General features: G+C 33.2%; 4 protein-coding genes across 7 annotated transcripts in view; 2 read left to right on the top strand and 2 right to left on the bottom strand.

Moving 5' to 3' along the window:
- The window catches only part of LOC124352805 (translational regulator orb2), a 902,153-nt gene extending 866,303 nt beyond the window's left edge, over positions 1–35,850 (top strand). For all 3 annotated transcript variants that reach the window (XM_046802484.1, XM_046802485.1, XM_046802486.1), the window contains 6 exons: positions 20,365–20,574; positions 21,592–21,704; positions 23,892–24,102; positions 24,773–24,954; positions 28,739–28,849; positions 32,135–35,850. In XM_046802484.1, the coding sequence (XP_046658440.1) occupies positions 20,365–20,574; positions 21,592–21,704; positions 23,892–24,102; positions 24,773–24,954; positions 28,739–28,849; positions 32,135–32,251 (944 nt within the window). In that variant the 3' untranslated portion in view covers positions 32,252–35,850. The remainder of the gene's footprint in view (positions 1–20,364; positions 20,575–21,591; positions 21,705–23,891; positions 24,103–24,772; positions 24,955–28,738; positions 28,850–32,134) is intronic.
- Positions 35,851–47,330: 11,480 nt separating this feature from the next.
- On the bottom strand, positions 47,331–93,615 carry LOC124352804 (pre-mRNA-processing factor 39). Its single transcript, XM_046802483.1, has 19 exons — positions 93,340–93,615; positions 85,741–85,865; positions 81,670–81,796; positions 79,902–80,125; positions 79,599–79,739; positions 79,238–79,451; positions 72,975–73,147; positions 72,023–72,133; positions 66,179–66,304; positions 65,160–65,308; positions 62,175–62,300; positions 56,967–57,159; positions 54,970–55,080; positions 53,976–54,276; positions 53,520–53,728; positions 52,907–52,966; positions 51,174–51,358; positions 50,233–50,310; positions 47,331–47,884 (listed from the first exon to the last, which is right to left on the bottom strand). The coding sequence occupies exons 1-19, from the start codon at positions 93,383–93,385 to the stop codon at positions 47,557–47,559; spliced, it is 3,027 nt and encodes a 1,008-aa protein (XP_046658439.1). The 5' UTR covers positions 93,386–93,615; the 3' UTR covers positions 47,331–47,556.
- Positions 93,616–100,723: 7,108 nt separating this feature from the next.
- LOC124352803 (HIG1 domain family member 2A, mitochondrial) lies at positions 100,724–106,473 on the top strand. Its single transcript, XM_046802481.1, has 2 exons — positions 100,724–100,971; positions 106,219–106,473. Exons 1-2 carry the CDS (start codon positions 100,821–100,823, stop codon positions 106,377–106,379), a joined length of 312 nt encoding a protein of 103 aa, XP_046658437.1. The 5' UTR covers positions 100,724–100,820; the 3' UTR covers positions 106,380–106,473.
- Positions 106,474–113,662: 7,189 nt separating this feature from the next.
- Positions 113,663–143,000, bottom strand: LOC124352802 (enolase-phosphatase E1-like). Of its 2 annotated transcripts, XM_046802479.1 has the most exons (6): positions 142,749–143,000; positions 135,268–135,369; positions 131,151–131,344; positions 128,724–128,856; positions 126,093–126,216; positions 113,663–117,022 (listed from the first exon to the last, which is right to left on the bottom strand). In XM_046802479.1, the coding sequence occupies exons 1-6, from the start codon at positions 142,845–142,847 to the stop codon at positions 114,417–114,419; spliced, it is 3,258 nt and encodes a 1,085-aa protein (XP_046658435.1). In that variant the 5' UTR covers positions 142,848–143,000; the 3' UTR covers positions 113,663–114,416. The 2 variants fall into 2 exon arrangements, with proteins under 2 accessions (XP_046658435.1, XP_046658436.1); XM_046802480.1 differs by lacking the exons at positions 131,151–131,344; positions 135,268–135,369; positions 142,749–143,000 and adding an exon at positions 128,419–128,482 and having other exon boundaries at positions 128,724–128,784.
- Positions 143,001–144,179: the final 1,179 nt, after the last annotated feature.

Here is a 144,179-nt window from a genome sequence, read left to right as displayed (position 1 = left end):
AACCGTGTTGAATTACAAAAGGTTGCTCTGCATTCTCCAGTAAAATTCACATAGAGAAACACACATTCGGCTTTACACATACTTAGACAAAACGCAATCTAAAATGGTAATACTGTAGCTACAACCGTGTTGAATTACAAAAGGTTGCTCTGCATTCTCCAGTAAAATTCACATAGAGGAAACACATTCGGCTTTACACATACTTAGACAAAACGCAATCTAAAATGGTAATACTGTAGCTACAACCGTGTTGAATTACAAAAGGTTGCTCTGCATTCTCCAGTAAAATTCACATAGGGAAAACACATTCGGCTTTACACATACTTAGACAAAACTCAGTCTAAAATGGTAATACTGTAGCTACAACCGTGTTGAATTACAAAAGGTTGCTCTGCATCCTCCAGTAAAATTCACATAGGGAAAACACATTCGGCTTTACACATACTTAGACAAAACGCAATCTAAAATGGTAATACTGTAGCTACAACCGTGTTGAATTACTAAAAGGTTGCTCTGCATTCTCCAGTAAAATTCACATAGAGAAAACACATTCGGCTTTACACATACTTAGACAAAACGCAATCTAAAATGGTAATACTGTAGCTACAACCGTGTTGAATTACAAAAGGTTGCTCTGCATTCTCCAGTAAAATTCACATAGGGAAACACTCTGCATCCTCCAGTTCACATAGGGAAAACTTCGGCTTTACACATACTTAGACAAAACGCAATCTAAAATGGTAATACTGTAGCTACAACCGTGTTGAATTACTAAAGGTTGCTCTGCATTCTCCAGTAAAATTCACATAGGGAAAACACATTCGGCTTTACACATACTTAGACAAAACGCAGTCTAAAATGGTAATACTGTAGCTACAACCGTGTTGAATTACAAAAGGTTGCTCTGCATTCTCCAGTAAAATTCACATAGGGAAAAACACATTCGGCTTTACACATACTTAGACAAAACGCAATCTAAAATGGTAATACTGTAGCTACAACCGTGTTGAATTACAAAAGGTTGCTCTGCATTCTCCAGTAAAATTCACATAGAGAAAACACATTCGGTTCTACACATACTTGGGCAAAACGCAATCTAAAATGGTAATACTGTAGCTACAACCGTGTTGAATTACAAAAGGTTGCTCTGCATTCTCCAGTAAAATTCACATAGAGAAACACACATTCGGCTTTACACATTATAAAGCAAAATCTTATTTAACGTTGTAATACTGTAGTTAAAACCGTTTTTGTTCGTTGCTAAATAAGTATATTTATGTTCTCCTGGCACTAATAACGTTTTGTATTCTTTTTACCCGAGTAACCGTAGCAACTGAAAATTAATGAGTTGATAATAATATATTTCGCGCAGTATTAGAGCGCCTGTGTGGTTTCCAAAAGTGTAGATAACTCAAAATATAAAACTAAATTACCACTCGTCCTCTATTAGGTTTCGATACTGAATTTATATTAAATATTATTATAGCAATGTCAAAACGATATGCAGAACACTTTAAGTGGTTTGTACTCGTCACTGGCGCCATTTTAATAAAAAGTTAGATAATACAATGTTTTTGGAACTCCAGAGTTATATATATATATTTCCAACTTTTGCACTTTTTCTTTCCATAAGTACCTAAGTTGGGCTATTACGAATGCTTTAAAACAAAACCTCAATCGGGCCAGCCAATTGATGCGCTTACCAATGAACAAGTTTTCATTATTTGTAAATAAAATTAATATAAAATATTATATTTTATGTATTGTATTTTATTATATTATATGTATTACACAATATTTTTAAAATATATGCGAAATATCAAGCATAGCGTTTGCAATAGAAACCTTGTAAATCACTCACTTGCCTGCTGGCGTCCTACAACTGGAAATTCAGGACTGGGAAAGTGAACCATAAGGGTGCCTTATTTATACGTGTTTACAATGAAAGAACGTGGAGCTTTTTTATTATTATATTTATACTAAGTTTTTTTGTGCGTGTATACAGTCGCATAAAATATTATACAATGTAATAATATAAAGGGTGAGTAAATTGGATGGAAAAGTTTATCTCCTAAGATTTATAAAAACATTAAGATGTTTCCAGACATTTTACACATCCTTGTACAAGGCTCCAAATAAATAATAAATACACTTCTTGTTTGTTTTTATCCCAGGCTGGAAATTAAGACATTACTAATGTTGAATTTTGTGACGCAATTCGTACAACATTGTTTACCTATTTTTCACTTTGCCAACACGCGTTAGTATCAATCAAGGAGTTTCAGAGCACATCTTCAGGCTTGGTGTAATGTATTAAATATTATAATAATTATTATTATTTTTACTGGCTTTGTAATGATTTACCAAAGGTCGCTGGATACATCTATGTATGGGATCGTATGATGCTATGACGCCATATGGGGTGATTTGAGTTCAATAAACCGCATTGGCTGCTTCCATCACACCACTGTCCTCATTCCACCATCACGTCCACTATCCATCCCTGGCCTTGGACACTAACCGTGAACCGTGTACAGTCAATGATGTGACCGAAAACAGTCTTTCATTTCAATTACCGATCCTCCGTGTCCCGTACACAACAAATGGCGACGAGGCATTTTATTCAGCCCGCGTGTGCAATGTAACCAGTTTGATTGTACCCGGAAAATTTCTCTGAAAACTGTAGTGGGAGGAAGTGCGTCCGTAGTTTGGTGTGGCATGGACTCAAAATCTGTATAATTTGATATCGGAAGATGAAGAAGAAATTTAGAAAAACTAAGTATGATGGGTATTATTGGTGGGATCGGCGACTTCGACAACAGTGTGGAAACGTTGGCAATTTCACTTTGCCAATAGTAAATATTTACAAGTATATCGCAAATTTAGCCTATAGATATATCTTGAAAGCTGTGTAGAATCTTAAAGAGATTCTGGACTCGTACATACACCTTTTTTTATATATTTAAGAAAAAAACTAGTATATTTTAAACACTGAATGGGATTTTATGGATTTTTATATAACAAAATGTAACACTTTTCACATTGATATGGCTTGATCAATATATTACAAATCACTTTAAAATTGGTGTAATTTTGTGGCTAAGAATACTATCTAAGTTACTGGATATTTTTTGCCCATATTATACATATGTTTTCTTACACATGTTCGAAAAATATTTTCTCAAAATATTCAGCTGTATATTATACAAAAATCCATCAATGCTAGACTCTTAATTATCAATAATTACCCAAAAAGGTCCTTTCTATAATCAAGAGCACGTGTTAAAAATTTCAACCTTTAGGCTGTTTATTAGCAGCATCATTCATAGTATTGTTACGTTTTGAAAGAAACAAACTCAAATTCAGTAAAGAATATGTTACCATCATATAACCATAGGCTTAATAACAACTGAAAATAATCACTCGTAGGTATAAATTACAATGTACATTTGCTTTATGTAGGCCTAATTCAAATTATTAGCAGGTGTAATGTGATACAAAATAATATGTTACAACAACATAAACACATAAATGCTCAAAACTGTCCAGCTCCATACATCTGGCCTTCTTCTTCTTATTTTTTTGCCCAATATGAGTCCAGAATCCCCTTGGACAATCCTGAAGGGTTATAAGTACGAAAAAATACCAATCCTCATTGAAACAACTGATCGCAACGTGATCTAACGGCGAAGATGGAGAACTGCCATGGACAGTACTAGCGCGACACTAGCGTATTCTGTTGACAGGTTCGAGGTACTAACCTCGATGAAATGTTTAGATTAAGTTGTCTTTTTCTGATTTCCGTACTCACAAATTAGTTTGCGATAAAATTCGGTATCATTTAAGGAAATGACATATGAACATTGTATCACAAAATATTATTAATAAATTACTAGACTTTTTCGAAATAAGAAGGTTCAACTCATTCCATTAAAGTTGCGTAAGAATAATTATTAACAAAGTGGTTATTGCAAATTAAGAGACGTAACTTATATTGTGTTTTGCTCTAAACTGGACTCAAAATAATCCGTGAACTAAATTCGTATTAATCAACAGATTTCAGACATTTGAAGTGCTGAGGTTGCCACAACAACACCCTGTGAAGCAATTTAAATCACTTCATTATAAATTGGGACCAGTTTTCGAAACGATACGACAGAGGATTGGCACAACGTTTCGGTGGAGATGATTTCTAAATGTTACCTAACTAGTCCACTTGTAGATTAGCACGATCGTGTCGTGGTCGTCGCCAGTATTATTGAAATGTCTCTGGGTCAGAGTGGATGACAAACAACTCACAAGACCCACTTTGGGCAGAGCAACCATTTATCATTAAAATAAATTGTTGTAATCTGAAATTAAATGTTTCACTAATCCGTTGCGCCATCTAGACCCATCTTTGACATTAATTTAGCCTACTTCGTTACTTAATACTGTTTAATTTAGGTTACTGTTCGTTCACTCACTATTTAACACACCTTTGACATTTAATTTAGTTTATAATAATTTAATTTTAGGTTTATAGTATTAGATTTGTTACCGAGCATTTATAAGGGTTTTGTTTTTTGTTATTGTAATATTAAAAATGTATTTTAGTTGTTCGGTTATATGCAAAAAATGTAAGTATAACCTTTTTTATAAAATGACTTTTGTGCTTTTAAATAATCAAAAATAGTGAGACTTCTTTTTAAGCTAATCATACTTTCAAGAACAGTCACGAAGATTAAACATAATGGACCAAAATATATTTTTAAATTAAAAGGATCCAGAACAAAGCAACACGAATACAGACGTGTCAATGACTGTTTACAGCGATGTCGGACTGCCAGTTATGTATCCTAATGTAAAATGTAGTACACAACCTATGACGCTCAACTTAGCAATGCCACTGGCCATAATAAAGCATCTTGGAACGAGAAGGTGAAGTTATTACTCGTCTCTATGTAATTTAGAGAATAAAAAAGAATCTGCTTTTACAGAACAATATTTTCTCCATCTACGCCATTCTTGAATAGGGTAAATTGTCGATTTATTTTGTTACTAAGATGCTAATAAACGTTACCGTGTACCTTCTTTCTGTAATACAAACGCATTACTCATTGTATTTTTTAGTATAGTAAACTCCCGGTTAACCGAAATCGGGTTAACCGAAACCGTGTTAACCGAAACGGCTCCATGAATCATAACTTGTATATAAATAACTGAGTAAAATAGTTTATGTTCAACGGTAGAACAATGGGTGACGCATCACTGTAGCGACTGGCTGGGTAAATATCGAGATTATTCCCCCACGCCACGCCAGTGCACATAGCCACGACGCCGGACACCACGTCACTGTTATTAGTCACTTCCCCTACTCCTACCACCATTACTAAAGTATTACTTACGTTAATCGTTTTTAAGTAATTCATTTCTCCTAGGCATCGATTATAATAGACTATCCGAAATTGCTTTTAATTCCGTTAACCGGGAGTTTACTGTATATACACGATCGTATGGCTCTTTTACCTTGCATATACATTATGTAGGCATGCGGCAAGATATTCGTTAGTCTCAACACACTAAGGGCAGTCAGTACAAATGTGTAACAATAGTAAGTTAATAAGCAGGCTACTTATTTACTATGGTGCACAAAAGCAAATATAAGAGGAAACTAAAGTGACAATATGGAACCAATAATAACAGAACAAAATAATATCAGTAATGTAACAGTATACCTGGACTATACAAACAATAATGCGACAACAAATGGTGTAATAATAACAACAACGGTGTAACAATTGAGGGTATGTGGTGTGGGTGGTAGCAGTGGTGCGAAGCTGGGGTATCTTGGACCGAAAGCCATTAACGTTCTGGAAATAAACATTCAGCTCGCATTCGGGTTGGATTTTGGGCTCGTTTCGCTTTTTGACTTGGATGACACGAACTTTGGGAGTTTATATACTACACTAAAAATGTTCACTCTCTCAGTATTCGCCATTGAGTGAAATTTGTGACTGATCTAGCCTCAACATGTTTATTTTCTAAATGTGTAATGCCACGTATTACAGTAATAATTAACAAAACGGAACTATTACATTAATATATAATCAGGTTGTACAACATAAATTTCGTCCGATCTAAACATCTGAATGAGTTGGCGAAATATGGAAATACCTATTCATACTAAAGATAGATGGAACCGATATACAAGTAGTCTATATTTAAGGTTAGCTGTCTCTGGCACCACAGTTTAATGGTGGTGCTTATGTGACTTTGCTCATTTTTCATATTGTAATAGCTCTAAGAAATTTACGCGTTCAAGCAACAGAATGTAATGTCTTATTTTCATGGACGGAAGGGGAAAATAGTCTAATCATTCGCTTAATAACTTTATTAACACAAAGTTACGATCAAATGAAGTTTTGATCACCATTGGTCAAATCAAAATAGACAGCTGTATTATCTACCTATTTGGTACACAGTTAAGTTTCATTGAAAGCTCAGAAAATAAAACTTTATTAAGGAAAATATTAACATACTGTCACTGGTCTAAAGTATAGATTTTTCAAACGTTTTGGTCGAGTTTATACTTTTTACACAGAACAAAACAAACTGTTTTTACGTATAGTACATAGGATTTTATTTTTTTAAATATAAAATGCAAGCCATTATAGAAGTTAGAAAATTGATTTATTTGTATTGGATGTTGTTGAGTAAGGGCTGAAAGACAGATCGCGTTATAGGACAAAGATGTGAGTGCAACATTCTTTGATAAATGTTTTTATTTACTATTTACAAATAATTATCGGCTAAATAAGGCTTTAAGTTTTATTAGTATTTAGGAATAAGCTCGTGAGGCATGAAAGTATGGTGGAGATGACACCCAATTTTTATTTTGACAAATGTCCTCACGTATACCAGAAGTGCTATTAATTAGCTCTCAATTATGTAACAAAATATGGGTGTTATCATTATGATTGCGTTGTACCTTATTCTGTACATAATCTATTATGCTCTGTATACAGTAAAAATACGGATGACTGGTAGCAATGCAATAATTCAATGTATAAGGAAAATGTGGGCGAAAAGTAGAGGTTTTATGTCCTTGATCTTAGTAATTTTCAGGTTACTTTCCTCGTAAATGCACTTTCAGTTGCCTTTACCAAAAAGTGTGCCTTCAAATAAAGAAAGTTATTTGGTGGCCTCGACTTGTGTCCGGTACAGTCTGGTGGCACTCCTGTATCGCTCAGTTCGTCCTGCTCGCTTATTTCACCCTTGCATTCGTACAGAGAAAGTGCTCTCATTTGGACTGGAGGCGATTGTAAAGAAACTCGGGGGAGTTTCAAAATGGTGTTTTTAATTACGGGAATGATATCCGCTAATGGACCGTAATCAGGAGCAACCAGGGACCACGTTAACTGTCTGGGTGAATGAGGGGTGAGGTTGTTGTCGGCATCAGCACTTCGTTACGGCAAGAAAACATCTCGATCATCGCCGCGAAGACATTACAAGAGTGGCATTAGATTAAGAGATTTGTGACCGGCTAGCGACGGTGATGGGGGTGGGGTCGGGGTCCACGTGGTGCTGTGGGGTCGTTCACCCCGGGGTAGGGTCGGCCGCGGCGTGCGCACGTGGACGCGACCTAGGACACCGCAGACGCCCCCATCGATTTTAGGGGCCCGAGGATACCGCGCCGCGACGCTGGGAAATGCCACCCTCCTGTGATGCAGTCTGGGGAGGAGATCGTCAGTGGGATTCTTGAAAAGCTTTTGGATCTGTACCGTGCCACGTGTACAGATATGCTTTTGAGAATTTGAAACAAATAGGGGTCTTAAAGCATTCCAGCACAAGTGGTTCCTAGCTAACATTTTGTGACAAATCTAAATATGTAAATATCATACCCTATTTCTTCAAGTTCTCCCGAACAAATGTTTTATTTAATGTAAATTACTTGTCTATTACAATATCATAAGACATAATGAGATATTCAATTGAATTCATTTAATTCAACATCTTTGTTACGGCGACTGTCATGACTTTTGAACCTGATTTTTATGCCGTGTCACCATTGTTATTCGCCTTTTCATAAGATCCCACTTGTTTCGTTTGAGATAGGAGGCTCCAATTTATTCATAAACTGTATGTATTTTCGAATACGTTGGACATCAGATCACTGGTGAATGACATAAACTATGTTTAGAACGATAACAGGTACTAATTACCTACGTCGCTTTCTTATTACACAGCACTAACATCCTTAAAATTAACTGATTAATCAATGTAACAGCACAGTAATAATAATAGTCTCCTGATAGCCGTAGTTAAAGGAGGGGATAAATACAGTATCGGGGTGCACGCGCATGCGCAGTTGTCCCCGCGGTAAAGAGAGGTTATGGTATCAGCTAGCGTCTGATCCAAACCGCACATAATTCAACCCTAATGGCGGACGGCAGACAGGTTTACGCTATTGATTCACTTAGAGCCGTGCCGTAGCGACCACTGGCCGAGGCGAGATATCTGATATATTTCACCTGAATGGTCCACATTACCCTCATACCGCCCGTGCTAGCAGACCAACCCGCATAAAAAGACACTTCACCTTCTTAACGATCCCACTTTATACGTTCTTTTGATAGTTTACAATGCGGTTTTACATAAAAGTGCAATTCAACCGGTGCATGAATTATAGTAGTTTAAGTATTATTAACTCCAGTAGTAAACTTGGATAGTGACTTAACTAAAACATTTATCAGGGAACAATTCTAGATAAAGTTTATCTTAGTGAAATATTTAATTGGAGACTCTTTTATAGTTATTCCACAATCTAGAGAAATGATCCGATTGTGTATAGAGATTCTTTGAAGATGGGCATTAGCGTTAACACCCTCCAAAGTACCAACGCTTACTGTTTACATTGTCATGACAATATTCATTCTTCCATTCAAAACTCTGAAGAATTGGTAGATGTATATTAACGTCAACACTCTCCAAAGTACCATCGCTTACTGTCTATATTGTCATAACAGTATTCATTCTTCCGTTCAAAACTGTTTGAAGAATTGGAAGGTGGGTATTGACGTTAACACTCTCCAAAGTACAATAGCTTACTGTCTACATTCTCATGACAGTAATAATTTTTCCATTCAAAACGCTTTGAAGAATTTGTAGTTGTGTACTGACGTCAGCACTCTCCAAATTACCAACGCTTACTTCCTACATTGGCTTGACAATGTTCGGGGTGTAAAAGGCATTCTTCGATTCAAAGTTCTTTAAAGAATTGAATTGTTGAGGATATTGACGCCAACACTCTCTAAAGCCACCAATGCTTACTGTCAACATTGTCTTTACAATATGTTGTGGTTGTATAACGCATTCTTCGATTCAGATCTGTTTAAAAAATTGAAGAGTAGACGTCAACATCCTAAAGCTACTAACGCTTGCTGTTTAAATTATCTTAAAAGGAATTATGCTCTTCAGTTGTCTATTACGAGTATATTCAGTTTGTTTGGCTAGTTTAAAACTCCATCTAGTGATCTGAGGATTAATAGTGGAAGGACTGAAATTAATTCTTTAAAGAGGCTGAGACATGTTTGAACCTACTCATCAGGTGAGCTAAGTGCGAGTGTTAGTTCGGCCTAAGTAATATTTGGCTCATCAAATAAGTGGTTGTTTGTAGTTACTAACTTAGGTTTGGAAATTAGCCTAATTCACTATCTCGAATGAGGGATATAGGGGAATAACCTACAATAATATATACCATATACTTATGTATACTGTATTATATAAATATACTATCAATATCAATATAAAAATCAATATATATATATATATATATATATATATGTATATATATAATACATATATATTATATATATTATAATTTCGAAATTGTGATGAAAACATTTCCAAATTTCCAACTCCAAGTTTCTCGTCATTATTAATTTACCACAAAATGGTGACATAAATTGAAGACCCGCCACTTAACAAAAATGCTAAGTGATCAAAAATCTTTGCCAAGAAAAATACTTTAATATCTATAGATAAAAATGCCTTTGTAGAATCCTCCTCGCTCTCATCATTGGCAAATAATATTTTACCACCATTCAAATGATATAATCTTGGTACTCTTGTAACTTTCACGTTCCTCTATTAGTTTTCAGTTACGCAAACATACAATAACGAACACAAAACTTTAGTGGATATTTTAAAAATATACTTGTTTGTTTGGGTTACATGTTGTTATTCCGGTCATATCATGTTTGGATCTCCTCGAGATTTGAGTCCGTGATTTCTCAGTTAGCAAACCGTGACTATAGCTATTAATATGGATAAGGACTATGAAAACCAACAGAAACGGAAGGCTCCGGTTTCTGGCACCTACCTCCAAGCGTAAATTTCAAATTCGTCAATACTACCAAGGTTCTGACAAAAGCTCATAGTTTTAACTTTTCTTGTAAAACATGTCGTGTAAACTGTTCAATTGTTTTCGGTTGCAATTCCGTCAATCGCCATATATTGTAAATGGTGTGAATAAGAAACAAGGATAATGGAAATCAGTTTTTTATCTTGAGTTTTCAAAACGTTGAATTAAATATGTATACATACTGCATGTGCACTATACATAGCTATATAAATCACGACAACGTTAGTTCAATCAGCCAATAAAAAAGAATAGAAAATTTACTGACACTCTCCCCATGTATGACACTCTCCCCATGTAATACCCAACTAGAACTTATTGCTGAAAAAAAGAAAAATTTACAGCTTGCATTTTAAATCAATCGGCTTATGTCGCCGTTTTAATACAGAGAAGAAAGTTGTGTCGTCGTCTAACATGAATTAAACATGGTAACCACGTTCTTCATCAGTATTAGAATGTCACGTCTTCACATGTTAGATTAATCCAGCCTAACCTGATACACACTTTAGGCCTCTTAACTTGCACATTAATAGAGACTAGAGACTTGTTGCATTCTTAACAATATGTCAGAACGGCATGACGTCATATGTAAGGATAATCGGATCTACCCAGAAACGAACGTTGCGTCTGTTTAGTTATACACGATGAGTTATCGTCTAGGATTCCTTATATCTAGTGTCGACAATGCAGAATCTAGTTATAGCTATGCAGAACAAGCTGAACGTTTGTAACTTAAAACCGCTGACATTCTGTATAGACACCGTTTGAGGTTGGACTTGCGTCATAGTGTTCTGTTAATAAAGAACTTAAATTCGATCTAACTTACTACTCGACCTATGAAGTCGTTTCAGATTTTCTTCCAACTCCTTGTAAAAAGTTCCCTAATATGGTGACGAATCAGATATTTGCTTACATCATCGACAACAGTAAAAGAAATGTATATATAATGCTGTCCACGTAGTATTCAACTTTTATATTCTTGTTCAATCAATTACGGTAAGGTTTTATTACTGAAACTAGGCACTATACTGATAATCTACTTAACAATAACACCATTTGCTGTTTTATTATGTTTTAAATTACTCACACGTCTTTAAACAGTCAAAAGTGTCATTTTTAAAACTTTTGTAGGCTGTAGCCCCTAAACTAGTAAGCATAAACAAATGGCCAAAAATAAAAATGTTTTAAAATGTTGTTATATCTAAGATTGGATGAAAATATAGAGTGCTCCATAGGAAATTTAAATCTGGTCTCCATGTGTGTTTTTTAAAATGGGTACCAAATTTTTAAACTTTAAATTCATATTTTTAACTATCGCTAAAAAGTATGTGAGGCATCAATAGCCTAAACGCTTCACGTTCTCTTTATTTTTCTCTGGTCTGACAGGTCGTGGAGCAAGGTCTGACATATCGTAGAGTATGTCAATCCTGTATTGTTCCCTTATCCAATTGGTACAAAAGATTCTACTGGAAATCTTGCAGTGGCGATACATTCGTCTAGTCGAGGTCAGAATTTCAGTTGAGGCCCCCATAGAGTCACTATTTGAAGAACTAAATCTTCCATCTCTTGCAGCGTGATGTGGCTGATGTAATCTTGCTGTGGAACATTATACATGGTTTCGTGTAGTGCTCCTTGCTAAGATCGATCAAGAAATCCTCTATGATCACCAGATTCTGCGAGCTTGTTGGCCTAAAAAGAAAACACGCTACACATTGTGACTTCACCAAAACTCTTCTCTGACAACCTCCCTTCAAATTGTTAACGGATCCTCTAGTGCTATCTGACAATGTGACCAACATCCCTACGGATTACTCTTAACCACACTGCAGATCATCTGCATGTATTAATATATTACATACATAGACCTTATTAATAGTTTTTACATTAAAGGTATATAACTTCCTGTGATCTGCCCACATCGTTTTCTGCTACTTATACAGCTTCTTTAATACAGTCTTTTAATATATGTTTTCTGGTTGTATTAATTGTTACTGCCTCCTGGTGTATGGCTCCTGAACTCTGCATGTATTACTTATCCCATATATTTGTATTTCGTGTAAATCGCCTGTTTTTCGTTAATCAATGGTGGGTAAATAACGAAATAAAATTATGAGTTTACTGCTGATTCAGGATCATTTATTCAAGGAATCGTTAATGGTCAAAATCTCATTTTGATAAGGTTGTGATGCGTAAAAGTCAATGTTCTTGTTCTGAGGGTAGAAGGTTCGCACGACCCTGGATCCGGATCGTTGTTTAGTTCGTAGATAGTCCCATGGTGAACTCGGGTAAACAACTGGATCTGGTGTATGGAAGACAAAAGTGAATTAGTTCTATAAGTCAAGGAAAGCCAATCAGGCCCTCGATTATTTTATAGGTACATAAAGGCAATATCTTAAGGGTTTTTTTTATTCACTTACAAGTCCGAAGGTAGGCTGTTGGAAGTTTGATTTCTGGGGTTTCGAGAGGGTCATCGAGCCGTAAGCTCACCAGACGAACTGTGTTCAATAAGGTACCTTTGGTGTTGAGACATTTTAGAGAGTATTGGCATTTGTCCGAGATAACACCATGAGTACGAAACGCCATCAGTTACGCACTGTGACAATCATTAGTTTCTGCTCTGAAAACGAATTTCTTGCGTGTTGCGCTCATTTGCGCTTTGGCGTTCCCCTGAAAAATCGTATGAAATGTTGTTTTCTGAATAAAATCGCTGTGTATGCCACCAACCACAATTATTTATATAATCTGAGGTACTGAGGTACTGTCATTTTGATCGTCACCTCGGTAGATTCTAGTATTCACGTCCCTCGCGTCCAGAACATCATCTGTGATGAATGAGTGCCAACTATAATTTATTAATGGAAATCTATATAAAACCAGCTCTGGCATTCCTCCTTGACTCCCCCACTCCTCTGTTCCCATAGCAACCTTGAGCCAATGGGATGGTCTGGCCAGCTGACTGCTACTCTGCCAGCTGACGGCATGTTATCATTGGTGGACGCAATGGCTGCCGACCTCAGCTTCATTCAATACTCACTCTAGTTGTAGTTAAATAGTAAACATAGTAAATTTTACTGCTTAAAAACGGAATTTTACCGTCTTCATATTTTCCGTTTTCTGGGTGTTCATATTTCGTTTTCTACAAATGTGGAATCACTTCACACTATTTCATCCAGGTAACGCTTGTTTTGTGTGCTGTGTTATAATCAGGACTTTCCCTGTGTTCATAGTGTGTAGTTTGTTTGGTAAACACTCGAAAATGTTTTTTGTTCGTAAGAATAAGGGATTCTTAAAAACATTTCCAAGAGGTACGTTTATAACTGCATGCCTACTTCACGCTTTCAAGTCTTAACTCATATTTCTACAACAAACAACAAATTAAAAACATTACAGAGCCGTGAAAATTGATAATATCTTAACCAAGTGTCTTATCATTTTCACATACACTTAAATAAATACTTAGATTGAGGACTACTTAGAATAAAAGATTAGTGGTCAAGGCCTACCTTTACAGGCCTAGGGTGAGACAGATTGTAAATTGTTTAATATAGGAGGTCCTGTGTATCAAAATGATTTTGAAAATGGATTTGTTTATCTCTGGCTATATCAAATTAAGCTAAGAATTTTTGGTCTAGGCTAGTAAAAATCTATAAAAGTGTTTTTCTGTTTACATGTTTCAGAGAAACTAACCTCAGACTAGCCTAACTGAAATACGTCCGCTGGATGGTTTGATTTTGAAATGATTGAGTCACAGTAACATTAAACACAGTTTTATAGTTCTTAACAAGTGTTTCACTGTGTCTACTAAGGCTACACATTTAATGAAATATTTCATCTGAACTTCAAAATTGTTTATTTTTATATGTAATGTTAAACACAAACCTAGGCGTATTCAGCAGGGATGGAGTCCAATAATCTAACCCAGGTTTTATATTAATAGGCCTACTAGACTATTATTGTATTTGAACCATTGATATTATCAGCCGATGTTGGTAAATTACTTATAACAAATAATTCAAATAGGCTGAGCTAGGTGTAGCTTGATCCAAAAGCAATTTTTTCATGCTGGCTAAATGAAAATAACGTGAATGGAGTGAATTAAATTTTTAGCTTTAAGAAATGATAAAAATTGTGTTCTTCTGGCTTCAAGACATTTAACTGGTGTCTAATAATTGACCTCTCTACACACACAAACCCTGTAAATATGCCTACTTGTATAGAAGAGAAGGATCTTCTATGTTATCTGGAAAAGATCTTTACATCCACTTTTGGACTATAGTCACAGCTTCATTACTACTCAGGCTCTCCTAGCATCTCAAATACAGGGTGACACAGAATAACGGGAATTTTTAAAAAAATTCTAAAAAATAAGAGTGATGGAAGAAAATGGTTTTATTTGTATTAAATAATTATGAAACACTGATGGAATTTATGATTTTTTAAAAACAACATCCTTTAGGTGGCGTCCTCGTCTACGAATGCATTCTTGAAATCTGCGGTGGAGATTCCTCATTGACCGCTGCAACATCTCAACTGGAATACTGTTAATTTCATCCCGAATTCTCTGTTTTAACTCATTTACAGTTCTTGGTCGAGTTGTGAACACTAGTTTTGAGGTCGCCCCACAAAAAGAAATCGCACACGGTCAAATCTGGTGATCTAGGGGGCCAGGAAACATTACCGAATCTTGAAATGACACGGTTACCAAACAATACTCACACAGCTTCGATTGACTGTCGTGCAGTGTGTGATGTCGCACCATTCTGTTAAAACCAGCATTCTTGAACGTCTGGAAAATTGTTCAATTCAGGTGTAACGAAACGTTGTAACATTTCCACGTAACGATCAGAATTGACAGTTACTGCAATCCCCCGTTCATCCTCAAAAAAATAAGGTCCAATGATCCCATGTAATGAAACAGCACACCATACTGTAACCTTATTAGCGTGTAAAGGGCGCTCATGAAGTTCATTAGGATTTCTGTCTGCTCAGTATCGGTAGTTCTGCTTGTTAACATAATCTGTGAGATGAAAGTGGGCCTCATCTGACATCCACAACTTGCTTAGAAATTCATCTTCATTGTTTATGTGTGTTAAGTTAACATTTGTTGGCAGAATTGCAATCGGGACTGGTAATCATTTTCCTTCAACTGTTGCACTATCTGCAGCTTGTAGGGGTGAAATTTTAATTCTAAATGAAGAATTCTGCGAACACTCTCACGGGACATTTCAACCGCAGCTGCTTGCTTACGAATCGTAACTGCGTGGACTCCTCAATACAGATCGGCGTATAACATCAATGTTCTGTGCAGTACAAGCACTTCTTGGTCGTCCCGTTGGTTTCTTCTTTAAAGCTGATCCACTCTCTTCAAAATTATTAATCCAACTTCTAATGGCATGTTTTGACGGAACGGAATCATGATGTCCTAAGTTGTAAAAACGTCACTCAATCTGGGCAGCTTTCAAACTATCACCGTTTTTATAAAACATTTTTATAGCTAACGCACGCTGTTGCCCGTTCCAAGGTCCATGGCTACTGTAATGGCGGCTTGTTTACTTGGTCACTGTCACTGTCCCGCAGTGCTGCCACAACGCGTTAAAAAAATTCCTGTTATTCTGTGTCACCCTGTACTTCTCAAAAATGTTCCATTTCATGTTTAATTTGCTTCCATTATATTTGTTATAAGTTTTAAGTTGTATATTACTGTGTGTTATGTTAGTTCTTTTGGGTAGGGTACGATAAGCGGACCCGGTTTTTTTATATCGAAGAATAGAGTCATCGATACCTAATATTTGCATCTCAAATCCTAGACTATCAATCGATATAAAAGTACCTATAGTCCTCAATAACAATCATATGTTTTAAATTAAAATATGAATTTAATATTTACAGTGATCAAAAAAATTATTATAAACAAAATTAGGAAAACTGATGATGACCATATTTACTCCTGTCACAGTTAAAGTTGTTTCTTTCCCACAAATTTCACATAATGGGTTTTTCGGTACAAGTCCAACATGTTGAAGCCACGAAAAAGCAATGTCATCTAGTTTTCTAAAATTGACTGCCATTTTTAATAATCAGAATTACTTATGTAAAATTGAAATATTATCCTATGTGTATTATTTTAGAGTGTTTACAGCTGTTGATATAGATTATTTAAGTTATTAGTTCAAAATAATTAATCAGTATCGATTCATTATATCGATGGTTATGATTAAGTAATATCGTTTGCCAATTTCGATATAAAAACCGGGTCCGCATATCGTACCCTACCCGTTCTTTTATTTCTATTAAGTATTTTAGATATATAGCTTGGTCAAGCCTAACAATTGAAAAATACCAATTTGTCTTTTTGATTATAATATTTATCAATGATTATATTGAGCGATATAAAAATCAAATCCGCATGTAGTACAGGCAGTACTTAGCTCTTTTTTAAGCTGCAGTGTAACAAGCGGCCACCACAACAATGACATCATCAATATTTTTGGCAATACAAAATCTCAACTACTAACTTAAATTCACGAACTGAATTACGTTGTAGGTATTTCAAATTATGGTATTTTATAGTTCAGGTATCTATGTATTTCTTAGATTGTATTAGATGTAACAAACAAAGCAATGTAAAACTTACTTCTTAACACTATTAATTGTTAAAGACAATCTTAATGTGTCTTATAGCTTATGAAACAAATAATGCTTATTCTTTACCATTGTACTTGCAGTAATTTCTCAAATACTTACCACACTCTAAATGATTTTATTTTGTTTGAATTAATTTCAAACAATGCTGGTATTTAATGCGTTATAAAATAAAAGCTGGGAATAATTAATTAGGTTAGAGCATTTTTTAATTGATAGTTTGGGTATGTGTAATTGGTATTTTGGTTCATTTATTCAAATGTTGTGATGGCCACTTATTATACTGTAGCCCTTTTTTATTCACCGTCAGTCTTAGGATTTAATTTCTCTGAAAAAGTAGGCCTACTGAAGACCATTTTGATTCTTAGAGAGAGTTTTTATAAAGGTCAGAAAGTCTTAACTTAAATTTGATGCCAAAGAGTCATATAGCGCAATACATTCTCAGAATAATTGACAAAAATACTGGATTTTTTGTTTAATATTAACTTAAGGTTTAAAGAAATTTTGCTGGCGGGTGCAAATGTTCGATAGTTAAGGAAGCTAATATTGGTTATATGAAAACATCTATTTAGAGAGTTTTGTTTATTATTATTAATTTGACAAGTTTCCAAGTTATAGGAAAACTATTCCTAAGATTGTAAGAAGATGGGTAGGCTTTATAATTAGTTTATCAAAGGTTATCTCAATAGTAGATCCATCAGATACCAGGTTTCACTCCAACTTTTTAGCTTCTACTAATGATTGTTTTATTTGAGCTAAATCTAAAGTTTTCGTAAAGAGCTACAGTATTTAGTTTGAAGTGTTCTGCTAATTATTTTCATGGTTATTTATTATTTGGATATTTAATTTCCTTTTTATTTATTTTATAAATCTAAATATAAACCACTTAATAGTAAATTTTTCTTGCTGATGTGTTATTTTGTAGAATTTCATAATTATTGTTCACGCTATTTACCTACGTTAGCCTTAGGCTAGATTATCTATGTGTTATTGTTGTTGTTGTTTTTTTGTTAATTTAGTTAGAATGTTATTGTTTGAAGATTTTTTAATTTTATTGAAGCTTTGAGGTAGTTCTGAGCAATTACTGGGTTAACACTTTGGAATTTTATTGTACATAACACTTCTTTCATATTTTAGTAGAAACCGGGGTAATTCTTAGAAAGTAAGAAACTTGAAAATTAAGTCAGTTAATAGTGCCGAACGATAAGAAGGTTCATTGTCCACTTGTTATCACTGGTATGTGGGAAACAATCAAATCAGTCCTGTGCATGATGGCAAGTCTAATTTACATTATAGATTGATAAAAATGTAAATCTATAGCTTACTCTCCATAATCAATGCAATACTCATAGAAACCATAGTGCTGAAGTGTCTGAGCTTGAATTTAGATTCGATCTTGAGGGAGTTGCTTTTTGTGCCAGTGTTTATCTTTTTGTGCAATTCTGATGGCCAGAGGCATTTTTAAATAGTATACTTTCTCGTGCCATATCATTCAACATGAATGATAATTTTATCATGATCACTTCAGTGGCATCATAAAAGAAAAACATCCTTTGATATAGTTTCTAAAAATCAAGCCGAGGTGGGTGACAAGAACCACTCTTCAGGTTGGGCGATAAGAAACATAGATAATAAACCTTCTTATCGCTCAGAAGTTCAAGGATGGTTATCCAAAATTTAATTCTCATGTTTTTTACTTTTTATGGGGTGCCTCTGATCGTTTTACAAAAATATTAAAGAAATTGAAGTTGATCAAGTAATTGCTGTGAATGATCTACTTTGTAATTTGTTAATGTCATGATGTTTTTTTAACTCTGTAAAAAAGTTGTTTTGCCATAATGTTTTATTATAATTTTAACAAAAGTTTAACAAAATAAATTTAATTAAATATCTACCTCTTTTTTTAAGAACAGAGTATGGTAAATGTTTACCTGAGTATGTTGTCCCACACATATACTCAGCTACCAGACTGGATAAAAAACGGTTTTATAGTACTTCTTAAAAAACTGTATATATGGCTGATAAATCCTGGCCCTGAAATATAAATCTTCTAGGACCAGACTCAATGACTCTATCCTACACAAATACACGTATCACTTCTCACAATTACACCATAAAAATCGTAAGATTTAAGATTTCTAACTCATTTTTTATAAATTTAATGGTAGGTTAAATAATTTATGTTTAAATTTAAAAATAACAGACCATTCTACGAAAGCCGAAAACTTACACTACAGATAACTTATTGCAGATGACTGCTTATTGCAAGCAACTGACCAAATAATACATGTATACATCATGTGGATTCTTATCTAATCTATTGTATAGTGTTTACTTGCCATCCTCCCATGAACCATTTCTACGTATATCCGTTTTTTATTTGTCTGAATATTATATAGTTTTAAAGTAACTTAAACATTTAAGTGCTCAACACATGAAAGACATTAATTGAGGTATAAATAGAGTGCCTGCACTTAAACAACATACATCTTAAATTTTTGTTAAATAGGTAAGTTGTTAATAAAATGCAAAATTTGTAAAAATTAAAAAATATTATTTTAGTTTTTTGGCATTTAGTTTTTTGGCATTTATGTGCTTCCCACCCTAGTGTGGGATCTTAGTAAAAAAAAAGAAATGAATACATAAATAAAAGTAAAGTAAATAAAATTATTTATTACATTTATTTTAGTTTGGATAAAGTTAAATCTGCATTGGATATTATCCATTCTTTATTTTTAAATTATTTGTAATAATTTATAAATTATAAAATAAATCTTAAAGTAGGATTCTTACAGTCTTATGTATTCTGTGTGATCCAACATGTATATTATTTGGTCAGGTTAACATGACTTTATTTGTAGATATTTGTGCGTGCTTTCATTGAAATATTCATATTATTTACCTTAACATCCAAATTTATAACACCAGTATTACTTATCTCCGAAGTCATCTGCTGTCTTCTAGAGTATAGTTATTTTAGACATGGAACATTTTTTTAGAACTACATAGCCTGAAAAAAGGCTATGTTGTTCTAGGCTCCTATAAAATTGTTCTTAAATTTTAAATTTAATGGACTAATTCTACAATATACCAGTAAAATAGTCTTTGAGACAATCATTTAGCCTTGAAAACAGTTGTATTATATGATGAAGTTCTTGATAAATGCGTTCTTCACTCCTCAGCTGCTTAGGGCATGGTGACCAACATACAGTATATAAACCTTCATAGTTAGCTTAAAACTAAATACAGTGTGTTTAGATTCATCGCCTAGAATACCTTAATCTATTATCAATGCTGATGGTATGGTTAAAATGTTTCAGGCAAGTCCCCGTTTTTCCCGGGCCTGGAAGACCAAGCAGCATTGCTGGAGGATCCCACCTCACATCTCGTAGATGGACAAGTGATGGCAGCTCCTCCACCTCCCCTCAGCTCTCCCTCCCGATCCTCCCCCCACAGCCAGGGCTCTGAGACTGGTGAAAGATTCTCCAGGAAAGTCTTTGTCGGTGGTCTACCTCCAGATATTGATGAAGGTATTGCTAAATGTTCTTTTCAATTATTTAAATAGTTTCACATACCTTAGGATCTTCAACTAGTAAACTTCATGAAGCATGTTGGCAGTTTGTTATTATCCGGAGGCCATATTTTTGGAAGAGTTTTTCTTATTGTGCATCTAAAAAAATATATTAGAAGAAATAGATTTAATAATTTAATTTGACTTACTATGAAAATTACATGTCATTATGATGATCGGTTCTTGTTATTTGCCACCCAGATATCATCAAGAAGGAGGCCAAGCTGTCCCCTTATTACATTCCAAAGGCGCCACCGCAGCCCGTACTAATGGCCAAGGGCATTTCTTATAGGTACTTTTCCAACCTCAGATAATGTTCCATCCAACTTTTCTGGTGTCATACCACTTAGGACAATCTGGCACACAATCTGAGGTCGGGAAAGTACTGATCGGTAATGCCCCTGGCCATCAGTCCTGGCTTCGGCGTCAACTCGCACTTTTAGTAGAAAAAGAATAGTATCCATACTATCTAAATTCACTTGATCATGTTTCAGCTCAGATCACGTGAGCACATGCTAACTTTTAATATTTATAATACGTACGTACATATGTATTTACCTACTTATATAATAACTTAATAATAAATAGTAGATACGTACAGAGTGGCCATCATTTCTTTTTGGGAAGCAGAAAACAAGAACTGATCGTCATAATGACATATAATTTTCACAATAAGTAAAGTAAAGTCTGTTCTTTCTAATAATGTAGGTTTTTTAGATTCCCGGTAGGAAAAACTCTTCCAAAAATAGTGGCCTCCGGATAATACCAAAGTACCTACATTTCTACATAACTTCACTAACACATTCCTCTCTTATCTGCATTTAGACTCAATGGTGTAATACGTAGGCTGTGGGATAAAGTCCTAGAATCTTTATCAGATTCTTTATTTAACCTTATAAACATATCTGGCTTGATTCTATTCTATTCAACAAAAAAGGTTTTTTATTGTGGTTTTAACTAAGAATTTTTGTACCAGATGAAATCACAGCCAGTTTCCGCAGATTTGGACCACTTGTCGTCGACTGGCCTCACAAGGCAGAGAGCAAATCTTACTTCCCACCCAAGGGTTATGCTTTCCTTCTATTTCAGGTAAGATAAAACAATTTTTCAGATTACTTCATCTATATAGTTATATCAGTGTTGATTTTTAGAGCAATAAGTGTTTTTTTGTTCTCAAAGTTTTTATAAAACTTAAATGTGGGGAATTATATGTTTCTATGACCCAGAAGTACTTGTGTCTAAGCATGTGCTTATCTACACCTCTTTATCAGCTGGTGAGGATGGTAACTAAGTTTAACCTGGTTATAGATTGTATGAAGTTGATTAGAACCAGTGTAGCATGATGCAAAGGGCTATGACAGTGATGGTGTCTCAGACCCTTTCCCAAGACTCGTTTTTTTTGTCAGCCCTTTTATAGATTTAAAAAATTAAATATGTTGAGATACCCTTCAAAAATGATTTAGATCTTTCCAAATAGCCTAAGAACTTTGCACAACCAGATAAGGTGAATGAAGATACCTATGCTCAGGAAGACCCAATGTATATAGACTCTAGAAACTCTTTGTATTTGGCAAGAGAAGACATGGTGCTGCATTGGGTTCAGTTTCCAAATGAAAATCTTTTTTGAGGTGTTTCTCATTATGTAATCAGGAATATCACATGCGTTTCAGTATAAATCCCTCCAAAAGAGGAACTGTCCAGGACATGGAGGCAGCTGAAGATTTCTCCATCATCCAATGACATTCGGACTATTCTTCCTCAGACATGCCCACATTTGTCATATCTGCAAACATCACCTGGGTGGAGTGTTATGTACAAGAGTCTTGCTTTTACTGTTGGTTGGGTTTATTTCATGAATGTAATCTATCTATTGGTTGATGGACAGATTTTCTGTATCATATGTATTTTTCTCGCTAATCATTTGAATAAGATCAAGTAATGAGAGAGTACGGTATGCATGAGTCTAAAAGTTAAACAGAAAAGTTACAAGTGGAGCTGCAAGAGGGGTGTTTGATGTGTGACAGTAAAATATACCAGAGTTCCACTTAATAGGCCAACCATCTCATCATGTTGTTGCAGGTTTACCGGTGTCAGAGTTGAAGTTTGTTCTTCCTCTGATATCTGGTGATTTGTGAGGACATTTTCACCTCTGAGTTCCCTTGCTTTTCTGCATCTAGATCCAATAGCATAACTTCCAAGCAGTGCAGTGGAGTAACGTTTCAGAATCGATTGAACCTTTTTCTTTGAGTCTGTTTGATTCTGTGATAATCGTTATTATCAGGACTTGTCTTTATTGCTAAATTATCAATTCTGTTCAACATGACAACTTTCAACCGTTCAACATCTTTTTTTAATATCAAGACATCTCCGTAATATGTTGGTTCAATGCATTCGGAAAGCAAATGTAATTGACTTTGCATCAGTGTTTCTTTGATGGCTGAATATATTGTTCTAAGTGTTTTCATAATAGAAGCATGGTAGAAGTTTTGTCACCTTCATGTTGCATTTCTAAATGTTGCAAAGACATATGAGAATGTGAGTCTATATTGCAAAATATAACTAATTAAACAAATTCTGACAGGATTTTTATAATGGATAGGACTTAAACGGTTAAATGTTTTATAAAAGATGTATAGCCATAGAAAATGTATCTTCTTGGGCACTTATTGTAGAGATCATAGAAGTTTAGAACTTGTGTTCAGATACTTCAATAGCATATTGTAAAGGTCCTAGTAGTGTGTTGTAGTTCAGATACGTCTTGTCAAAGCTGAATGTCATAACGTAAGTGTGAATTATAAAATTTGTGGAAACTTTAGTTTAGTTTTTTTGTTACTGATTTCACGGACATTGTCATGGTTTAGTAATACAAAATATCAACCTTTATTCTGTAGTTCAGTTTTAATAATTAGTGTTATGTTTTGTTTTTATTAAGTGTATGTTTTAGAGTTAGTGACTTTGACTCACAACATGGTGGTTGTCATTCCAGACTTATGTGTATCACAATGCTCTGGTATGATTTTGTTATTTTAACCTACATTGTAATTATATGTTTGGTTAATTATTCACATGAAGAACAGATCAGATTGTAGATATCAAAACTCAGTGTTACTGATTTTTTGTATCACTGAACGATAGCAAATGTCCAGAAAAATCCTGTTTCCTTCATTCATAAGTTGCTCTTCGATGTATTAGTGCTGTAATCCGACGTTAACGCAGATAATTTTAATTCAATAGTACATGTTAAGATTCAAAATGATAACCCAATGTTTTGTGCAGGATGAGAGCTCTGTGCAGCAACTGATTGACGCTTGTATCCAAGACGAAGACAAGCTGTACCTCTGCGTGTCCTCACCCACAATCAAAGACAAGCCAGTGCAGATCCGCCCCTGGCGCCTATCTGATGCAGACTTTGTGCTGGATGCCTCCATGCCGCTGGACCCACGTAAGACCGTTTTCGTGGGGGGTGTCCCTCGCCCTCTCAAGGCCGGTAAGTACTATCTTCTTTTTTAAGAAAATATATATCATTGTATTGTCTTTCTTTTTTTGACATTTTTCATAAATCAGACAATGATATGTTTCTTTTCACTAAAATTTTAGGAGCAAGTATGAAATTAAATAATATAAATCACAATAGAAGCTCATTTTAAGATTGGATTTTAGTGATACTTTGTTTAAAACTTATTTTAGACCATTGATGGTTCGAATAAAATTTAGGATTTAAGATATTTGCCATTGTTACATGCTGCAAAAAAGAACAGTATATTTTGAGGGTTTGGATCTATCCTTTTCTTAATCTTGGATCTGACGATCATATTTTCCTTAGATGGCAGGCCAATTTGAGTATTTTGTACCCATTGTTTGAAAATGTTGTAAAAAATATTTTTAACCTGTAGCATACCAATAATCATCTGAAACAAAAAATATTTATTAACAAACAAAAGCTGATATTTTATTTTAGCTTTATTATAAGCTTTGTACATTTTCAGACAGATTAGTAATATCAATAAAGTTAGAAAATTTTTAATGTGAGAGAACATTTTTAAACACTTGATAGGAAGTAGAAATCGTACAGTTTGACCCAGTACATTTTTAAGAAAATAAATTTTTATACATAATATAGTATAGTACGATAGTAACTGAATGATGTCTGTTTGCAGTGGAGTTGGCCATGATAATGGATCGTCTGTATGGTGGCGTGTGCTACGCAGGGATCGACACAGACCCAGAGCTCAAGTACCCGAAGGGTGCTGGCAGGGTGGCGTTCAGCAACCAGCAGAGTTACATTGCAGCCATCAGTGCTCGCTTCGTACAGCTGCAGCATGGTGACATTGACAAGAGGGTTAGTCAGGAGTTACTGCCACAATAATTTACAAACTATTTGTGACTCCCCATTTTCAGAAGGCTGTGTATTTCCCAGTGTAATTGGGTATCTAATCGGGTGTGCAATCAATACCAAAATCCGCTTTATTCATTTAACTTGATTCTGCTAATTAAACGTAACTTGCTTTTAGGTTAGTAACTTATAATTACTTTAAATAACGATAACAATTCTCTAAAAAATGTATTGGCTTTTGTATTTTTTAGAGATTGGGGCCCTCATAAACTCTTCTAAACAAATGTTTTGACTTTTGTATTTTGTAGAGATTGGGTCCTTATGAACTCTTCTACCATACTTGGCAGTAAAAGTAAGTACACTACACTCTCAGATTGGAGTACAATCGATCTCTATGTTCTCGCATGTGACTAAGTGTGAGTGTTGTGAAGAAGGCTGTGATGAAATTTGATTATCTCCTTATTCAGTCTTCTTTCAGAACAATTCTTGGGAAAAAATGTTCTACTTGCTCTTAGGAAAAATCTTTCAAAAATGCTAAAGCTCAGTTAACTTTTGTGACTAATTCTCTTAGTTCTCTTGTCTGGTATCTTCCTCCTTGGCCAAATTTGGTTCAGGTCCTTAAGAGCATTAAGAGGACACACAGGTTACCTTCTGGTCACACATTTGAGACTTCGTTAATAACATGGGAATATTTGATTAGATAATAGATATTCGAATATAGATATTAGAAAATAAATACTTAGCCACTTCTCAATATTTCTTGTTTTTTTTTCAAAAGGGAAATGTTTAGTAACTAATAAAAAAAAAAAAAAAAAGAACAGATAACAATTTACATTTACAGGTTTTTTAAAAGATTACATTTTAAAAAAAACCGAAACTATTTTTTTCTTGTAAAAGGCACTAGTAGTTGAACAGGCTAACTGCCATACGCTGATGGCTCAAATGAAAAACATCCCTCGAGATAGTACCAACCAGTAATATAAAATTTGAAAAGGCTGGTCACTAATGCTTGAGAGCTAAAACTATTACAAATTCACAACCATGTTATTGTATGTAGCAGTACAATGGCTGACAATTGCCGTTATTATAGAAGTGCACAAACCATTTAACCCTTTGAGTGCCAACGTCCGATTTTACCGGACGACAAAAGTTGGCCGAAAAGTGCCGACGTCTGATTTTACCAGACGTTCGGGAAAGAGTCACTAAAAATTGTAACCTTTAATATTTTTCAATAATATCATATTGAAATGTTTGTGAAGAATCGTTCTTTTCACAATAAATTGTTATAGTACACTTCCGATCAAACTTTAAATTATGAAACTCACATATAAACATTTTTGGTTGCCATAGCTACCAGAAACAATGTGACAATAGTTTCTTAAAAGTTGTATAACTTACTCATTATTGAAGATAATAATATAAATTGTTCAAGATTTACAGACAATTGCATACACTTTCCAGTGATATGGACTAAGAAAAGGATATGAATTTTTTTGGTCATAATAATTTGGTTGAAAAATGAAATTAAAAAATATTTTTGTATTATTTTTAGGTGTCTATTTTTGGTATTCCTAAATTTAGTGTTATGGTAACTTTGTTATTTTATGTTAATTAAACAGAGTTTTCAGAGAAAAATAAAAAAAGAATCATGTTGATAGCTTATTAAATAATCGAACTGTGAATTTTTTACTAAAACCTTGCAAAATGCCTGAAAAAGGGCTGGCACTTTTAGGTACACCCACTAGAAAAACACCTGGCACTTTTCAGTATACCCACTCAGTAAATACTTGGCACTCAAAGGGTTAAATTCTCATTATGAAGTAAAATAAAACACTACATCTTTTCTGTCCATTCTGACACAATATAGTATATGTTAAAAAGTACTCACGACTCTAACTTTTGAGATGCCCAAAGAAGTTGCACAATAGCTTATAGAACCAAAATAACAAACGTACAAATTTGAATAATATTCACCATGAAGGTAGAAACGATGGATAAACTTCTCCATGAAGGTAGATGATGAGGTAAAGATATAAAAAATTTGGATTTCCTGAGTCCGATTTTCTCCTGTCTCGGATCTGATCCTCTCTTCCAAGGCATTTATTTACAAGAGATGTACTGTAGAAGAAGGTTACTCCACAGCTCGGTTATTTCTATACCTAAAGGCTTTCAGAGCCTATCTTGGCAATGATGTCCAACGTTTTAGACTTAGAAATGCCTTTGTGACCCAGCACTCAACCAAGGTTAACTTTGTTCGTCTTTGCCAGTTTCATTAGAGTATTCCTGCATTCCTCTACTACCTTTGAGTCAAAAGAGCAGGCGTCAAGTGCCATTTAAGCTGCCTGACTGTCTGATAGTGTTAGGTATTCTGCACCTTTAGGTCCATTTTGTATGAACCTCTGACACAAGTTTGCCACGACTTCTGCTTGGAATGCAATTTTCCTAAGGACACCACCAGTCTGGCTTCTTGGCCCTTATACATCACACTCTTCCATAGAATCTTGGTATAACACTTCATAACACCTTTTATAGGGTAACCCCTTTTGTATACTATTGATCTCTATTTTCTATGGAAACTATGGTTTATGAAAGGAGTATTTTTTACCATGTGCTCCAAAATATTTGTTATCATTTCGACAGAGGAAATTTTTTTATTATTGTATGTGTTCTGAGGAAGTAAATGTTATCATCTTTCTAATGGAGAGCTTGGTATGCATTTCACTTCAATATGGCAGCCGTTCCATGTTAACAAAATTCACAATTCTGTTATTTATGGGCCCAGAAAAAAATGTTTATGTGCAAATGTAGTTAAAATGATGTATTTTAAAAATAAACCATATCAATGTCTCTATTTTCACAAAAGCCAGAAAGATTGTTTGAACTTAGAATCCATCTCAAATCCAAAAATGTTTTACTTTTAAAACTTAGATTACAGTGTCTTTAATGCTCATGCATTGTGAAATATGCAGTTATCTGATAATACTAATAGTTTTAAGTTTAAATTATAATTTAATATAGATTTTTTATATTAAATATAAGCCAATGTTATAGGTCAAGCAAGCTTCAGATGTATGGCCGGTAGTTAACCTGTGTGTCCCCTTAACAAGGTGTTTGAGATACAAACAAATTCTGCTCCGTTGAGAATCGCCCCACCTTATTGCAAATTATAATTGTTTTGGTGGTCTTTAAGTAGATCAGCTCCTTTATTTTGAACAACAACCCTGAAAGGACTTAGAAACATGGGAACGTCTGTCAAGAAGAGATCTTGATTGTAAAAATATTGGTTTCGAGAAGACTTTAAGTGCTAAATTGCTCTTGAATGTTGTATCACTCACATATACTTTTCTCCATTAAGTTGATCCACCTCGTGTTTTCTACAAAAATTAGCTAGATTACTCAGGGAACAATTTGCTGAACCCACTTAAAACACTGCAGTGTTTTTGACAATAGCATCATCTTTGACTGTGGAGCACAATCTTCCATCACAAACTATGATTGTGGACAAGCTAAAAGCTCTTGAAGAGGTTAGATTTGATTACTAAAACTCTATGCTACCTGGCAGCAATTTTTCTCAAGTTCAAATTTTTCAATAAATATAAATAAAAATCTGTGTCTGGGTGAGATAATGTCTGTGACATATTCATTTTTGGGTGAAAGAGAATGTTACAAGTCTATAATATATTACAAAATATCCACTAACTAATATGCTATAAATTATTACTCAAATACATTTTTTATTTTAGAATATATATTTTTACAGTCAGAGAGTTTAACTCGTGGTGTGTTGCAGGTCGAAGTGAAGCCATATGTACTTGATGACCAGATGTGTGATGAGTGTCAGGGTCAGCGCTGTGGTGGCAAGTTCGCTCCGTTCTTCTGCGCCAACGTCACATGTCTTCAGGTATGAATGATATCTGATGAGTATGTGATTCTAGCACGTCGGTACAAATTGTTAATCTTTTAAACTATTTTAACTCCTTTAGGACCACAAGTTTTCAGATTTGCTTTGTTTTATGAGAAAAGATTAGATTCAAGAATTGATTACTCTACAATCAAAATCTTTTAAATTTGCATGTCACTAATTATTGGAGATAATTCAGTTACATGTCTTACCACTTGTAGAGATGTTTGTAAATCAATGATGTTCTTTGTCATGGGCCACAAATAATTATGTAAACAAAAGGAGACAGTTCCTCTAAAGATAGACACAACCAACAAGACTATGCAGCAGTAGTCTGTACAGTCGGACAGGTTGAGATCATCTGTTACCTTCTGCACTCATAGTGTAACTCACCTACTACATGGGCTATGCAGTGAGCACCACCAAGATCATGCAGTGGTAGACTGTACAGTGGGACAGGTTGAGATCATCTGTTACCTTCTGCACTAGTGTAACTCACCTACTACATGGGCTATGCAGTGAGCACCACCAAGATCATGCAGTGGTAGACTGTACAGTGGGACAGGTTGAGATCATCTGTTACCTTCTGCACTCATAGTGTAACTCACCTACTACATGGGCTATGCAGTGAGCACCACCAAGATCATGCAGTGGTAGACTGTACAGTGGGACAGGTTGAGATCATCTGTTACCTTCTGCACTCATAGTGTAACTCACCTACTACATGGGCTATGCAGTGAGCACCACCAAGATCATGCAGTGGTAGACTGTACAGTGGGACAGGTTGAGATCATCTGTTACCTTCTGCACTCATAGTGTAACTCACCTACTACATGGGCTATGCAGTGAGCACCACCAAGATCATGCAGTGGTAGACTGTACAGTGGGACAGATTAACAAATTATGGTGGTTTTCTTAATAATAATTTACTTGCAACTTGTATGTTTTATATTTGTTGGAGCATTGGAATCCAACAAACAGTGGCATTGTTGAATCTACTGAGGGAAGACACTTCCTGGTAGCTATCCCAGAAAGGTTTGGTGTTAATCAAACAAGGATATAATGCCTTCAAAGCTACCTGGCTATCAGTTTTAATAATAATTGTCTTATTAATATAATATATTATATATATATTATATAATAGGCTCCTGTACCACAGACTAAGATTCTCACAACCAACCAACCACATTCTATAGCAGTTGTGAGAGACTGTGGCATAAGAATCCATAGAGATCACCAGCTTCTAAATGATCTTACCCCTGCAATTCCGGTGCCTGTGCCACTTTCTGTCGTAAAACTATCAGTAAACTATTCAAGGAGAGGTAACCTTCCCTCAGATCAAATCTCCCTAGAAGGCAATGATTTTAACCCTTTATATTTGTCGAAGGAATATTTTTGAGGCATATGATCAGAGATCAGCAAGGTCCTTATATCCTGTCACAAATCTGACCATCAACACCTTGTCACTAGACTATCAACAATCATCTAAGTGCCAGTGTTGTTAAAAGCCCTGTCAATGTCCATAAAAACATCCAGAACCACTTCTTGCACTGCCAGTGTTTTCTCTATTCTGCATATCAATTGATAGATTTCCTCTTCAATGAAGCCAGTTCAGAACTAAGCTAGGCTATCACAAGATCTCATCCTATTGATGGCAGAACAGATATCCTCTGAAGAATCTATAACAGCAGGAATCAAGTTAGCGGCAGATGTTAGAGATGTGCCAAAAGAACAAGAACTAGTTCCTTCAGACCATTCCAAAACCGGAACATGCCCAAAATTCACTTCTTTGGAATGCAATGTTGCGTCGGAACGGTTCACTAAACATGTGAAATAGTTCCGGTCATTCTGGCTCTGTTAAGTAGAACACTAAGCTGCTAAATGTTCCATTTACATTTATTGACAACATTTCAAGTGCAACTTGTCACTCTACTTGACAATTTTAGAGGGGCTGCAATTTAAGATTGACATTGGTTATCAAACTACTGTAATTAATTGAAATACTTAATCATAACTATCTATTTTACTATTTTAATTGAGTTTATTTTCTCAATATTGAATTATGTTTTAGCGTCTGATTTTGCATTATATATAATTTATAAAGGAATTTTCAGTATTTCAGAAATCTTACGTTCTGATTTAAATAAATAGTATTGATTTAAAGTTTTTAGTTTACTTTGATCACCAATACCGTCAGTAATTTTATGAGGGGATTTAAATTTAAATTGCTGTTATGGTACTGCAAATCAAGGTGGATATCTGTAATGGACAAAAACCAATTGACCAGTCATTTTCAAAATGTATTTGTAAACTTCATTGTTATATCTATGTTATGGAATATCTTACATTTCAAATATCTCGAATCAAAGTGTTCGGAATCATGGTGTGCACTATATTGTTTCAGAACGAAATCAGCCAGGAAGATGGTAAAACATTTTATTTAAACACTAATATATACCTACTGGACGTATTTAATATTGAGGTTTTGATATTGTGCTCTCTGTGATCGATTATTGCCTCCCTGTCTATGGCAACATTGTGACTAAAGGAGATTTAGAAAAATTACAGAGGGTCCAAAATATGTGTGTAAGGTATGTGTGTGGTTTAAGAAGGTTTGACCATGTTTCGGAGGCTCGACGATCGCTGGGTTTGTTGACTGTAGCTGATACTTGTACCCTGCGCTCCTCATGCCTGGTTTACAGAATCCTGACCACTGGCAGGCCGGGATACCTGAGAGAAAAACTAAAAAGCAGGTCTCAAGTCCGATCTCGCAGTACTAGACAGGATCAAGTGTTGGAGATGCCTCGCGTTCGCCGTGAATTTGAAAGAAAGCGATTTGCGTACTTTGCTCCCAAATTATATAATGAACTGTCCTCCAGCGTAACAGGCCAGGGTGTATCTGAAACGACATACAAAGAAAATATATACAAGTATTTAATGTACAATACAAGGTGATATAGCCATATATAACTGTATGTCTAATATTATGTTTTATTTTTAATAACTATAAAATAAGCTTTTAATTTTTTAAGAACTATAATAAGACATGAGTCGTTTTGTAAACCAGCAATTATTGTTGAAAACCGCTCCAAAATAAAGTCCTTATTTATTTATTTATTTATTTTATATTGCATGGATGGGATCATGTAATGCAAGGTCCTGGAGTTTTCAGGAAGATTTTTCAGAATTAAATTAAAATTATTTTAGAAGCAGATTCATACTGTTATGGTAACCTCTTATGTAAACCAGGAGTATACATATTACAACCTGTTTGTTTGTTTGTAGTACTACTGTGAGCATTGTTGGGCCACCATCCACTCGCGCCCCGGCCGAGAGTTCCACAAGCCTCTGGTCAAGGAGGGTGCTGATCGGCCACGGGCTGTGCCCTTCCGTTGGTGTTAACCCAGGCGCACATTAGCGCAATTCTCTAGCCAATCCGTATATTAGCCTAGATTCTCTTAATTCGCTGTAAACATAGTCTAATTCTCCATTAACTGTTATCATTACATATTGACTTTATGTAACTCTTCACCATTCTTTAGATGTCTTGTGGCCCTTTCGCCGCGTCCTTGTCAGTTTTGGTGAAATCCTCTTCAGGGTATTTTTGTAAATACGCATCATCTATTGGGAAGTCGTATGCTCTACAAGCCTAACAGTACCTTTTTCACTTCCTTGAGTCCTTTAATTCCTTTTTTCTTCTCTGTTGGATTTTTTCTGTTTGATGTAACAACAAGTCCCTCACATGTTTTGTATAGTCGTTGTAAATAGTCGCTGTAAAAACATTTTTGATTGTACTGAGCCAAAACTTGTACCACGTAGTTTAACAGACCACTTGTGTTTTTGTATTGTCAAAAGAATACATTTCCTCATAGGTAGTTTGTTTTATTTTTGGGACTCGTTTTTGTATATAAACACTTTTTTACTTTGCCACTGACCTTTGATATTCTGATCGGCATAACTACTTTTGTACGTTACGGAAGGAGGGGTGAAAGCCTTGGACCAGTGAGATTCTGATGCTGTCCAATCCCTTCTCTCACTACAATGTCTCGGCATCAGATGTTCAGATCTCCCGATACCAAAGAGATGGAGATATCTAGTCAACCCTAACCTAATCCTAATCCTAATCCTAACCCTAGCCTAGCTCTAGCTTACAAGCTGAGTAAGTGTCTTCTCTCCATATGGGTACAAAGAGTCCTTTATTTTATATCTCCTAGTAAGGTGTAAGAAATATTAATATATAAATAGTGACCCCTCCCTGTATTTGTCCCACTTTTTTACGATTTGTAAATGCTTTCTTTGAGGATGGGAAGTTGGCCGATGGTCAAACCAGGTTCATAGTCGGATTTTAATTTTCTACTTTTAATAATGATTCCAGCGAAAGAGTAAAGCCTTACCGCTTGTTTAGATTTTCAATTCAGAATGAGAATTTTCATACCGGATGTTGAGTGTTTCATACCATGTGTTAAAAGTGTTTTTAAGAATATTCGATTCCAGTAATTGAATGATATAGATAGATGTATGTTATTTTTTACTTTCTTAATAAAACGTAGTTGTTATTTTTACGAGCGATTGCGTTTGTTGTGTTGTACGCTTGTAACGGACTGCTGTAAGCGGTCGCCTCGTGTTGCCAAGCAGCATACCAGGCTAGGCCTAATAACGAATGTATCTTTTCTACACAGAACTAAACAAACACGTTTGTCTTATGTGATAGTTGTATTCAATACAGAGTCTACTCGTGATTCGTTTGTAGCCTTGGCTAAATTATTTTAAACGTTTAGCACTATAATTGATACTTTTTTTATTAATCAAATAAGACTATAAAATTTGTATAGATATTCCAGTGTGATGATTCCACCTGTGTAGTAGAGTGTAGTTTCTATTATATACAGTCTGGCACTTTACCGTAGTATAGTGTTCACACCTGTCGATGTACCGTTACCGTACCGACTGATACAGTACCGTACCGTACCGACCTACAATACAATATGTGTCGGTATCTCGTATTTGTGTCTCTTTGTTACCATTTTCTGTAGACTGCATCACACGCTTTTCTCAATTTGGATTTTAACAATACACTTCTCGGTAAGTCGCCTCTGGTGGTTTACCCGATATCTACTTTTATTGAACTATATTTAATGTAGGGAAATTTTAGGGTATAAATTAGTATAAATAGGTTTTATGAGACGTTCTAAGCAGATGTGTTCTCTGTAATAGTTTTCTAGTTTGTCTTACAATTGGTCTGAGGCCTGAGGCGACGATGGACACACGATAGTTGCCGAGGCTGCACCCAACAACTTACAGAAAATTGTACAGGACCAAACAACTACTATTTGTCGTCAAACATTGTACAAAACCTCAAACATAACTTTGTAGATGCATGAATCTGACTAGTAGCTCATCAAGAAATACTTTTACTGCTGTATTTGCTATGGGTCTTTTTATATCTACGCGTTTTTTAAAGTCTTAGTAAAAGTATTTCTTCTCATCTTCTGGAATGCGATTGAAATAATTCAAAAAAAAGGTTAAAAAAAATAAGGACTTAGCACAATGTTTGCACCTCTGTGGATTTGTAACCTTGATACATTGAATAGGCTAACAAGGTTCATTCTTATTTAATTTATAAGTACCAACTGAATTCAGAGTTTTAATTATTTTCTGTATTATACTTGTGTGGTTTTAAAATTTATATCCTTAAAATTTATGCTAAAGTATTTTGTTGTTGTATAGTATCATTTAATTTTAAACTGTTGGAGATTTAATAGAGTTTATTTACATTATATTTATTTATTCAATGTGTTCTGTTATTAATTTCATATTTTGTAACCGTTAAGATATTACTTGTTGATCTCTGAAGATTTTAATTTGATAGTAACAGACGAAGCCAAGCCAATTGCACAGACAAACTCAGTTCCACTGACTGAAATGTTGTTGTATATACTTCATCGCAATTTGTTACACACAACACAATAACCATTTTCTAATTTCAATACTCGAGTTACCAGATTTCGATTGACCGACCTCAGCTTCAACGTCGGCGGAATGTCATGTTTCAATCGCATCGTTAGTCGAGTCGAGCCGAGTCGGTGTGAAAGTACAAATGTCGGTGTGTGTCTCGCTGTTTTGCTTTGGTGTGCCCGTGCCCGCTGTATATACTGTACTGTACCCTCAATGTTACCACTATGTTAAGTCTAGTATTGTGCACTACTTAGCGTTAAGTGTTTGGTGTGGCACTGTTGTAGTCAATTGTTATGGTTTGCCGGACGTTTCGTCTCATCAAATCTTTATTTTTCTATAACTTCTAGCTTGTGAATTCTTTTTGGTCATGAAATTACCACAAAGTTTTTATAATATTAGCACAAGCTATCGAATTCGGTTACCTTTTAAACTTTCTAGATTCTAATATATTTAAAATATTTTTTTAATATGTAAAGTGTTTTTAAATTAATAGTTTTTTATAGACGATTACATTTGTATGTAGGAACGTGCAATAGCTAAGTAGGTTCGAAATCTATTAGCCCTCAGACCAGGCAGGCAGGGTACCCTACCGGTGAGTTTGTATGACAGACACTCCGGTCTGCCTAACAAAAATATTTTAGCTAACAATTTTATATATGTTCTAAACGCTATGTAAGTTATATGTTATGTCTTGTTGATACTGTGAACCAAAGCAAAACAGCCGCCGTCGTGCGAGCTAGGAAAGGACTAGTTCTGGCTTTAATTAATTTTAAATTAATACTGTTAGTTATAGTATTCTAGATAGGGGTTCATAATTTGTGTGCATTTTCAATCACTCCTATTTTTTATGAATTTTGTACATTTTCTAATTTTTGTACGATAAACGCAGACGGTCAGCCCTGTGCCTGGCGACTGTCCGCATTGCTTTGTAACCAAAATTCACCCTAGTTATTTTTGTTGAAGATCAAACTTTTTATGTTTTATAAAATAATTATTAAAAATGTCAACTGTGTTTATTTGATAAATATTGCTGTTAATTCTTCATATCTTGATGTGTTTTTATTATAATACCCAAGTACCACTCCTGTCATGTTTCCTTTTCATCAATATTATTCTATTCCACTAGCCATGCTTTAACCAATCTATCAATAAATATAAGATTAAGAATGATAAGTAACACATTCTTGTAGGAATAAGGATACGTGATTGTGTTGCGAAGAGCCTGTTACATAATGAGTTATTAGTAATTGACTTTTTTGTTAGTTTAGAAACACAGGTAGGTGAAATAAAGTGAAACCAGAGCTACAGGAATTCTCTGGACAAGGGTCTTAACATTCAGGGTACCAGACTGTCCAACCATTCATTTCTTCTCCCCTGAGTTTCCATATGTTGTTGGTAATGTAAAATATTTTTTCAAAGAATATGTCAAATTAAAATTAAAGTCGGAGCTAAAACATTCTTTACACATGGAATACTAACAAAATTCCTTTGTCTGATAGCATGCAGAATCCATTTTTCTTTGATTTTAAACCTTATTTAATCAAAATACTTTTAATTGAGTGTGACATGATTATTTGAAATGTCCCTAAAATAGGTGGTGGGGAAGAGTCATCACAATATTATGAATGTACTGTCTAATCTGTGGAAATTAAACCATATTGTAAATGAAAACTTGCCTACATATGGCATTTCTTGCATATAAAGCTGGTAGCAAAATATTGTCACTGTGGTACTCAAAGGGTTAAAATTTTCGCATTTGTGATCTTTATGTAATGAAAAAATAGTACACTATGTTTTGAGGATTGGACTCTAAACATTACGGTATATAGTTAACAAATATTTAAAACTATTCAATGTATGGTGACTTACCAAAGTCAAAGTTTAAAACAGAACAAGTAGTAAATAAAAAAAAACTCAAGCGTATAACTGAGAGACTAGAGTAGTTAATATAAGCACAAACCCTGACATTTCACAAAAGCAGTTCCACTGAACATGACTCTGACACAAAAAGGAGACAGGACGGCTACATTTGGGAAAATGGAGAGGGTAAAAGTCAGTTTAGTTTTTATAGGACTTTGCCTGAAAGTGTTTTGGGTTCTCATGCAATTTCTTCCTATACTCTTGTAATTATCTTCAATAATCCAGTTATATAAGGGATCAAGTATTACACAATTTTGTTATGACGGGTTTTTGGTCATCCATTCTGTATAGAGCATGAATTAACTGATAAAGTCCAAGAATTTTTGAATGAATCTAAATTCATTTAGACCAACATATTAACCCTAAGAAGCTGGCGAATGGTTTGTCACTCTGTACTGGCGGGCCTCTATTTTTTAACAGCCTCTCGCAGACGTTCTCTTATAATTGTATCACATTTCATAACTGTTCTGTCCAAATATAAACTATTAATAATGTTAATGTATTCATCAACTATAATGGAGAGCATTATAATAACTATATCTTTATTGTTTTCACATCGGAAAACATATTTTTTAAATTTTTTTTTACATAAATGTAAGTAAAATTGATTTTTTGGAAATTTTGTGTTGGTTAAATATTCCCGGTGTGTAGCTGCTTAGCAATAAGCTTTACATCAAAAACCGGTTAAATGGTAATAACTTATTCCGAAACTTTTTGTCCTGATTCTCAAAAACTATAGTAATTATTGTATACTTTTACCTCAATAACGTATTGTGTTACAGGGCTTTTGTATGAAAAAAGCACCCAAATTTAACTTATTTTTAATAATTAACTGTGTGGTAGATTTCTAAAATAAAATATAATTGTTCGTGGGTAAACATAATTCTCTTGACTGCATTTTATACTATAATAAGTATGACAATTAAAACAAAAAATATAATAATAAATTTTAATCTTACCGTATTACATATTTACAATATATACCAAAGTTTGATTTTCTGAGTTACTTAGAGATCCCGCCCTGCGAGCTCTCTTAAGATCAACTGATCCCTCTCTAAGGAAAGTTTTTCCACCCATACTGAACAACTAACAATTATAACCTAAGGAAGCTAAAAAAACACAACAAATACTATTGGATTCGTTACCCTACACAACACAAAACCCGGCATCTTGTTTACAGTTTCACAACAACTGTGAGTTGACCCGTACTACGTTTCAGCTCGTTCACGTCAGCTGTCCATAAAAAACTATGTTTTACGGTTAAACAAAGAGACGAATAATCTAAGTAAGAAACAGTAAATCGGTACATAGTTTAATGCCTCTTCCAGAATATATCAAATAAAAATCATTTATATGACCTTAATTGCCCTAAAATTTCAACAACTGTAACATGTCTACTTTGGTGACGAATATTCGTCTCGTTTGCCGAAAAAAAAAAAAAAAAATCGGACGGGCCTTTGGGCGACAAAAATTTTGTTTCATACCAGGTCTCTAGGGTTAATAGAATATTTCTTCAAATGATCTTCTAATTCTGGAATGAATTAGACTTTTCAAAAACATAGAATAAAAACAGGTAAAACAATGCGATTGGTCGATAAATTGCGTTATTTGTTAGTTTTGATCTTTCTTTCATCTTATAAAAGAGGTTACACAATGTCCAAATTTCAGTCTGCAGTGTCACCTGTAAAAATAACAACTTCAAAAGATTGATTAATGAGAAAGACATTGGCCAAGCAATTGGACCTGAAGCTTTTATGAAATTTATATAGAATGCCATACTATTACAACAGAATATTTTAATTTTCAATAACCAAATTACGCATAATTAATTCAATAGGATCCGTTGGGTGATCAAGAGCAGGGTTTAGAAAAGTTTTAAAGAACAGAGTTGGTGTGCAGAACCAGTAAGAAATCTAAAAATGGTATGCCTGTAAATACTGTTATAGACAGGTAACTAAAGTGAATTATTTACAATAAGTCTAGTGTCATCCATGAAAAGAGTGACAGCATGATTTTTTTTTTTTATGGTTTTGGTTGAAAATTACTCTTTCAATATTTCTTGGAAGATCATTAATGTAAATGAGGAAAAGTATGGATCCTAAGGATAAATAGATCCCTGAGGTGCTTGGATCTAAATTAACAGAACAAATCAGAAAAAAATTGGCTGGAGAATTCAACACATTTTAATACGTCCCAGCACACAGTTAGTTTTAAACCACTGAAGTTAACCCAATCCTTGAAATCCACTATTAGCCTTTCAAGTTTATTATTAAGAAGTTTATGAGATGAGCTACATTATCAAATGCCCTGCTGAGGTCACAAAAAACCAAGGGCTCTTTAGAATCAGGCATATGATATAATTCTTTTTAAAGAGTTAGTCATGGCAAGTTTAATGTTTGGCCCAGGGTTTAAAGCCATCATTGAACCTTTGAGTTTAGCATTTTATTTAATTTTCCAGGAACTGTAAAATTGTTGATGGATAATTTTTTTCAAATACCTTTGCACAATATTGGGAATTATGGATTATTGGTCTGAAAGAATCAGGATCTAACTTCTTGGATAAAGTGATTTTTGTCAGCTTAAATGTCTGATGGAAATATCATTTCACTTAATAGAAGCATTATAAAGATAGGTGAGTCATAAGAGAGAGGTTCAAAAACGAGCATTAAGAGAGTTCAAAAAACGAAGATCCTTTTAAAAGAGAATTTAAAAATCTGAAAATGTCTTGTGATTTGCTTATTCGGTACTTATTAAATAAATAACTTGGTCGTGATTTTCATGAGGCTAACAATTTAAAACAGAAAGTCTTAAGCAGGTATTTGAAAATGACAAGAGAGTTGATGTTGAGAAAACTTAGCTCAGGAGAAGTAGTAAATCTGCCAAATCACCAGCATTGGTAAAATCTATATTACAAGAAGAGGCCAAATTCAGGAAAAGATTTAGTAATTACCTCTCTCTCTCAGATTTCTAGTTGTCACACAATTACCCCTTTTTGAAAACTACTTTGTAGGTTTACAAAACTAATAATGACATCCCAGGCTGCACTTCATCAACAAGATTACTGCTATTATAAATAGATATCCAAGGCTACTTTTCAGCAATAAGACTACAGTGATGGACCCCTTAGAAGTCCCATTAGTAAGCCTTAAGCATAGGAGGACCGCATGCTGTAAAAATATAGGCATCCTGGGCAGCCGCAACCGGCTCTTCATCACCTACACAGTTAGCCACCAACCCTACCAAGGACCAAAGGGACATATCTCTTTATATTACAATAAGAAATAAAACATATTAAAAGAGCATAGTTAATAGAATTTAGAAATTTGGGTCTCAACTGATGGTTCTAGAAAATCACTATCGCGTTGTTTCTCTTTGAAGAACATCAATCTGTGACAAAAGTTTATGACCATTCATCGGTCAGACAAACATGTAGGGAACAGCATAAGACTTAAAGTAAAAGCAATGAAAATTGGTGATAATAACAAAGTATTACCCAGGCAACGTCAATTTTATCTTTTCCTTTTTTTTACTTTGTCTTTTATTTTTTTGCAATCTATTTTCCTGTTGTTTTTTATTCATTTTTTTTATATCTCCTTTGTGCTTTTTCCCTTTTTATCAGATTTTCTGTAATTTCTTGTGGTAGGGATGAGATCAAATACCTGTTCAAGAGGTCAAGGAATGAAAGTGTCTTGGGATGATTCAATCATATAATGTTAAAGTCATCGATATGAGGAGGAAAATTATCTATTCTTCTTATTTGCGCAAAAAGTTTAAGATAACATATTAGGAAAGCTTGTCATCAGAAAAATCCAACTGTCCATTTGGAGATCTAAATATATAGACATAATAGCATTGCTCGCATTTCTGGAACAGAGATTGCCGCCACATCAAAATGAAGTTCCTGACTGTGCTGTACTAGGTCATATAGGCAGTTATAGAAGCAAACTTTCAAATTCTATTTTCTATAAATGTATGGTGTGGTATAATTTGGGACCAGTTAATTGGCCTATTCATTTTTGAAAACCGCCTTACTGGTCTTGAGTACAAAAATTTTTTAGAGAATCAACAGCCAGTTTTACTTAAAGATGTACCATTTGAAAGAAGACATCATATAATATTCTAACATGATGGCGCACTAGCACATTATTTATAAAATGTTAGAGATCACTTGCAGATAAGTTTTCCAAGCATTTGGATGGGTCGAAGTGGACAAATTAATTGGCCTCGTAGGTCCCCTGATTCCCTTGCATTATTACTTTTGGGGTCATTTAAAGCATCAGTTAATTCCAAAGAAGAATTATTGAACCGAATTTTAAATGCTTGTGAACTACTTAAGAATGAACAAGATGTTATCAGAAAAACTACACGGTCATGATTTTGTTAAATGCACTAGATGTGCATAAATTATCAAGGAAATCATTTTGAATACCATTTATAAGGTATGGAAATTGGAATAAAAGATTAGCAAAAATCAGCAATTAAAATGTTTTGTTTTTTAGAAGAACGTTCATGTAATAAACAGATATTGCATTTTCTGTCTTATTTTTCTTATGTATTGATTTAATTAAGCATTTTTTAAACTTAGTGTTTGTTTATTTGTTAGCCTATTTTACATTATTTCTCTTCGGAATTAAATTCTCTAAAAGTTTTGGATAACAAGTTTGCGTGTTTATTACCCATTTAATGAACTTAATGTACTTCAAATCTAACAAAGCATGATTTTCAAGACAGAATTTTGCATATTTTGTCTGATATCTGAGAAACGGGCGGTCTTACAGGTCTGGGATGTATTTTTTCAATTATAAGTTCATTTTACATAAAACCCAATAATCTTAACAACTATCTGTATGCCATAAAATTATCAGTTTTCCTTCATTTCCGTTCTTCACTAGAAAATAGGGTGAAATCTTTCACTAGCTGTAGCTTGTTAACGAAGTGTTTCCGGACATATGTTTATACAAACTTTTGCCATTATTTTGATGAAAGAAAACCACCTGAGAAGTTTGACGGGTTAGTTATGGGACACCCTGTATATGTGAATATGTTATTTTAGTAAGTATAATAATTACTTACTTACTGTAATTGTCTAAGTTTTCGATTGACATGTATTGACGTACATAAAAAACATAATGTTCAACTGTATTGATAAAGATTTAGTTCAATTCAATTAGTTTTCATGCTGTTTTTAGATTTCAGCAATTAGGTAAGTACTCATCTACCTTACAAAATGTCAAAAAAGATAAGATGGTCAGAATTTGACTCCAAAGATTCGCCTTGAAGCAGTTGAGAAGAACTATGCTAGATGAACGTTCACTAGACGCTATTTTTGAACTAATGTATCAATTCCAGCTCTAAATGTTCTAAAATATTTAAAATATTTCTCAGTTTATATAGAAACAAACACGTAAATAGTGTCATTGTTAATTTACTTTTTAGCAAACATTTAGTATTAGAGATATAAAAAAGTTACTATTTAACTTTTACTATAAATTTAAAGATTATTATAAAACCTATCTTGGTTGTCTTTTGACAAAAGTAGGCTCCTCTGATCTGTGATATATTTCTTGATCAGGAAACAAGGCAAATTCAACATTGGCATCGTGAATATAATTGACTCGAACCAGCGGTGGTAATAAACATGTAACGCCTACTACATTACATGCAAAGTAGTGGGTAACTGCTTGCAGTGCAGATATAAAGACAAAGTAGTCTAATTTTTACTATACATTTAAAGACTGTTATAAAACCTATCTTAGTTTTCAATTGACAAAAGTAGGCTTCTCAGAGTTGTTTATGTATGTATATTTACTTGATCGGAAAAAAGGCAAAATCAATTAGACAAAAAAAAAACAATATAACAAAAATTACTAAGTCCAGAGTAAATTACAATGGCCATAAATATATGCTTTTAACATATTTTCTTGATTGTGGCAAGAATGCAAACTCATCATTCGCATCAGAAATGTAATTAAATCGAATCAGCAGTACTCATTCGTACATGTGCAAAGCCTATGAAATTGTGTGTGAAGCCATGGGTAACTGTTAGTAAGAAATATAAAACTTAAATTGCCATCTTATTTGTCTGATAGAAAACAAATAGGAGAATACAGGTAAAATTTGAGACCAATACATATTAGAATTCCACAGGGTTCTGTACTAGACCTTATTTTGTTTATTGTTGCAGTCAGTGATTTTTCTTTCAATGTCCCTTCAGTATTGTATGCAGATGATACAAATCTTTACAATTTCAAGAAAAACGCAACAAATATAAAACTAGAAGAAAATATTTTATAAGTCTAGCTTTAGAATGGTTTAGATGTTAAACAAAATAAGAGTGAATGCATAACTTTTTCTCTTAAAAAATCTATAGACAGCAGTAATGAGTATGTTAAGTTGGAAATAAAGAAGACAATAAATTAAGCTGGTACTATCATGTTAGTTACCTACGCAAATAAACAAAACATATATTTGCACTATTCAAGAAAGAACTATTTGCTAGATCTACAATTAATTAGATTATATAAAACTAAAAACAGTCATTTGTTTTTAAGAATAAAACTTTTCAGTAAGTTACCTGAAAAAGCATGGCGTTTTTACATTATGAAGTTTTAAGTTACCTGGAAAAGTGGCAAAAATTAAATGTTTTTATTCCATAAATGATTACATGCCTATGATATTAGTAATTAAAGTTTTAAATCCTGTTATAATTTAGTTTTATAATTTATTGCATTTAGTAAAATGTTCCTACTTCTTTTAAAATCTTTTCTCTTCTACAATTAAAGGCTAACAATTTTGCAGTTCTTTGTTGTTGTTATTTAATAAAAATAATGTTATATAATTTGTTGACTTATCCATTGCATGATTTGTAACGACAATAAAAATAACTTGTATATTATAATGACTATACAGTCGACTTCAAAGAGATCTGCTATCATGGTGTCAATATCTGCCTTAAAGTAGGAGATGGGTGCTCCCGGTCCCACCACTGTATTCACGCAGCACACAAGGCCAATGCTGTGAGGCAGCATTTCCTGCATCAGTCGGACATGATCAGGACCATTCTTTCTTTTTCTTACTGAGACCAATTATATATTGTACGCCTCCTGTTTAAGCTGTTGCTGACAGTTATTATTTAAGATTACTTTCAGTAAGAGTTTTACCACAAATTGTTTAGGTAGTGCACTCTCAGAGCTACTTGATGCACCAGGTGCATCAGCAGAATCAGAGCTCTCATTTAGTCCATTCAACAGTTAAAAACTATTTTTTGTTACTAACTTAAATTGTTTTAGGGTTCAACATTTAGACACTTTAGATAGAAAATTAAAATTTGAAGATGTTGGATTTGGATTTTGTCTTGGTTTTTTGTGAACAAAGCAGCAAAACAGGTTCACTCATTGATTACCAATTCCATCATCTCGTATTTCTTCCTCTCTCTGTTTAATTACTTTATGAGAGCTTGTCTATCTTGCTCACTTTCAAACAAGCATTTCACACTTAATGCTCATATCACAGAACTTTCCTCAACTTTCTGTTACCAATGGCACTACATCCTCAATTTAATTAGAACCAAAATATGAAATCACTTGCTTAGAGATAGAAAAAATCCAATACTACAGGTAATTGCTTCTTATGCAAACTACCATTTCAGCGAATCATGCAGTCTCCCATTGGGAGAATGCTTTTGAAATCAAAGCAGTTTTCAGGTGAGTTTTAAGTGCCTTGGGCATTTTTATCGAATTGGGGGGTTGGTTGAGAAATTGAACTCCTGCCCGAGAAGGCATGTTCATAAGGTACTATTCTGTGTCTCTCTGTTCGGTAGTTATCATAATAGGTATCTCTCTACACGGATTTCTTAATATCTTGTCTCATAAGATTGCACTTTGTCTTGAAGAAAAGAATATCTCAAAAATATACAGGTAGAGTAATGTCAACCGTGTCAGATTTATGAATGCTGGCCTGCACGACTCTATGTTGCAATTATTTTTTAATATGAACATTGTGGAAAAATGTACGTTTCCACAGCCACCCCACAAAGTTACGCCATAGGATAGGTGTGAGTAGATTAGTTCATAATACACTGTTATGAACACCTTAGTTGAGCAGCATTTGGGTAATTGTCTCAGTGCATACACCCCATATGACAATAAATTTTGCACATGTGCTGTCTATGTAACAATCCCATGTCAACCATCGATGAAGAAGTATTACAAGAAGTTTCATTGAGTAGACTTCTTAAAACTTGGGCATCTTGGACTCTTAAAAAAATTCCAAAATAACTGTTGGACTAGAAACCAAACCTCTCCGTCACAGATACAATTTAATTTTGTTGGATATTTTAAAAATTGAGCTCATTAAAATAAGAGATTTGTGTTATCTGCATACTGGATCCCTTGCCTGTGATGGAACAATGAGCTAACGGTACAATCAAGAGTCGTGGGTTGAGAATGGATGCCTGACGAACATGTCCCAAACTCCTCTCCTATGATTGCACATCTGCAATTTGGACATATTGTTCTATCTGACTTGAGCTACTAGAGTGGCACTCATATTCCGTAATATTCAAGTATGTGAGTATTGATAAACACCGTAGAATGCTTTTGACAAGTCAATAAAAAAAAAGAGGATCTCTTTGACTTTCAATTTCTTTCACTATCATGTCAACTAGACACACGACTGCATCAACTGTCGACCTTCTATTTCGGAATCTGATCTGGCTTCTTGGTAGTAAATTGCTTTTCTAAAAATTTTACACACCAAATGAGAAAAACTTTTTTGAGAACTGGCAGAATTAAAATTGGATAGTAACTTTGGCTGTTTTGAGAGAGGAGGGAAAAGTTTCAGAACGAAAAGAGACCCAAAAAATGTATTGAATACCATTTCAGAAGCTACTTTGACGTAATTTGTCAATTTGATTTCTTTGTTGGAAAATCATTTAACTAAATGATTCCAGGATCACTCTGGAAATCTCATTCTCTGTTACTGAAGCCAGAACCGATGAAGGGAGTTGGGCTTTGTATTGATAGGGGGAGTGACTGACACTGATGATGATGCGCCATGTCATAAAGTTTAGAAATGCTTCTTGCACAATATTTACAGCAGACAACAGAATAAAACAGGAACAATATAACGATGCACAATATTATGTTAGTAGCACACTTTTATGCAATCGCTATGAACGTAATATTACATCAAAATCTGTGAAAGGGTTGTGTACAACTAATGTAAACTTAATGATCAATTTATCGTTGGAAAGGATAGACTCTTAATATTTTATTTCCATGTAGTATCTGTAATCTAAATACCACTTCAAACTTTACAACCAGCAAACTTAACTGGGGATTTTAATTTTTTTTTTTTTCAATATATAAATACTAAAAGTTTTGTTTATTATTTAACATTTTTACTTCTTTTAAAGGCATACACAATACTATCTCTTAATAGTATTAAGATAGATGGTGGTTGTTGTTAGTAATTTGTGTTTGTTACTTGTGAAATTTGTTAAATGAAAATGCAAAATACAAATTTATTTTTAACAACTAATACATTTTTGGCTTTTGGTGAATGGTAATTTCTTATTATATGGTTTATAGGACAATTATGTGCCTTTATTAAGGATTTAAAGAAACCCGAGCAAGAAGCCAAAAACTGAACTGCCGCTCCAGAAAAAAGTGACTACTACTTCCACGTTTAAAACATACAATAAAATTCCATTAATCTGGCATCCTATAGTTCGACATACTCAGTAATCGAAGATGACGTCCCTTTTAGAAAAAGTAATATTTTTCTGACATCTATTTACAATTATAACCAACGGAAGTTTTTTTCTGTTCATACTGGACACAGCGTTTATGCGGTTGTGGAGAAGAGGCTAGGCGTCATATTCGGCCGACTTCAGGTGATATCGATTAGACTCGAGTCACATGACTAACCATGGCCATCAGCTGCTGTCAGACTACGTAACGAGTTGCGCTGTGTTTGTCTTATTATACGTTCGCACTTAGTTGTCATTCTCTCAGTCTGCTATTTAGTTTTAGTGTACAGTAATAACTTTTTAATAAACTTTTGCAGTACAGTTATAGTACTCTATAAAGCTTGTGAGTGATTGGATTGCGATTAATAATGACATGGGTTCTAAAGTTAATTTGTCTTCAAAAAGAAAATACTTGACTTTTACTTTGACTAAAAATCTTGATAAACCGGAATGAACACGCCCTCGACCGTGTTCCAATTTCAGTGATACATAGACTACGCACTGTAAGCAGATCGTTCAAAAATATAGTTCTCATAGATCCAACATATAATGCTGTATTTCAATAATAAAAACATGTTTTATTGTTTGTTTATTTATTATGTCTACATTATTTCTCTGATTTATATCCAATAATCCGGCATATTTGATAATTCAGCACGCCTCAAACCCTGACCGTGCGGGATTAAGGAAGTTTTCTATATGCAACTGTATAAATTACAATATTTTAAGACAGGTTCCTGTTGTATACTGAAGAAAAATCTTGTTTTTACTTGATATTTTTAGTGTTAAGAGTAATCATGAACAAACAGTACACAACATTTTAGATTGAGTAAACAAAAGGAGTAATAAAAAACATTAGGTTTCATTACATTTATTATAAAGTCAAGAACCAAATTTAATACAAATGAACATAATTTATGCCTTCATTTCTTCATATTTTTCTATCTTAATTTGTCTACATTATAACAACTACTAATCACAAGTAGTAGACTTAATAGATAACTTCTATACTTAAATAAATCATTATTCTTTATATACACAAAAATGTATACATCCATGTTGAAAGTTAAGAATGTACAGTTTAGTAGTAGTTATAGCCACCCCAGCCTTGGTTGTAGTTACCGTAACCGGTTTGTGAGTAGCCCCAGTTCTGATAGTTGTTATAGTTGGGATCACTCTGATTATACTGCTGGTTGTACTGCTGGTTATAAGGGGGCTGCTGGTTGTAGCCCTGGTTGTAACCACCCTGGGCAGGAGGCTGACTGTAGCCTCCACTTTGATTGTAGTTGGGTGCAGAGTACTGTCCCGTCGAGGCCGGGGGCTGGGACATTTGCGAAGCATTATACGAAGGTCCAGAACTGTCTTTCTGATCCGACTTAGTTTTCTTCAAATTCGGTTCTTCTTGTTTCCTAAAAAAATGTACAAATTAAAAAAAATGTGTATCTAAAGTTTTTCATCTAGTGTATGTTTGACCTTAACACCAACAATAGCGATTTCTAATTTAGGGGCCAGTAACAAATAGATCAGTATAAAAGTAAAGTACAGATGTCTATATAATGTTGGCATTCTATAAACTGGATCTTTGAGAAACCTCTACATATAATTAAAGTTAATTTATCAAAACATTATTTTGTTTTTCATACAAATTCATTGTAACATTATTTTGTTTATCATGCATTTATTTTCTGTTTGTCTATATGTACGTTATCACATAATTTAAATGTACAAAATTCTCAATGTTTATAAATTTGGACATCTAAAATAGTGAACTCACAATATTTTGTGAAGACTGTAAATAGGTGTGAATAGCAAATTTGAATTTCAGTTAAGTTTTTGTTTTATCACAAATTTGATAAGCCTGTATATAACTTCCCAGATTTTGTATAGTGTTTTTTCATTAACACACTATAAAAATATGTATTAAAATAATGTCTGGCACTGAAAGTAAAAAAGTTAGTATGTTTTTTTCATGATTTTATATGTCAAATATGAAAAAATAAACACTGATTTATACTATTTAAAAATGTACATGAAAAAACAAATTTCTTCAACAAATAAAAATTGTAAAACATACATTACTAAAATAATTTGGATAAATTTATGGTAGAATAGTCTTGTATTGGTTACTCTTCCTCAAAGTAAATTATACAATGGAAACTAATTGGATCAGTACAACTAGGAAGCAGTCTGCTCTATCTAACAAGGATGCCCACAGTTTGAAACATAAATATTAGGAAGATACATTTCTCTTATTAATGTAATCTCTCAAGAGTAGTCAAATATTTAACAAACTGCAATTACTTTAATATAACTTAAATTACCGATAATTTTTCAAACATAATAAATTATTTTTGAATTTAAACAAAGTTATATGGAACAGACAACTAGAATGTTTCTTGAAGGATGAGAAAGATTGCAGTGCAATCCAAACTTTCTAATTATGTTGAAAATGTGTACTTTTATGTGTTATTTCAATCGGTGAATGTAGAAGATAGTTTTAAAGGTAATGCTGCTGATTTATCAACTACTAACAAAGTTAAATGATAGGAAGTTTTTCAAAAAGCTCCCTCAGTTCCTGAATGATTTACATGATGATACAATCTATTTTTTTACTTCGAGGGACTTCTGCTATCCTGAGGTTGGTGCTGTTAAACAGCCAAATTCCATATTTTCTTGTGGCGTACATTTTAATATTCAAAATATACAAAAGTATTAAAAACATTCAGTTTTTATTTTTTTCTTCCTACAATAATTTAAGTCTGTCTTCTAAGGGTTAAAGACCACCAAACAAAACAAACACTAATAATTTGTACTATCATAAAGTTTATTTGTTTGTGATATTTTATTTATAATGTGCACTGTGCACAAATAACTGAAAGACTACATTCCATATTTACTGAAATTTTTCTGAAGACACAGTTTCTTAGTTTTTATTTGTTATAAAATAGAGATGCTATTTCCTACTAGAATAAGGGGACAGGTTTAGATGGCGCTGATAAACCTTAAATATTTGAAGCATCTTACATAGCAATTGTTTACCTGCTCCCATAGCAATAAAAAATAAACATCTGTAGTTCAGAAAATATATCTGAACACACACCAACAATCTGAGTATGCTAATCTGCACCTTATCTTGAAAGTCATTACACATTGCCATTGTATGTTATCTTTTTGTTGTTGTTAAATTATTCTATTGTTTATGTTTTATGCATTGGTTGTTTTTACTCTATTTTTGTTGTTTGTTATCTAATTTGTTGTTTTTATCAATGTAAAATAGTTTCCGATTTCGGCATAATCTTTTCCCGCATTTAGTTATAGCCAAAAACAAAGAATTAGTGGAATTCAAATAAAACTGTAAGTTTCAAATTAATGAAATCAAGGCTATTCATTTACTTATTTCCCCCATTATTTTACTAGTTCACTTTAAAAACTATATCCTGTAAGTAAAGGCTGTTAATTTTCAGATAAAACAGAGCCATAACCGAAAATGTCTTAATACATAATATTGTTATATGGAATTGCTTTTTTTAAATTTCCAACTTCTGATTTATAAGACTTCTTTCAAACAATTACAAAGAAATTCAGCATTTTTTCTGTCTGTAGCAACTTTCTGTATGCTAGAGACAATACAATAGGACACTCCCAAGTGGTACTCGAGTGACACCACAATATCCAGCATTAAATATTACTTTTATCAAAATAATGTGAGTTGTGGAAAATTACTTAGCCAACTCATTACTTTTAATTCTTGACTTACTTGTTGTCATCACTTTTCTTTTTCTTCTCTTGAAGCTGTTTAAGTAACTTTTGGAATTCATCTGTCGCTTTCTGGACACTGGAAATAGCATAAATTTAGTAATTCATACAATTAGTTACAAAAATTACTATATAATCATAAATTTACTAATTGAGGGTTATTTTTAAAAACAATTTTATTATTGCACATATTGTACTGTAGTGTGATTAAACAACTAAGGAGTTTACTGCCACACAGTAAGGAAAACAGTACAGCCTTAATTAAAAAATTGCTATTCTTTAATTTTTTAACTTTCAAGTTAATTTTATATTTCAAGAAAAGATTTTTTAAATTACCAAATATAATACAATTTCCACAAATATACAAAATTATATCTTTTAATGTGTATAATTATTTAAATAACAAAATAAATTTTGTTTAGAAAAATGGTTACCAACCAAATAAGTTCAATAATAATTTCCAAGTGTAGAAAGATGGAAATATTGGTCTGTTCTTATTGTAAGGGAAGAGGTTTTTCTAAAAATTATTAATTTAAAAATAGTGATGTGTCGAAACCGAATATCAAACCTACCTACCCAATCTTCAGAACCAGGAATTGGTTGATAACATTTGACAATCGAATCTGGTGAGAATCGTCACATCATAATTAAACAAAAGTCACATTTATGTGTCACCACCTTTAAACATTGGAACTAGACATTGAGTAAGTAGACAGTATCTGCTGAGAAAATCTTAATCTGTGCAACCTTACAAAATATAGCTTCCTTATAAAATATAGTTTTTATATCTATATTTTTATATTTTATATTATGGTTACTTAAAAAAATTACTCTAAGCTTGATAAAAATTTCACTAACAGTTTGATTAGCAAAAAAAATACTTAATATTTTACCACTAGTTTATTTATTTACTATTAATTTTACTTTTAATAGGCCACTTGCCTCTTGACATTGGAGCCAAAGTCTTCAAGGAACTCAATTTTGCGCTGGGCGAACATGACACGTTGTTCCAGCTCAGCGTTTTCCCGTGCCAGGTAAATGTCAATGACTCCTATCACCTCACTCTCATCCACTGGTGTCCTTTGCAGTGCCATGTCGATCAGCTGCAGATACAGTCGTGGGTTTTCCTACAAAGATGATAATAGGACTATTTCACTATTTAATTAATCATAATTGACCAAAAAGAGACTGAATCTAGTGAGCACAGGAAATAATATCGTTAACAAATTGCAATTATATTGTTGAACCGTATAACATAAATTGCTGTATTGATACCACATGATGTCAAAAAATAAACAAATTACTTTATAGGGTAATTATACACTAATTATTACTTTATAGTGTATTAGCAGTATCTTGAGCCATAGTTTGAGATTAAGTAAGAGGACTATCCAGAAAGTAGATTACGTTTTGATATAAACAAAAAACAAATAAAAGAAAAAGATTGTATTATATACATTTGAAGTGACACTAAAATACTATTTTTCAACATAGTCACTATACAAATTTAGGCACTTATGATAGCGGTGAACTAGTTTTGAAATTCTGCCGCCTCAGACTTCAACCCTCTCGCAGTTCCACATTGTCATCAAAGCGTTGCATTGCAAGCCAGGTCTTCATTCTTCTTCAAAAAGAAAAACTCCTTTCCTGTCACAAAAAACAGTTTTAAACATCTTCCGTGCCGTCGATGTTTGCATAAATTTCCTTGGTTTTTGGGGGAGTGTGTATGCTCCCACTTCATAGACTGTAATTTGGTTTTGCAATTCATGTGTTTTACCCAAGTCTTGTCTTCTGTAATGATTCAACCACTATCTTTTTCGTAAGTGTGAAAAATGTAAATGCAGTAACCTTACACTGCTTTATATGGATTTCTGTAAAGGCTTTTGGTACCCATTTTGCACAAAACTTATGGTAACGTAACTTCTGCATGATAATTTTGTGTAACAAACTCCTTGAAATTTAAGGAAAATTTAGTGAGAGTTCTGTGAATCTGCGGTCTTCTTTAATCTTCTTATCGACTTTAGAAACAATTTCATTGGTCACAGTGTTCATCATCATGCACATTAGTTGTGCCATTCAAAAACCTAATACACCACTGACACACTCCATCTTCAGTAATCACATTGTTCCCATAAACTTCACAGAGCTGGAGACAAATCTCAATTAGTTTATTGTGCTTAGCCAACAAAAACCATATTACCAACCACACTTCCCTACTCACACGATTTTTAATTGTGTCACACATTTTAAACTGCTATTGTAAAACCACAAAGAGCAACAGTAAACTCTCACTAGCACGGTTAGATAGCCACTGAACGGAGAAACGTACTGATATCAAAATGGCCACAATATTCCTGTCCCCAGCAGCGTGAAATAAGAGTGAAATCTACTTTTGGGATTCAGAAATAAAATGAAAATAAACAATATAAGTATAAGAAGAAATGAATAAAATCTGTATAATTTATTATTTGTTCCTAAAAAATTAAAAAGAAAAGGGCATAGTTAAGATGTTGATTAATCCTACCAAACCGTTGTCTAAAGAATTAGCTCTCAAATGAATATACTTAATACTCGTGTGTATCTTGTTGGTAATACTAATATTACTGATCATGGTTAGTCTATCTTTAATAATAATCATTACATTTCTTAAAAATATATGACACAAAGTATTTTACCTTATCCTTCTCAAGTGCTTTTTTCAAAATAGAAACAGCTCGGTCAATGTCATTAAGTATCTGTAAAAAAGAAGAACTATTATTTATTAACATCAGACATTAAACATTAAATATCAATTTCAACACTGAAAATTGTGATGAATTAAGTTATTGGGAAGTGAATTGAGTAATTTGATTATTAAAATACTCTTTAGTATACTAGTCTTACTTCAAATACTGTGTATAAAAAAGTGATCTTTCAGAAGGCAAACGGTTCTACTGTACAGTAAATGTGATTTCAACACCCATTCTAACATAACTCTAAGAAGAGGGTTAACTTTCTTACTTTAACAACACATAAAAAAAAACATACTGTTGAGAATTCATTATATGCCCTAGAATGACAATATGTATTTGTGGTTCAACTTGGCACGAGTCATTACCCTCAGAAAACCCTCTCCATTTAAATAGCATGGAAACTTATTCTTATGGACATCCATGAACTGACTATGCCCTTGATACTCATGTATTTTAATTAAAATTTATGTGTTACACATCTTTTAGCCTTTTATAAAATTTTAGTCTAAAACAACAATTTATTGCTATGTTTTTGAAAACAAAAGAAAAACAATACCTTCCAGCAGAATCGGGCATATTTGATTGTCATATTGTTGGCGATGACCCTGTTCTTCGCCTTGTCAATGTAGTGTTCATAGAGATCAGCTGCTGTAGCTACGTCACCACTCCTGCGAGCCAGGTTAATCCGGCGGTAGATCACTTGAATTAGGTTGGGGACCACCTTCTCCAGAGCTGTAAGTATCTCTCCAGCTTTCTCGTAGTTTCCTGACAAACAGAAACCATTAAACACACCTTCCTACTTAAAAATACATATACTCAATGGTTTTGAACAAACAAAGTCTCTGCAGATTTTAAGCAGTACACAATGGTTCACATTTAATTCATTGCATGAAACAAAAATAATGTCTCCTCAATTTGTGGCTGCTGGCCATTATTATCATACTTGGTTTTCATTGTACAAAATCTAAGTGTGTGAGTATTTAATGTTTTATGTGAGTATTTAATGTTTTACCTTGCATCTCTTCATAGACAGCCCAGTGCAAGTGGAGATTGGGTTTCTTCTTGTGATGGATGGTGCAGGCACGCTCATAAACATCTCGAATAATCTCTGTGTTATCAGTTACCTTCTCTTCTAGGTATCGCAAATAACGCAGCCAGAAGTCCTCATACAGTGCACACGCGATGAGGCACCGCTCAAACAGAACAGAGATCCTCTTTGCATCTCCCTGCGCAATCTCAAACTCTAAGTAGTCCTTCCAGTTTTTCAACTGACACCTCTCCAGTGGCTTGACATGGAAGTATGGTCTCTTGATCTGGAAGAAACATTGTCATCCATACACTTTTGTTTAATAACTTCATTAGGTTATTGTAAAATAAAAAATAGTTTTATATATATATATATATATATATATATATATATATATATTTTCTAAATATATTTTTCTATCAACTTCAATTTAGCCTAAATGTATGACCAAAAGTCAATCTAATTATTTCCATGTTAAAGACAATGCCAGTTAGCCTAAGTTTTAGCGAATAGAGAGATTATTGTCACTCGTGAGGTAGAAAAATTTCATTCTGTCTGCCTACCTGTCTACACGATATATAACAAAAACTAAATTACTTATAGACTTGAAATTTTGCATGAAGCTTCCTTCATTTAAATATGAGAAACACTGAGTTCGATGATAGTGCATGTTACTACATGGTTTTTGGCTGAGTGTTGCGAATATTTTTACATTGGTCTTTTGGATAACCATGATGGCAACAAGAAAATAGCAGAATAAATAATTTTGTAAACATCAATTTGTCAATTCTGTCCTTTATGATTGTATGTCTACAACCACAGCGAAGCCAGTTACAAGACACATAGTTCTGTGTATTTCTACCTAGTATTTTAATGAGTAATAATTAACCAATTTAATTTTTGATACAGATACAAAATAGTATGGTGACTTCACTACATATGAAATGGTAACACTGTCAATATTGTAAAAATAACTTACCCCTTCTTCAAAAGTCTGCCGAGCTTGGACAGCTTCCTTTGTGGTGATATGGGTCTTCCAACGAATAGAGACTATTTTCTCTTTCAATTTGGCAGTCTCTTCAGGGCTTGCCTGAAATTGAAAGTAGTTAAAACAATTTACTCTCAAAATAATTTACAGTCAGAGATTGGTTGGTTTACACTTGTTCTACTTCTTATATTTCAGTTTTTGGTTCCAGCATCTCTAAAAATGATATAATATTTTGGGTTTAATGCAATTATTTTAACCTCAAGAGGCCACCCAAAAATTAGACTTACTATTCGCCAAAAAAAAGACCAAGCTCATTTCAGGCATTTGCATATTTTTTACTAATTTGGTTGTAATGCTTATAGCTAGAATGATAATTTTGTTGTTGATTTAATTAGTGATAAGCAAAAACAGAATCGTTTAATTTCAAATCCTAATAGTCTTTTGTAAACATAAGTATGATTTTAACAAAATCACCACCAACCAAATTGTGTCATTCTTAAACCTTTGGAGACCGTCTAATAATATAAAAAATAATTCAAAAATACCACTTTATTGTAAAGGGATATCCAGATGTTCAGAGAAACAGTTATATTATAAGAACAGTTCATATACTTTAATTCAACAGATTCTTATATGGGCTTCCAGAATACATGTCTCTAATTTTAAAAAAATATGGAAATATTTTATGACATTGTAAACTTGACTATAAATTTTTTTAAATAAATTTGAACCATTCTAAACATGATAAAAATGTATTAAAATATTAAAATAATATATTTTATAGAGCAAATATTTATACAACTACAAAACCTTGAAGTGAACAAAAATTAGCGATCGTCTGCTTCCTGTAAGCAGTTGACATCCGTGTATAGATGTAGCAGGCACGTTGCATTGTGCATACACAAACAAAGAAAATAGAAACTGCAAGTGAAATATTACTAACAAAAACTAGTTGATTTTGTAATTAAGATATCTATTTGAGGTTTTCATATACAAAGTACCTGCAAATATTACGTTTTTGCAATCAGTAATTTGCATAATGCCAATCAGCTATTGTTTGTGAACAAACCCAGCAGACTCGCGGTGCTGCGCAAACATAAATATAAAAAACTAACTGTAAGCAAAATATTATTTACAAAAGTATGATAATTATGTAATTAGGTTATGCATTTACGAATTTGAAAATACACAAAGCACAGGAAAACGTGTTTTAATGATCATTAATAGGGTATAGTCAACCAGTCAATAATTAATGACGCGGATGATTTCTGTAGATTAAATTGTAGAATTCCAAAGAATGATGATTATCGAATCCGAATCTTTGCTCGAATCCGAATCTTTGCTGAAGATTTGGTGGATTTGAGATTCGGCTTCAACAGAATTTTATATAGATAGAAAATTTGTATATGAATTTTTTTCTTTAGGAAATAAAAGTTTATAATATTTTGAATTGACAAGGGAAAAATGTAATTTGTAGCTAACTGCAATGAGTAGTTTGATTATCTATTCCACTATTAGTTGACAATATTATTCTGAAGATCAAAGCATTTATTATCAAAGCAATGTATTAATATTAAAGCAGTTGATTAATTAGAAAAATTTGAGTGTTCATTGTAAAAGAGTTAATTTTTTAAGTACAAAATTTGGTACTGTAATTGCATTTAAAAGGTAATTAATTTTCTACAAAATGTATTTTTAAATAAAAAATAATCTAATGAAATTGTTATATGTACCTCAGATCTGTATCTGAATGTACATCAGGATTAGGGGTCCTTGCACACTAGTGTTATAGTGAGTGAGACAAAGGTGCAGAAGAATCAGGTGGGCTGGACCAATAGACCAAAACAACTAATACAAAAACTCTGAAGAGAGATGATCCTTGATTTGATGGGTAAAGTCAAGTAAAATCTGATATGGATGTAAAGAGGAAGATGCAGAAGATCGGTCAAGATGATCCTGGGTGTAAGTAAGTACTGTGATATACTCACTACAGCAATAACGGCTTCCTCAGCCGGCTCCTCGCCCGGGGGTGCCTCTGTGTCATCCCCCGGGGCAGTCACCGCCTCTCCCAGTGCAGAATCACTTTGCCTCAACTGTTGCAACACCTCCTGCCTCAGTGTCAGAAACTCGTCCACAGTCAACACCTTGCTGGGAGGGTTATTGTTGATGTGGGCACAGAACCTGCAACACACCAAGTATTATTGTAAACGTATACATCTAAAAAATACATTATTGTTGCTTAGAGAAAATTCTTGGATTCATCAGAGAGGAGAAAGAATTGAGTTAACAACAAATAGTATGAACCTATAGGTAAAATACACGTACAAAGTTTCATATAGAAAACAAGGTTAACTAAAATTTAACACTCACTAAATAAAATGTGCTATTTGTTGATGATGCTAGTGTTAAGCTCAGCGATTTTAATCTGTTTGTCTTGGAATTAAAACATTTTATAGTTCTTGATAGTGTAAATTGTGTTCTAAATGAACATCAACTACTGATTAACCCTTTAAGGACCAACCGTCTGATTTATCGCCGGCAGTGAACTATGCGAAAAGGACCAACCGTCTGGTTTATCGCCTGCAGTGAACTATGCGAAAAGGACCAACCGTCTGGTTTATCGCCGGCGGACTTTTCATATTTTTTAAGAGATATTTTAATACTCTATATATAATAAATATACTATTTTTCTATTCCCTGTATGTTTCTTACTATGATATCAAATTTTAAACGTCTTTGGAATCATCAGCTTGGTGAAAAAAAATATTTTACGGCCATGTTGCATCGTAATGTTGTCAGGGTACTTTGGGATTATACCGACCACACCCAGACATGAATCGTTATTTGACATTTTGCTTCTACTGATTACTAGAATAGCTTAGAACAATATTTCGTCAATATAAAACAGGAATTGTCTTATCGCAAACCCCTCCCCATCCTCAGACAGAGGTCGAAGTCGAGCGGTCTAGTAGATAACGTGATTGCAGAGTCTCGCCGCCCGTTCAGCTGGTGCGTGGCTTTGTTCTACTTCCGTGTTTTACCCCTACATTTCTACAAACACAAACATTACCAAACAAAAACTAAACTCTTTATTGAAAAAATAAACACACAAAACTTGTTTTTATGTACCGTGCAAAAAACGTAAATAATCATGTGTGCTGCGCGGCCTGCCGTAATCGGGATTATCGAGAAAGATAAGATAACAGCGACAACAATACCGATCACAGTACCTGGAGATGCTTGTTAATTGATGGAATGTTAGTTCTGTTACTCAACTACATCGTTTTATAACGTTCTAAGTTCATTGAAAAAAGTTTAAGCGTTGGGGGTATATAACGGAATCTGACCCCATTAACAATTGATAATCGTTGTAATTTTGTAATTAACGAGTTATTTTTTCGTTCTATCATGTTTGTTTCTATAAATGTATATTTTTGTGTTCTTCATACTGGTGTGGTCGGTATAATCCCAAAGTACCGAATAATATCCTTAGTAGCCTATAAGGTTTTGTATGTAAGGCTAATGCTGAAAAGTGTGTTTTTAACCAGTGTTACAGAAAAATGTAATTAATTTACAAACTTTTTATTTTTTATTCCAGGGCTTTCAAATTTTGTACAGTTATAGAGAATTATATGTAGAACTAATAAATACCATTTCTCACAGATAATTTATTCTTATTTTTGGTAGTTATTGAAGATCAAACTCAAATTTTTTATTTTTTTTATTTGATAAACAGATAAATCGAATTGTTTTTTGCTATATAATGACTTAAATTTATTTTTTTACAATGAACAATTTAATTATAAACATTTTAAGCCTAAAAACAAATCTGTACAGTAATTAGTTCTGAAGATATGATTTTTCTCTCAAACGCTTGGAAAATCGCACATTTTTAATATGCACAGTTCTTGGAGCATGGCCAGAAAAACGCAAAAATTTTCTTTGCACATGTCAAATTTTGGTCTGGTCCTAAAAGGGTTAATGAAAGTAAAACTAATTTTTTTGCATTTTCCTCTATACACACTAAACTAATCAGTAAGCCAGTAATACCATTTAAAGACATTTCAAATATCTCCGGTTTCTTTGTAAATTTACAGAATGTCAAAAATTATTTTCTAAACTCACAATTACTTAACTCAATAACTTTAAAGACTCCTTTATTTTGCTTATGTAGACTCTGGAATTGCGTTAGGCTTATGCATTTACATCAGAATATAATTTAAATACAAATTTTTGTTGTTGTTGTAATAATACTACAAAAAAGGTGTATATGTATTATTCTGCACTTTGATTGGAATGATAGTCAAAAACTAATATTATAGTTTGGCTATAGTGACAGTTAGATATCATATTTACCAAGCTATTCTTTACATTAAACAACTGATAAAAGCTAACCTTTATAGAAAACAATCACTGTTTAAAAGGACAATATAGCAATTGAATCGAATAACTGGAATTGTTTAAAAACAAAACATAGGTTCAAAATATTTAAACAATCTTCCTACATATGTAAAAAAAATTAAGTGTTAAAAAAATTCAAATATCTAAAAGATTACTTTACTGAAAAACCGTTATATCATTTCAGTACTTTTCGAGGTAATGAAATTATAATTATAGTAAAATAGGATTTTATTGATTTGTTTTTGCTGTATTCTGTTTAGTACATATTAGTTGATACACAATTATTGTATGATCCTAAGTAAGAATATATAATTTTTACTTTACTGTAAATAAATTACATCATTCATGTAATTTACTAATATGAATGAAGAATATTTGAATTCAATACTAAACTGATATCCAAAACTGCACTTTATTGTGTATGTCATAAGTACTGTACAAATCTCAGTCTAGGGAACACTAATATAGTCTTCGTATTTGCCATTAATGTTTGTAGAGTAATGGAATTTAGTGGTTTTTAATAAAAACACATAAACACAGTCCAATTATACGATTTTATCTTAGAAACATAAAGGGAGAGATTTAATCTTGGAAACCACCTGGTAACAAAAAATGTTTGAAGGAATTCACAGTTTTTATAATTAAATAACAGCCAATTAAAATAAATGGCTATATTTTAATAATTACGATTCACATTCTAGGGTCGTTCGTTAAGTAAGTTGCTGAGTCATCTCATTGTCATGGGTGAAGGTAGCGGTGCAATCTGAAAGTGGCTATAAAGCTACATTCAGTGCGCTTCTACCAATTCTATGCAACTCTAGGTGCTCTAAACTGGTATTCGAAATGGCCACCACAATCAAATCTCCTACCGGCTGAGAAGTAAAAAGTGTCAGTAGATTTCTTTATGTAAACAAAACGCAATCGATTGAAATTCACTGTGGATTCTGTTCCATGTATGGAGAAGACTGTGCTGTACTGCAGTTAAAAATAATGCCAGTTGTTTAGTGAAGAACAAACCAATGTTCACAACAAAAAGTGAAATAGCCAACCACCCATGACCTCTCAGAACAAATCATTCATAACATATTAAGGAAAATCAAAGGTTCAAAATCACAGATCTAGTGAATGTAACTGACTTGCATATCGTACATTTTATGTCAGATGACTACTAAACCTGTTGACTAATGAACTCAAAACAAAAAGAATGGAACTGGCACTAAAGATTCTTATTCGGTACCCTGAAGAAGTTGATTTTCAAATTAATAGACATTGGTGACGAAACATGGGTTTCTCATGTCAACATCAAACAAATATGATAATCAACGGAATGGGATCACACCTTGTCGCCGTGAAAACTACCGTGATCGGTTATGTGCATAGGTGGCAGAATTTTATGCAATCATTACTGAAAAGTTTGTATGTAAATAAGGATTTAAATATAAATGTTATGTATGTTAAAAATAGTATGAGTTGCTCTTTAACACATTCACTGCGGCAAAAAGCATAATTAGGGTTACCGGATGCTGAAAATTTTGTATATAGAAAAATCTTCCCTTGTACGGTGGAAAGGCAGGATTAAAGGTCTAAATGACATTTCCAGCCGAGATTCCTGGAACTGTGACATCACAATTTTCGGCCCCTATTGGGGCCGGCCGCATATTGTGCTGGTCCCGTACTGTCGAAAGTTGTTACGAGCGCTCTGCTGCTGTTTTCACTTACTTGTTTCATTGAAAGTCCATATACACTGAATGGCCTTACCCCAAATAATCCTTCAAAAGGTGTAGGACAACATTCTAAGTATGCCCAGTATGCCCTACACCACCTACGGTAGTATCTGATTTGCCCGTGTACATGAGGAATCTAAGAATAAATCCCTGATGCTCTGTCAAGTCTGACCAGAGGTACCTGGCACTGCAGGATCTATTTTTATAAAAGAAACACACAAATAACATAGAGAAAGAATTACACAGTTGATATACACAGAAACAACACACTGAACACTCTAAGATTACAACGGGCTCCTATTGAAAAAGAACCGTAACGGGTAAAAGCGAACGAAACCGATCACAATAAAGCGTTGGTCATAACCTAAAATGTGGCAGAGATTGAACAGTATACAATAAATGGCTGAATCACACTGAGGCTTTGTGTGTTGAGGAGCAAGGCGGCCCCATCTGGGGACGTCCGTACTACGCGCACAGGTCTGCCGTCCCCATATGGGGTCAGCCGCAGTGAATGTGTTAAAATGTATATCATAAAAAAACTGTAAAATTTATGTGTAATTTTAATTTGTTAAAGCAACTTAATGTTTGAATGAAACTTGTTGTTCTTGTATCATGTCAATGTATCTGAATATATGTCCTTTCCTTTACATTTTTAAAAACTAATTTAAAATTTTTATTATGGCTTTATAGTGATATAAGACTTATTGAAATACACATATAAATGAATTATTATATATAAATAATTAATTTATATCAATACATTCATATTTTAATAAGATTTATCTTTCTTAGGGTATAATGTAAATGTATTGTAACAGCCATCTGTCTGTCAGTTATTATTATCTGCAAGTATCTATTTTCAACACTTTGGGTGTTGTAGATGCATTGTGATAAATAAACACTTATTAAAACACCTTGTACATTGGACTTGCTCAAAAATATCAACTTTTAATCGCATATTATTAATAAAACCATGACCTAGCTTTGCTATATACGTTCTTGTGAATTATTTGTTGTCCTTTTCCCAAGATTTGACAAGAACAACAAGCTCTACCCATCAAAGTAACTCACCCATCAAAGTGAGTCTGGAATCCCTGTGTCGCAGTGGCCAGCACTCTGTCATAGATCTTTGTGATGTTCTGCAGATTCTTGTTATCTGTTTCCCATTTCAAGTAGGCATCCCAGAGCCGGTCCGATCTGCAAGTGAACATGAAAAATATAACAACAGTAATTCATGGATGTAGAGAAATTAAAAATACGAGTCTAGTGTATTTAACAGTAATGATAAACAAACAACAAAATATAAACTCTGTGTCCCACTAAGGTTACATTTTTTAGCAGCCTTCAGAGGAGAGTATGAATGTTTTTATACAAAATGGAAATATATTCAAAAGTGTATCCTAAAATTTTGATGTTGATATGACAGTAACGACTCATACAACTTATTTTTATTATAGAAACACTATAAAAAAAGAAACAATAATTATTGCAATTTCTAACAGAATAAAACATTATTTTAATGCTCGCTGTAGTTTAAGCTATGTACGTTGCCAAATTGTTTCTATTACAGATATTAATAACAGATATTTAAGGTATTCCTTTGAATAGGTTTCCAACATATATGCAAACATTCATAGTTATTGGCTGACGTTTATATTTTTGGTGACTGTTCAAAAATGTAAATACTTTCGAGGGACACAGGGTAGATATGCATATGTATATCTTCCAGATTTTAAGTAGCGATAAATATGTACATAAATGTATACAAGCAGTATCTAGGTGCAAGGATCTGCACCTACAGATTCAGGGGTACAGTGTTTTGGGGTAATATCATCCTATGGGCAAGTATTCACTGTATTCCATGCAGAGGTTACAACCATTATGGAGTGTGTTTCTGAGAACTGGCGTCAAAGACAAGAAAATCTGTATCTTCAGACACTTAGCGGTCCTTAGAGACATCCATCGATTTTACGTCAAGTAGTGTTTCAGATTGTTACATTCCAGCCTCCCAAGTTGGGCAGATACAAAAATCTCATTGTGAGTTGGGTCCCAGACAGCTGCGCTGGTAGTGAAACAGGTGATGATTTGGCAAACAATTCATTTTCAACAAAGTTCATGGAGCTTCTGCCACTATGTGGGACACAGGTCAGGTAACCAATTCCTGGTCAAACATTAAGTGCCAAAGAAGATGGACCACAACTCCAGGGCCTTAGGATGAGTTAGGTTTTACATTTATCTTCCAGAGAAGTTGCCTTTGAAGCACTGCAACTGAAGAGAGATGTTAGAAGACTGGTTAAGGGCCATGTAAAATCTCACAGGGTGCTCATTGATAAGTTACACCACCTAGTAAAAATTCTTGAACATGTTAGAATGTACTAAGAGAAATCCCTAAAAACATTTGCGGCCAAGGAGTTCATCATGTATGAACAGAATAAAAAAGAATGAATAAACAGTACAAAACCAAATAAACAAATTATATCACAACATCTCACTCATCACTGATGTGAAGGATCTATATATTCCCTGTTGATAAGACCCTCAAATGGAGACAGATCAGTCAGAGGGTGAGTAGGAGTGAGAGACAGGGACCAAAATCAAGCCAATTCCGATCTTTGATGTCCACTGTCTTTAGCAGATAAAGTCTGCCTTTGAAGCACTGCAACTGAAGAGAGATGTTAGAAGACTGGTTAAGGGCCATGTAAAATCTCACAGGGTGCTCATTGATAAGTTACACCACCTAGTAAAAATTCTTGAACATGTTAGAATGTACTAAGAGAAATCCCTAAAAACATTTGCGGCCAAGGAGTTCATCATGTATGAACAGAATAAAAAAGAATGAATAAACAGTACAAAACCAAATAAACAAATTATATCACATCTCACTCATCACTGATGTGAAGGATCTATATATTCCCTGTTGATAAGACCCTCAAATGGAGACAGATCAGTCAGAGGGTGAGTAGGAGTGAGAGACAGGGACCAAAATCAAGCCAATTCCGATCTTTGATGTCCACTGTCTTTAGCAGATAAAGTCTGCTGTCTCGCAAAGTGATTTCTTCAGAAAGCTTCAGAGGAATAGCCATTTTTAAGAATTAAAAGCCATATTTTCTCTACCTTTTATTTTTATTTCATAAAATATGAAAAAGTCTAGGAGTTTAGAGCCAATTTACACTGTACAAGGACACAAACTGGTATCTTGATATTAATGATTCAAATTTCTTCTAAGAAAGAAGTCAATCACAACCCACATTAGTTATGGTGAAGATTGAAATAGGAAGGTATTAAAAGAGTTTAAATATCAAAAAATAATATTTTCTCTTATATTTTTCTTAGCTTGATATAGTCCAAGGAAAATTATCATTAATTTCATGTTTTAATTCATTCGTTACCCTTTCATTTTGACTTCCAACAAAATCACCACAGCTGACGATCAATTTCTTTCTTTATATTGATTGCAAAATAAACCAGGTTGTGTGTTTGCTGATACAATGCAAAGTGGCTCTTAACTCTTGAACTATATCTATGAAAGTACATTTAAGTGATCATCTGTTTGTTTACTGTCAAACAGCTGATGTCCATTCCTAGATGGAGCAGACGAGCGGCAATACACAAACACAGACTTAAAAGTACAAATTTCAAGTTAAATATTGTCAAACATAACTGCTGTTGACCTTCGATTTACAACTAGGAGGATGTTGGGATGGAACTGGATGCACTTCATCGAATTCATTATTTAAAAAGAATAAAAAAGTGAGAATTTCACAAAATTTATTTACAGTAATAATACAATAATTATTTGAATCACTGTACAATAAATTAAAAACTAGAACACATTATGTAATAATTTAACTTACAACTAACTGCGATAATAAAAACTTAAATAAAGTGTTTTAAGGTAAATTTTATTAACTATTATATTCATAAAAAAATAGATTAAATAATCACAAGTCAATAGTCACGCATAAAACTTGTACATTCATAAAATAGATTTAATAAGAACCAATTAAACTAAAAACAGAGTTGGAACACAGCATAGTGTGGTTATTGATACTCCACCTGAACTCTAGGCCACAAGTCTCCAGTGCCTTCTCAAAAGTGCTTCGCAACATTTCCTCGTCATCAGCAAATGTTGTCTTGCAGTAGTTGAGGTAGTGGATCCATAGGTCTACACTGAACGGTATGGCCTTCAACCCCCTTTCATATACCTGTCGACAGTCTCCTATGTTATTGCGAGAATTCGCATCGTGGCAGATACTAACCATCAACTAATCAAATTTACAGCCTAAGTTATCAACAACAGTCAAGTAAATATGGTACCTATCATAGCCATAAATATTTCACCTTACACTGTTGAGAGACGGTGACGACCCCAGTTGTTCTCGGCGAGTAATCGTCTTCGGCGCTCCATGATGTTCTCTTCCACCGTCTCCAGACCATTTCCAGGCTATGTATTGATCGTATATATCATACAAAACACATATACAATCCAGGATTGTACAACTTAGTAGTATGTAGCCTCACTATTGCCTACATACTTATTGTATGTACTTACTTATAAATAACAACAACAACTTAATTGTACAAATGTAACATAATTTTAGTTCCAAATTCCTCCAGAATTTGTAAATTGTTACGGTACCATAACTTACTAAATAGGCCTACTGTAAGTATAATAAGCCTTAAATTACATCTTTCGTAGTTGACTTAGTTTGTAAAAGTTAAAACAATCATATTTTCAAACACCATATTCGTATGTTCAACAATGAAAATGCAGATTAATATAACAGATAGAGCTACAAACAAAAGAAATACATATAAATAAACAAAAACAACATATATGTGCCCTAATTTAAATGGTATGCACTAACAAATTTAGGTAGCACTTCACTTCAACAACATTTCTTTAGGTGTGTGCCTCTTTCAAATTTTTGGTGCTGATTGAACTCAGGAGCCAATTGTTCTGGTGCGCTGCCAAAGAGGAAAAACAGTTGGTTTAATAAAGAAGTATTGTAAAAACATCCATCTTTAAAATGAAATCGTTTTATACGTCCTCGTGTCTCAGGAGCAATAGTTACCTCCTCGCACTTGGTTTTGTTGCCTTTACGCTTCTCGTAGTCAGCGTATTTCCTCCAGTATCCATAGCAATATGGGTAGTGAGATAAGAATGCATCATATGCCTCACGTGCCGCTTCCACATCGTTCTGTGGGAAAATAAAAAGTTATTAGAATCGGATTATAATCCAAATTATTTTGTATTTTTAACTGGTCAAAATAAATTGCTTAACCTCTAAAGTGTTCGCTTATTTCAGATCTGTACTCAGCCCTGGCTAGGTTTTTGGTCCTAGATATCCTTAAGTTCTATCAATTTTGAAACATTGTATATTTGTTTTACTTTGTTGTATCATTACAAAAATTGTCCATAAGTATAAAATTCTATATTTGCAAGATTTTTTAATGAGGGGAGGTGTAGGGGGGGGGTATGGTTACACTAACTTGTCAATATATTTTATAATATTATAATGAAAGTGATAATACACAGAAACACCTATACTATGAAAACAGCAAATAATATATTGAAGTGTCCATGACATACTTGTTTACAACATAGTAACAGAACGAGCGACTCACGACACAGAGGGCAGCAATGGACGGCACATGGCAAGAGTGGCGGATCAGTTTCTTCCCCCACTTTATCCTCACCTTGACACAATAACTTAAGACTAGTTGGCGTCAAAACCAATAGACAAAGATGTCAGAACCACCTCATAAATTAGGCATGATGATACGATCTTGGTTTTATCGAGAAAATGTGGAGTATATATACATAACGCAATTCTCGGTCGCATATGTAGATATACACCCCTTTCTTCTATGAGGCAGCCAATTGCCGTGCACTTAGGCCTCAAGGGCCTTTCGCACTACCCGGAAGCACACCATGAGGCCGACCAGTCTACGGTTTCAGCAGTTCTACAAACTGCCAAAAACAACCGATCTGGTCCTACTGGGGAAATTCGCCACCCTTGTCCAAACTACCAAAGATGGCCACCCTAGGGAAAAGCGACTGTAGAACCATTCTGCTCATTCTCAGACCCGGATGCAGCCTCCACCTTCTCTCGTATTCAGTGTGAACCCATTCCAAGACACCCCCAAAGGATTCACACCTGAAATGCCACAGAACGGTTGGGATCCCACCATATTGGACGCTGAGCCCAAGTTAACCAGTACTTCATATCAGCTCTTTTGTTCCCAGAGATCCCCTCATGACCAGGAACCCAACAAACAGTCACATTGTTGATTCTGGTAAGGGAAGAAACGATATGATAACAATCCCAGACAAGTTTAGAGTTGAACACAAAAGAGTCTAACGCTTTCAATGCTGCCTGGCTATCTGTGAAAATGCTAATCATCTTACTCCTATACCACAGATGAAGATTCTTACGAGCACACTGCATAATGGCTGTGACTTCTGTCTGAAAGATTGTACGATAAGGAATCAGAATCAGAATAAGAAAAATCTTTATTCGATTGTTACACATGGTGTACATGAATGGCGTCACATGATTAACAAAGTAAATGGTTAAGTTTACTAAATATGCTTTACATTAATATCTAACGAAATATAATACAATGTAATTTTAATGATTGTAAAAACTATTGTGAATTGTATAAAATTCAGAAAAGGAGTACAACGGCAGGTCAGTCAGGTAGCTTTTAAGTTTATTTTTAAATAATTTATTATTTTCTATTAACTTTATATTGCTTGGCAGCAAATTGAAAAATTTAGCTCCTATGTATATTGGTGTTTTACAGAAAAAATGTTAAGTTATGTTGAGCTACTGCCATATTATATCTATTTCTTGTTATATAATTCTCACCACTTTTGCCTAAGCTATGAGTACCGATTCATCAATGACATTATAGTTTCATATATACAGGGTGTCCCATGAAGAAACGGAGAAACTGTCAGGACTTGTTCTTACGGTGAAAATAACGAAAAAAGTTCATATACACATAGGTCCAGAAACGCTTAGTTAGCGAGCTATACAGGGTGAAAGATTTCGCCCAGATTTCAGTGCCACCGTTAAAAGGGAGCCCTATTAAATTATTTTGGGCGTTACCCAGGACGTAAAATTTAATGTATATTATGCAAATTGAACTGAAAAATTGAATAAAATTGGTACCAGACCTCTAGCTGCAGTAATTTTTAAGATATCTGAAGAAATACACAAAATTCGGTGTCCAAAAACAAGTTTCATTTAGGTTTCAAGTAGATTAACTTTGTTAAATGTGTAACAAACACGTAAAATTCTTTAACAAAACTTGTAAAGAATTAATTTCTTAAGATAATGATGTAAAATAAGCCAGTAAAAATTGTACGTAAACGTTAAGAAAATCAATTTTTAATTAAATAAATAACGTACGAAGAATAGACAAAATCGGTTACACTTTTTTTCTTACTGAATGTACATCCTAATATTTGGAGAAAACATGTTAATTATTGAAAATAATTATGTATAGATTTTAGTTATAGAAACATTCTTCTATTTTTTCTAATGAATTACATACTAGTAAAAAAACTTTAGTGTCATAAAATCTGAAACTTAACAATAATTGCGAATTAATTTACGTTATTCTACAACTTTTGTAACAAAAATATTGTTTTCATAGGTTGGCAGTACTAACAGCTGTTCAACAATCACAATTACGAACTTTTTTTGAATATTTTATATTGAAGTGTCATACAGATAAGTTAAGTGTAAATATTGATCGTTATTTTCACCGTAAGAACAAGTCCTGACAGTTTCTCCGTTTCTTCATGGGACACCCTGTATATGCACTGTAAACCGTCATGATACCCAGTTGAGGAAAGTGATCCTTCACACTTTCATTCCATTTAAGTTTTAAAATGACACAAATTGCTTTTTTTTGTATCACTAAAATTGAATTTAAATGTTTTATTGATGTGGATGATCCATATAATGAGATACCACATATAATATGTGAATGGATATGTGAAAAATAAATCATTTTTAGAGTTTCTTGTGAGCATAATTTTGACATTCTGGGAAGAGCATATAAACCAGAGTTAATTTTTGAAAATATTTTTTCTGAATGTTTATTCCATGTCAGCGAACTGTCTAACGTTAAACCCAAAAACTTTACTTCTTCTTCCTTAACAATAGTCACTTCACCTATTCCTATATGAGGATTAATTTTATTTCTGCATTGATTAGTACAAAATTCCATATAGCTTGTTTTTGTTGGATTTAAAATTAAGTCGTTTTCTTTGAAAAACTGATTTATTTTTTATACGCTGAGAAAAGCAAACTCCTCTATTTCCTCTTTAGATGAAGCACTAATTCTTGGAGTGGCATCATCAGCATATAAGCATAATTTATCTAGCTCTGGAATTCCTTTTAGGTAGCAGAGGAATAGAAGTGGCCCCAAAATGGATCCTTGAGGAACCCCATAAGAAGTTTGTTTTAAAATAGAATTATAACAATTGGACCACCTCCCCTTCCTCCCTCATAGGGACCACCAGCTTCCTGCGTGATCTCACTCCCACAATTCCGGCGACTGTGCCACTTTTTGTTTTAGAGCCGTATGTAAACTATTCAAGCTCTGCTGGTGGAAGAAGTTTTTTCCCTCCGACCAAGCCTCCCTAGAAGGTATGACAATCCAGAATATATATACCCTCAAAATGGTTTTAACATATTCACGACATGTACCCCATCGGGTAATCCTGTGAGTTTTGTAAACAAGCCGTGGATTTAATCACTTTGCCCCTTTGTATCATAACATAGATCATTTGAGACTGGTTATGTTCCTTACCATTTTAAATATGAAGAAATAAAATCTATTATCAAGAAAGGATGTAAGCACCATCCAGAAAAGTACAGAACAGACCAGTTTCAATTTTGCCTTCTTTTTCCAAAGTGTTTGAAAAATATTGACAAATGAAATAATATCTCAGTTTAAACACAATAATAATATGTTTACAAAATAATGAGTAATATGGTTTTAGAGTTTGACGAAACACAGTTCTATTGTAGCAGATTTTGTGTACAAAGTGATGGAAGGCTTGTATAGGTCGTGAGACACAGCTGCTGTGTTCTGCAACTTGTCCAGGACCTTTGACTGTGTGGTATATAAAATCTTCTGCTATGCAGTTGGATAAAATAATGATACGTTATTCAAGTAGAATATAAATTATTTAACTGTTGGGTTCCACGAGGATCAATTTTGGGTCCTGTAATACTTTTAATATATGTTAATGATCTCCTCGCAAATACAAATTCTAGTTTAATATTATATGCAGATGACACAACAGTAATTCTCAAATCCACTTCTAGTATTGGTCTTCATATGTTGATTCAAGACTCTCTTTTTGAATGGTTTACAGCAAATAGTTCAAAATTCAATTCTACAAAATCTCAATTAGTTAGTTTCTGAACTGTTTCCAAAGCCAGAACCATCTTCAATTTAACTTCAAGTTAGAGAGTCAATGCATTGAAGTTTTGAAATCAGCAATTTATTAGGAATCCACAAAGACTCAAATCTAAAATGGACAGAATATTTTCAAATTTTGGGAAGAAAGCTTAACTTTGCTTGTTTCCAGATGTCAATCTTAAGAAATGTTGTTGACTTAAAAACAAAACTTCTTGGAGCAAGGATAGGAATTTCCATGGAGATCGTTTGGTGAAGTAAATAAATAATAAATGAAGTGAATATAGTACTCTTCAGCTACAGTCATTAAGTATGTAGGTATTAAAATGCTACTCGGGTGGATAGTATCTCTAACTGCTTTCCCTGTAATATTCAGTTTCCATTGTGATTTCTTCACTACTCTTACTCGCAGCTCTCTCATAATTGATTGTACTCCATAACGCTTTGTAACTAATGGAATTGGAGCTGATTGAAGGAAGCCCATGAACCTACTACCCTGAGTTCTGGCATTTCCCCCCTCTGCTAGCAGACGACAATAAACAGCTGGTACCCACACATAATCCCACTCTTCAAGCCTGATCACAAATAACTTCACATTTCGTCTCAACATTTAACTGAAGCTGTGGATTTGATTATTATTTACAATACTGATGGTTAATTCATTTTTTAATAGACTATGAAATGGTGAACTGTGATTGAACTTGTGTACTAAAAAAATCTCAATCAAGTAGAAATCATCAATTAGGTGTATAATACTTTAAAGATTTAATCACACTATCAATTTTAGGGCTCTATCTTTAGCTGAAGACAGATTGGGGCTGATTCTTTCAACGAATATTAACTGACATCACTGTTGGTATCAAGTAAAACACAGAAATATTGATGCATATCAAAATTGAAATTTAAACCCCTGAAACACTATACGAATCGAGTATGTAAAGTGATCCTTTAATGGGCAGCTATCAGTTATGTTCTACATTAATTTGTTTTATGTTGGTGAATTTTGATCAAAGTATGTTAAAACAATTCTTTATGGGTTTTCATGATTCAATATGCAACGTATTAAAAATAATCAAGAAATTTCATGGATCTGAGAAATAAATATTATATCGAAAAATAAGCTCTACAGGTAGTGGACTAGGCCTAATTACATTAACCTCAACCAGAGGAAATATCTAGAGCTACTAAATATATTATTTTTGGTTTTAATGTTGATACAAATCTGATTGACACATTGAATTACATACAACAACTGAGAAATATCCAGATTACACAATGTTGCCATAATTATTATATAGCAATCACTTTGTTTGAGCCAGTATTAAATTTATTTTAGTTTATAAAATTTATGGTAATTATGTTATAATTGGAACTACATATCATTGAGAGCTACAAGACCAGTTTGATAATCAAACATGGATTGAAATAATAAATTCTCTTTACTAGTCCTGCTCATAGAAAATAAAACTTACCTCCTGATCAACATACTGAAGCAGGTATGTCCAACCGGTGAAATCGGTAGGATCCTCTTTGACAGCTTTCCAATATTTCTCCAACTCTGGGAGTACTTTGTTCACCTTTGTCTACAACATAAACCAATAAACAAGTTATTAACTGGTTCTCTTGTACAGTGCTGAATAAAATAGTCAGTTAGGTCTATACTACAGGCTACTTGAAATTTGTAGTTTGCTCATTACCATGAATCAATTTATTCCTTTTATTAACATCATTCCTTTTTTTACAAAGTTCTAGAATATGGTTATTTTGTATTCAAGTAAACTTAGGCAGAACTTAGTCACGAAAGTTTCAAAAATATTGTTTTTAATTCTATGTAAGAAAAGTCAAATTCGGTAGTTCTCACATTTTTATTATGTATTTATTGCAAAATCCACTCAAAATGATAAGCAAAACAAAATCGAGTTGCAATAAGTCAATGAAGTAATTCTGGAAATGTCATATTAATGAACAAAATATCGCCTATTACACTTATAAGGAGTTATGAATTGTTTAAAAAAATAGATTTTGAAAAGCCTTTAAAAATCTTTGAAGTTTTATTTTTTTATTTCAGTACTGTTTATGTTACTGAATATTTATGGTATATTTCAAACCCAACAACGTTATATATAACAAAACTTGTATGTAAACAAATGTTGGTAATATTAAAACTACACAGTAAAACTAAACAAGTTCACCCAATACAGTTAATCATAAATCTACCCCACATTTACGAAAACATCAATTTTACATTTTAAATATTGTGTACAATACTATAATAAAGAACTCCGAGAAAATTAACTAAGTTTCTATAGACAAGGAAGGACTGTATGAAAGTACAGGATAAGCAAGGACAACATTTCTATTGTGTTGTGGCTAAAAGAATTGCAATGACGTGGTATAAACAATATCTGTAGCAGGTGGACTCACAGGTGGCTTGGTAACAGACTTCCCATCAGTAGCAGCTTTCTTGGCGGCCGGAGAGTCGTCACTAGCCTCAGACGTAGGGGAGCTGGGGTCGTACTCTCCGTCAGCCAATTTCCTCTTAGATGACTCCTTCTTGGTGGCACTTCCCTCACCACCCTCATTCTTGTCATCTCCCTCTGAAAGAGTAAAAGGGAAATAATCCACTATAAACTTACATAAACAGTACTCTTCAGCTGTTACAACATACTCTCTTAATTTTTCAATATCAATATCAATTTTTAACTCAGAAAAATAACATCAGTGGCAACATTAGACACTACATTAAATATTAACCTGTTGAGATTCGTTAAAAAATAAAACTGTGCTTATGTAAAAAACGTTATTCATATTTCAAGAAGAATTCAACATCTCCAGCATTGATGTGACTTAAAGTCACAACTTTCAAAAGTCTGTATAGTTCAAGCTAATTGGGACTGATCGAATCTTTAAATACAAGAAAACTTTTTAATCTGAAATAAATGCGGAAGCATGGTGGTCACTCAAACCCATTTTTTCAAATTTCCGGTTTTTCCCCAGTTTTTCGATTCTCTATAGTCCATTTCCAGACTAAATATAAATAAGTGAAACACTGTATTTAACCCTTACTGCTCAGTGCAACTGTGGCAGTTTCTCGTCACCTGTATTTGCAGGGAATGGCATGAAGTTGCAATGACCAAACAAATTTCATCACTAGCACTATAAGCAAGAAATTTGGTGATGATTCATCGCTACCATCTAATCTAAGCTCCTTTATTTATCTCTTTTGTCTTTCAATGAGTCGACATAGCATTGTGTATACCTAATAATTTTCTGTTCTGTGATGTTTGGAAAATGCATGTATTCCATTCAGAAAAGTAAAGAGGACAAACAATTACCAACCAGCGCTACCGTGGAGCAGACATTCTAGATTGCTGCTCAGAGGTCTGCAACTTTTGGAAAGAGACCACAATTTTGCCTTTGCACAAGATTGGTTCAGTACAACCAAAATATAATCATGATATCTGAAACTTTGGCTTTAAATTGATTATTTTTTAGGATTAATTAAATCTAGTAGGCAACTTACTGTATAATTTTCTTTCAAGATATTGTTGTAAATACAGAACAAAAATTGGAAAATGCAACATCTCTTATTTCTTGTATTATAATTATGGTTAGTGATTTACAAAGAAGAGCTTGAAATACTGCCTTACAAACAATAAACATCTCAGCACATAAACCAATGGACAGGTTAACAAATTTAAATCTATAAATATTTCTTTGCAAGGTAAAATGTCAATCCTTTTGGAAAATGTCATAATCCTTAAATATTTCTTTTGGATTTTGAAAATGTCTTCCAAACTACTAGAACTTAGCCAAACTTTAATGCCATATTGCATGACTGAAGCAAACATAGCATGATAAATCATACATTTTGTTTTAAATCAAGAACCTTTTTCAAGATCCCAAAAGATCAAACTAACATATATTTTATGTTTATATGTTGGTAACACTGTTTAACAATAGTCACGTGACTTAAATACTCAAGTACTGACATAAAGGTGCTTTGCTTATGTAGTTGGCAAAAAGCGTCACAACAAAAACAAGTATTACATTTTTCAACAGTATTAAACAAATTAAAATCCAAAGAAAGGAAAATAAAGTCTTTATAACCAGTAGGCCTAAAATGATCTGCCATTACAACGCCTTCATGGGTGGAGTAGATTCGACAGACCAAAAGCTCTATTATTATTTGGATGAAAGGCGTACTCTGCGCTACTGGAAAAAAGTTGCGTTCCATATTATTTCCAGAATGATGTGAACCTCTACATCCTTTATAAAGTGAATACAAGCTCATTTCAAGACTAGCTTTCAAAATTTCGATTGTAGAAGCAATCACTGAGGAATGGCTTGGCGACCCCACTCTGGTACAACATTCAGGTTTCGGTAATGACCCTCTTTACCTTTTACTGAAAAATAAACAGCGAAATTGCACAGTGTGCAGTGCTTAGAGTACAAGTTCAGGAGGTAAAAAGAGAAAAACTCGTTACGCCTGCAAACATTGCAATAAAGGCGTTCATGGACCCCCTGTGCTTGACAAAGCACAGGTGCTAAGGAGAGGAGAGTGTCATGAACACAAGTTTTGTACTATAATCAATGTACATAATTTTGATTTTTAGTTTTTTTATATTCTGGTAAGATACATATTACATTGTTAAAAGGTGTACACATACACAAGAATATGTCTAAACATCTTCAAGAAAAAAAAAAAATTGAACTGTCCATTAGACCAGCGACCAAAGAATAACCATAGACTGGCAATCCCTAATTCGTAACACATAGTGAGAGTTGAAGCCGATCCCCGCCCCCTCATAGGTCCCTTCAGCGGAACTTATGTCCGCTGCCGGCACAAATTTAATTCGCCGCGTTTCATTAACACCGTTAGTCTATATATAGTTAGAGATGAGATAAAATTCTGAAATTTTGGTACTATTTAAACATTACAATGTGACCAAGGCCATGGTACAAAACCAAAAGTGGATAGGTTTTTTATTGGTTTTTAGTTTTTTAGTAGAAAAATATAAAAACAAGTAAAATAAGTTGACATTAAAATTTTTGTACATGAAAAAGTATTGTCGGCTACTACTTTTTTTTTATTTATTGGTCAGGTGAGTTTTGTCAGCGGGAAAGTTTGAGATAATAAACCAAATTATATGAAAATAATTTTTATAATTTTTGAGATGATCGGTTTGTTCAGCAATCAAGGTGGGAATGAACCGTAATTTTATGGGTGCAGCGCGCCGCTATTGCACAATACGGAGTTTATTACATCCAATGAACTAGAAACCTCGTATTAAATTTTTGTATTAAAAACGTCCCATAGATAAATTTTAAGATTTATCCACTCTCCAAAATAGTAACCTAATATTAATAATACGGATTTATAATTAAATAATAATAACCATGGTAGATTAATAATAATAATAAACAATGTAGTCAAATCATTTAAAAACAAGTTGTGTTGAGAACTATTTATAACTGTAGGAGAACACTTATTTATTTTAACTTATACATTTTAAAAATACTGCATACATTAGGAGATAAATACAGTAAATATAAATAACTAGCTGTTTCCCGCGGCTTCGTACGCAGTCTCAAGCTTTGCCCGTATATTTCTTTGCCTTCAAATATAGTGTTTTGGCTATTTAATATACTTAACTGTGTCGTAATTGCAGTTTATAAGTGTGCTGGCGCTTTGATAACTTTTATATCTTGCAATACGAGCCTGGGTGGTGAGTTACATCAATGGGGGCATTGCATATAAACCTTCTACATAAGAAAAGAATACAAATAAAATACAAATTTTCATAGTGGGGGATCGGTCCAATAGTTTCTGAGTCTATAAAGTGACAAAACACACAAACATTCATTTTTATATATTACTAGCTGTTTTTTCCCCGCGGCTTCGCACGCTCTTTGTAAGCTTTGCCCGAGGAGTATGAACATTTCAGGTTCAAGCGAATTATGTTTACAAACAATGATGTAGATTGGCCTTGTTGCCACGATCAGTGGAAAATCTGTCAAAAGTGTATGTTTTTTATATTTTTGTATCCATACATGTACTGTATTATTAAAAGTGGTCTTCTATTTCAAGTTTTAAGTTCAATAAATAAATTTATTTTTTAAGACAAATGTTTTACACCATCTTATCGCGTTCAAGTAGTTTTTGGCTACTTAATATACGTAACTGTGTCGTGATTGCAGTTTATAACTTGCAGTCGCTTTCAAAACTTTTATGTTCGCAAGCACTGGGGGCCTGGTGGCAAGTTACAAAGTGGGGCATACAATTAAACCTTCTCCATGGAAGAATTCATGTACATACAAATTTTCATAATGATCGTCAAATAGTTCACGATTCCATATATAGGACAAACACACAAACATTCATTTTTAGTATATATAGATTATTGATCATTGGTGCAATCATAGAATTTAAAATTAGGCAATGACGTCTTCTATGCAACCTGCATTACACTTTACTAATCAAGCACTTTACAATAAAAATTTTCTAAAATTTTAAATGTAAAACAAATGTTTCTGCGTCTTTGTGTAATGAACTTCTGCCTGAAAGTATTAACAGCTGTTAAGTATCAGTTCGCTTTGTATTATGTCGTAGCGCAGTCTGTCGGATCCAATATAAAAAACACTCTAACATCAACGATTTAATAATTAAAAAATTAATTAAATAAACTAATTTGAATTGGACCAAATTTACTCTAGTATGTATGCCTATGTTACTTCCCAGGAATGTGTAGAATCACTGTAGCAAAATTTCCACGATGTTTCGTGCATTGGGTTCCAGAGTTATAACGGAACATACACACAAACATTCGCATTTATATATATATATTATATATATGAAAGATACTAATATTATACCTACCTGCCCTAAGAAATATAATAGTTTTTGTCAAAATGATTTCTAACTTTTTGTTTGTGAATTTTTTATGGCTATACAATTTGCTGAAATGGTGTAATCTTATGGTAAAAAAATATCGCCAACAAACAAAAACAGCACTGACAGGGTGAGTGCGGTATGGTGGCGTGACGATGCTTCGGCAGTAGTGTTTTGATACGTGATGTTACCCCCTCCACCACACATCGGTCCTACTGGCTTTCAAATCCAGCGCGCGTGGTACACAGTCTATGGTATTCTTTGGTCGCTGGTCCATACTACTGACTAATAATGAACAGGTAAGAATATATTATAATCAAATTTTACCATTTCCTAGAAAATAATTTCTTGCTGTTATTTAACTATTCAATTTTCTTAAAAATTGTCACAGGTCCTTAAATATTACATGTAAACTTCAATACAAAAAATAATTTTATGTATAAAATATTTTTTTGTTTATATTGATTTTGATGTTCAATTAATAAAATTTTTCATCATAGAACTTTTTTTTATTTTAGGTTTTAGTACTTTAAATTAAGCTTAGATTTAGAATATATTTATTGTTATAGTACAGTTATACCCCTTTCCCACTCGTGAGTCGGACGTTGTCCGACATTGCTATTTTACCATTCCACTCGTATGTCGGACGCCATCCGACATTGCAATGACGTCAGCTTTACTTTATTTTTAGCCGGCCTACGATGTTTCCGATTGGTGCTGCGATCGCATGGCATTTCTTAGGAACTAATAAATGACAGCTGAACTATGATTGGTCGGCTGCTGATTTATTTTGCTTTGTCATTGTAGTCACGTTTCCTAACAAATTTTCCCGTAAATCTCTAAAGCTATTTCTCTGGATGTTGGAAGTGGCAACAGTAAATAGCTTTCTCTTGTTCAACATGAATAAACAAAACCATGGAGAAAAAACAATTCAACACAGGAATTTCAGAGAAATCCTCATCACTGAACTTGTAGGCCATGTCCGTAACCCTAAGAGTTTGAAGCGGGGTCGTCCTTCATCAGTAGAAAAAGAAGAAAGGCTAAACAAACACCCTCACTTTCTTGCAGCTCATACAACAACAAAAATTAAAGGCTGTGCTGTTTGTAGTAATAGAAAGGTGCCAGGAGGAAGAAAGGAAATACTTTACTATTGTAAAACCTGTTCAAAAAATCCTGCAGAGTGTTTTGAACAATACTATTCCTTGCTAAAATATAAAAGTTATTAGTGAAAGTATCAAATTTTATATCTCTATACTATAAATTAGAAATAAAATAAAATTATTATACAATATAATAATGTATATACTTTATTGACTTCCAGTTTGCTAAAAATGGGTTTTTACTGAAAATATGCTAAAATAAATACGAGCTGAGGGGACAGACTGGTGAAATAAATCCGAGTGGAAAGGGTTAAAGTAAATAAAACAAAGTAAAAAATATTGTACTTCTTTAGTAGTAATGTTTTTAGAATGATTTATGTAAACTACTACAAAAACGATGATTTAGGCCACGGCGATTTACGCTAGTCAGCCGCGCTAAGCACCCAGCGGCCAAAGGGTTAAACTAGAATTTGTATTTGCTGAGAGATCATTAACATGTATTAAAAATAGTGCAGGACCTAGAATTGATCCTTGTGGAACCCCAAAATTGAATGATTTTCCATTCTGACTGAAATAAAAGTTTATTTTCTAATACAATTTGTTTGACGATATTTAAGTCCAACTCTCCAATGGGTTAATAATATTGCTGTTATTAAACTTATCTGGTTATTTTAATATTTTTCACTATCTATTACCTGTTTTACTCTTGGAAGGTGTTGTTTTTCTGCGTTTCTTTTTCTTATCAGTGCCCTCAGGAGGCAGTTCATCCTCAGACACAGCTTCAGTCTCAGGCAGGTCTCCACTGGTTGGTAGCTCCTCATCTGACACAGCCTCAGTTTCTAATGGCTCCTTGTTCACTTCTGCTGGCAGCTCGTCTTCAGACACCATTTCCGTGTCTGGTTCCATGTTCTGATCACAGAGAAATATAAAACAACATATAAAATGTTCACAAATTTTATACAATTTTTACTCCATAGTGATGACATCAAAATTGACCTCTCAACTTAATCGTAAATAAGAGTACGTTCTGGAAAATGGGCCTATGAATGAACTTACCTGTTTGGAATCGTCCAGTGAATCCTTCTTCTCAGATTCATCAATTACCTCATCTATTACAGTCATGCCCTCAAGAGTTTGTCCTTGGGGTGAAGTCTTGCTGTTATGGACTGACTCCACTTCCATTTTCTCTACAGGAACCTAGCCAAAATTTATTTTGTACAATTAACTCTTCTAGGAAGCAAAATATATAATTGAAATCATGCAAAGAGTAAGTAACTGAAAGTAATAATTCTTTGAAAATTAAATCACTTCAAAGAAAACTGTTTAACTTCAAATTTCTTGGAGTAACAATTCAGTTACCTCTTGAACATCGTCAACATCACTTTCCACTTCCTCCACTACTGTGAACTCCTCCGGTAGCTGATTATCGTCCTCCATCTTCTCCACGTCCTCTTCCTTTTTCTCGTCAGTGTCTTCCCCATCACCCGTGGAGAGGCTGGTCCGCAGCTTCAGAGGACGAGGAGCATGTGTTGGTGTAATGGTGGGTGGTGGAGCCTCATCCAGCTCTGGCACATCCACATCACCTGACAACAAGATAAAACATGGAAAGCAGTTTAAAACAATAGCAACGGGCTATTTATAACGATATTTATTAAGTTACAATTTATGTCTATATCTGATAACAACATTAACCTGCATTTGACACTGACAACTGTGACCATATCCATTCTTAAAATTGGAATATATTTTGTCATCAACATTTTTGGTCAGATAATTTGTAATTTCTTGGGTTGAATCCTGGGAACAATCACAGCACAACCTCATTTATATGGATTAACTGATATCGGAAGTGATCTGGATAAACTGGGAATACAACAATAAAGATAATAAGGAATGTATTTGTTACAAATATATACCTAAAATGAGCTAATTTATTATTTAATTTTTACAGAAATTGATTATAAAGCAATTTTGTTTTGTTTAAATTCACTCTGTCTCTTTTATTATAACTTTGGTACATTGCTTCCAGGAGGTATGATCACGCAGACGTTTATGTCTAATAGTAATAATATAGATACTTTGAAATCACTTTTACTATGTTATCTAAATAACAATTAAGTGTTAATATGTTTACATAAACAAGAAGTATATTAAACCACTATTAATAGTCACTATACAAAGCAGGTGATTGCAACTGAATGATTGACAATAAAACCATCATTGACTGTTAGTCTAGATATACCAACAGCCAGCCTAGCTGCGTCGTGGCATCAGAATGAGTTATGACATCTTCCAGTTCTTAATTGTCAGAATAGTTTTCCCTGTTCTCAATCACTGTTGAAATATAAAGCTATAGATACAATTTCTATATCGGTTATCATGACATTGCTATTTCAATCTTAAGATGATCATTTATATCTTCGAAATTTAAAATTATCAACCTCTTTTATGCCTATACAAATTCTTAATTTATTATACTGTACAATTTATAATAAACACCAAACATATGTTAATAGAAAAACATATTACACTGGAAATTCATTAAAAATTATTTATTCTTCAAAATATTGGACTCTCTGCACTCTGAATAACCAGATAGCTGACGTCTGGATATGCGAGGTTTTACTGTTTGTAAAACCAATACACAATGCCATCTGAATAAAGTAATACATGACATAAGTATAACATAGCAGTAGGATAGTATTCTTTAACACATTCACTGCGTAAAAGTCTAGCAGTAGGATAGTATTCTTTAACACATTCACTGCGTCAAGAGTCTAGCAGTAGGATAGTATTCTTTAACACATTCACTGCGTCATGAGTCTAGCAGTAGGATAGTATTCTTTAACACAATCACTGCATCAAGACTCATGTACCGACTTTAGGAAACACGGAATAGTAATGATGTGTGTCAATGTGTAATGTATTAAAATAACAAATAACACTTCATAAAGTTTAAAAAAATTGTTATATTTGAAATGAGATAATGTACATTTATTTTGTCTGTTTATGATGATTTCAAAATTTTGTTAAGTTAAAATTAATAATTTATTTAAAAGTTATATTACATAACACATTTTTTGAACAAAAGTTTGCTAAAAACCATTTTATTTTAAATTGAACTTACCGGTAGACAAATTTGCAGGACTTTTTTTATCCGTTTCTTTGTTTACATCATTTGTAACATTTTCATTGCTTGTCTTCTCCAGCCCACCATTTATTGCATTTTCCTCTCCATTGCCCATTTCTAGTTCCTGAAAAAACACTTATTTTTTATTAATTTGTTAGTTTAGTTGTAATAGTATACTTATTTTTAAATAATATTTTGATGACTAGAGGCAGAGAGATCTAGTCTAACCAACGCAGACTATCCAATAAATGGAATGTAAAATCTTGTTTAGGTTTCTATTAGAGCAAGAAAGCACAAAGTTCAAGTAAAAATGTCCAATGTCAAATTATGTTATTCGACAACATGCATTGTTGTCAATTGATAGTGTTCCTCAAGGAAGTCAATGAGTGATAATACAATTTTGTAAAGTTAAAGACTTTACTGTCTTTGCAATTGCCAATACAACAAAACATAAAATAACAAAATATATAAATACAATATAAGCCAACAATTATTTGTATACATACTACTGAACTACTATTTACAATCTCAGTGTTGAGTTTATCAGATTAATGGCATAGAATTTTAAAACTGTTCACAGTCATGGCTATGGACAAATTCAATTAATCTAACCAATTCATATTACTCCTTTAATTGTACAGTATGGATTCAAAGGCAACAGAAGTACTTAAAATGAACATTACTTGACACAACCAAACTTAATTCTACACAAAATTAACACTCAAAGAGACTCTTCATTCTGTTTTAATTATTGTGTACATAAATAATTTTACTTGGATTAATATAAATATCAAAATTTTCCCATTTTCTAATGACATAACTATGGTAACTGATGTCTGTGCAAGTGGGAAAGATGCTAGGGCATGTCAGGAGTCTCAAGATCCCAGTTTGATTTCTGTGGTGATTCCTGAGTTGATGACTGCATCTGAGGCATTCTAGAACAGTGCTAATATGTGGAAATTGTAATGTACAGTATTACAATCTTAGTTGAATTCCACATGTACATACACAAAATGACTTTGGAAACTCAGTAGGATTTGCATCATACCCTCATTTTGTTGTTAACATAATATGGTATCCTATATGGGGGTCTCATAGCACCAAAGTTTATTGCTATAAATCCATATTTGCCAATTTTATTCAGGAGATTTCCTTGCCTTTGAAAATTAACTACAGAGTTTTAAACTGTTTTGTTGGGTAGGACACAATTGCTTTCATTACATGAAGGCAACAATAGTAAAAGTACAGAAATAATACTTTACTTAATTAGGAGGATTATGTTAAAAATAAGATCCAGTTTTTAATAAGTATACCTCTTCCGGCACAGTTGAAAATTACAGCCATCATCATGTTCTATTTCCACAATACTATTATATACTTCTCAAACTTTTACTGCTGCTTCTGAACAAACTTAAACCAGATAATTTTTATAAATGTTCAAACATTTGTCATATCATACAAGTTTTACAGGCGGCATGGTTCACCGATGACTCATAGTACACTTTTAGTTGAGAACCCTACCGGATTTCATCAAACCTACTCTGTTTTGTAGAACATATTTACAATTTTTTACCGATTTAGTTGGTGACTAAAGTGGTGAAAAGTATATTTTATTACTATCAATACAATGAAGTATATTACTATGTATGAGTCACACACGTGTGGCTCATGCTACACATGACTTATTTTGCATACACAGTTATTTCTCATTTGCGGCATTCCAGTAACTCTTGGTCGTACTGATTTCAGCTGCTACTATTGTCTGCTACTTCCAAGTTTCAGAATAGATCTTTATGATAGCCATGTTTATAGTTTTGTTATATAATTCAATATTGGTTTAATTCAACATAAATAGTGTGCAGCATGAGTCACCGATGGCTCATGGTTGGCCACCTGTAATAAAAGTCATTGTAAATGCAGCTTCCACTTATTTTCAAACAATTAACTGCCAAGAAATTCCTTTCTTAAACCAGAGTCAAATCCAAAGAGACTATTCCAGCACAGATCTATAAGGGAACATCTTTTTTTTTTTACGGGACATGAAAGGTATTCTGCTAGTGGATTTCATGCAGAGAGGCACAACAATTTCAATTATTTCTGATATGTGATGTGTAACCATGCATAAACTCTGGCATACCAGTCAGAACGTATGTAACATGGAATTTATTGTCTTCCAATATGAAATTACAACAAGACAATGAAGCTCTTACGTTTCTGCACAAACAATCATACATCCTACACTATTTATTCTACACACAAGGTTTAATTCGTGTTTATAATACTCTGTTTTCGATTATTGAGGGTAGTCATGTGACTCCCTTTCCCACCCCTAAACACAAGGTTTAATTCGTGTTTATAATACTACTCTGTTTTTGATTATTGAAGGTAGTGATGTGACTCCCTATCCCATCCCTTCTCGTGTTTCATTTGGCTCCCATACTTATTCCACCTGTAGCTGATCATTTTCCATACCCCAGTTCTTTTTTTTTACTCTTCATCAGTCTCAAATCTTGTTACTTTCAAAACTCACTTTGACTTTAAAAAAAAAAGAACAAGATGCTAAGTCAAGTGGATAATCTAGGATAATCGAGGGATGTTGTGCTTTGAGCTGGGGCTCAAGGCATTGTCCTAGTGATGTCCCATGACTGTCTATGCACAAATCGTTCTGTTTTCTCTGTGCACGCTCACATAGGGTAGTCAGGACACTAATGTAGTAATTCTGACTACTTATCAGTAATGTAGCCAAACAAGGTTACAGATCTTTTCAATGTTAGCTTAAGTTTTTGATGTCCAATTGCATGTGTCGTCACTTGTGTTTTCCCGTTTAAAACTCTTTAAAACGTTTAAAAACATTCATCATCATACACTTGTAAGATTACAAATGTTTCACTTGTAAATTTTCAAAATTTGATGTTCATACGCTGTTCTTTCTGGATACTCAAATTTTTTTCCAATACAGAGACAAAAGGTTAACTGATTATAAATGGCACTATGGGCAAAGTACGGGCATCAGATGGACCAAGTGGAGAGTGACCGGCTGTACGATATTCAGCCTTATTGCATTAGTTCTGTTCTCCGCTAGTACTAACCAGGTTGATTTATAGCCACACCTTGGATTCATGAAAATGTTTAATTGTGTAAAATACATTGTCATACATTAGAATTATGCTAGTTAGCAAGAAAGTAGCTACAAAATAATTTAAATGTTTTTATTAAAACATTACAAAAAATATGTACAAATATTTATAAAATTAAAAATTGTATACAGTTAAAAATTTAATTACAAACATGTTATTTAGTATATTTAATGAAAATGTTATGTGAAAACAGTGCTAAAAAATGAAGGCATACTCTGCTCTTCTGCATGTTATGCTCTATCTTTTATTGATTTTGTTTTAGAAAGATTTAAGCAAAGTCTTGCATTTTACCCAATTTAATTGCCATTAGCGGTCCTGCAGAGGCCTCAATAAATCCTTCTTCAATAACCTGAGCAGTGTGTTTTATTAATCAGCTGTTTTAAACTTAACAAAAACTTCTCATGGAGGTTAACATTGAAACCCAGGAAGCCCTGGGGACAGAGGCATATAGTCAGATTTATTTCAAATCCAAAAAATTCTAAAATGTAAGAGCTTTCAATTGGTTCCAAATATCTGTATAAAATAATAGGTTTAGATACTTAAACTCATCATATTTACATACTATTTCTACAAGGACAGATGTAAGAAACTACTACTGTATTAAATAATAAAACATCACGAACACCTCAAAAAGTTCATATGACATTAACAAAAGTGTAATATCAAACACTACTATACTTAAATTTTATGTCTCTTTCCACCAGTAATAAATTTTATCTTAAGAGACTAAAAACAGATATTTTCTGCTGTTATCTAAACATGTTTTGACAATATACTCTTTCTTTTTGTTGTAGTATATCGTGCTACTATAAACTCAACAAAATAACAAAAAAAAGATACAGACTATAGTAAAATCTACAACCAACACCACTTTCATACACACATATATCAAAAGACAATAGTCTTTTTAAAAACTGTTTTAAAGACTTACATTCTCATTCAAGCCCTTTTCTTCTTCACTTTCTTTATCCAACTTATCCTTCACATTGTTGCCTTTTCTTGAACGTCCCCTCTTTGCTGTGCCTCTTGATGATCTGGCTTTAGGGGACTTGGTTTCTGAAAATATATTACAATCTTCAATCAATGTACAAAATGGCTAGGTACAAAAAAAGAATAACACAAAGTTAAACACTAAGCAACCTTATTTCTATATCTGTTATGTTATTTCTTTCAATCTGCTTTCAGCTAATTCACAAAAACAATACATCCACTGGTACATGGTTGATTAACATAACTGGACCTAAGTTTTGTACCATAACTACAATAACTAATTTAATAGATATCATGCAATGAACAAGTATATGGAAACAATTAACCTAGAAAAGCAATACCATAAGCATAATGATACTGTTTGAAAAATAATAAGTAGCCTACAAATATAATGTAACCAAATTATCAATAGAACAATTAAATTAAAATTTAATAAATAATAAATTGAACTTGAAGGAAAAAGATTAGAATGACCAGGTATTAATACAAGGAAAGGTAAGAATAGGGGCCAATGCAGAACTGCTTTCTTTAACCCTCCAACTATGACCAACAGCTCAGATGTCCTAGCTTGTAAACAGATAAAGACGGCATAGCCATCGGCCAACTTTCCGTTATTATTATGTGAAAACAGTTTAAATTATAAAGATATAACTTGCACCAATTGAATCCTCTACTTATAAATACTAATTCATTTTATATAGGTTTTTTTTTTTTTTTTGTTCTCTTAGGACAAGAAGCTTATAAATTGCACTTAGTCCTGTAAGGACCTTTGCGCTGCTTCCGGAGTGATAGGATATTCAGGATGGGTAAGGTTAGGGAGTAGGGGCCGCCTCCTATCGAGATCCATGAGGAAGAATTAGGCCACTACATCTCAAAGTCATCCCGGAAGAAGGGAGGCCAGCTGTGAACCAGCCTCCTCCAGTCAAAGTAGGCAGGGGGTGGCACACCCTTGTTGAGGTTAACAAGAGCCTCTGAGGTAAGGGAACAAACCCCACCAACTCCAACAGCCATCCTCCACAGTAGGCTAGACCTATCGAATTGCCCATGAATCCCAGAATCTCAACATTTGCGGTTAGTGATGTGCCGCTACTGGACATCCATAAGGTTGCCCAGATTGAAGTGGCACATCGATTTTTGCTGTACCCAGTGGTGGGTTCAACTGGTAGGTATAAACCAGCCAGAAGTGATCCCTGCTGGGTGATTTTATACGAGTGGGTCTAGGGTTTTAAGCTTACACCAAGCCTAAATAAAATGAATGAAAAGAAACAGATTATCTGAAGTTATTTTTTTATGTAATTGAAAACAATGGCACATTACATCTGATTGACGTTTTTCTAAGAGGAGAAATCTCCTGAATGAATTGAAACAAAATTAGAAACTATAGGCTTTCCTACTTCTTTACAAGAACTATATTTACAAAGAGAGGTAGTAGCAGTACATACAGTATGTTCAAATAATTTTAACCATAAAAGAGGTGACAAACTAAATTCAGTTGAGAACAGTTTCTTGATTCCCAAGCAGTGGAAAGTGACGAGGTAAAACAAGTGAAAGGAGTGATTCAGTAAGTCAAAAAGTGAGGTCAGGTATTAATATTTATAAATATACAGGCTATATGGCAACATTTCAAATAAACAAGTCACACTCATACTAAGGAATACTTCACCTATGAAACATATACAACATGACATAAAGTACGGTAGAAATACACTATTCTCTGTATAGCTTTAGGCCTATTTCTATAATACTTGTAATGTCTAAGATATTTGAGTATCTTATATCCAACCAAATTTACTTCCGTTTTAGAGTTAAAACTAATTTATTGACCAAAAACCCATATGAAACTATAAACAGAAACTAGACTAAATTTGTGACCTTTAGCCTATCTTGGAATTTGAAATTTATACTGAACCTATATTTTCCAGGCCCACCGCCCCTTTTTTTATACACAAAATACCAAAAAAATGTCCCACTCACTATAAAAAATTCAAATGAAAATATTTAATTACTCTAGTTATCAACTTTCATTGCTTTCTATTTTCATATTCTACTGTTCATTGTGGGATGCAGTATAGTAAGCAGCCACCAAGACAATCGGACTATGATTATCAAATCATTTGAATCATCATTATTCATGACAATCCAAAAGACTGAAGGCAAAATGTCTAAACAAATAACATAATAGATATTTTAAAAAACAATATGGTTTTGGTAGTTTTAAATCTTGCAAATTAATGTATAAATATTAATATAATTTACAAATTATAATATATAATTACAACAAATCATAACATTTACTCACTTTATATATTTTCAAGGATAAACGTGACTGCTTGTGAAACAAAGAAGACATGTACGTAACTATTCTTGCCGACATTAGTCAATAACGAAACACATTATTTTAATTTTGAATTTATTTCCAAACACAATTTTCCTTTGTACTAATTTTGAGTGATAATGTCGAACTGAATAAAGTTTTAGGCTTTTAAAATCGTATTATAGTGAAGCTATACTTTTATATGTAAAATAAATGTATTTGTTTTAGACTACATAAAATAACTAAGCTTCAATTAAACGTTTGAGAAGCGTAGTACTTACGAATACTTTAGCCAATCTGAAATGATACTTCTGCAGGTACTGATGCTGTCAAAAGTACATTCATTAATAAAAAAGTGATAGTTTGTTTGATTTCAACTAAAATAATACACGGTTTTTCATTATATTCATAATACCAAATTTAAAATGTTCAAAACAAGTATTCTCAAGATTGTTTTTAGATACGTCATGTTTGTTCTTACTTTTCTTGCAGCGAAACACTATTTGATTTCCACCTTTAATTTGTAGTATTCATCTTGTCAATAAAAAGCAGGACAATTCGGATTTAAAGGGGCAAGGTCATTATCTTAACCATTTAGAACATTGCTCAGTGTTTATAAAAACTTTTTAACCAATATCTGCATTTTCATCGCCATTGTTCTTGTCATAAACGACTGGTAATGACGTCACTAGTCTAAATAAAGAAAGCTGGCAATCATTATTTATGAACATCTAAAGGTCAAATGTCGTATTCGATAGTAACGATATTTAAAATCGATAATCATAATCCGATTGTGTTGGTGGTCGCTTATTATACTGTTGCCTCATTGTGAACAAAATGATGTTATCTATGAGGTTAAAGGGTTACCCGGCAAATCCCGAATTTGAAATCCTCCTGAGCAAAAATATAGGGGGTGCAAATGACATATAAAATGGTTTTAGGGGGTATATTCATAGTTAGGTTTTTAATGTCTTAATGACTGTTTGTGTGCTGTGTCTGAATATCTGTTCACTTCAATGTTATCTGTGGCCAGGACTGATACCGTGTCTGTTATCCGCTGTATCTGTGTCTGAGAGCTCCAGGGCTGTAGTCAGTGCATCACAGGATATCGTGTACTGTAGTTCGAATCGAGTGAGTGCTTGTCAATCATGGATCAACATCCACTAGTTCGACGAATTGTGTGTCAGAGTGTTTTTCGGACATGTTAGGAGTTTACATTTTGACAGACATGAGATTATTTCCTTTTTAATAGAACATGGAATTTGTAATAATGAGTATATTTGTTGGCCGTGCGATCGCATATTGTTTTATATCCGGGAGACTTAGATGTTTTGTTGGGATATAAAAATTCGTAAAAGTAGCAAAAAGTTTTAGGCTAATTGTTGTAATTATAAAATATCGGCAAGGGCAAGTTCCTTTTTCGAAAGAACGCGCTTAGTTATAGAGACATATTTTGGTTTGGTGACCATGTTGTTGCATTTGAAGCCACCGAGACAACGCCATATTTCGTTGGAGTTTGGCGTTTCTGCACATTCTGTGGTGGACTGGTATTCTTTCTGACGTGATGTGTATTTCCATCTCATTTCAACGACGTTGACTAAAATTGACAGTCCTCTGACAGTCGTTGAAATTGATGAGGACAAATTTGGAAGGAGAAAATACAATCGCGGCAGAAGAATTCAGGGACAGTGGGTTTTTGTGGGAATCAAAAGGTAGAGAGAGCAGAGATTCCTTCCTTGTTCCTGTTGAACAACGTGACAGGGACATCCTCCTTGACATAATTAAAGCATGGGTTCTGCCAGGTACGACAATTGTAAGCTACTGTTGGAAGGTCTACAACTGTCTCGGTGACGAGGGATTTAGGCATTTCTCCGTCAATCATTCCATTAATTTTGTTGACCCTGATACTGATGCACATACAAACACCATTGGAAGACACTGGCGAGAAGTTAGGCCGAACATCCCTTGTTATGGTGTCTGAGGTGACCATGTTGTCGGGTACCTGGCAGAATTCCTTTTTAAGGCCAAATATCCCCACCCACATACCAGGCTTCATTACTTTTTTGTTGCTGCCGCTCAGATCCATCCATCAACACACTAATGGTAAGTGTTCTCTATTAATATCCATTTATATATTAATATTAGGGTTTTTCATGATTTATTAAGTTTTATACACTTTATATAATTTTCTTTGCATTATATTTTAATTTATATTTCTGATCAGGCCCTATAGAATTTGATATTTTACTGATAGGTACTATCTCGAGGGGGATGTTTTTCTTTCATTGACATCAGCACGCTGCGGCAGCACACTGGAGGCACTTGTCTCAACCTGATAACCACTAATTAATTTTGGTACTTTGGGATTATACCGACCACACCCAGACATGAATCGTTATTTGACATTTTGCTTCTACTGATTACTAGATTAGCGTAGAACAATATTTCGTCAATATAAAACAGGAATTGTCTTATCGCAAACCCCTCCCCATCCTCATCAGACAGAGGTCAAAGTCGAGCGGTCTAGTAGATAACGTGATTGCAGAGTCTCGCCGCCCGTTCAGCTGGTACGTCGCTTTGTTGTACTTCCGTGTTTTACCTCTACATTTCTCCAAACACAAAAAATCAACAAAAACAAACATTACCAAACTAAAACTAAACTCTTTATTGAAAAAAACACTCAAAACTTGTTTTTATTCTTGATCACACTCCGCCACCCAAAATGCGAGTGCCTCCGGCCATCAGCACGGGCTTCGGCAGCACCTGATAGCACCTTTGGTGCTGCCCCGCGCTGATGTCGACGAAAGAAAAACATCCCTCGAGATAGTACCTACCAGTAAAATATAAAATTCTAGAGGGGCTGATCAGAAATATAAATTGAATTGTAATGGAAAGGCAATTATGTACCGTGCAAATGATGTGATGCCGCGCCCTGCCCTAATCGGGATTCTCGAGAAAGATAAGATAACAGCGACAACAATACCGATCACAATACCTGGGAATGCTTGTAATTTTGTAATTAAACAGTTGTTTTTTCGTTCTATCATGTTTGTTTCTATAAATTTATATTTTTGTGTTCTTCATACTGGTGTGGTCGGTATAATCCCAAAGTACCTTAATTTTAGCTTGAAATTAAGAAAAACGTTTATTTGGGTCAAAATTCTACCCATTTCAGTATTATTTTTCATTTACATTTCCAAAGATGGTGCCGCATCCGATGGCGTCATCACAAGGTTGAATTACGGTCAAAAAGGTCACGTGATGCCCGACGCGGATGTACAACATGGAAATAGTGCTCACCGCGTGAACAATTGTTCCATTTTTTATGTTCTACAACTTCGTTATTCCTCATATCCACCCCGTCAAACCTTATATTGTTTTGTTCTGTAGGACGATTCCAATAAGTTAATAAGGCCAAACTCGTATTTTGCCACTCTGACCGTTACTTTCAAAATTACCAAAATGATACTAAATAGCCTACAATTAGGTTTGCTATAAAAAACAAGGGTACTTTGGGATTATACCGACCACACCCAGACATGAATCGTTATTTAACATTTTGCTTCTACTGATTACTAGTTTAGCGTAGAAGAATATTTCGTCAGTATAAAACAGGAATTGTCTTATCGCAAACCCCTCCCCATCCTCAGACAGAGGTCAAAGTCGAGCGTCTAGTAGATAACGTGATTGCAGAGTCTCGCCGCCCGTTCAGCTGGTGCGTCGCTTTGTTGTACTTCTGTGTTTTACCTCTACATTTCTCCAAACACAAAAATTCAACCAAAACAATCATTTACCAAACTAAAACTAAACTCTTTATTGAAAAAACACTCAAAACTTGTTTTTATTCTTGATCACATTCCGCCACCCAAAATGCGAGTGCCTCCGGCCATCAGCGCGGGCTGCCGAAGGTGCTGCCGAAGCCCGCGCTGATGTCGACGAAAGAAAAACATCCCTCGAGATAGTACCTATCAGTAAAATATCAAATTCTAGAGGGGCTAATCAGAAATATAAATTGAATTGTAATGGAAAGGCAATTATGTACCGTGCAAATCATGTGATGCCGCGCGGCCTGCCGTAATCAGGATTCTCGAGAAAGATAAGATAACAGCGACAACAATACCGATCACAATACCTGGAAATGCTTGTAAGTTTGTAATTGAAGAGTTGTTTTTTCGTTCTATCATGTTTGTTTCTATAAATTTCTATTTTTGTGTTCTTCATACTGGTGTGGTCGGTATAATCCCAAAGTACCAAAACAAGTTTTTAAAGATTTTAGGAAAGTAACTTGCAAAACTGGAAAAAACGGCTAGGCGTTTAAGGAAAATACTAAAGGTGGTCGGAGGGTTAATCTTAGGACTTTTAAGACAATACCTTAAGGTAATGACTCCAGATTAACTTAGCCACCAACTGATGGGGTGGCTCTACAAGGGAGACCTTAATACTGTTTTATTCAATGTGTTAGCCTATTATACTTTTAAAACTATCATACGCTACAAAAAGTAAATTTTCATTTTGTGAGAATGAAATTTACTATATAGGTTAACTGAGAACAGTCATTTTAAATAGGTAACCTACAATGTTTTTATCTAGTTTTTCTTTAGATGTATAAAATATTGGTTGCCTAGCGACTGCATGCACTTTTCTATAAAATGCTGTGTGACCCATAATCGTTTCTAGTAGTTTTTGTTATCTCAAATGAAAACTGTAAGATAAGCTAGGGCTGTAGTATAATAAGAGACCACCTCACCACAATAAAATCATAGTAGCACAACGGTAAAATGTAACTAAATCTTAAACTGTTTTGTTTGTTACATTTTATACATAGTTTTTACATAATGTAATTTTTATCAACATTTTTGTTTCTATAGTTTAGATAATCATAAATATGATTCTATTGTAGTGGTGGCCTCTCATTATACTGTAGCCTAATTTTTATCCTAACCCATTTCATACTAGACGCTTAAGTACCTTCATAATACACATGGAGGTTTGGTTTATATTGTAATAATATGATTTAAACAATGCATTTTGTTGTTCAACATCAATAATTTTCAGTGCTCAGAGCTGTTAAAAGCCTAGAGTTTATGGCTATGTTATCAAACAATTCAATCTCTTCAGAAATACCTCAATTTTATTTGAGAATTTAAACTTAAACCAATTACTTTTTGCAGACTAAGCTACACATATGATCATAGGTAAAATAAAACCAGAGAATTCATTACATACCTTCGTTTTCATCAAGGATAGAAGAATTTTCTTCTGTTCCAGACATGATTTATTGCAAATCACCTATTTGAAATGAAAATAAATTGTAATATCGCCTAGCCTAGTATTTAATCTACAGAGTATTCAATGAAATCATTCCATTATCTGGAAATTAACCAGTATAAAATACTTCATTCAATACCCTACTTCAAATCACAAGCCACAAGCTAACAAACTAATAAAATGGTTCCCGGTTCCAGTCCCAGTTCAGTATTGCAGGAATAGACAATATCTGAGTAAAAAGATTAAATTATTATAGTAAGATCAAGAGTTACGGCAGGGTTGCCAAAACATTGTTTTGAAAACAATCACTGAAAATTAAAAATCTACTATGAAGAAAGCTAAAGTTACGCACAATAAACTTTGTTGTAATTTATACATAATCGGCACGCCAACTTTATTTATCCACAGACATTTTAACATTACACACCGCTAAACTCTTTACTTTTATTACATATTTCTCGTATTCTTTAAATTTATGGTTTTAAATAACTTTTAAAATGTAGGTTTTTTTACTATATACCTGATTCTTCGTGTAAGTTTAAATTATCATATTTTTCATGTTTGCTGTAAGTATTTAGTATATTTTTTAACTGTTTTGTAATGTACAAATATTATTGTTTTAAATGTTGTAAACAATTATTTCAAATTTAATTTAAACTTCGTATGGTTACACTAATAAATGTAATTGTTATATTAGCTGAGATGCTTGTTATATAAGTCCACTGCCGAGTTAACTCGCAAAGGTTTTGTTTGCCTGCTAAATTAGGAGTGTTAAATGTAGTTCAATACTGAGGATTACACCGAACAATTTTTTGTGACTAAAGTAATGACTTTATTCCTAGCATAGTTTATGTTTTACATGTGTCATTTAATCTCTTTCAGAAATGCATGTACGAGCATGTGCCTAATAACAATAATAATTAGTATGAGTAATAACAGAATCACGAAAACCCCACCAACAGTTCATATTATCTATATTGTTCTACAAGGGAACAGAAAATGAGTTTAAAACCTTATATGTTATAACTTCTAAACTTGCTAATAATATACCCATATACAAAACTTTAAAAGAATAACTAAAGAGAACAACTGCCTATAAGTCAACACAGTGAATCAGATCCATTTATTGTCCACAATAAATTAAGAACAAAGTTGCCTGTGCTAGTCGTAGCATATTTTCTACACGTTTAATAAAATAACTAAGTGAAAACTTCCTAATCACCTATCACATTTGAATAAACCGCCAGACAACTGAAATATCACAGAAGAATATTATACAAAGCCTTCTCCGCCATGTAAGCCATTAGATACCTTTTTAATTTGTTCACATTTATTTCTATCCAAAATAAATGGGAAAGAGTAGTATATAATTTAGAGTAAAAATAAAATATTAAAGGGTTTGAGCACTTTGAATTTGAATCTGCCTTTATAATCAATTGTCCTAAGCCGAGTGCCATATTCACGATTTACATTGATGGAAAAGAGATTGTTTTTATAAAAAAAACTATAAGAAATTAATATAAGGATAGATGCTAATCTTATTTGACCATAAACATCATCTGTGGTTTTCGTTCGGTCTCATCCATAGACGACACTCAAAACTCGTTTAAGTTTGAAATAAATATAAGCCTAACTTTATTGTTTACAATTCATGTGTCTTAATTTTATAATAACTTTAAATTACTTACTGTATGCGTGATGGTAAATACATCGAAGCAAAATGATTCGAAATTGATCACAACTCACTCTACGTTGAAAAGGAATTGAAACATTGGAGATAGGTTTTCAACCTTCTAGACCTCGTTGGATTCTCAAAGGACGCGGAAAGAGGCTTTGAATGTACTTATCCTGTTTCATGTATCTAAACCATTAAGGTACCAATTTGCCACCATTCCTCCTGATCGACTTCACCATCCTTTGAAAATAACAATGTCTCTGCAGCTTTTCGCCCGAAGACTCATCCACCCTCTTCTAACTTGAAATATTATTATTTTGGATATAAATATTACTGTAGGAACGAATGCCTGCAAAAAGTGCCACTAGTAGCAAGTATGGAAACATTTAACACTGTCCAAAAGCCTGTAACTCCAAAAATATATATAAAAGCTCTTTTGATTCCTTATTTTACTTATATTCCTTATCCGCTGTAAAATAAAGACATGTTTACCTACACAAAGGTCTTGTTAAAGTATATCTGAATAACTCTCACTGCCATTATTGGTCTAACATCCAGGTTTTGCTATTGCAGATTTAAAGTTGTAAAATTTTCACTACCCCGAATTGAAGTTGTCAGTCTTAAAACAATTAAGCACAGGTGTGCTGATTGGCCACAATCTTCTGAAGAGCTCTAGATTATCTAAATTACTTTTGGTGTCAGATTCATAGAAACTTCCTTAAAACTTACAATTCCATCCCAGCTTCGGTCAAACACCTAAGCTGGTTTCAAACATAAAACAAAATTGAAGGCCTATCGGAACTTGATCGGAACTTGGCGGGTATTCATATCGCTGGAAGGTTCCAAATTCGTGAGTTCTGAAAAGTTTCAAGCCACCATCCGAAGGAATTATTGTAGAAAGTAATTCTCCATGACGGGCATAAATATTGGCTACTAAGAGTGAAAATCGGATGAAAAGGATAGTTCTAGACTATATCGAATCCCCGAACAATAAATATATTTATATTGTTATTAGACGACTTTCCTATACCTAAACTTTATACCCTAGGCCATATAATTTCAATTTCCAAGTTCGTTTCTACTATTGCCTTACAAGCAGTTTATCACCAGATTGTAGGAGAGGAAGTTCACATCCAACCAACCATGAAATGCGCTAAAAATATGGTCTGGTAATCAATGAATCAATCTGTATTTTCCAAAGAAACTGTAGGTATTCTTGGATACCGTGCTGCAGAACCAACATGACTCAGGCAGGATGAAACCCACGCTTAGCCTGCTCCCAGAGACCGAGCCTCACTCAGACATGTTCTTGATTGTTTTGCGTACTGCTCTGAGTGTATTCCTCGTTTCTCTAGTAAAATACACAATTTAATTTCCTGCATTACTTTCTCGTTGCATCTTTATTCACTAAAAGACTTTAAAACAACTAAACAAGATAGCCAACGCTATCATCATAACCATAACTCATCTCTCGTTGTTAAAAAGGATGCGTCTGATTTCGTTCTCACCCCCATGCTCAGCTATGATAACCGACCTGTAATCCTTCTTTCCTCGTACCCTCTCCAAAAATTAAAGGATTCGCTCTGCTGTGGAAAAGGAATCTCCTGCTATAATGAAATCACTCCGTAAATCGAGAGTGTTTTTGCTAGGAAAACCATCAAACTATAACGAATCAACAGGTATTGTCATTCATTGTCAACAAAAAGCAAACAAATAAAATTAAAAGTGATAAACTCATTAGATGGAGCCCGGAGTTATCTCCCTAAAATTTTTAAATCGTTTACCGTTCAGAATACGTTAAACATACAAGTTGTCTCAGACATGCGAAGTAACCAGTTCAAATAACTATATCACCTCCACGAAACAACATGTCGTCCAGGGGGTTACGAGAACGTATCACTGGTTGCATACCAAAAATTTGCCTTACTCTCTTGAAGAGGTCAGAAGGATGGCATCAGATTGTCTCGTCTGTGCTGAGGTTAAGCCGTGGTTTGTAAAGCATCAGAGCCATCTTATTACAGCAATAGCTCATATGCAACATCTTCATATTGAATTCAAAAGTTACGTATCCTCGAACTCTCGTAATAGTTACATTTTCACTGTATTTGACGAGTACTTTCCTATCGTTTTTGCCTTTCCCTGTCTCATTCTAAGTTCTGCTGTAGTGATCAAGTACCTCACGGGATTATTCACCATATTTGTCCTCCCTGTTTTTATTCACTCAGGCAAGGGATCCTCCTTCCTAATTCATGAACTAATCTCCTTCGTGCATTCGAACGGAATTGCTACAAGCCTTACATTTTCATACAACACAAGAGGGAACGTTTAAGTAGAAAGATAAAATGGGGTAATTTGGAAGACTGCCATTCTTGCATTGAAAGGTAAACATGCACCTACCACTCACTGCGAATCTGTTCTTGGCGAACCTGTGCATGCCATTCGATCCTTATTATGCATTTCGAACAACTATACCCCACACGAATCCTGTCGTCTATACAAGAAGAATGGCCGGCCTATTAAGTACAATGACTTGGTAGAAGAAGCAGAACTAATAGAAGCCAGTCCATATATAATATGCATTAGTCAGAAGGAGGATGTAACATGTCATTTTTTATGGGGGCTTAAATAAGGATGTTTTTTTATTTTGAAAGGAAAATATTTTTTTAGTTTTATGACATGTTTTGATCTTTATTTCTTCCACCTACAATTACACGACTTCAACGCAGAAGACGTCAGCTGGCGGGGTCCGGCTCGACCAGGTAAAACACGGAATTTCAGAATAAGTCCGCTGGAGATCGCTTCAAGGGCTGAAGCGCCTTATATGTACTACTCATGTACTACAGTATGTAAGTACGCTGTGGCTGGCTGAATTTAGTTTAGTTTTTATTTAGTTTATCGTTTCTTTTCGAGGCCGCTGGGTCGCTAGACGTACGTTGGCACCAGCGTTCCTTAGCTTCGGGCTAGACGTGATTTAGTTTAATTTTTATTTAGTTTACGGTTTCCTTTTCGAGGCCGCTGGGTTGCTTGACGTACGTTGGCACCAGCGTTCCTAAGCTCCGGGCTAGACGTAATTTAATTAGGTATTTTTATTTAGTTTATCATTTCTTTTCGAGGCTGGGCCGCTTGACGTACGTTGGCACCAGCATTCCTTAGTTTCGAGTTTGGGTTGAACTAATAACTGTCGTGTTAGGGAACGTTGAGGTATGAGAACAGTCATCCTAAAGCAAATGCTGACGCCTTCCCTTTATTTCCTTTCGTTTCGAGTCGGCGATGACGAAAGCCTGTTGATCCGTTGATCATCGGTGCTGATATCTGCTTCGGCTTTTGTTTTTACATTAATTCGGGTCTGAGCTGAACTTGGAAACTACCTCTCCCTTGCGAACCCTAGATTTTATCCCTCCCCGCTGTTCTAACCGGTGTCTTAGGGTTATATAGTATTATAAACTATCCCTAGCCGATTACCCGTTATAAGGGATGGCACTGAAGCAACTGTATTTCTGCGTGATGTTGTTATACGAGAAAATATCAACCTGTCTGAGGAAGGTGCACTAGAAAAATTAGAATTACAATGTCGAATTTTTCAAGGTGAAGGGGGGAATTGTTCCTCCAAGATCAAGATACTCAAACTATTACCTTAGAGCCCTCTTCAAGCTAAACAGAGAAAGCCTCCATCGTGGATGCAGGATGTCATTTCGCTTCGAAGACTACGTTCTACACAAGAAATTTGGTGGGCAAGAATAAAATGAGTTTTAACCATGTACTTTAAAAGACATACGTTTAATGTTTCTTACTTTAATTAAATTTTTACTTTATTACTTTACGTTCTTAATTACTTTATTTACTTTAATATTTAAGTAATTAAATGCTTAAGTTTTACAGTTTCTAGTTTGTTTGTATTTTACAACAATGTAATTATTGGCACAAAAACAATACGTATTTATACTAATTTATTACAGAAAATTGGTTTATGAGGATATGAAAATCTTTATTATGAAAGACACCATCCTGTCAATACAAATGACATGATACTACCCTGTATGCTTTCCAACGTGTTTGAGAAGATAGCATTAGTAACCGTGAAAATGAGAATGAAAATGGTATATTCACTTACTTGATAATTCCATATATGGTCGATTGATACTGGACTGGTCCACACCTGCTTCATACAGACGACACATCCTCCTATAGATTTATAATAGATAACTTTATAGGACCATATACCTAATAATATACTATATGTTAACCTTATCAAACTCCATAAATCATAAAAGCATTGCTTCATAATCAATTTCTGTTGAAGATTTTGAAATATGTACTCCAGCTATTCAGCTGAATCATATACAGTACTCAAAGCAGTTCAGATAGCTAAACATAGCCCTAAAGAAAAAGTAGTAATATGAACTGACTGACTGTCTGCAATACAGGCTATAAACAGAGGAAAATGTTTATATTTTGAAGATAACTTATTTAGATAACTAGATTCAGGACATCACTTTACCAAAGAAAGATGAATTTAATAATTACATAATAAATAAACTTAAGTCACTTTATTGATAGAACCAAGCACAAATTATAAAAGAAAATAATAGCATCACTTCATCTACCCTGAATCTTAGAGAATTCCATTGTCCAAGTGAATAAGAAAATATGTGATATTAATATAAGTCTTTTTATAATAAAATGTGCTGTACATTAACAAATTAAAATTTTTAACATTAAAAGCCATTTTATCCCAATCTGCCTAAAAGCATCAACAATTCTGTAAAAACATACAACATATAGTTTATGAATACCTATCTTATAAAAGTTTTAGAATAAGACTACAGCAAATTTAGATTTAATAAACGTCTTGACAACATACAATTTACAGTTAAAAATAAATAATAATAACCTTGATGTTATGAGGAATTAATAAAATATATTATGGTGATAGGGCAAAAGATATAAGGACTAAAGGGTTGATAACGATAAAAAATAAGGTAATAAAATAGGAAAGTGGATGCTACATTATTTTATATTATATGCATATATAAGTTAGGAGTACAAAATTATGAATATAACCATACTCATTACAATGGACATTATCCTTTTCTAGGTTTTTCTGTCAATCAGAGCCTAAAAGCCAATTCGGCATACGAAGCCGTCTGGGTGGGCTTTAAGAGTGAAGAATGTACGCCTGATATAACAATGTAAATCCTATCGTGACACCCTTATCCAAAATGATCTATGGATATATTGTAAATAACATACTGGTTAAACATCACAGGATAAGACACCATTTAAGTATAATAATATTTCTTCCGTTAAAAAATCTTAAGAAAAATGAATTTTTTTCTTAATGTAAAATTATCTTATAAATATACTAGTGTACATAGGATCTTAAATTAATACTTAATTAATAAAAATATATATAAATGAAATGTCATTATATTATTACTAATAATTTATTAATTTCAGATTGGAACCATTAATTTTTTATTACTAACACACTAGTGAACTTGAACCAAGTGTGCAAAATACAAAAGAAGAAAACCTTGTAGAATAAAAAATAATAATTGTGAATATTAATTTATGTTGTGTTTCTAGTGTAATGGGTTCATATGTTTCCAAGTCAAGCCGTGCTTGTCTCTAAGGAGAAAAGGAAAAAAGTGTTTGTATATTTTTATTTCAGCTCAGCCAGCTGGTCTCCTTCATTGTGTCAAACAGAAAACATTCAATGGGGGTTTACAAATTTTAAGTTAAATTTTGAATTGGTTAAGTTAAGATGGATAAACCGTCTGATGATGACAACTTTGAGTTTAATTGGATTCAAATGCGGAAAGAGGTTGGACTTACAGATTTAACAGTTTTTAATGAAGAAACTGGAACAGAAAAGTTTGTTAGGAAGGTAAAAGAAAACCCTTTAGTTCCAGCAGGTAAATGAAGGTTATAATCACTTTTAATTATATTATTTAACTTAAGACAATATATTTAAAGTAAGTAGTTAATGAGTTAAATAGCAGTGAATTTGTAAATAATTCGAACTAAGACCAGAGCATTGCAATAAGTCTTTTAGTGGCATTGAACTGAACATTGGTAGTAACTTAATAGCCTACTGTATATAAATAAAGTAGTCTTTGCTCATTGGTTGTGAAGTTAGTTAAATTAATGCTTTACTCAAATTCAGGTCTCAGCTGAATTCAGTTGGGGTTTTTGTTTTCCAGGGAGACAAGTTTATGAAATTCTAAATAGTAATTGGAAAGACTTTAATAAACGGCCTGCACTCGGTAGGCCTAGTCGATTATTACAGAACAATTCAATTGGTACCAGTAAGATTAAACGCCGGGGCGGCAAATCACGAATTTGACGTTACCAACGTATTCTGCTCACCCTCCTGAACAAAAAATATATATAGTACTATGGGGTGCAAATGACAAATAACGATTTTAGGGGGTATAATTGATAAGTGGTAAAGTTTCTAATGTTTTAATGTTCAGTTTGTGTGCTGTGTCTGGATAATCTGTTTACTTGAATATTATCTGCGGCCGGGACTGATAGCAGCCTGATAGCATACCTGTTATCTGAGTTGTCCGGGGCATAGGTCAGTTCTACACAAGATATCGTGTTCAGTAGGTCGGATTGAGTGAGTGAGTTTACAATGATGAATCAACCATCCACTAGTTCAACCAACCCTAGTGAATTGTGTGTGTCGGAGTGTTTCGTAGGGCACGTAAAGAGCTTACGTTTTAACCGAAACGAAATTATCTCTTTTTTAATAGAACAGGGCATTTTTAAAAATGAGTGTATTTGTTCGTCGTGCGGTCGAGTGGTGTTTTTAAACCGGGAGACTGTGTCGTTTCGTTGTGATAGACCACTTTTTTGTTGCTGCTGTTTAGCTATATCCACCAACACACTAATGGTAAGTGTTCTCTGTTAATATCCATCTATATATTTGAGTTTTTAATGATTTATTTAGTTTTTAAACTTTACATAATTGCCTTTGCATTACATTTCAATTTATATTTTTGATCAGCCCCTCTAGAATTTTATATTTTACTGATAGGTACTATCTCGAGGGATGTTTTTCTTTTATTGACATCAGCGCGGGGCAGCACCGAAGGTGCTGCCGAAGCCCGCGCTGATGGCCGGAGGCACTCGTAATTAATTTTTTTCTCGAAATTAAGAAAAACATTATTAATTTTGATCAAAATTCTGCTCATTTCTGTAATTTCTCATTTACGTTTGCAAAGATGGCGGCGCAACCGATGACGTCATCACGAGGTTCAATCATTGGCCACAAAAGGTCACGTGACGCTAGACGTGGATGTAGAACATGGAGATATTACTGGAAAGTTATTTAATTTTTTATTTTCTAGAACTTCGTTATTTCTCATTTCCACCCATCAAACCTTATACTTTTTTTTATATAGGACGATTCCAATAAGTTAAGAACGCAAAAACTCGTATTTTTCCGCCCCGGCGGTTAATATGATAATTACCATTCAATTTATTACGCAACTTCAATATTATATAATAATCGTAAGCAACAAAAATTATACATTAACAAAAAAAGTAGGCCTAATACATTTAAATTTTTAATAAAAATAAATTTCACAATTACATTAAAAACAAACAAAACTAAATTTTGTCTATGCCTACACATAAGAGGAATGTTACAGCATTTCTAGCTTACCGAGATATCAATAAGTAACCGGTTTTGTGAAATAGAGAAAAGGATTCTCCCCAGACAGGCATACTTCCCTGCAGTACAAAAAAATCAAAGATGGTCTGCTAGACAGTCTGCCGGTAGTCCACTCCTCAAACTTGACTGCTCACCAAGAACAGTCACTTTCAGTTACTCATCTCACACAATTTCCTCATATTAGTCGCCATTTACAAATTCTCCAAATATTACTTCTTGTATGCTGTTTACATTAAACATTACTATAATTAAGAAGTTGAAATTGTATGTTAAGTTAAATTAATTGTACTGTAATATCAAACTATTCATTTAATAAAAACAATTGAAACATTTGATAAAAACAACCAAATTATGAGTGTAGGCCGCTTGTAAAGTGTACCCTTGTAATCTAACACTTGCAAAGGACTCTTAGTTACTTAAGTAAGTATCCTTTGCTGTAGTAGGCTGCAGTGTAATAAGCAGTTATCATGACAATTGAATCAAGTATCAATTACAAATATCTAAACTATTGAATATAAAAATATTTGATCTATAAATAGATATTTATAATGAATAATTGGCAGCTGTTATGACCATTATTAATCTATTGCTATCATCCTCCAGAACAACAATAGTTCAGAAGGTCGATTGAATAGGTTAATAACAGGAATCTCATTACTGGTGTGGGTCAAAAGAATTTTGAAAATAACACAAACAAATTTAACCAAAATGTTTACTAACTAATAAATTATATGAAAAATAAACATTAAACAACAAATGTGTAAATGAACAAATTAGTGTAACCATAACTTCCTAATTTCTCATGTATGTACAAACCATCTGGTAAACTTGAATCATAAATATATCTTTTCCTGATTTAAAAAAACACATGATTTCACAACATACTCATACTCTCACTCTGAAAATCACAATGACTAATTAAAAAAGGGATACATTGATTTCCTAATATTTCAAACTGTTTATATAATTCGCTCTCAAACACGTAAATAGCTTTTTCAAAACTAATTGACAGTATTGGAGACAACACACAGTGGTAGTTGAGTAATGACATCATGGTTATCCACAAGGCATTGGAGGTAACTTCACTACATTGTTGTAAGCTGTTCTGACCACAGATAAGCCATAGGGCGTAGATAATGCTGAATATAATAGATAACAAAAAGTGCAGCATTCAAATATAACCACAAAATGAAATTTCCTAATTATTAAAAAGTATAGTTATATGTGATTTCCACCCCCTAAAACAATATATAAGTTAGTTTTGTTCAGGAGGGCGAGTAGAATACATTATTAATGTTGAAATTTTGATTGGCAACTTTGGTATTTAACTTCACTTATACCAATGGTTGGGGTGGCCAATTATAATTTCAATATATTCACTCTGCTCGTCCTTCTGAACAAAACTATGTACAGTTTTATAAGGTAGAAATCACAACGATGCACTTTAATATTGGAAATGGAATTGTCATTTTGTTATATTTATGTACTGTGCTTCTGTTATATATGTTTTTCAGTGATATCTATGCCCGAGGGCACATCTGAGCTTTCTGTGAACAGTACTGTACAGCTTCAAGAACCATCACGTATAGTAGTGTCTTTCGTATAACCACATTGCCCATTACTCAACTGACGCACGTTCAACTTTAATTTAGTTTGAAAGATTATGTATGTTTGATTGTGGATTATGTGAGCATTTCAAATTTTATGAAATTAATTTTTAATTGATCGTTGTTTTTTATTCAGAGTGATTGTGTGTTTGTTGTGCGTTCTTGTTTTTTTTTTTTTGCATCAGGAAACTGATTTAGATGTGATTAGAAGTTATCAGTACGTTTGTTCATGTAGATTTAACTTCAAAATTAGAAATTTATGCTTAAATTAATCGTGTTCATTTATTAAATTAATGAACGTATAGTTTTTTTCTTTTACATTAGTTTCTGGGAAGTGATGGTTAAATTATATAAGCCTTAAAGGGACGAAAATGGCATTTAACTAAGTTCAAGAAAGTAAAAAGTGGAACTACTTTTCTCGCAAGATAGTAGAAAGTTATGGATTTGTGAGTTGACAATGTGTGTGTTCCTCTGTTAAGTTGTGATTCCCATCTTGCAGTAATGGCCCGAGGTATTTTTGATCAGACCCTCTATAATTTGATCTTTTAGTGTTAGGTTCCAGGGGTGGCCCATGATAGAAACTTTACCTGTACAAGGTCGTATTTTGGTGTTCTCCCTAAACACACCATTCCTGGATCCTATCTATACTTTTATGGTCCTTCCGTAATAATTGTTTTGTAGTGAATATCCACTTCATAATGACCACACCACCGAATTTTCTAACATGTGCAAATAGTTTTTTTTTTTTTTTTCATATTTTGTTATTATTGAAAAGTGGAGAGGAAGTTGATATATCAAGCAATCATACTGGAGAATATGAGTTTGGGGCCCAAACCTTGTGGTGAGAGGGTGGACTATTAATTATTTTAATATTATGTATTAAAGAGCTGCCATGTATCACGGTATGTTGTGCAATCTTATTTATTGTGCCGTTTCAGCGAATGATCCCTTCTAGAGGCTTGCTACTGCCTTGTTATTGTCGGTGATGTGCACTTGTTACTAAGCTAGATCTCTGCTTCCTAGAAGATTTATGGCAAAGTTTCTTTGAGGTAGCCACACAAGTTTTTAAGGTTGAATAAAATGATTAAAAGAGCTGCAGTGGTTTTTCTGTCTATCCCACATGCAGGGGTAGGGTAAATTGGAAAGGATTCAATGCATCCTATCCATGTATCAAAGGTCAATACAGTGATAAGTAATGGGTTAAATATTGGAAAGAAATAAATATATATGAAGTAATTATGTAAACTCATTGTAGTAATATATTTTATGATATAAATAAAAATATTACCTCTTTTGAAGTAATAATTTTACAATTTAGTAACTGGTAATTTACAAGTTTTGTTTCTGGTTCTATATTCTGTTTTGTTCTTATTATGTTCCAAAATATTAGTTATTGTTAGGCACAATCTTTTTTAGTTATTTCTTTGTTATGCTTTTGTTGTTATTTGCGGCTGCCATTACAGTCCTTTGTATTCTATTCCTTTTCAGATTTCAAATACATGTATCAAGTTGAATTACAATAAGTTAAAAAATTAAAATAGTGTAATAATTTGATTTACTACAGAATAAATAAGTTGACAAAAGAAATGATACTTTATTAAAAATATCATTTTTTATTAAATTAATGATTCTGAGACTTTTACGCTGAAAATAACCCATCTCAATTTACAATCATAATATATCTAAGTTGCAATATTTGTTTATGCATGAAGAAAGAAATTATAACTCATACAGTATTAACATTTTTTTGTTTTAATAATGCTTTCACGAAATATACCTGAATTCGTGTTTTCTGAGCTCTGTTATAAACATTTATCAATGAAACTTATAAGTATTGGAAGACAAAGGTGTAAATTAGTTGTTTTGTTGTCTAGGAGCCTTATTGACTACGCTTTGTCTGTCCCTGGGGTTGTTGAGTATGCGGAAAGGACAAACTCAAATGTCTCAGCTAATGATGCGAGGAAGAGTTGCCGCTCAGGGTTTCACGATCGTGGCTCTCGTCACTGGGCTTTGTCTTAAGGCAGCATCAGACTAGTTATTAGCTCATAACAATTATTGTCATGTATATAGCAATACTTTGACCAGAAATGTACGTAATTATATTAAAAATATATCTTGTTTTCATTTGACTTGTTTATTCTCACTGCTCCTTGTCTTTGTTAGATATTTAACGTTAATATTTAATTATATAAAAAAGTTATTAAAGACAATATTATTTTCATAGTTTGAAAGAATTAACTCCATTTTGTGCAATTAATAATTTCTTATGGAATCCTGTTTTACATATTTAATTTTAAAAACTATGTCACATGTCACATTTATATTTGCGTACAGTCTGCTGTTGTAACCCTACAATAGGTAAGTAATCTTTACAAGGAACAACATAGGTTTTGGAAAAATAAATCTAAAGTAACTGCATTGGTAGAGTTCACAGAATCCATAATAGTCAATTGACAAAAATGAAAAAAATTACAGGGGTATTCATGGAACTTTACAAAAAGACTTTGACATTATATCTCATGACATTTTACTTAAGAAACTGCAAATTTTTGTATCAATAATATTCATCTAAGATAGTTTGATTTATATCTGTCTAAACGAAAACAGTACATAGAAATAGTAAAAAATGAAGTACCCAAAGGGCCTATTTTAGGTCCATTACTATTTATATGCTACATAATGGACATGCCAAATTACCTTAGTAACCTAAAAAAACCAGCTCTCCCTAATTGCAGATGGCTTGAATCTTATCATATCGGGTAAAACAGAAGCTGTATTAGAGATAATAATGTATTTGAAACTATCTAAATTACAACATTTTTGAGGTAATCAACTGAATCAATTCTCGATTATATGCTATTAAATATACACACAATTTATCAGTTTTAAAGATGGCTTTCCACGCCCATGTTACATGTGGGATTGATTGAAGTGTATGGATGTACCACAATCCAAAACATAAATGTCTTGTTCTACAAAAGAAAACACTGGATAGTGTTGAAAATAAAGAATGATGAATCAGTTAACAATTATTTCACTGAACTAAATTTGTTAACAGTTCATAGCCTTTATATTCTAAAATGTATAGTGTACGAGTATGTCAAAATAAATGTCTTGTTCTACAAAAGAAAACGCTGAATAGTGTTGAAAATAAAGAATGATGAAATCAGTTAACAATTATTTCACTGAACTAAATTTGTTAACAGTTCATAGCCTTTATATTCTAAAATGTATAGTGTACGAGTATGTCAAAACATAATGTCTTGTTCTACAAAAGAAAACGCTGATAGTGTTGAAAATAAAGAATGATGAATCAGTTAACAATTATTTCACTGAACTAAATTTGTTAACAGTTCATAGCCTTTATATTCTAAAATGTATAGTGTACGAGTATGTCAAAACATAATGTCTTGTTCTACAAAAGAAAACGCTGAATAGTGTTGAAAATAAAGAATGATGAATCAGTTAACAATTATTTCACTGAACTAAATTTGTTAACAGTTCATAGCCTTTATATTCTAAAATGTATAGTGTACGAGTATGTCAAAACAAATGTCTTGTTCTACAAAAGAAAACGCTGAATAGTGTTGAAAATAAAGAATGATGAATCAGTTAACAATTATTTCACTGAACTAAATTTGTTAACAGTTCATAGCCTTTATATTCTAAAATGTATAGTGTACGAGTATGTCAAAACTTATGAATTTAAGTTCAAAATTATTTGTGAAAACCATAAATTAATACGATAACAAGAGTTAATGACATAAAGGTAATCATTGCTAAAGATTACTTAAAGGCTGTTCAATAAATGTTTTGTCAAATCGAAAATAAACTAAACCTTTTTGAAAAAATTCTTGTATTTAGTTCAAATTAATTCTTGTAATTTATAAAGTTTCTTGTAATTTAGTTAATTATTATTTGGTAAGCAAAGCAAATGATCACTTTTTATTTTATAAATTTAGTCTTGTTCCATGTATTAGAACATATTTTATGTTTTTCTAAAACTGAATAAAATTTCATATCACTTAGAAACACTACATTTGTATCTATAACATGAACTTTCTAAACATCTGCAATACTCAACTTGTATCATAACTGATTTTATTATGTTCAAATATATTTTATAGAGTGCTATCTATTGATATATTACACATACAACACTTAATATGTATATAATACATATGACACATATATTTTTGTTATTTATTATGCCGATTGTGTTAATTTGATGTCAGTAAATTAATTATCATTTCAGTGATGTTTATTGATATAATATTGTGTTAATATATTTAAAATATAAAACAAGGTCAACCACCTGCCACTTATTGAAATATTAAAATGTATAAGAAATACAATTTATTCTCTTAACAAAGTTCAACTGTAACAATACTAATAATCATCACAAAAGATATATCAGGTGGTTCATAAATATAATTCCAGCTGATCTATTTGACAGTAAAACAGACCTTATAAGCTGCAGAACCATATTACTGTTGTTTGACAAACACCACATTTTTTAGGATTTGATAGTAGTCAAGACTTTTGTGAAATCCAGTAGCAAGGTGTTAGCTTCAAGTTGATCTAATACACACTCCACAAACTTATTATGGCCGTTATTGAAGACTTACATTATAAAACCGTGCTGATTTGTAAAAAATGGTCCAAGAGGTTGAGACAATGCTAATTTTTCAAACACTTTTGAAAATAGTGTAAGGAAAATTGAGAGGTAGTATTGCCCAGTTTGAAGATTTTTTTACTTTAGCTACTTTGAGACAGGTAGGAAACTTCCCTTCTCCAAATGACATGTTAATGAGGTGGATTAGTGGTTCATCAAGATTGTTACTGCACATTTTTACTAACTTTTAGGTCACTTCATTAACTCTTGATGGATGTTTTTGGTTTAAGTGAAGATATATTTTTTACTTCCTTTACTGTAATATGGTGTAGAATCAAAGATGAAGCATTGTAATTTTGTGTTACTATAAGTAGAAATTATGGATTCACTGCCAAAGCATTGTCCACCTTGAAACCTTAGAGATATAAAAATCATATTTACAAAAATTGATTAAATAATCTGAGGATTCTTTAATTCTGTATTACTAATTCAGCTGTTATAATTATTTTTAAGTATCAAATTGCTGAAGTTGTAAACTCTTGAGAGATATTAAAAAAGTTGTTTTTTAATTGCCTAAGAATTTTAAAAAGGGTTAAATTTTTTGTCTATACAGTAAACTTAAGTCACTTTTATTTCCCATGTTGCCTGGTCTAAATAAGTTAAAGGATTTTATGTTCACAACTCACATTATATTGCATGTTTTGCACATTATATTGACATGCCAGGTTTTTCATAAAGTCTGTTATGAGGATTATAATAGGCAGATCTAAGAAACATCCACAGTCACATGGTTCTTGAAAGTTAATCATTATAACAATTACGTTTTAGAATAAATAATGTATTATTACTGGAAACTGTTACCGTAATCAAAAATTATTGGCTCAAGGCCAGCCTTCAAGCCTGAGAGAGTTAAGACTAGCTATGAAAATTATATCTCTTTATTAGATATATTATATATACATATTTTTGATTATTTATTACTTATACTCAAAGTTACTAAGAATGTGTTATATCTTTTGTACCTTTCCATACTCCCCAGTCTTCTTCCAGCAGCCAGAGTGAGTGGTAAAGATAATAGATATCTTATCACAACGCAGGAACATTCAAGTAACTTTGTGTGTAACCATTGTGTTTTCAACCTAATTGTAGATAACTTAATAACGCTTTTTTGACAAAATGGCAATATGTGGTGTAACAAATCTTGTGAAAAATCGGCGATGCAATGATAAAGCATGCTGGTTAATGGTAGCAAGTTCCATTGGGAGTACTAATCTGCTCCAGAGCTGAAAACATGTAGGGCAATTTGTACTGTGAAACCTGTAAAATGTCTTAAGACAAACGAAACTATAAAACCAAGTATCAGAGGGAGTGTTAGTATGTGAAAGATTTATGATAGAGCTCAGATATAATTTATGCAGAAGGTTCAAAATTACTCCGGAGTTCAGAGAATCTATAGAATTCTTCTCAAACATAATTGACGAAACAATCTCAGCATTGGACTAGATAAAAACTCAGTACATGAAGTGAAGAAAGAGAATGCGGAACTCCAGAGAGACAAAACATGGATCTCACGAGCAGTGTTCGTTCTCTAGAAGCCAAAGTCTGAGATCTCAAACAATGTGAGTAATGTTAAAATTAATATTCTACCAAGAACACCAAACGAAAATGCAATTGACAGCTCAAAGACATTGGACGGCCCACCGAAGCAGAAGTGCATAACAGCGATGTGGTAGCCGTACATCAACAAATGTGGTAGCCACTTGCAGACTTACAACGAATCCAGAACACCAGTTCTCGCTGCTAAATTTCATACCCGGGAGCAGAGGTACCAGCAGGATTTACATTGGTGAGCATCTGTCTCCAGATAATTAACAAATTTGAAAGAAGCATGTAAAAAACTGGGGATGAAGTATCTTTAGTATCACGAACGAACATTTTATAAAAGGATAGAAGACTGCAGAGTTGAGTGGAGAGTACAGATGATCTTAACAAAATTAAATGGTCGGTTAATCTAGTATGCTTTATTTGTCCAGATTAAATGTTTAAGTTAATTCTTTTCTGTTATCAATATAAAGTGAAAATTTATAATTTTAAAAGTATAGCTATGGATGTTATTTGTTAAGTACATGAATTTTAGCTTTAAAAGTACAGTACATATATAAAGTATATCTTTTTTTATATTACAGTTTTGTAGTTCTCATGCTCTTTCACGATCTTATTTTATTTGTATAAATGGAAATATCTCATTTTAAAGATATAATTAATACACGTCCAAACTGTTATCATGCCCATTCTCCAGTCTTACATATTTGGACTACTATCTTTGGGAGAAGTTGAAGTGTATGGTTTACGTTATAAGACCTATGATGAAAAAAGTAAGCAATGCAGTAGTTTCCATTCCTCCAGAAAAGAATTCAGCGTTTAGTAGACAACTACAGTGGGCAGGAGCTTTGCATTGCTAATGATGGATGGGATGCAGCTTGAGCAGCTGTTGGTGCTCCTGATGAACTTTTAGGTATTAGTAGTGTTAAACTGTCCCATTACCATTTGTTGCAGGAAAAAATGCATTAAATAAAGAATTGAAATTGTTATGTTTACCTACAGAATTAAAAACCTATTATGAAATCTAAAAATACCAGATTAATCAAAGTTTACCATATAAATAAATATACATTGAGAGTGTCATGGAGGAGTGTTTAAGCCAATTCATAAACTTTATTAGAGCAAAAATAAACATAAAAAACCCTCAAAGGTCAAAGATACTTATTAAATGAAATTGCCTATTTTTATCATGTATTAATCTCAATAATTCTATAATTTATTATTGGCAATTTAAAAGGATTTTGGACATAAGCTACTGTTATATGTTACAATTAAAGTACAGAAAAAGTCAATAGCGCAACATGCATATAAAAACAAAAATTAGATATGAAGATGAACTCCGGAAAGATGTACTTCAAGACTATTTTAAAATAATGCAAGTCAGTATATTTTATGAGTAAAGTATTGAATCAACAAAATTGTATGTTTACCCTGAAATATAGTAATAACATTTGGAGATTATGTAGTTTTTAACAGTAGATTAATGCAACATATCAAGATTTTATACATGCACAAACACACTAATAATTTGTTTGTTTTAAACTGTGCTTAAATCACAAATGCCAATACATATTTTGACAATCATTTGTGAAGGAGATGGAGCACTCCTTACAATAGCAAATATTGTGAGGAAATTCATACTTATAAAAATATGTCCAGTCTTTGTGGACACCTAGGCGATCGAACAATTAATTATCACCAAGGCAAATATTATATCCAGTTGAGAGCAACATATAAAACCGCTTTAAACACTACCCACCAATGACTTCGAAAAGAAAGGTTTAATTTTTGTACTCTATTACAGTTATAGTAATAAACACTGTATATTTTCATTCTTTTTATTTACAGGTATTTATTTCAATACAATAGCCACAGATGCAATATCCTTATAGCTAATTTGACATTTTATCAAACTAAACAAAATACAATAAATTTCAATACAAAGGAAAAAAACTTTAAACAAGAATAATACATTAAAATAATGCTCTATACAACAAGTTCAGACACTTGGTATGCCTAACTAAACAAAAGAATAATTTTTATAAGAATAAAAAATTAAGTGGTTTGCTTTATAACTAAAAAAAACTACGAGTATACACAAGTTGCATTTCATGTTGTCATTACGTTGTTTTTCCATACGAAGATTTACATTATTATTATGTTGATGAGTACATATTCATGCTGCTGATCGCGTCTCGATCTCCACACACACAGGCTACGCCCATGTGGAGATCATTTCCTGTTTATGCATGTATGTTGAGATCTTTGTATCTATGAGGAAATAAATAAATATTCATCAACTTTGTCAATTTGGGATTTCAACTCACCAACTGTTATTAAACACATCTACCTCCTGCTTAAATAAATTTAAAAGTCTCAAGGCTTTAAAAAAGGAAAAACTATAGTGACATCTGGGGACAAAAAAAAAAAACTATCGATGGACGCAAGTTGCTTCTACGAACAACTGGATCTTATTTAAAAAGAACTGTCTATTGACCTATGAATAATTTTGTAAATAAATGTAAGACCAGATTTGTTCCTTCTTATGTAAGTGTATAAAATGAAAAAAAAAAAATCTTCTAAGAATTGCCGTTGAAAGGTCTTGGTCACAAGGAAAGTTAAATTGTTTGTAATATAAATATTTACATAATATATATGAATATTTTCAGAATCAGCAAAGCCATGAAGTGAGAACATTATGACATACTATGACAGCAGTTAATAGGTTAACAAAATAATGTCTTCAGTAGCATTTAAATTTTTAAAGCTGTAAATATTAAAAATTAACTCTCTTTTAACCTTATGCACTCAAAAGGCAGTATTTATAATTTTTCCTATTACCAGCTCTACAGGCCACCGCCATTTTGTTGGAAGCGTGAATTAATTATTGCCATTATGTTATCTCAGCTCATATGTCCAGCTATACTGGCCACTGAACATAGAAGTAATTTCCTAATATTCTCTTTGTTTAATAACGAATGGTAGGTGCTTAAACCTATTAAGCAGCTTTATTTGTAAATAATTTTTAAGTAAAGCAGTAAATTTTAAATAATAACATCTAAAGAAAAACATTCACAGGATTAAAATAAAACAAACTCAAATATAAAGTCATTTTTATTTTTTAAGTGTAACAAAGTTCACTACACAAATAATACAAAGCTATACTAAATCATAGCTTTTATGTCTTTACAGGCAGTGAAGTTGAAATACCCTGCTTTCAAGTTAACCACAATGTACCACAATTTGTATAAAACACAACCCAGATAATGTTACAAAGACAAAGTTACAAAGCTAAAAGCACCGGTTTAAAACCATCACATTCATTTACTTGAACTTCGTTTTACAGTATTTTTATCAATTTGTCAGTCTTCTATTTAATTATTTAATGCCACTCTCTTTTTTAGGATAGTATAAATAATAAATAAATATTGGTCTCACTATCTTGAGAGCCTAGATCCATGACTGAAGTAGAAATTCAAGAATTACAATTAAAAAATCAGTCTTATTATGTAGATGTGCTGAAACTTAAGACTTAATTTTTTTTAAGAACACAATCAGTCAGACTTAATAAAATTAAAATAAATTAAGAATACAGACCAGATACACAAAGCTACATTAGATCATAAGATAATTATATCACATTACATAAATATGAAGTGAGCATTCGATAGGAAGACATCGAAATACAAGGAAACTTAAATTATTTATCACATAGAGGAACTTCTATACAGCTTAAGTAAAAAAAAGCACAACCTTGTATTCATACTGTTATATAATACTGAATAATTATTTTAAATTATGTTTTAAAAAACTACAAACTAAAATAAATAGGAATATATAAATACAGTGAAGATTTCAAGCTTCAACAACCGTTTCCATAGGAGTGCTGTTTTCAGTATTATCACATTTTTTCCCTTCAATAGGTTTTACATCATTTTCATTACTTATTTCTTGTTTTATATCAGGACTAGATGATCCATTTAACTGTGATTCAACAGCAGTACCGTTTGATACATTGCCAGCTGCTGACATACCAGTGCCATTTACAGATACCTGCTCATCCAGAGTGGTTTGACTTTGACTACTAACATTTGTCTTCACATCAGTTTCTTCTGCTATTCCGTTACTTTCTGCTAGAGGGGCAACTTCTGTTTCAGTCTTAAGCTCTTCTTTATTAGTCAATGTTTCATTGGATAAAACATTTGCTGCTGTTTTTGACTCAGTTTTATCACTAAGTTTGTCTAAGACATCTTTAGATTCTTTAACCTTGTCATCTGTGTCTTTACATTTTTCATCAAAGTTCTCCTTATTTTCTGGAACAACTTTATTGGTTTCAGACTCTACCTCCATTAATTCATCTGAATCTCCATTTACTCTTGTTTTACAGTCTTTAATACAGGTGTCTTTTTGTTTTTCTTCAGTAACTATTTGTTCAGTTTCACAATCCATTTGAGTATCATCACCATTATCTGATGTCATTGCCAGTGAATTTCCTGATGGAGCTTCTTTTTCCTCAACTTTCACAGGTTCATTCTCTGAAACTACAGTTTTCTGATTGTGATCAGAAACAATTTCCGATAACATAGATTTTTCTATTTTTAAATCTGATTTACAATCAGCATTGGAATTGTTCTGAATTGGTTCTAACTTAGATTTTTCAATAGGAGATTTAGCACTGTCTATTTCAGATTCTTTTTTTGGCTCAATTGATTTCAATTCCAAGTCTTCTTTAAGAGATTCACTGTTATTAGATTCAGTTTTGAGCTCCAATGTAGATTTAACTTCCATTGTTTCACATGATTTCTCAACTTCTTTACTAAAAGAGTCTTTTTTAACCACATCTTCTTGAGATTTTGTTTCAAGCTCTACCCTAGGTTCAACTTCCATTAATTCATCTGTTTTTAAAATTTCATTATTTTTTTCAGACGTGTTTTCTTTTCCAGTTGAATTTGAAGCGAATTTATTCTCTTCTTGAGATTCCAAATCTTTTTTTTCTGTACATTCATGTACAATTGATGGATTTTCATGAGAGGGGTTATCTTCTGTAACCTCCATATTATTCTCAGTATTTTTTTCATGAGAATCACTCTCTTGGGTAATTGCAATAGGTGACTTTGATTTGTTCTCTTTATCAGCTTCCAATAAAGATATAGATGTTTCTGTATTAACAATATTTGTTTTATCAGCATTGCTTTCTACATCAGTGATTTCAGTCTTTTCTTTTTCTATATTTGTGTCGGAAGGAACACTTGAGTTTAGCGTTACATTTTCTTTACATTCCTTTTCATTATCTTTTTTTGATTCTGTCTTACAATTGTCTTCAGTCTTATTTTCACATTTTTCTTGAGTTTCTATTTTCCCCTCCGATGTGTCTTTTTCTTGTTCCACACATAAAATCTTTTCATCTTTTGATTCCAATTCACCATGATTTTCAGAAATAGTTTTAACATTTTCTTTTGAATTCTCTGCAGGATTTTCTACAGGTTTTACAGATGCCATATTTTCACAAATGTCTTTCTTTTCTATTTTAGATTTTGATTCACAACTGTCCTCCATTTTATTGTCACCCTTTCCAGAACTATTTTCATCAGGTAAAGTTTCCTTTTTTTCACTGGCCTGTTCAATCTTCTCTTTGTCAGGAATGTCACCTTCTTTTTCATTAGTTGTAACAACTGGTTCAATAAGATTGTTAGTGTTTTCCTCAAGAATTGCACTTTTATCTTCTACAATTTTAACGTCTTCCTGCTCAGTATTTTCTTTGTGGTGTATTTTATCTTCAATTTTCAATTCTTCTCCAATTTCAATCTTATTTTGTTCTCCAGGTTCAGCCTTCTTTTCTTCTCCGGGTTCAGCCTTCTTTTCTTCTCCGGGTTCAGCCTTCTTTTCTTCTCCGGGTTCAGCCTTCTTTTCTTCTCCGGGTTCAGCCTTCTTTTCTTCTCCGGGTTCAGCCTTCTTTTCTTCTCCAAGTTCAGCCTTCTTTTCTTCTCCAAGTTCAGCCTTCTTTTCTTCTCCGGGTTCAGCCTTCTTTTCTTCTCCAAGTTCAGCCTTCTTTTCTTCTCCAGGTTCAGCCTTTTTTTCTTCTCCAGGTTCAGCCTTTTTTTCTTCTCCAAGTTCAACTTTCTTTCCTTCTCCAAGTTCAGCCTTCTGTTCTATAGTACTGTCTTCTGTTGTAGAACTTTCTTCAACTTCCATCATCTCTACATCATCATTAGATTTGATATTAGGGTTACTTGGTTCACTCCCCCCCTCAAAAGAAACTGCACAGTTTGTAACTTGTTTATTTTCATTAGTTACATCAGTTTCAGAACACACTTTCCTCTTTTTACAATTATTTTCAAACTCAATTTCTGTAAAAGATGTAATTACTGGAAATTCAGCTTTATCTACATCTGTCAATGGGTTATTTCCCTCTCTTGATAGTAGTATAGCTGTGATTCCCGTCTCTTTAGCTGCTCTTGCCTCTGAAACCAAAGATATTAGTTAGATATTAGAACATTTTGTACAGTGTGACACAGAATAACGGGAATTTTTAAAAAAATTCTAAAAAATAAGAGTGATGGAAAAAAATGGTTTTATTTGTATTAAATGAAACATAAAAACTTGCCATTTATGAAACACTAATGGAATTTACGATTTTTAAAAACAACATCCTTTAGGTGGCGTCCTCGTCTACGAATGCATTCTTGAAATCTATGGTGGAGATTCCTCATTGACCGCTGCAACATCTCAACTGGAATACTGGTAATTTCATCAGCAAAATTCTCTGTTTTAACTCATTTACAGTTCTTGGTCGAGTTGTGAACACTTTAGTTTTGAGGTAGCCCCATAAAAAGAAATCGCACACGGTCAAATCTGGCGATCTAGGGGGCCAGGAAACGTTACCGAATCTTGAGATGACACGGTTACCAAACAATACTCGGACAGCTTCCATTGACTGTCGTGCAGTGTGTGATGTCGCACCATCCTGTTGAAACCAGGATTCTTGAACGTCTGGAAAATTGTTCAATTCAGGTGTAACGAAACGTTGTAACATTTCCACGTAACGATCAGAATTGACAGTTACTGCAATCCCTCATTCAGCATCAAAAAAGTAAGATCCAATGATCCCATGTAATAAAACAGCTCACCATACTGTAACCTTATTAGCGTGTAAAGGGCACTCATGAAGTTCATTAGGATTTCTGTCTGCCCAGTATCGGTAGTTCTGCTTGTTAACATACCTGTGAGATGAAAGTGGGCCCCATCTGACATCCACAACTTGCTTAGAAATTCATCTTCATTGTTTATGTGTGTTAACATTTGTTGGCAGAATTGCAATCGCGACTGGTAATCATTTTCCTTCAACTGTTGCACAATCTGCAGCTTGTAGGGGTGAAATTTTAATTCTAAATGAAGAATTCTGCGAACACTCTCATGGGACATTTCAACCGCAGCTGCTTGCTTACGAATCGAACGGCGTGGACTCCTCAATACAGATCGGCGTACAACATCAATGTTCTGTGCAGTACGAGCACTTCTTGGTCGTCAAGTTGGTTTCTTCTTTAACCCTTCAATGTGGGGATTTCCTGGAGCCCACCAACTGCCTGCTGCGGGAGTTTTCTGTGCTAATGATTGTAGATTGCTATATTTTAGTTATAATGACATTAAGTACCCCTTGTAAATATTGTAACAAATTTTATTTTATTAATTTATCTTACATCTAATAAAAACAGCTGTTTAGGTTACAATATTAATTAATACTGAATATTATTCATATCAAGATGAAAAATTATCAGTCAAAAATTTGATTTGGTGTGATAGTTCTTGAAGCAGGTTCCCACACACATTGCAGCCTGGCAATCAGGGCACCAAAATCTTGTTTCCTTCCTTTTTCCTTGTTTGGAACATACCACACAAACTCTGTATGGCTTGGATTTCTTTTCTGTAGGTGGTATGTTTTCGATGAAATGCCTCTCAACTAGGCGTTTTGGTTTAGGCTCAATGGAAGGGCGCCCATAGACTGGCCTCTTGACTTCTGAGCCATACTTTTCAATAAGACCCTTGATTAGTTCTAGTCTTACAGAAATATGCTCAGACTTATCATTCCGACTCTTCCAGATGATAAATGTGTTTAGTACAGTTACGTTCAAAATTCTCTTGAAAAGTTTGATGTACCACTTTAGATTTTTCTTTCTTTCCAAAAGAAAGCTATGGAGCAACTGATCCCTAAGGTCAACCCCCCCCCCCCATATGTCTATTATAATCAAGTACAAGTGCAGGCTTTATTTGCTCAGTGCCAAGACTATTTCTCTGATACACTAGCTCATGAGAATGAAATGTTGAAATCAATGTAACAATCCGTTTATCATGCCATTTGAGAACCATTACTTTATCACTATGGAAACAGACAATCTCCCCTTTATTGATATTTGTTTTTTTCAGTTGATCTGGTACTTCCTTTCTACACAATTTTAGGGTGCCACAGGAATCAGTTTTCCTTTCTTTTAAAATTTTGGAAAGCTCAGGGGAGTTGTACCAATTGTCTAACCAGACTGTGTGACCTTTATCAAGAATTGGCTGTAAGAGCTTGAGGACAATTGCAGTTGAAGTAGGGCAGTTGTTTGGTAGTGCTTCACTGGTAAAATCAGTCCCTTTACCAGTATAGATGACAAAAGACCATGTGTAACCACTAGTAGACTCGCATAGCTCAAAAGATTTGATGCCGAATTGAGAGGCTTTTAGTGGAATATATTGTCGAAAAGACAATCGACCTTTCCACAATGTTAGGGACTCATCGATAGAAATATTTTGTGACAGACCATAGCAACTCTTAAATTTGTCATTCAGGTGATCTATGATAGGAACAATTTTGTACAGTTTTTTTGAGCCCTGAAATTCACCAATTTTTGTTTTGTCAGAAAAATGCAAATACTTTGAGATAAGTTCAAAGCGTTCTAAAGGCATAGTGCTGGGGAATACTGGACTTTCAAGCAGAGGATTCTTCGAATAATACATTCTAACTGATGGTTTCTGAACAACTCCCATTAACATTACAATGGCAAAAAACACATACATTTCTTCAACTGTAACCGGTTTCCAATCCCAGTCCCTAGACCTTCGCCCAAAAACCATTCCCTTCTTGGTTCTTTCTTGTTCTGCATACAAGTTTGTCTGTTCAACTATAATTTTCATGATTGTTTCATCAAAAAAGTTTTCAAAGATATGTAACACATTTTCAAATTCAAATTTAGGTCCTGGTTGCCTAGTAAAAACTTCTCTTTCAGGAATGTAACCCTCCATGGTTTCCCAAATCATTGAGGGACCTTTTTTTTGATTTTTTAGGCCTAGGAGGCAAGATTTCATTTTCTGGTGTACTTTCCCCAACCAGCAAAACTTGATCATCATTTAAATTATCTTCAATACAATCTAACTGTGTATAATCCAAATCTTCCACACCAGGGCTATAGTCTATCTCACTGCCACAGTCTGACAGTTGGTCATTTAGCCAGTCGGCTATTTGGTCACTGCCATTTGACATTGTGTAAAAGAAACAATAAAGAAATGTCTAAAAGTTAGAAATTATAAAAACACTTACTCTGAATTGTTCAAATTATCCATAAAAACAACTAACTTTCACAGATAGGCCTAGGCCTACATCACTCACAAACACACATTCACCAAATTACTACCATTATTATTTGCACTTACTGAAGAATGTAATAGTATTATTTAGGCTCAAAATAATAACCAATACATCTAGTACCAACTATAAACTTAATATAAAACAATTAATATTATACAAGTTCTAATAAAACACAGTGTAAACTTAATATAAAACAATTAATATTATACAAGTTCTAATAAAACACAGTGTAAACACAAGCCGGTCAGCAATAACAACAACAGACACGATGTATTGGAATACCGCGAGACAGCTGACTGAGTCATCTGTTTGGTTTAGGTTTAGAACAGCTGAATAAAAAAAAACATATTCTGCGCATACGAAAATCAAGAATGGAATGTCCTCTTTCTAACGATATAAAACATCGCTTGAAGTAGTTCAAACTGTCGCCGCTAGATCGCTTACGCGTACGGTCTGCACGAAAACGTAACGTTCACGTGAAACCACCGCAACGGGCTTCGTCAGTCGGCCGTGAATGTCACGTGGAACCACGTTGAAGGGTTAAAGCTGATACACTCTCTTCAAAATTATTAATCCAACTTCTAATGGCATGTTTTGACGGAACAGAATCATGACATCCTAAGTTGTAAAAATGTCGGAACTCAATCTGGGCAGCTTTCAAACTATCACAGTTTTTACAAAACATTTTTATAGCTAACGCACGCTGTTGCCCGTTCCACTGGTCCATGGCTACTGTAATAGCGGCTTGTTTACTTGGTCACTGTCACTACTTTGTTTACTTGCCGCAGTGCTGCCACCTGCTCACGGCTGCCACGACGCGTTACAAATATTCCCGTTATTCTGTGTCACCCTGTATTAACCTGGTCTATCTTACCCTATTTCTATAACAAGGTATCATTCAATGCAAATATACCATTACATCACTAGAAAATTAAGTTTATAATGTGTAAATAAGTGTAAGAAAATGTTGCAAATACAATTAAAGTAGCATTCTTTTGAGGATCAACATTCAATTTTTGTCATTAGGCATTACAATGTAATAGACTACATCAATATATAATGTATACTTCAAACTAAATATAAAATAGCTTATTAAAATTAGATAATTTAATAACAATTGGAAGATATTAATATAAAGACATGTATAAACTAGAAATAGACAGAATAAAACATACTGCACACAGATCAACACTGTATACAGAAAGCTTTATTCATAAACAACAAGTTTAGAACAGGTGTCAAATACAAAATAATATAAATGAAAATCAATACAATGTAATGGAAATAAATTGTCTTTAGTTCCTTGTAAGTTTTTAATAGTTGTTGCAGCTATTTGCATGTTTAATGAATTCACTGATTGTGTAAATTGTGTAGGTGTATGAACAGTAACCTCAATATTTGGGTTCTAACATTTACCATAAGTTACCTTTATCTATTAAAAACATCTATAGTAAAAAGTTCCTACAGAAATAGCTGGTAGGAGAAGCCTTCAACATGTTACAAGAGTTTTGGGAGTTTGATATGGATGCTCTAATTTGATGTTAAGCTGTTTTAAAGGTTATAATTCTGCATGTTGTAAACATGTAATCTTTTTATGTTTTTTAGTGTATTTTTTGCTGCTGTAGGTTTCTGATAGTTATTTATCTATTTTTTTTTTTTAATTAATAATGTAAAATGTTGTAATCCCTTAATGATTAACACAATTTTATTGATTTAAATTAAACTTTTGCAACATTGTTTAACATAACAGCAATAATAGTTGTCCTGTTAAATTCAAAGCTTGTATCTGTTAATTTTTGTTTTTTTATATCAGTTGACCACAAAATTGAGTTCAATTTTATTGACCTGGTGCACGAAATAGTCAGTTTTATTGCTAGTATCATTGTAGCATAATAATCGTTATTCACTTTTTAGCACTGTTTAATTAAGATCTGTTTCTCTTTGGACAATTTACCTTTCACTATACTTTTGATGTGCTAATTTGTGACGTGATATAAATCTTTGAACTATATAAAATAACAAGACTACATAAATTATTTAACCCTTAACAGTCTGTATAGGCCACTGGGAGTGGCCTAAAATATTAGAGTTTTTTACTCGCAATTTTCCTGGTAAACGATGTTTCAGCACTCAGTAGGTCACGCTTAGGGCCCAGGTCTAGTCTTCCTCCTCATGTATCTTTCATTTTAAATGTCTAAATAGTAAGTACGTGTAAAATCTGTTGTCGTCGCACACAGCGCAACTATCTTTCTTCTTTCCTCTGTCCAGCTCATAAATAAGGTGTAGTTTGCCATTTAGGCATTGGTGTTCATTAAAGAATGCTTGTTTTCCTCTTTTTTAATTCCTTATCACAACTACTAGCTGCCTTATCAACAACGTTCTGTACTTTTTGTGGCTAATTTTCTTCATGCTTGGATTAATTCTATTCAAAAAATATTCTGGTTCAGGGAGTGGAAGAGCTTAGGAAGTAAGTGTGGAATTGAGGTAAATTTTAATGTTGACAACAGCGTTGAGTTGGTGGGCCAATTGTCTAGAGTGGTTGAGGCGATGCGAACAGGCTGGCGAGTGGAACGTACAGGCCGTGCTTGTACGTCTGTCTATCATCCACATTATTTAACAATAAAACTTGACCTTGGAGATGAGACATTCCTGAAAGATTGTTATGATATGAATATTATGTCTTGGGCAATTAAGGCGTGGGCAGGCCTGATTGATTTAAATTACAAACCTTGGTTTCCTGATAAAAATCACGTATGTTCTTTGTGTAACCGGAATGAGTATGAGACGGTCTTTCACTTTGTGAGTATTTGTCCTATTCTGGCAACGATTCGGAGAAAGTGGTTTGGGAGTAACATGCTAAGCGAAAAAGAATTCTTCAAGTTGGAAAATATATGAGAGATGCGTGGAAAATGCGGTGGGATTTAGTCTATGAAATTAATTTTTAAATATTAAAATATAGATGAAAAACTTTTATATGACAGCTGTAAGGATCCCAAAATAAAATAAAAACAAATATTATATTATTGTGTGTGTATGTGTGAGCGCGCGCGCGCGCGTGAAATATTACATTTTCCTATTCTTTTTTCTGATATTTTGAACCTTATTTGAATCGCCAAACTTAAAATGTCTATAGTTTTGGTTAATTACATTTTTTGTATTAATTGTAGTTATAAGAAGTGTACAGAAGTGCCAACCAGACAGACGGTCGAAATGACCATTGTATTTAGTGCAAATTTTTGTTCCTTACTTAGGATAAATAAATACTTATTTTTTTAGAGAGCTAAAGCTAGTTCCTATTAAGATTAGTGAGGGTAATATTTTGTTTTTGTTTATTGTACAAATAAAGCACTTTTTCTTCTTCTTCTAATTCTATTCAAATTAAATCAAATAAATGAATTGACTATTCCAATTTCCAGAAGTCAAAAATACTTAATTTTATTATTATTTTAATATCTTCTGGTGAATGAATATGATGCTGCATATCGATACGTTAGATCTACCCAACCTATACTGTATTTTCATTGTATCTACTGATGGTTGTTTCACAGTTGTTTTATGTGCTCCTGCTTTACCAGTTCTTACCACTACTTCGATAAAGTTGTTATAATGTTTGCTAATCATGAGTAGTTCCCTCTTATCTTTCTATTGCACTAGATTAATTTTATCATCTTTCTAAATGCATTAATTTTCCTTCTTCAATTTTATCTTACTTTAAATTCTTTCTGGAAGTTCTTTATGACCTCTATTTATTGTATCTGTAAAATGTAATTTTTTTCATACAATACTTGGGCTAATTCAAAACTAGAGTAGGACATATTAGCAAATACATGAAGAACCTTAACATTCCCATAACTATTTTGAAGGCTTTCAACTAAGGGTTCATCCCATCTTGAGAGCACTGCTACTGCACTCAGAGCTTAGGAAAGATGACAATTTTTATTAGTACAATTATTACCATATAATCATTCAATATACAAGTATGCAATATTAACTTGGTTCTTGATTCCACAACAAAGATCTACACTTTACTTCAAGTGTCACACATTTTAAACATAAACTATGTTAATAACATCAGAACTGAAACTAAAGACACCTGTATTTAAGTTGAGTTGAGCGCAAAACCTGGCAACAGGAGCCAAAAGTGCCAAATCCTGGGCCACTCCACAAGTGTAATCTTTTTATGTTTTTTAGTGTATTTTTTGCTGCTGTAGGTTTCTGATAGTTTTTTATCTAATTTTTTTAGTTAATGATGTAAAATGTTGTAATCCCTTAATGATTAACACAATTTTATTGATTTAAATTAAACTTTTGCAACATTGTTTAACATATACAGGCAGTCAGTGGTTTGTGGACAATAGACAATAGACCGCAAAAGGCTGTGTTTGGTGTGGCATTGGGTTTTTGTGGCCTGTGTAAAATCTGCCTAAATAGTGCATTAAATCAAATGGAGCGGTTCACACTAGTGAGCACATGGATATCTTGAGTGCAACAAATAATGCCAGACTGATAGCGCATGTGTGGATATTGTTAATTATGCAATTCAGCTGTGCCAGATTGCCACTATCTTACTCATGTGCAGAACGCATTTTGTGAGCGAGATCACAGCAATCTGTAACAACCGAATTATCTGCCATTCAAGTTGGACGTGGTAAACGTAGGAAAAATGTTTGCTTATGTTAAGCATAAACATGTTTTTGCATAAGCAAAAAATTTTTACTTCTACTTCTTCTATGGGGCGGCCTACTGCCATGCACTTAAGCCATAAGGGCATATTGCGCACCCCGGATGCACACCATGAGGCCTACCAGTCTATGATTTCAGCAGTTCCACAAACCGCCGAAAACAACCTATCAGGTCCTCCTGGGGAAATTCACCACCCTTGTCCAAACTACCAAAGATGGCATACTGCATACTATTGTAGGACAGTCAAAGAGCAAGTGTTTGGCAGTTTCATCCTGCTCATCACACATTCTACAGAGCAGATCCTCCTGAAGGATGCTGACTCTGTGAAGATGCTTCCTCAGGTGACCAGGTCCCGTGATCAGACCTATAACCTGAAAAGACATTGATCTACTTAGTGAGAGAAGGGCATACGCCACTCTGGAAGAAGGTGACTGTAATACCATTCTACTCATTCTCATGCCCGGATGCAACCTCCACCTTCTCCATGTTCAGTGTGAACCCATTTTGAGACAGCCCCAAAGGATCGTTGCGAGTCGCCACGATTAGGCGTATGCAATTCTTGCTTGTGTGAACCGGGCCTTACGACACGTTGATTCATTTCATGGTAAGCTGTAGAGATTTTCACAGTTCGTAACTTAAGTCAAAGGTTATTGAAGAGTTTTTTCATAGTAAACCAAATTCACCCCTTTATCAGGGTATGGTGGGGATCCTGCATCACTATAGTAACCCACACGAAAATAGGAAATGAGATTTGAGATGGTGTTTAATACGTGCATCAAAATAAGTCCATTTGCGGATGACACCTGATCAGCAGTACACACATTTCTGTAGTTTTGTAAATAATATTTACCTCACAGTTCTTTTATAAACCTATATTTCTGCACACTCATGTATCTGCTGCGTCTTTACACAGGTGTCTGCTGCTCAGTGGAAAAGAAACAAAGAGCACCAATTTTTTTCATCAATATGTGTGTTGGTATAAAAATGTCTAAGTAAAGAATATTATGTTATCATCACACAAAATATCTATCTACTTTTATTAAAATTATTCTTGGTACATCTTTTTTACTTACGTTAATTATACTATTTTCATTTCCAATATTCAAAAAAAGTAAAGGTTTTAGCCAAACTACTGTTGAAAAATTATATCTTGTAATCCCTATAACCTGAAGAACATTCATATTCATCATTTCTCAAAATATTAATATTAAAAGTTATTTAATTACCAGTAGGGACATCTGTAAAGAAAGCCACATCAGTTGCATTACAGGAAATTTCTGTCAAAATCTTCTTATAACTTGCTGCATCCCCTTTCATTCCAACAGCTGTATCAAAGTGTCCTTTTATCAACTGAAACAAAGGAAAAATATTAAATTAAAACAAAATAAATCTACATTTCTTTCACCCATTCAAAAACAATTACATATGGATTATTACACTAAACAACATCTTTGAAAATTATGTAATCAGCACATTTTTCAATGTCTTCATCATTGATGTTTATAATAATCAGATAGTATCCATTTTAGATCTTCATTACAATAAAATAACTTAAGTATTGATGTGTGGCTTGGCATGCGGTTAGCATATGGACCCAACTATCAATACTAGTTGGGCTATTAAAAAATTTGTTTTGGTTTATAGAATTTTTTATCTTTATCCCTTTGAGTGCTATAAATATTTTGCTACATGATCCTTAAATGGCCAGCTCGATTTTTGTATATTTCCAAGCTTTTCAGGGTACCCAGCAGGGATCACTTCTGGCTGGTGTATACCTACCAGTTGAACCCACCACTGGGCACAGCAAAAACCGATGTGCCACTTCAATCTGGGCAACCTAATGGATGTCCAGTAGCAGCACATCACTAACCGCAAATGTTGAGATTCTGGGGTTCATGGGCAATTCGATAGGTCTAGTCCACTGTGGAAGGTCTAGTCCACTGTGGAAGATGACTGTTGGAGTTGGTGGGTTTTGTTCCCTTACCTCAGAGGCTCTTGTTAACCTCAACAAGGGTGTGCCACCCCCTGCCTACTTTGACTGGAGAGGCTGGTTCAGAGCTGGCCTCCCCTTCTTCCGGAATGACTTTGAGATGTAGTGCCCTAATTCTTCCTCATGGATCTCGATAGGAGGCGGCCCCTACTCCCTAACCTTACCCATCCTGAATATCCTATCACTCCGGAAGCAGCGCAAAGGTTCTTACAGAACTAAGTGCAATTTATAAGCTTCTTGTCCTAAGAGAACAAAAAAAAAAAGCTTTTCAGGGAAAAAGTTATTGTTGAATAAAAACGTATAGATTTTCATAATTTTGTTGTGATAAAATGAAGAATATAATAAACTTTATTTTGTTAAAATAAAATACAGTATATTTTTGACAAGTGTTAGTATGATTTTCTTTTACTTTTTAAAAACTTCTGAGTTTTATTTTAAATTGTCCATATGTATAATTATTTTTAATTGTTTGAGCTATAACACAAGAAATGGCATGAAATTATAAACAAAATACACGTATAATATTACATTTTCTGCAATAAACTAATATTAACAATAAACAAATTTTTATGCGCTTGGCACTAATACTGAAAGCAATAAAACAAAAACAAACCTCATTACTACGGCAACATCCAAATATCAATATTGATACTATTACACTAATAAATGTAAATATTACCCTGTCTTACGATTTGTTTTTACATCAAAATACAATTACGGAAAGAAACAGAGTTACTAGCTAAAGGCATAATTCGCATCTGACGAATTTGTCGGTTGACAAACCCAAATTTATAGTTAATTTTAACTCCAAAGACCTACGAGTAAGAAGAGAAAAACAGCATTAATTGATATCAAATGGAGCTATATGGTTACTCTGATATTTATATAAGAACTATGTACTATATTAAATATCGCCTAAAAACGGAGGCAATTTGCGAGGTCTTTACCACGTCTGATATGCGGCACTCAAAGGGTTAAATGTACACTAATTGTATCCAAGGTCCAATTTTCTTCAAAGCTTTAAGGGCTATAAAAAATAATTTAATTTAAGGAAAAGCATTACTATCCTTTCTAAATTACAACCATCTGCTTCACCAAAACCCAATGTAACAAAATAGTAAGACAAAATATTTCACTATTATAGCATAATTACTTTTAAAATTCACATGGACATGGTTAATTGCACTTTTACAAAAAAATAGTTGTTTTGTTAATACAATTTAAAACATATGCATGGTCTAAGACAAATCAAACAAAAGTGTTGCAACTAAGGTGAAAATTTAATAAATCACTAGCTCCTACTAAAATATTTAGCTTTTAGGAACAAACATGCTTCTAGATAGGTTTCTCTATAAGAACAATTAAAAAGTATATTTTATTGTCAATATAACAACATTTTCAAGGTTATACATCTTTTCTGGAAATAGGAAAATTATGTTTTAACTTCACGCTTTTTTAACGTTCTTAAAATTGTAGTAAAATTATTCCTACTAATTACTTAATACTTACTAGGCCTACTACAAAATAAGCACATATTATTTTTTCTAAAACATTGTGTGTACCTGAATAAAAATTTTAAATTAGCATTCCGAGAAGGATGTTGAAGTGAGAAACTCAGAGCACAACCTTCAAAACAAAAAACATTTTACACATTACTATTGCAAAAATATGTTTCGTATAAACAAATTATATAACACATGTGTGCAGGACACAAAATTGGTAATACTTTAAAGAAGACTTGTAATTTGCACTACGTAGGATGGCTATTTTAAATATTCACTATGGCACCAAATATAGGATTGAAAATAAAATACAGTTAACAAAATAAATACATGAACCCAATTATTTACATTATTAATGTACTTACTGGCAACAAGTCACCTTTCTCCGAGTGACCAAAAAGGAGTTTTTGTGCATTAACACTGCCTGAGGAGTAGATATAGACAGAGCGATTATCTTCAGTCCACGACTTGAGGCTTGGCTCAACATCATCATAAAGACTGCAAAACAATAAAAAAATCTGAGACTTCAAAATAGTAGGTGCATATCAAACTTGTAGAAAATAAATTTACTAGGCATGATATTTATAAATTATGTATCATAAGCAAACCGCCATTGTATTATTTTTCCTGTAGGAAGGCAATCATTTGTATCATCATGCATTTGCTTGGGTTGTGGATACATAGACCAGTTTCAAGGTATGATTTTTTAGTAGAAATAGTACATGATCTGGTAAACTGTCAAGACAATGTTCCCCAAAGAATCCAGCCAGGACCAGGTGGTGATACAGGCCACAAAATTGCTCATCTTGAGGGAAGTCGCCTTGCGCCTTTGTGCTGTTTGTGGTCCAACAACCTCCAAAAGAAGCAGATATTGGTGTCCTCAGTGTAATTGTGGTATTCACAAGGAGTGTTTTCCATATTTAGATCACTACCCAAGGCCCCTAAAGCCTGGGAGGAAGAGGATGAGGCCCAACAGTGATTCCGAGTGAAGTTTGTTCAGAAAAAGAGGTGTACATAGTTTCATTATTGTATATATAGATTGAGTTTTTTTATGAATTGAGCCATACATGTGTAGTTTTTCTGAATGTACATAAAAAAGTGAACAAAATGGCTATTTCAGATTTTTAATTTTTATTTGTACAATAAGGTTCTGGTTGTGAGAATTTGAAAAAACTTTTTTGCAAAAGTAAATCTGAACATTCAGCAGAGTACAATGGATCATCATAATAGCGTAAGTTCACTTATAGTATTATTTTCTGATTTCTTAGAATGTACAGAATAAAATGATATGTAACACAATATATTACAATACAGTTTTTGTTGTTTAAAAAATGTTTTATTAACATGCGCACATTTAATCAAAATATACCCATCACCATGGGTAAAAACATGTATCACCCGGAGGGTTAACAAACTTAACGTATTTGTATACCTGAAGCACAAAATAAAGTTAACTTATACTTAGCTGAAGAATTGTTATAATATTTACTGCCGTTATTAGCATAAAATAAATAAAAATACTAATTTAGTCAGAAATTGAATTTTGTACGATAGTCCTGGAAGCAAATTTCATATCAAAGTGTAGCCTAAAAGACTAAAGGGATTGTTCAAGTCTGGGTGTCTTAAAGTCACGAATAAATAATGAACATTAATTACGCATATACCAAACAGCAAAAACCACACCAACTGGATTAAGACATTCCATCCCCACCAATACTCTCTAGTTTTGACACCACCTCTTAACTTCTAATTATTGTTTCCTACGGTAAAATTCAACATTGGACATTTTGAAATTGTTCAGTGATTTTATTGCTTCTTATTACAGTAAGAAATCCCACATAAGCTACAATTTTTGTCCCCCAATAACAAGTTGATATCAAGAGTCGACTGCAAGGAATAACATCGGACATTATATAGATTCTACAAATAAGTACAAATGTATACCAATAAAATTACACAAATTACTGAGTACTATGTAGGCAGGCAGTATGTTACCTTCACACCAGATGAGGTGGACAATACATTACCAATCTCGTCCTTTTTGCAATGTTTTATGCAGGAGTTGTATTAAGAGTTAATTACTATTATTCGTTAACATGTTCACACCCGCGCCCCTACTTTAGGGTATAGCATTAGAACTGTCAAATTAAGTTTTTTAAGCCTCTACTATCTATTTAGCATTATAATTAGGGAATATAACTGATTACAAGAAAAACAAACACTTTTTATATAAAGTAATCTGACACCACCATGGCGTCATCAGTACTAATGGCGTTGACTTGTCACAATCTTAAACTCTTTCATCTTTCCAAATAATAATAGTGAAACATTTAGCTCATAATAATAGAAACCTGTGAGACTGGTGGGAACTAGGTAAAATAATCAGAACGTCTGAAAAATAATCAGAACGGCTGACACTCTAGTGTTAAACATAAAAAAATATCAATTCATTGAAGATTAATCTCCGGAAACAAAAGTTGATTTGGTACTCTTAATAATCTAAACAAACACAACACAGGATTAATTACCATTTTTAATTTAACAGTAAATATTTGGTAGCTTGGCACTAATGGTGTGACATGCGTACGATGCCACTGGGACAAATGTGTTAATGTGCAGTATTTTTTCTACCTTCAGTATCTTGTTTACTATAAATAACTGTTTACTTGCTATATTTTTTAATTATTACAACAAAAATCATTATTATATTACGATAAACCACTTATATGAAGAAAATATTGACATGACTACAAGGAAAATACAGCAGTAATCATAACTTCATAGCTACTTACTGTCCTTTCAACTCTCCTTTCTTATAACCTTCCTCCATAATTAATCCCTGCAGGTCTTTCAAACATTTGGTTTTTCTGTCATTGTCCATCTGCCACTTAACATTGTTGACGACTGCTTGCAGTACAGTCGTTTTGTCTTGAGAGTCGGGAATGGCAATCACACCTTCAACTTTCTTCTCTTCATCATCTTTGGCCTGGAAAAAAGTACTAGTTAGAAAATCTATTATAAGCACAAAACTTACAAAAGTAGCAAAATAATAAAATAAAATACAACTTTATTCTGACTATTTATCAGATAATTGAGACATCAGCATAAGAAACAAATCATATAATTTATTCCGACACAACTTTTCAGTACACATGTCAGTCATGTTTTTTCTTAAAGATAGTTACAGTTATTGTACTAAAACTATAATTTTATACTAAATACTAATCAATACTAACACAAAAGTTTTGACACATGAATCATTTTCTGTAATATGGAAAAAACAATATATATTGCATTAATATTGGAAAAAAAAATAATAACCAGTAACAATCCACAAATAACAATAAAAAACTTAATGTAAAATGTCTCCTATGGAATACTGTATTATTAATTGAAGATTAATATGTAAAAGTTTAATTTTACAAGATATATTAGCTACAACACTAGGACCACAATTTACGTATTTTGAGCAAATTACCTGTTTGTTTTCCAAAAAAGAAGCCGGGTGAGATTCTTTTTCCTCAAAACCTTTACGTAAATATTTAAAACGACTTACATAAGTCCCTGTAGGCCAGAAATCTTCATCATACATTGTGTTTCACAGTGACAATGGAACACCCACTTTAAAAGAACTATACCCTGGATACCTACTTTTCAATTTGATTACTTTGTAATTACCTTTAACACCTGCATTAACAAATTGCTTAATATGTTCACTTTTTGCACTTTCAACAAATCTTGAGACAAAAATATGTCTATGTTTTTCCACAATTATCAATCTGTCATTATTGATGGATGCACGGCACGTTAAAAACTTGGTCTTTTTATTCATAACAATATTTTTTGGTTGCATAATGTTATGTTTCCATAATTTGACGAGTAAAACATATTCTAGGTTAGCAGAAACCCCATTAACATTCCGTTGAAGGACTGGAAGGTATAAAATAGCCACAAACCTATTTAACAGGCTGTATTGGACTTGAAGCAATTGATTTATTTAAGTAATTAATGGAGAGAACATATTTTAATTTCTATGACAAGGCTTGCAAACTGATGTGAGATATCAGTACGAGCTGTGGCTTGAGAGTAAGTTTGACGACTTACTGGTGGATTTCCGTGAAAGTGTTTTGAAGGTAACAGGTCAGCAGAGCTTAGAAAAAATAATGATGCGTATTCTCACTGGGTGGTTGAGATCATGATTATCAAATGGGTGGTTCCAGAGATAAATGGCATAAAGTTAACATTACGGAAGATAGGGAGTCACACTCTCCTTAAATGGCGGGCTGAAAAGGGGGCTTCTAGCTTTGTTCCGAGCAAAATCGATCATTGTGATTTGGACCTATTGCATGATTCATACAGAAGCATGAGCCCCTAGAACATCTCATTAACCCTAGAACTGGCAATGGTGTCACTCTGTACTGGCGGCTCTATTTTAACAGCCTCGCAGACGTTTCTTATTGTATCACATTTCATAACTGTTAGTCCAAATATAAACTATTATATGTCAATGTATTCACAACTATATGGAGAGCATTATAATAAGAATATCTTATCGTTTCCATGGAAACATATTTTTATTTTTTTTTTACAAAATGTAAGAAAAATGTTTTTTTGAAATTTTTCTTTTTGTAAATATTCTGTTGTGTAACTGCTTAGCAATAAACTTTACATCAAAACCGTAAATGTATAACTTATTCGAAATTTCGTCCTGATTCCAAAAATATATAATTATTGTAACTTTTACCTCAAAACGTATGTGTTACAGGGCTTTGTATGAAAAAGCACCCATATTTAAATATTATTGTTCATGTGTAAACGTAATCTCTTGACTGCATTTATACTTATATAAGTATGACAGTTAAAACAAAAATAAAATAAAATAATACATTTTAATCTTACCTTATTTACCTATGTACAATATATACAAAGTTTCATTTTTCACTCAGCGTCACTAGATCCCGCCCTGCGAGCTCTCTAAGATCATTTGATCGGTCTCTAAAGTTTTCACCCATACTGGACAACTAAAACTATAACCTAAGAAAGCTAAAAAAACAATAATAACACCAAATACTATTGGATTCGTAACCTCAAACACAAAACCCGGCACTTGTTTACAGTTTCACAACAATGTGGTTGACCTGTACTACGTTCACGTCAGCTGTCCAAAAAAAAAAAAAACAATGTTTTACGGTAAACAAAGAAGACAATAATCGAAGTAAGAACAGTAAATCGGTACTATAGTTATTGCTCTTCCAGAATATATCAAATAAAAATCATTTATATCACCTTAATTGCCTACAATTTCAATAACTGTACATGTCTACTTTGGCGACGAAAATTCATTTCATACCAGCTCTAGGGTTAAGGAACTGCATGATATACTTCACATTGTTATCAGTTCAATCAACTATATTAAACATTGTTATCAGTTCAATCAACTATATTAAAAAACACTCCTAAAAATAAAATTTGTTTGAACAAATATTCAAGAACATGGGATCTAACCGCTCATGTTTTATTCTACAGTAGTTATTGTTGGTTGTCTATTGGTAACCCCCTTTCTAGAATGTTTGAGCTGAGACACGAAATATATACTTACCAGAAGGATAAAAACCATATCAATGCCTATAAATTTATTGATAACAACGTTCTGTTGAAGATGGTTTTTTATTGAATTGTTTGAAAAGATGAACATACAAAGTAAGTAATGCACGAAAACAACAGACGTCTTAAGCCTATCTGACACAGTGGAAGGGTTTAAAAAGAAACTCAATTTGCTGAAGACTATCATGGTTCAAGGTGAATCGTAGTTCCGCCTTGAAACAGTGTATTGAAGAAAAATCTTTCCAAACTGAGTGTATTTTGAAGAATATCTCCCTATTAACGATGACAACTCTATAATGTGGGTATGAAATCGATTTAGCAAAGAAATGCATCTAGACTTTGAAGAGAGTGAACAACTGGTTGAATTCCAAACAGATACTTTGTTAAAGACTGGATTAAAATCAAATTATTTGCTAGAGTTTTGGTGTAACGTCTAAAAAAAGTGAACCCACAAATTGCCAGGAAAGTGTTAAAGCGTTGCTTGTGTTGATAACCTTTGATACTTTATACCTTTTTGATGCGAGCTTTTCAAATCAAAATAAGACCAAACCTAATAATTGAAAAAGAAGTGTGTCTTACAGTTTCGAACACGAGTCCAGTTTTGATGTAGGCTACTAATTAAAGGAAAAAGTCTCATTATTCACATAGTCTTTAAGCATATATGTCCGATTGCCTTGTGTGAAACTTAAACGAATATTATGAACTGTGATGAATTTGAGTAGATATAATCCGACTAGCTAAACTATAACTTTTATGAAGCAATCATTGAATTATTATGACAATATTGAAAATGGCAAACATTTTGTATTTTACTTACTTCCCTCTATATATTTACTTTTACTACTCCAAGTCTAACAATTATACAATAATATTGTTCTTTTTTAAATCAGCAATATTGAACAGTACATAATTAATTAAAAACATGGTTTTTACTTAACATTTTTATGATGGCTAATTTACAGTAATCATACAGGCAAATAATTTACCAATGTGAATTATTAAGTCACAATACTTTATTGTTATTCTTTATAGACTATTGCGATGAGCTGAGGGGTGGGGTGCCGCAGAAAGTAATACAGACCTAAAGGGAGCCTGAGTCCAAAAGTTTTGCTGTAATGTAACAATTCTTAATGAATGTGTAAATTTAAAAAAATGTATTGATTGACAGATGACTCAATAGTTGGGAGTTGAATAATGTTGTAGATAAAATATTGAGAGATGATACAATAATTGCAGTCGAATAAAGTGTTAGATAAGAGCAACCATTTATTTACATTTAACATAATAAAATTACTGACTACTCACCTGTGCCTTCAAGTTTTGAACAATTTCTTGAACATGAGATATATCCCAATTCTTATCCAAGTATTCCTCCAGGTGGTTTCGAACATAAGGGAACAAGACATCCTAAAACATCAAGCATAAGCTTTAATTGATTATATCAAATAAAATTATTTAACTTTTCAATTGCCGACTTGTCTACTGTGTTTCGCTCTGTAACACAATGTTGCATGTCATGTCATACATGATACATGGCTAATAATGGCAATGCCATGTGTGTGTTTGTATAAGCTGCAAAATTGTTAACTATTTAACCCTAGAAATGGCACAGGTTGGATATCTGTTGCGGAGGGTCTTCACATAGTGTTCCTGTCAGATATCCAGCCCATATCTATGTGCTTGTTTACGCAACCTGTTAAAAAGTAAATATTCTTTGATCACTTTAAACATCCTCTGCAAAGAACAACTCATTTACATATCTAAAAAGGTTTTGTTGATTTTTATTTAATTCAACCTGCATTCTCTATGTTTGTTGTATATTACTCTAGATCAAGTCTGTAAACGGAAAACTGACAGCTGCAGTGCTGTCATGCGAGTTGTATTTATGTTTACTTATTGTGTTTACTACATATCTGTGTTGTTCAATATTCTTGTTCTATTTGATTTATAGTTTTTCTCATTTAAAGTTATTTTATCCTTATTATTTTCTTTTAAAGCAAACAATGAATGAAAAATTATAAATAGATCAAGTGACTCCAAATAAGATTCACACTCCTTAAAATGTAAATTCAGGATGGTTATATAAATTTATTTACAGCGTGATATTAAAATTTTAACCCTAGAAGTGTCTATAAGAAATTATAAGATGTGCACTGTTTTTATTACAGTTTACATGTTTAACTCTATGTTATCAGGATCTGTCAAATAAACATTTTGCCAAATTTGATAAACAGATTTTTAAATGGTGACTATTTGAAATAAAATTAATTTTACAACATAACTGTTTAATAGGGAATATAAAATATGTAATAGTATTTTTAGTTTTTAAATTGGAACGAATAACTGAATTTTTGCAAGTTTAGTGCAATCATACATCCATCTTATTTTCTTAATATTAAAATAACAGTTCAACAATGATACAAATAGACCTATCAGCTGACAAGTTATTTTGAACATATTAATTTATTTGGACTAAATCTGTCTTGATAATTATTATAATTTTACAAATTCTAATTTATTAACAATTATAAATTAACAAAAAAATCCTGCATAGGTTAAAAAAATAACCCTACATTTTTTCTTCACATTTTCTAAGCAGCTCAACAAATTTTTTGTGTACAGACTGACATATATCTTGCATAAGTTATGAGTAATTTTGGACCACATTTCTATCATATTTTAATATGACAATCAAGCTGTCCTTAGAAAGTAAGACATGAGTATTTAGTGTAGTAAAGCCATGATGGAGTCCGCATATTACAGAGTCAAACAGTATCAGTGAGGTTTACGGCCAGAGTAGCCAATTAAAATTTTAACATTAACATATTCTGCTCATCCTCCAAACAATAATATGAACAAATATATATATATATATATATATATATATATATATATATATATATGGTTTTAAAGGGTTGATAATAACAAACAAATAGGTTTTTAATAAATAAGAAATGGATGTTAATTCCAATAGAATTTTCTCTCAACAAGCATCTACAGTTTAGAGCCCACGTCAAACATGTCTGTAAAAAATTCAGTTCTGGAATTTTAATTCTGAGGCACTTTTCTTCTCTGGTCGACAGAAAAGCTTTGCTCGCTGCCTCCTATGGAACTATCCATCCATATCTTTTATCGCTGTTCAGGGCGACAAACAAAATATCTCTAAATTACAAAAGAAAAAAAAAATTAAGAACCATATACAATAAAAGCAGACAGTTTTCATGCATAGAGCTATTTAGAGAGAGCAATCTCTTAACATTTACATTCTATGTATAACTTTGTTTGGAAGAATATTTATCTATTTGACACTGCCATCTGTAATGAGCAACACATCCACAATGAACTAAATCTTAAAATTCCAAAGAACCACGTTTTTCGAAAATCAGCTTGTTTATAATGGAGTCAGACTTTACAATATTCATTGCCAGAGCGGCTGAGGCAGGAGAGCGGAGATGCTTTTAGGAAGGGATTATGGAAACTTCTCTTGTCCAAAAACCCTTTCAGTATTGTGGAGTTTCTAACTTAAGAACAAAGGCTAACAATGAGCATAAATATTTAGCTATATGAACATAACTATTAAAATTAAAAAAGGTTATAAACTAAAATATAAGTAATATAGCAATTTATTAGTATAGCTTTTATTAATAGATTTTATAGAAAATCTACGCTATTGTACAGTGTATACTGTTTTAAATAAAGGAAATTTGAATTTGAGTTCATAGTGTGTTATTTTTAAACTGAGAAACACTATTTTTGTGAGATCAGAAGTTACAAAGTGGTATGTAAGTAGACAGAAAGTATGTACGAAATTAGGAAGTTATGGTTACATTAGTTTTGCTTATTTATTCAACTTATGTTTGTTTTTACACTATTTATTTGTCTGTAAAAAGATTAGTTCAATTTGTTTGCAATATTTTCAAATTTATTTTTATCCACACCGGTAAAGATTTACGTTATTAAACCTATTGTAATCATGCTCCTGAACAAAACAATACAAGGTTATAGGGAATGAAAATGACAAATAATGAATTTTAAAACATTAAAAGAGGAACTACTTTTCATGGATGATAGTAGGAAGTTATTTTTGAATTTAAATACTTGCTTGTTTTGTCAAGTTGTTTCCTAGCTAGCAGTAATGGCCGGAGGCATATGTTCTGGAATTTAATCTTTTAGTGATAGGTAAATCCGAAGATGTTTTTCATATTTCACTATCAGCACAGGGAAGGTGCTGCTGTAGCCCACACTGATACCAAAGGGACTTGCGGCAGGATAATATGAACTTTTATTCTTAGAAGGCCTAAATGAACAAAAACGTCATTTATTGTGGCAAAATTCCCTTGGGTATTTCAGCATTAATGTTATTTTACGTATCCAAAGAAGGTGTAACAGAAAATGTCAGCAGCAACCAAAAATAGGTTGACTTACAATCATAAAATGACCAAGGAATGCCTGTTGTAACAATGAAATATTACCCTGTGAGAAAGTAGTTCCACTTTTAATATTCTATAACTTCGTTATGTCATTGTCACCCCCTGAAAACCTTATATTGTTTCTTCAGAAAGACAATAGCAATAGGTTAATAACGCAAAACTTTGACTTTTGCTATTCTGCCTGCAAGTTTACAACTGCCACAATAAATATCATAGATGAATAAAAGTGTATTTTTATTATTACCTCATTTGATTATTCAATGCAAAAACCAATCAACAAATGAATGCTAAAATGGTCCAAGATTAAATTTAGTTTTTCTTTTACTGCCAGCAGTGTTGTTTGGTTTCAAGGCACACTGGTGTCCGGGGGCATCTGAAATTGTTACTTTCTTATGATAAATCATTCAATGTGATGTCAAGGGAAATTACCAATAACAAATTCACTTGGATGAGTGCAGACTTGAGTGGTACCTATAGTGGAATAGAAAAACATCCCTCGATATAGTATCTAAAAAAAAAATCAAGCTAAAATCAGGTGAGTAGCTAAATCCCTTCGGATGGGATAAATAGAATACATGAATAAAGAACCTTCTTCATCATTCAACAACAAAGATAGGCTACTCAATTTTCATAAGTTTTACTTTCTAAGGATTACCTTATCTTCATATAAAATATGAAAGAGGTTGAAGTTAACCAGCGGGACTGATAAGAATTAGCAGACTAACTTGTGAATAGTCCAATATTATGATCAAAGACAGCTTTAATATTGGAAAAATACTGCACAAAACCCTTAAAACAACAGCATGTAGAATTAATCACGGCATACAGAAATATCTGTAACCTGTCTTATTTTGAGTTCATTGTGTGTAAATTACAACCACAAGGTGATGTGAATGTTCTAGAATACGTCAAGATATTGATTTATGAACTTCAGAAAAGAAACTGGAATACAGTACATGTTTATTCCATAAATAAATCGATAACCAGTGCTGATATCAATGTGCCGTTTTATCTAATGATACATGCTGATTATAAGCATAGTGTTTTAACTATTATAGCACAGGACACATCATTGCAAGCCTGGTCATTTGGGCAGTTACTACACGCCACGGTAGCTATAAGATAAAAGGCCGGAGCGGCAAATCACGAATTTGACGTTATAAACGTATTCTGCTCACCCTCCTGAACAAAAAATATATATAGTACTAAGGGGGGCAAATGACAAATAACATGATTTTAGGGGGTATATTTATAAGTGGTTAAGTTTCTAATGTTTTAATGTTCAGTTTGTGTGCTGTGGCTGGATAATCTGTTTACTTGAATATTATCTGCGGCCGGGACTGATATCAGCCTGATAACGTATCTGTTATCTGAGTTCTCCAGGACAGAGTCAGTGCTTCACAAGATATCGTGTTCAGTAGATTGGATTGAGTGGGTGCGTTACAATCATGAATCAACCATCCACTAGCTTTGACCAACCCTAGTGAATTGTGTGTGTTGGAGTGTTTAGTAGGGCACGTAAAGAGTTTACGTTTTAACCGAAACGAAATTATTTCCTTTTTAACTGAACATGGAGTTTTTAATAATGAGTGTATTTGTTCGTCGTGCGGTCGCGTGTTGTTTTTAAACCGGGAGACTTTGTTGTTTCGTTGTGACAGGAAAATTAGTAAGAAAAGAAATTTTAAATGTTGCAATTTTAAAAATCCACTTTTTTGTTGCTGCTGCTCAGTTATATCCACCAACACACTAATGGTAATTGTTCTCTGTTAATATCCATTTATATATTTGTATTTGAGTTTTTCATGATTTATTAAGTTTTTTAACTTTACATAATTGCCTTTGCATTACATTTCAATTTATATTTCTGATCAGTCCCTCTACAATTTTATATTTTACTGATAAGTTAGGTACTATCTCGAGGGATGTTTTTCTTTATTTGACATCAGCGCGGGACAGCTGCCGAAGCCTGCGCTGATGGCCGGAGACACTCGTCTCATTTCGATAACAAGTAATTAATTTGTTGCTCGAAATTAAGAAAAACATTGTTCATTTTGATCAAAATTCTGCTCATTTCAGTATTATTTTTCATTTACGTTTGCAAAGATGGCGACCCTCCGATGACGTCATCACAAGGTTGAATCATGGTCACAAAAGGTCACGTGACGCTCGACGTCGATGTACAACATGGAAATATTACTCCGCGCGCGTGAACAGTTGTCCAATTTTTTATGTTTTAGAACTTCGTTATTTCTCATTTTCACCCCATCAAACCCTATATTTTTTTTGTTCTATAGGACGATTCCAATAAGTTAATAACGCAAAACTCGTATTTTACCGCTCCGGCCGTTTATATGATAATTACCCACCCCACTTCCCCTCTCACCAAGCGACATTGCCACTTTGTCCTATCAGCTGATTCTCAGTATGAAGTGATGCAATTACGTCTCACTTCATTACTGTAGTTTACATCCGTTAATTCTTCAGTGTTCAGATTATTCTGGATGTTTTTATTTTATTATTATTTTTAGCTCATGTTCTTTCTCATAGTTTAAACACAAGTTATTTAAGTCGTGAAGTTAAAGAGAGATAGATAAATAAATTAAAGATGAGCAGTAACGATTGCTCAATTGTTGGATTAAATCAATTCATCCTATTACTAATTGTTCTTCCGTTACAGCTGGTAACACCATGTCACAACCCAGGCTTGTATTGATATATCTCGTATTATAGTTTCACCTGATCATTAAAAAAAATTTAAATTTGGCTAGGCTGTTTTATCTTCCAAGAAAATAAAAATGTATTAAATATGACAAAAATTAAAATTTAAAAATCTATATGTACACTAATAGAATTCGAGTCAAATTTTCTTCAGTGGTTTAAATGTCAATACAACTAGACAGTAGATTGCCTTAACAACTATCATATACCACAATTACTCTCATCAACAAACACTTTTAACTAATTTAATCTTTTACTCCACAGTGATGTTTGAACATTACGAGGATGCAGTATAAGCGGCCATCATGACAACCGAATCAGTGCACCAAATTATCAATTAGAAATAGCTAAAAGTATTAAATAAAAAAAACCCATTCTTATTATAATAGTTATTTAAAATCAATTTAATTCAAGCTGTTTTAATGTAGGATATATAACAATATTGTTTAAAACTAATTCAAACTATATGAAATCATTTGTGTGATATTTAAGTAATGACTGCAACTACAATGGCAATGACCTTTGTTAATTTATCACAAGCTATCAGATGCACATCCTTTAAAATTACAAGAAGTTTTACAAGTAGCTTTTTTAAACACATAATGTTTAACTCATGATTAAATTATTACTTTTTAGATATAAAAATATAGCTAAACCATACCTATAAAGTAAAGTAGCTATGAAATAACTTATCTATCACCAAAATTTGGTTTGTTTAGTAGTTTATTTTTAATCAGAAATGAAAATGATTTAATTGTCATGTTGGCCGCTTATTATACTGCAACCCATCACGGTTACGATGTTAAAATTGTTTAGAAGAAAGATCATCACAGGTGCCAATAAGGAAAATTGGTAGGCCTATACCTAGTGAAAATGCTGGAAACTGATTAGCCTGTTCAGTTCATAAAGAACGCATCAATTACAGCTTTTGAGTCGATAGAAGTCAGCAGCATTTGCTGTAACAATACTATGTTACACTGAATTGTTAAACAATACAGACTAACATCTAATTACACTACAAAGAAAGAGTAACAAATAACTTGTGGTTCCAGTCTATTTCATATCCTGAAAGTCCATATCTGCCACTCACCCCTTTACAAGTCTGTATAACCAATTTTAAGACATTAGACTATAACATAAAAACCAAACTTATTTAAATTAGCAATGTCTAAACAAATTTTTCAAATAGACAAGTCTTGTAATCTTCAGCCTACCAAGGAATATAAAATGTACCCTTTCTAAAACAAAATGTAATTAAGCAGTTACTTTAATGACTGGAAAAGCAGGCTCATTTTACAAAGTTGATATATAGTTAATAAAATATATAATATCTACAGTTGCAAATGTTATCATGTGCAATTTGAGTGTAACTTTTGGAATACAGAACACGATTCTCTTCTAGAAGCCGAAATCAATTTATTGTGAACAATTTAGATATACCTAAACTGTTAATTATACCAAAATATTGATCTTCCCGCAAGTATAAACAAAACTGATAACTTGCCAAATACGTTAAACCAAAACAAGATGTATCTTTATGTTTAAATATTGTAAACTGTATGAAACATATTGAAAGCGGAATTACACACAAACGTACGACCCAAGAATGGCTGCCTTGAAACCAACTGCTTTTCTCACCTTAACAAAACAAATTGAAGATGTAGTTCCTTCAATATCAAGTAGGATATGTACCGCTGAGAGAACAATTGAATTATTATCTCGTTTAATACTACTCATAATGATTTAGAATTAAAGACTGAAAATTGAAATAGTCTCAGTTAAACACCGACAACACAACCTGCCGGCTCACTGAGATGGAGATCGCAATGAATAGAGTCCGTCCGAGCTGAGTTCAGGTTCACGAACAGACGTGAAGGTGAAGAGCAAGGGACTGAGACAGAGAAAAACGAAATGTCTGGGGAGAGGGGTGAGAAAACGGAAAAGGTAACAGAATAGAAAAAAATCATGTGGAGACGAAATTGGAGAAGGGCTGCAAAATCTCATAGTCGATAAATTTAAATTACTTTTATTCAACCTTCGTTATTATTACCTAGTTATTACTGTATTTATACAGAAATTTATGTTACCTTTGACATTTTTGGTATGAATTAAATTGGTTAAATTTTGAATTCTAAGTATGTGATTTTATAGATCCTAATGGTGTTGAGGTACCTTACACTTTCAGAAAATAGCTAGGTACTTATATGTTCGTTGTTTCCATTCTTTAATGAAGAAAGATAAACCTAATACATGTATGTACTCAGATTAATTGATAGTTTCTTAAATGATTATTTATGGTCAATATTAAATTTACCAACTACTAATCCGATTCCAAAAATTGTTTTTAGAATGGATTATATGGATGAATTTAAGAGACAAGTATTTCTTTAAATATATTTTTAATGTTTTCCGTTGTCTAAATATGAGGTATGTGATCGTTCAAATACAAAGCGAATGGCAGTCTAAAATAGTGAAGAACTGTTTTCAGTGTTTAACTTTGGAATTAAAAATCTCAAAATTCTACATGCTTTTTTTTATATATTAACCAATATTAATACTTATAATTAATATTATAAACTTATATATATATATATATATATATATATATATATATATATATATATATATATATATATATATATATATATATATATATGTTAACTAATGGTATTTCGGAGTCTATTTTTGTCGTCGCTAGCATGGCTGTCTACCGATGCTTGCACTGATTGCTGGAAGCGTTCGTGGTAAGCCTTGTGGAACTTTATGTTACTTACCTTATATGTACCCCATGATGAGTCCTTTTTGTCAGCCACCAAGCTTGGTAAATTTAAATTTTAAAATGTTAAAGGTTTATTCTTCCCGGAAATGTATGATAACTCTCCCGTACATAAAGAACAAAAATAATGATAATGCGTTTTGTCTGAAACCAAAAATATCTTTAAATATTATGGAGGCAATTATCCTTAAGATTCATTATAATATAATTTTTGAAACAGGATTGGTATTCAGTAAAGCCAATGTTTACTTTCTGTTATGCAAGGTTTGATTAATCACCTAGTTAGGGGATTT

This window comes from Homalodisca vitripennis, chromosome 1 (assembly GCF_021130785.1).
Source record: "Homalodisca vitripennis isolate AUS2020 chromosome 1, UT_GWSS_2.1, whole genome shotgun sequence".
In the NCBI taxonomy this organism is placed as follows: Eukaryota; Metazoa; Arthropoda; class Insecta; order Hemiptera; family Cicadellidae; genus Homalodisca; species Homalodisca vitripennis.
Note: the sequence above shows the minus strand (reverse complement) of the source record. Positions and strands in the feature narration are given on the sequence as shown.

Bases quoted from the DNA above. Each gene is read 5' to 3' on its own strand.
- LOC124352804 (XM_046802483.1), bottom strand. From the start codon at position 93,385: ATGTCTGGAACAGAAGAAAATTCTTCTATCCTTGATGAAAACGAAG. The intron at 85,866-93,339 runs GTATGTAATGAA...ATATATTTTCAG, and splicing joins TATCCTTGATGAAAACGAAG to AAACCAAGTCCCCTAAAGCC. The intron at 62,301-65,159 runs GTGGAGTATCAA...GTTCACTTGCAG, and splicing joins ACTTGTGGCCTAGAGTTCAG to ATCGGACCGGCTCTGGGATG.
- LOC124352803 (XM_046802481.1), top strand. From the start codon at position 100,821: ATGGATAAACCGTCTGATGATGACAACTTTGAGTTTAATTGGATTCAA. The intron at 100,972-106,218 runs GTAAATGAAGGT...TTTGTTGTCTAG, and splicing joins AAACCCTTTAGTTCCAGCAG to GAGCCTTATTGACTACGCTT.
- LOC124352802 (XM_046802479.1), bottom strand. From the start codon at position 142,847: ATGAGTAGTATTAAACGAGATAATAATTCAATTGTTCTCTCAGCGGTA. The intron at 135,370-142,748 runs GTGAGAAAAGCA...TTGATGTTTTAG, and splicing joins CTTCAATTTGTTTTGTTAAG to GATGTCTTGTTCCCTTATGT. The intron at 128,857-131,150 runs GTAAGTAGCTAT...ATTGTTTTGCAG, and splicing joins AAAGGAGAGTTGAAAGGACA to TCTTTATGATGATGTTGAGC.